This window comes from Schistocerca gregaria, chromosome 9 (genome assembly GCF_023897955.1).
Source record: "Schistocerca gregaria isolate iqSchGreg1 chromosome 9, iqSchGreg1.2, whole genome shotgun sequence".
In the NCBI taxonomy this organism is placed as follows: domain Eukaryota; kingdom Metazoa; phylum Arthropoda; class Insecta; order Orthoptera; family Acrididae; genus Schistocerca; species Schistocerca gregaria.
Window position 1 is genome coordinate 155,692,493 of NC_064928.1, and position 144,179 is coordinate 155,836,671.

The window sequence follows — 144,179 nt, forward strand, 5'->3', positions numbered from 1 at the left end:
ACATTAGGACCACCCCCCAGCCCATGTTAAAAGATAGAGCCCTCCAGAAGAACAGTATAGATCTTACGATAATGCTAAAAGGACCACACCAGCTGCAGGTTTGATCGTGAGACTTTTGTTTTAATTGCCCTTTGTTCTTTGGTAATTGCCGGCCGTGGTGGTCTCGCGGTTCTAGGCGCGCAGTCCGGAACCGCGCGACTGCTACGGTCGCAGGTTCGAATCCTGCCTCGGGCATGGATGTGTGTCATGTCCTTAGGTTAGTTATGTTTAAGTGAGATCGTATGAGCGCATGTTGACGCGACATAGGGCGCGTGAATTGCTTTTAAAACAGAAAATAAGGGATTCGGAAAGATTGGCAATGGCAGATTGTGACCTTGAACGAATTGAGGTAGAGACCCAGCATGAAAAAGGACAGAGATAGTACAACAGACGATGCAGTATCACGAGAAATAGAACATATAACGCACCATAACGAGGATAATGTACGCCAAGGCACAGAAAACCTAGGTCAGCATACGACAGAGGAGCAGGAAAGTAGTGAGACAGTTGATGAGGATTCTAACTTGCGTCTTGAATACGTAGAACCCATAGTACAAGTAATCAGAGCTCCCTCACAGAGTACAAGGAATGCGAGCAGAAACGTGTCACAGCACAGTTCAATGCAATCGGTTGCGAACCAACACTTGGGCGAAAACACAGAGCTTAGGACGTTGGAAGAAAGCGCAATAGGACCCACCAATCTGGCAGAATTATTACAATTAATGACGGAAACCATGACAAGACAAAATAAAGAAATTGCGAACCAAACTAAAATTCAGAATGCATAAATGACGAAACAAAATGCAGAAACCACGAGACAAATGCGTGAGATTAAAGAACAAAACAAAAAAATTCAGTTAGACCTAAGTCATATTGAAGACGAGGCAAAAGAATCTCGAGAAGTAATAGGAAACTTAATAACAGGTTACAACCAATTGAGAACAGACATTGACAAGGTACAAGTGGACGTACAAACATTGCGTAATGACATTCAGGACGAGATCAAAACATGACGTAACAACACCCAGGGAGAAGTCAAGAAACTAAAGAAACAGATAAACGTAGTTACTAGACAAGCAGCAGGTACAGCGCGTGAAATTGTTGAAAACAGTGTGTTACACAAACGTATCACAAAAGCAGCGCTGAAAAGATATGATAACCGCATAGTCAAAATAGAAGCGCAAATGAAGCGACAATTTCAGAAATTGCGAACAGAGTTGTTGCAAACCATTGAAGAGCGTAGTGAACAGGATCGAACAAGCACAGAGTCTGCAACCACATCCGTATCTGTAACAGCACCAGAAAAACAAGCAATTAACGAAGATATTACGCATTTGCGATTCCAATCACAGGCGGAAAGTAACATACGTGAAATCAGACAGCCTGCACAGCAACAAACACGTTTCGAAATTCGAGATGAACAAACGTCATCACAAACACATGCGGAACCACAAATGTATGTTCCAAGACAGTTTGGATCGTGCAATGAAGCAGAAAGGTTAGCCAAACAAGATACCCAACCAATGCGTGACAATGGAAAGCCAGGTCGCGAAGAGTACAGTGCAATGCATTCAGCTACACGTTCACAACAGATGGAAGAAAACTATTGTGTACCACTCCAACGATACTACGCAAGGGTAGGCGAATGTTACAGTGGACAATATCCAATGGATCTATCACAACAGGAAAGAACGACGAGAGAAATGATCAGAAACAAAAGTGGCGAAGAATCGCGAATTTCATATGGAACTATGACGAAGTACGACAACGATCATTTCCTTACAGTCAGAAAGTTTCAACACTTTCGAGAAGGAAACTCATTACATCAACGAACTTTTGTTAATCAGTTCCGAGTAGGATTACCAGGACACTAAACGCAAGCACACAAATTAGACTTTATATGTGCACACATGTCAGGAACAGTCGCAGAAACCATGCGGAATGTTGCAGTGACATGCCGATCGTACGAAGATTTCAGAGAGAAGTTTCTCTGACGATATTGGTCCAGCGAAGCACAGAACAGACTGAAGTACGAATTATTACAGAACCCATATTTTGAAAATTCAGGAGAGAAGAGTCCAGTGAAATTTTTCGAAGTAATGGCAAACAAAAATCAATGCTTAGATGTACCATACAGTGACGGAGGGTTGATTAAATTATGCGCGATGAAGCTACCATTGAAATACCAGCAATCATTAGTAGGTCGCGGAGGCGATGACGTCGAAGCATTTAAAGGTATTCTAAGGGAACTAGAGTTCATATTGTCGGAAGATGACGCAAGAAAAAGACGAAGCGCACGTGAAAACGAAAGCAAAAAGCTGTGGAATCCACAAGACACAGAACGAAGGAACAATAATTACGAACTACGTGATAACTTCGCACCAAGAAACGGCAATAGATTTCAACAAAGAACCGGTTATGGATTTAGAAGAGAATATGGCAATAACTATAATTCACCCAGGAACGGCAACAACTATTACAGAGGGAATAACGACAACTGGAACGGGTACTGGAGAACCAATAGACCGACAAATTATCAACAAAGAAACCACTATCAACAAGCTGAACAAGAAAAGCGAATACAGATAGAAGAGGTGGATGTAAGGCCACCAAACACCGATAAATGTTCGAATTGACAGCTAAGCGCCCATGCCAGAGAGAATGACGCACCGACCCAGGACAATTGCAGTACCTTGAACAGAGAAGTAAAAATCTTATCACGAGAAGAGAAGAAGGAAGAAACAAATCCACAGGGACTAGATGAAAACGAAGACAAGAAAATAACAATATCATGTTGGGACGAAATTAATTGTGAGAATACTGACGAGGAAGATGAATTACCAGAGGCATGCACAATGAATGTAGGAGGAAAGTACGAAGTAATGAATATTGCAGAGCTATTTGAGATGGAAACCAGGGAAAGCGAATTGAATGAGGATAATGCGCACTTGACAGAAGTTGAAAACAAGTTACAAGTGGGCACACAACCCAACGTATATAATGAAGGAAGTTATGAAGCGATAATTAGAGCATTTAGATGCGATTAGCGATGCAGAAGGAGAGGATAGACGAGGATGAGGAAAAAGTAGAGGATGTAGAAGAAAGCGTAAATGTAGGAAGAAATAGAGAAGAGGAAATAAAAGAGAGAGAAATAGCAGTCGAAGCTAATCCTACAGAAAGTTCGAATTCACAAGGGAAATTCCTAAAAAGACTCATGTATGATTCAGTGGAGGATTCGTTGATGCAAGAGGAAGAAGAACAGAACCAACCCTTTCAAATCAACCAATTGTGAAGGCCATGGTAAAGCATATCCCAGTCAATATTGTAATTGATAGCGGAAGTGAACTGACTGCGATGTCAGAAAATTTATTCATGCAGTGTAATGCCAATGAGGAAATGCCAGTTCTGAAAACACGTAAGATTAAAGTAAGAGGTCCTATTAGAAACAATGCTGCAGAAGTTACGAGACAAACAAGGTTAACTCTTTTGTGCGAAGGTCATAAGATCGAAGCCAACTTCGTGATTATACCTAAACTAACTGTAGATTTGATTATAGGTGCAGATTTTTTAAATGAGAGACGAGCGATAATAGGCATGGGGAAAGGTAGCGTAACATTCGGGAAGTCACACTTCTCTTTGAGCAAAAGCTAAAATTAGAAGAAATACCAGTTATAAACAAACAATTAAGTATGATGCGAGATAAAGAGGATGAAGAATTAGAATGGTATGCACAAAAGAAGGAATCGCCTCAACTCATGTTAGAAGTTTATAAAGAAATCGACGAAAAATTGCAAGAAGTTCAAAGTATTTCGGAACACAGTAAAAGAGAATTAGAGGGTATTTTACGAGATAAAGCGGAGGTATCTTTACCTAAGGCTGGCAGTATTAAACACTTTCAGTACATGTTTGAAGATTAATTTTATTACTGGTAAATAATCAGCACAATATTTCAATATTATGTTACAGATAAGATCGTCAGGAGAAAGAAGAATGAAGAGAGAGGAAGGTGGGAAAAAGAAAGTAGTTTCAATAATAACACCAACAGTACCATAGATTAAGGTGAAGGGATAAAGCGTAGATAGTCTAACAGCATGAAATACTAGAATGCTATACACTACGACACTACACAAAAATAAAAAACGAATTTGAGGATTCTTGAGTAGACGTTAAGACTCCAAATATCTTAGAATTGTAACATGGAAAGGGCGCCGAAATTTGTAAAGCTTTTTAATAAGGCATAAGTAGGTACTAGATATATGTTAGATGATTATAAGTAAATCTTTTGTAAGAACCATTGTAAAAACTCCAGCAAGGAAGAGATGCAATGACCCACAAGTTGCAATGTGAGATGTATCAAGAAAGAAAAGGACGTAATTAGCAAGACACGATTCCTACATAGCAGGAGCGTCGAGAGAAGGGAAAGGACAGCGAAACCAACAGAAGGCCCTTGTATAGAAAGTGGGCAATAAATTTGCCCGCTAGGTGGAACCTTGCTGGAATGGAACAGGGAGCCGCACAGTGACAGCTGTGCAGAGGCGCCACGGGACACCAGAAGAGACCCGTGCAGGGACACCAGATTTTCACCGTTCGTAAATCCCGGGGTGCCCCGACTCAGTGGAGCGAGCAAAAAACGGCCTGACGAGAAGACCGCTTGGGCAAGCCACTGCTGGCAAAAAATATGTGTAAAAGTCACACTACTGCTATTAAACAGCACGCTGATGCACGAAACTGAAGAAAACTTCCACAAAATAAAAATAACGCACCCAAACTAGGAGGAGAACTTCAAAGCGACTAGTTATCAATAAATATTTCCATATCCTGCCCAGAGAAGAACCAAGAAGCAAGTAAGAAGCAGAGAAAAAGCAGGAAGAACAGAAGTTGAAGATTCGCAAGACTGAGACCAAGAAAGAAGATGGGTGAAGAATAGGCGACATACCTTCCCCAATCCCTATCCTATTATAAACTAGTCGTCTGCGAAGTATTACAACGAAAAACGACCGCTTTCAGCTACACATAACGATGACTTTCACGCATACAAAGCCAGGAAACCATGAGATTCTGCACTCACAGCTCCATTCCATTATGGGACCTCCACAACAGCAACACACACTTGCAAAGCCAACCAGGAACGACGAACGAAGCTGTACATCAAATACTTGCCCACATCCATTTCGCCCAAGTCCATCACCTTTGTGCAAAAACATTCGCCAACCTCATGCTTGAACATTCATAGGATTGTGTGAATGCGTGAAATCAAATTATGTGATGTAGGAATTGTGCAAAAGAAACTTGTGAAAAACTAAATAAGTTAACCACACCAGACAGCTAATAAACTACAAAATAACAATAATTGACTATGGACTTAAGTAAAAAATAGACTATCGATTAAAATAGGTCATTAGTTCTGAAATGGACAGTGTATAAAAAAACAATATGATACTTATTTTCTCCTCATAAAAATAAAAGAATAACTATATTTTACTTATTTTCTCCTTATAAAAGCAAAGAATAAAAAATTATCTTGTTGGATGTTTTTCCTTTTTTTTTAACATTTGTACCATTTGTTAGGATAATATCTCAATACTTGTGTATGTACATTTCTTTCTCAAAGCTATTCTTGGAAATGATTCTTATTTGTTAGTGTAACAATGTTGAAATGAGTGTCTAGAAACAAAAACATTTAACTTGCACATGATATTTAGAAAATGTGCTAGGAATAGATTTTACTTAATTACTACATTTATAAAAATAATATTTCTAAGAAAACGGATGTGAAAGGCTCCTCACTTCTTAAAAAACAAACTTCACACTTAAATAAAGAAAGAAAATAATTAAAAATTACTAATAGCATAAAAATATTCTTCTCTTGACATTTTTAATTATAATGTGGAAGAATATAAAAATATAAATTAGTAATAGAAACTAGCATAGAACAGATTAACATGGCTGAACAGTACGTAACAAAATTTAGATAAATTAGAAAATTTTTGACTGAGTTAGACAATGATTCAATCATTGCCTAAATTCAATGCAAAAATTAAGTTCGAAGGGTGGTGATATCTAAGGTGTCAGGCAAATCCAACACCTTCCATGAAAACCCTGACATGATAAGCAAATCCAGTAGTATGTCACATAGCTCCGAATAAATTGTGACATTAAGTTAACCAAAGTAATACGAGTAATGAGTGAGCAAATGGAATACCACAGACTAACACAAGAATGCCTAAATGCATGTCATACCTTCCCACCGTGAGACCGACGCAGTTCCAAGGGGAGAAACGAGAACAGAAGCCGAGAGCAGAACCGTGTTAAGCTAGAAGGCTGTACGATAAGGGACGAACTGGACACCCACGTCGCCAGCTAGCCACTAGGGCCACACAACCCGCACATTTTAGCGTGAGACTTTTTCGCGTCTCTGTTACGTCAAGGACCACCCCCCAGCCCATGTTAAAAGCTAGAGCCCTCCAGAAAAACAGTATAGATCTTACGATAACACAAAAAGGGCCACTACCACCCGCAAGTTTTAGCGTGAGCCTTTTCGCGAGTCTGTTACATTAGGACCACCCCCCAGCCCATGTTAAAAGCTAGAGCCCTCCAGAAAAACAGTATAGATCTTACGATAACACAAAAAGGGCCACTACCACCCGCAAGTTTTAGCGTGAGCCTTTTCGCGAGTCTGTTACATTAGGACCACCCCCCAGCCCATGTTAAAAGATAGAGCCCTCCAGAAGAACAGTATAGATCTTACGATAACGCTAAAAGGACCACACCAGCTGCAGATTTGATCGTGAGACTTTTTCGCGTCTCTGTTACGTTGCAAACTTTAAAAACATTGCCCCACTACGAAAAGTATAACGTTTCTCATTGGATAGACAGAATGTTTGTAGGCGGAGCTTAAGGTTAATATTGAGACCCTGATTGGTCAGATGAAAACACAGCCAGATAGGTTTTTTTTTAAACCAACTTCGGTAAATTGTAGTACGGAGAAGTGAGGAAAAAGAGTTGCTTCCGAGATGGCGAGGTGAGCGGAGCTGTGCTGCCCGCCGCTGCCCTCACGCTGCCTAAACACCGACAAGGTAATGAACGCACGCGATGCCGCATTTTTGAGCGCATAGGGCTTCACTCAGAACTGCAGAAGTCTCATCTGTTACACCCCCTTTTTTAGCGTAATACTAGTGTCGATCGTTAATTAAAACTCATGGTGTTCACATTTGCCACTTGAAGAACAGATCTGAAAGGCGATAATTTTTCTTTTATATAGTTATTGAGAAGCCACATCAGCCACTGTAATTTACGACAAGTTAGATAAGTAACTAAAGATAACTGAGGGCCACTGTAGACCATTTTGATAGTTTGCTCTTTTGTGAAACTTAATTTAAACCTAGTTTATAGATGTTTATAGATGTGATATGGCATAGGTCATCCTTCGATCGATTGTAGAACTTGGAAACCCATTCAGGGAATATTCGTTCACATTTTTGTTGAACGCAGTTTGTTTTTATCATCCTGTATTAAAACATTTCCTTTTACCAATAGTGCAATTTATAAACGATGTTTTGTGAGTAGAATAAAATTTCCAATGGTAAAGTTAACTGCTTTTTCGACGTTATTTTACCAGCTAACTAAAAATAGGAAAGCCTTGAACCCCTTCCACTAAATTTAGTTAGTACTAAGATTCTTTTACAGGGAGTGCAGTGGAGCTGACGCTGAGATCATTAAGTACTCGGTTATATCGTCGCTAGTCTCACTGAACTCTTCTGAATTCTACATGTCATGTGTGGTCTGGCGTCTCCTTACCAGCAACAGGTCCCAGGTTCAAACTAGTCAATTCCCTAAAAAAACATGCTCCGAGCGTCGTTGCGCGAAAGTGGTAGGGAGACATGATATAGAACAAACAGACACCACCATGAATGTTTAGAAGATCATTTGACAATATTCTGCTACGGTAGTTATTGAAGGCTTCACCCGTTGCCCTCTTGAGAGCCAGATCCGTTTCATTTGACAGCTTTCTGTATATAGCCCTATGCTTTATATTACACCTATTGTGCAGTATTCTCGATTCCTTTACAGGTTTCTGTACAATGACTGTATACCATGGAGGGTTCCTCCCTTTAAAAACTTTTCTGTTGCGTACGTACCTATCCAGTGCACGATCAACTATTCTTTCAAACTCAACCCATAATTCCTCTACAATATGTCATATAACACTACCATTTTTTTTATCTTGTTTGCTGAACATATATGTGTTCCTGCTTGTTTTAATTGCCCTTTGTTCTTTGGTAATTGCCGGCCGCAGTGATCTCGCGGTTCTAGGCGCGCAGTCCGGTACCGCGCGACTGCTACGGTTGCAGGTTCGAATCCTGACTCGGGCATGGATGTGTCTGATGTCCTTAGGTTAGTTAGGTTTAAGTAGTTCTGAGTTCTAGGGGACTGATGACCAAAGATGTTAAGTCCCATAGTGCTCAGAGCCATTTGAACCATATCTTTGGTAATCATTGTTGCCGCAACTGCATCATGGTCACTGATACCTTTTTCGAATTGGACATTGTCAGAGAGGCCAGGTGTATTTGTTGCCATTAGATTCAATAGGTTTCCATCATGAGTGGCGTTCCAAACAATCCGTCCAAGGTAGTTTTCAGGAAAGGAATTTTGTAGCGATTTGCAGGATGTCTTAATACGCACGCCACTAACAATACTGCAGTTTTCCCAATAGACTGTTCAATGATAAACGTCTTCATCGATTAACACAGTACGACTGGGGATCTTACGTATAGTCGAACTGAGGTTTTCTCTTAGATTCTTGGTTACATCAGGAGATGAGTCTGGTGGGCAATAGAAGTATTTCCCATTTGCACACTCTTTCGATGTACAGGTTAAATTTTCCCCAAAAATTTCACTGCTAACATTTTCAGGATTCAACCAACTTTCTGTACCTATGAGCTTCACTGCTTTTCAGGGGCGGTTTGAACTCTAGCACTTTGTTGCCAATGATCTGGCAATTAACCATTCGGATTTTAATACTCTCTCCTGTGGGAGGCATTTCTTTCGACCTTACACTGATACTTCTGTGTTTCCTAGAGCTATCGTTATGTGGACTGGGTGGAGAGTCGCCTCATCTAAAAAACCTTTGTGTGCACCCAACACACAATCAGCTACCTGAGTACCAGCTACCCTAGTACCAGGCTCTGATGTGTAGTCCAAACCTGGCCCATTTAGGGGACCCTACATTTCTCAAGCCTATGGCGCGAGTTTAGGAAGTTGTAGCGTAGTTTTCATAGAACTTTCGAAGTCTCTTGTTCAGTCTTTCTACTCAATTCGTAATCAAGGGGCCACGATCAGTCGTGGAGACAAAGCTGCAAATTGTGAGCTTGTTGAGACTCTGTGCACAAGGCTAGTCTCCTCAACCTTCTCTGCCAGTCACTGGAATGATCCAAGTATGACCTCGAAGTCCGGACGACAGGCGTCATTTGTTCCAACGTGCACCACAGTCTGCAGTTGCTTGTGTCCTGTTCCCTCAGTGGCTGCCTGTATAGCGTCTTCAGCGTGTTGAATGAGACCCCCAGGTAATCATTGTATGTTGTTTACAGCTGATGCATATTATGAAGCATCGCTGGTAACTCTAAAATTATAATTAATAAACACCTCTATGTTATAATAATAGCCACCTTTTAAGACTTAGTATTCTGAGCTAGAAGATCTTTCTGCCTTCATAAATATTAACTATAATTCAGGGTGGTCACGATGCAACCCTATGATGATTTTTCTTCGTGGCAAGATTTTTATGTGTCCTGTTTTAACTTGTGTGTTCATACGCTTTATTCTAATGAATGTTCTAGGTCTTACGTTGAGAGAAACCACTTTGTGATGTATTTCGGGAAACTTTGACGTTATGATAGAATTATCTTTTGCATTACTCCGTCAGCAGACCTCCGGAGATTACAGAAATCAGTCATTGCCGGTGATGTAATATGAATCCGGAAGAAGTTTATCTGAGACAGAACCCGAAGAACTGTCGATGTAAGACAGAATCTGGCCTGGTGTGAAACACTGTCTAATTTGTTGTTTTACTGCAGAAGAAAACTGACACTTGACTCTAAATAATGAAAAATGTGAAGTTATTCACACGAGTACTAAAAGGAATAATCTAAATTTTGGTTATACTATAAATCACACAAATTCAATGACTGTAAATTTAACTAAATACTTGTTGTTGTTGTGGTCTTCAGTCCTGAGACTGGTTTGATGCAGCTCTCCATGCTACTCTATCCTGTGCAAGCTTCTGCATCTCCCAGTACCTACTGCAACCTATATCCTTCTGAATCTGCTTAGTGTATTCAGCTCTTGGTCTCCCTCTACGATTTTTACCCTCCACGCTGCCCTCCAATACTAAATTGGTGATCCCTTAATGCCTCAGGACATGTCCTACCAACCGATCCCTTCTTCTACTCAAGTTGTGCCACAAACTCCTCCCCAATTCTATTCAATACCTCCTCATTAGTTGTGTGATCTACCCATCTAATCTTCAGTATTCTTCTGTAGCACCACATTTCGAGACCTCCTATTCTCTTCTTGTCCAAAATATTTATCGTCCATGTTTCACTTTCATACATGGCTACACTCCATACAAATACTTTCAGAAACGACTTCCTGACACTTAAATCTATACTCGATGTTAACAAATTTCTCTTCCTCAGAAACGCTTTTCTTGCCATTGCCAGTCTACATTTTATATCCTCTCTACTTCGATCATTGTCAGTTATTTTATCCTCAAATACCAAAACTCATCAACTACTTTAAGTGTCTCATTCCCTAGTCTAATTCCCTCAGCATCACCCGATTTAATTTGACTACATTCCATAATCCTCATTTTGCTTTTGTTGATGTTGAACATCAACTATATACATATTTACAGTTTCGAATAACTTAAATCGGAACGATCACGTAACTTTCTGAGCTTGTTATCTGAAGTACTCCTCAATGACACTGACAAAGGGAAGACTGAGTACTCTCATGGGTATGACGGGATATCTAGCAGAATACTGAAGTACTGTTCTACATATGTCAGTCCAGTACTTAGCATATCTGTGACTTTCGGAATGGTCAGTTTCCTAACCAATTAAAGTACTTAGTAATGAAGTCCCTTGATAAAAAAGAAGAAAAGGATCATGTATACAATTTTAGAGCTGAAACTTCCTGGCAGATTAAAACTGAGTGCACCGACCGAGACTCGAGACTGCAAGGTTCGCAGGAGAGCTTCTGTAAAGTTTGGAATGTAGGAGACGAGATACTGGCAGAAGTGAAGCTGTGAGGGCCGGTCCTTAGTCGTGCTTCGGTAGCTCAGATTTACCCGGCACGGTAGCTCAGCGTGTTCGGTCAGAGGGTTAGCAGCCCTCTGTAATAATAATAATAAAAAAACTGAGTTAATCGATCAACAACGAACTTAAACGGATGTCTTACGATGTCCACCCCGAGCAGATGCGACGAACGAAAGCGAACAGAATGAGATTTATTAAAAAAAAATTGTAGAGCACTTGCCCGCGAAAGGCAAAGGTCGCGAGTTCGAGTATCGGTCGATGCACACAGTTTTAATCAGCCAGGAAGTTTCATATCAGCGCACACTCCGCTGCAGAGTGAAAAGCTCATTCTGGAGTTTTAGAGCTATTTCTGTGCCTTCCGTGTTTCTTAAAGTTATTGAAAAGCCTTTATATTCAAGGGTAATTGATAATTTCAATTCACATACTTTGCTGGCAATTGTACAGCTTGGTTTTAAAAGTGGTTTAACAACTGAAAATGCTTATTCTCTTTTCTATGTCAGGCTCTGGACGGATTAAATAGAAGGTTACGAAATCTATTCTTCGATTGAACTAAAGTGTTCGATTGTGTTGATCACAAAATATTACTGCAGAAGTTGGACCATTGTGGAGTAAGAGCGTAACTCACAATTGGTTCAGCTCTTACTTTAAGAACATACCGGGTAAGGTCATTCTGCGCTATACTGAGAACAGCTACGACGTCCAATCCCAAAGGGACAAAGTTAATGGCCGAAGGGGGGGGGGGGGGGTTGCCCTAGGTGTTTTGTGCTGTGGCTAGTTTTACAAGTGATTCTAAAATATTTCTGTTAGCTGATGACATCAGACAGGCCGTGGTGGCCGAGCGGTTCTAGTCGCTTCAGTCTGGAACCGCGCAACACTACGGTCGCAGGTTCGAATCCTGCCTCGAGCATGGACGTGTCTGACGTCCTTAGGTTAGTTAGGTATAAGTAGTTCTAAGTTCTAGGGGACTGATGACCTCAGATGTTAAGTCCCATAGTGCTCAGAGCCATTTGAACCATCTGATGACATTTCTTGTGCATTTGACACGTTCCACATCATAACGGTTTTTCCATGATATTGATGAATGGAACACGTAACTAACTAACTAACTGAGAAATAGGACAGTGGACCGAAGAACACAATGACACTACTACTCAATTGAATGAAAGGCTATAAATGACGAGTCATAAGTAGCAAATGTGTTTAATGATAATTTCCTAAATATAATAGAAAATAAAGGCACAAACAGTAAAAGAGTAAAATCACAGCACTATCTTGAGAACGTAGCTCTCATAAAATACAATCATTTGAATGTATCACCAAGTTCTCCCTCTGAAGTCAGGAAAATTATATATGCTCTCAAAAATAAAAGCTCATCTGCACTTGATGGTGTTTCCAACAGAGTTCTATAAGATTTATTCCCACACAATAAACTCTGTCTTATCTTCAATATGTAATGCATCACTAACTCAAGACTTTTTCCAGAGAGATTGAAATATGCTGTTGTTAAACCACTCTATAAGAAACGTCAATAGATGCCTACCTGTTTCACTGCTGACGTCACTTTCCAGACTTTTATAGAAGGTAATGTGCACTAAAATACACTACTGGAAATGGAAAAAAGAACACATTGACACCGGTGTGTCAGACCCACCATACTTGCTCCGGACACTGCGAGAGGGCTGTACAAGCAATGATCACACGCACGGCACAGATGACACACCAGGAACCGCGGTGTTGGCCGTCGAATGGCGCTAGCTGCGCAGCATTTGTGCACCGCCGCCGTCAGTGTCAGCCAGTTTGCCGTGGCATACGGAGCTCCATCGCAGTCTTTAACACTGGTAGCATGCCGCGACAGCGTGGACGTGAACCGTATGTGAAGTTGACGGACTTTGAGCGAGGGCGTATTAGGGCATGCGGGAAGCCGGGTGGACGTATCGCCGAATTGCTCAACACGTGGGGCGTGAGGTCTCCACAGTACATTGATGTTGTCGCCAGTGGTCGGCGGAAGGTTCAGGTGCCCGTCGACCTGGGACCGGACCGCAACGACGCACGGATGCACGCCAAGACCATAGGATCCTACGCAGTGCCGTAGGGGACCGCACCGCCACTTCCCAGCAAATTAGGGACACTGTTGCTCCTGGGGTATCGGCGAGGACCATTCGCAACCGTCTCCATGAAGCTGGGCTACGGTCCCGCACACCGTTAGGCCGTCTTCCGCTCACGCCCCAACATCGTGCAGCCCGCCTCCAGTGGTGTCGCGACAGGCGTGAATGGAGGGACGAATGGAGACGTGTCGTCTTCAGCGGTGAGAGTCGCTTCTGCCTTGGTGCCAATGATGATCGTATGCGTGTTTGGCGCCGTGCAGGTGAGCGCCACAATCAGGACTGCGTACGACCGAGGCACACAGGGCCAACACCCGGCATCATGGTGTGGGGAGCGATCTCCTACACTGGCCGTACACCTCTGGTGATCGTCGAGGGGACACTGAATAGTGCACGGTACATCCAAACCGTCATCGAACCCATTTTTCTACCATTCCTAGACCGGCAAGGGTACTTGCTGTTCCAACAGGACAATGCACGTCCGCATGTATCCCGTGCCACCCAACGTGCTCTAGAAGGTGTAAGTCAACTACCCTGGCCAGCAAGATCTCCGGATCTGTCCCCCATTGAGCATGTTTGGGACTGGATGAAGCGTCGTCTCACGCGGTCTGCACGTCCAGCACGAACGCTGGTCCAACTGAGGCCCCAGGTGGAAATGGCATGGCAAGCCGTTCCACAGGACTACATCCAGCATCTCTACGATCGTCTCCATGGGAGAATAGCAGCCTGCATTGCTGCGAAAGGTGGATATACACTGTATTAGTGCCGACATTGTGCATGCTCTGTTGCCTGTGTCCATGTGCCTGTGGTTCTGTCAGTGTGATCATGTGATGTATCTGACCCCAGGAATGTGTCAATAAAGTTTCCCCTTCCTGGGACAATGAATTCACGGTGTTCTTATTTCAATTTCCAGGAGTGTAATATTCTATCTGTGCAACAGTAAACTCCTCATTTAATCACAGCTTGGATTTTATAAGAGTTGTTCTGTTTAAAATGTCATTTACATGTTCAGTCATCAAATTTTACAAGCATTAAATAACCTGTTGGTATTTTCTGTAACCTGTGTAAGGCATTCGACAGCGTGAATCAGACTATTCTCCTAGAAAAACTGAGGTTTTATGGGATTTATGGCATAAAAAACCAATGGATAATGTCATATGTGTCCAAAAGAATGTAGAAATTGCACATAATAATTCAACGAATGTAATGAGGAGAAATTCTTCTTACTTGGGAGATATCAAGTACGGGGTTCCCAAGACTGCTCATATCCTTTTATATGTGAACGATCTTCCGTCTAAAATACGACAGGCAGAATTAGTGGCTTTTTCGAATAATACTAGTATTGTAATCGATCCATGTATACATACCGCAAGAAATGGTAAACATTGTTCATAATAGTACTACGAAATGGTTTTCTGTGAATAGTCTCACTTTCAATGTTAAAAAGACAAACATATTCAGTTCTGCACACCTAGAGGTACTACACTAGTGTTAAGTGTAACACATGGTGTAGAAATAACAACTAAACTGGAAAATTAAAAAATTTTAGTTGTTCATATTGATGAGAATTTAAACTAGAAAGAGCACCTTTTGGAACTCCTAAAACAACATATTGGTAGTTCAGCAATATTTGCACTTAGAATCTTTGCAAACTTGGGAAGAGACAAATCAAGAAGTTGACATATTTTGAATATTTTCATTCGGTAATATTGTGTGGGATAATGTTCTGAGGTAACTCGTCTTCTAGAAAGAACATCTTCACAGAAACGTGCTGTAAGAGCATTGTGTGGTGCCCACCCAAGAACATGTTGTAGACATCTGTTAAGGAGTTGTGGATTCTAACTATTACTTCACAGTATAGTTATCCTATCATGAAGTTTGTTGTTAATAATCTAGTGCAGTTCAAAAGAAAAAAATGTAGATCTACAAACCATTGTGAAGTGCACGGCAGAGGGTGTATTCTGCTGTACCAGTTATTAGGGTTTTTTCCCGTTCCATTCATAGATGGAGTGTAGGAAGAATGATTGTATAAATACCTCTGTGCGTGTTGTAATTAATATAATCTTGCCCTGATGAGCCCTATGGGAGCGGTACGTAGGGTTGTCGTATATTCCTTGAGTCATCATTTAAAGCCGGCTGTTAAAATTTTATTGATAAGTTTTCTCGGTATAGTTTCCGACTGTCTCCAAAAGTCTCTGCCTTTCAATTCTTTCAACATCTCAGTAATATTCTATAGCTGGTCAAACAAACCTGTGACAATTCGTGCTGCCCTTACCTGTATGTGTTCAATATCCCCTGCTAGACCTATATTTTAGCAATATTTTAGGATGAGTCACATGAGCGACTTGTAAGGAGTCTCCTTTGTAGACTGATTGTAGTTCCCTAGTATTCTACCTCTTAACCGAACTCTACTACTTGATTTAACCACGGCTGAGTATATGTGATTGCTCCATTTTATGTCCTACTAAGTGCCACACCCAGGTATTTATATGAATTTACTGATTACAAATGTGACTTATTGATGCTACATTCATAGGATACTACTTTTTTTCGTTTTAGGAAGTGCACAATTTTCCGTTTCTGAACAGCTAAAACAAGTTCTAGTCTTTACACCACTTTGAAATCTTATCAAAGGTCCTACAATATTTGTGCAGCTTCGTTCACACTGTAATTCATTGTAGATAGCTGTATCACCTGCAGAAAATCTTAGGTTACTATTAAGATTCTCCGCAAAATCATTAATATAAAATATGAACGGCAAAGGACCCGACACACTTCCCTGCGGTACACCCACAGATACTTCTACATTTCACGACAACTCTCCGTCCAAGATAATACGCTGCATCCTCTCAGTCAAAAATTCCTCAGTCAGTCACATATTTCTCGCGAAAACCTGTACTATCGTACTTTTCATAATAAGTGTCGGTCCGGTACTGATTCAAAAACTTTTTGTAAATCGAGAAGTATGGTATCTACCTCACTGCCTTGGTCCACGGCTTTCAGGATGCTATGTCAGAAAAGCGCGAGTTGGGTTTCACATGATCTGTGTTTTCGAAATCCATGCTGGTTTGCCAGAGGAGATCATTCTGGTCGAGATACAGAAATGGAGGCGACGTAACTCAGTTATTTTTTAAATTTATATAAATAATGATAAGTTTTTGAAGATATGTGAGAAGCGCGGCAGACCACACAGCTGCTATTGTTACGTTCGCCTGAAACACTTCCAATTCAGATTCATGTTTGTAAAGTAATGTCCGCGGAAGTTATCGCTTTACATTGTTTCTTCTTGAAAGCAGCAGCTCCGGAATCTTCTTCTGCGGCGTTTCTCTTATTAGATAAATAAATTTCTTCTGATCGTGTCTCGTCGATAAGGCATCGTCGTCGTGATACAAAATTTTTGCAGAAAGAGTGGTAATGGACGTAGGCTTTTCTTCCTTCTAAATAAAACCCACTCCAAACTTTTAATAAACACTGTATTGCATTTTTTATACAAGTTTATACTTTTTCCTTTCGCACAAAAGACGGAGCGTCTCCATAAAACATTCTACGATGGAGGCGTCCGAAACAAGATAAGTGACCAATAAAAAAAAAAGTGCAAAGAAATTTCCATTCTGCAGCGGAGTGTGCGCTGATATGAAACTTCCTGTTAGATTAAAACTGTGTGCCGGACCGAAACTCGAACTCGGGATCTTTGCCTTTCGTTGGCAAGTGTTTTACCATCTTTTTTTAAAATTTTTATCTCATTTTGTTCGTTATTATTTGTCGCGTTTGTTCGGACCGAACATCCCATGATACCCGTTAAAGTTCATCGTGCATCCATACTTTTTTTTTCCCAGAGGGCAGCTGTTCCTTTGAATGAACACGCTGAGCTACCATGCGGGCGAACCACTCACGACCCGTCCTCACAGCTTTAATTTAGTTCTGGAAACGTATTCCCAGGCTGTGGCGAAGGCATGTGTCCGCGTATCCTTTCTTCCAGGCGGGCTAATTCTGCAAGGTCTGCAAGAGAGCTTCTGTGAATTTGGTAAGGTAGGAGACGAGGTACTGGTGGAATTAAAGCTGTCAGTTGGGGTCGTGAGTCGTGCTTGTGTAGCTCAGATGGTCGGCTGCTCAGCTCTACTTGACTCATTCCGACACGGTAGCTCAGCGTGTTCGGTCAGAGGTTTAGCAGCCCTATGTAATAAAACAAACTGAGTGAATGGATAAACGACGAACTGAGACGGGTCCGCCCCGAGCAGATGAAACGAACTAAAACGAGCAAAAAAAAAAAAAAAAAAAGAAGCGTGTTCGGTCAGAGAGCGGTTGGCCTCTGTAATAAAAAACTGAGTGGAAGAATCAACCACCGAACTTGAACAGGATGTCTTGCGACGTCCGCAACGACCAAACACAACGATCAACTGCAAAAAACAAAAGATGGTAGAGTACTTGCTTTCAAAAGTTCAAATGGCTCTTAGCACTATGCGACTTAACTTCTGAGGTCATTAGTCGCCTAGAACTTAGAGCACATTAAACGTAACTAACCTAAGGACATCGCACACATCCGTGCCCGAGGCGGGATTCGAACCTGCGACCGTAGTGATTGCTCGGTTCCAGACTGTAGCGCCAGAACCGCTCGGCCACTCCGGCCGGCTTGCATTCGAAAGGTAAAGATGTCGAGTTCGAGTCTCGCCCGGGCACACGTTTTTAATCTGCCACGAAGCTTATAATAATTGTTAACAGATGAACATTTAAAATATTGAAATTAGTGAGGTAGCATTGATTCTACGCCACATGTAGCATAATGTTGTTAGGTTCGTCTTCTGACAAATCATGAGAAAAAGATAGACAAACAATGAACAAAATTACAGTCTTTCAGGTAACCCAGTTTAGGTACGCTACAACTGCCACCCTCCTTTATTCTGGTATTGTTCAGACTTTACTGGACGACAGTATACAGTAGTGGTGCCCTTTTCTGGTTGTTTAGGTTTTGTTTATTCGCTACTCAGAGTAGACGTTACGTTACAATTTCCGTACTGGGTCCTTGGCCTGGAGAGGGTCAATACCCTTTCTAAATCTACATGGATACTCTGCAAATCACATTTAAGTGCCTGACAGAGGGTTCATCGAACCACATTCACAACTCTCTATTATTTCGATCTCGTATAGCGCGCGAAAAGAATGAACACCTATCTTTACGTACGAGCTCTGATTTCCCTTACTTTATCGTGGTGTTCGTTGCGCCCTATGTAGGTCGATGTCAACAAAATATTTTCTCATTCGGGGGAGACAGTTGGTGTTTGGAATTTCGTGAGAAGGTTCTGTCACAACGAAAAACGCCTTTCTTTTAATGATTTCCAGCCCAAATCCCGTATCATTTCTGTGACGCTCTCTCCCATAACTCATGATAATACAAAAAGTGCTGCCTTTCTTTGAACTTTTTCGACGTACTCCGTCAGCCCTACCTGGTAAGGATCTCTCACCGCGCATTAGTATTCTAAAAGAGGACGGACAAGCGTAGTGTAGGCTGTCTCCTCAGTAGGTCTGTTACATTTTCTAAGTATCCTGCCAATAAAACGCAGCCTTTCGTTAGCCTTTCCCACAATATTTTGGACGGACAAACGTAGTGTAGGCTGTCTCCTCAGTAGGTCTGTTACATTTTCTAAGTGTCCTGCCAATAAAACGCAGCTTTTCGTTAGCCTTTCCCACAATATTTTTTATGTGTTCTTTCCAATTTAACTTGTTCGTAATTGTAATAAGTAGGTATTTAGTTGAATTTTCGAGTTTTAGATTAGACTGATTTATCGTGTAACCAAAGTTTAACGAGTTCCTTTTAGCACTCATGTGGATGACCTCACACTTTTCGTCACTTAGGGTCAAATGCCACTTTTGACACCATTCAGATACTTGTTCTAAATCATTTTGCAGTTTGTTTTGATCTAATGACTTTATTAGTCGATAAACGACAGCGTCATCTGCAAACAACCGAAGACGGCTGCTCAGATTGTCTCCCAAATCGTTTACATAGATAAGGAACAACAAAGGGTCTATAACACTGCCTTGGAAAACACCAGAAATGACTTCTGTTTTACTCGATGACTTTCCGTCAATTACTACGAACTGTGACATCTCTGACAGGGAAACACAAATCCAGTCACATAACTGAGAAGATATTCCATAGGCACGCAATTTTACTACGAGCGACTTGTGTGGTACAGTGTCAAAAGCCTTCCGGAAATCCAGGAATACGGAATCGATCTGAAATCCCTTGTCAATAGCCCTCAGCACTTCATGTGAATAAAGAGCTAGTTGTGTTTCACAGGAACGATGTTTTCTAAACCCATGTTTACTGTGTGTCAATAGACCGTTTCCTTCGAGGTAATTCATAATGTTCGAAAAGAATATATGTTCTAAAATCCTGCTGCATATCGACGTTAACTATATGGGCGTGTAATTTAGTGGATTACTCCTACTGCCTTTCTTGAATATTGGTGTAACCTGTGCAACTTTTCAGTCTTTGGGTACGGATCTTTCGTCGAGCGAACGGTTGTATATGATTGTTCACTATGGAGCTAATGCATCAGCATATTCCGAAAGGAACCTAATTGGTATACAGTATGGAGCAGTAGACTTGCTTTTATTGAGTGATTTAAGTTGCTTCACTACTCTGAGGATATTTACTTCTACGTTACTCATGTTGGCAGCTGTTCTTGATTCGAATTCTGGAATATTTACTTCGTCTTACTTTTTGAAGGCATTTCGAAAGACTGTGGTTAGGAAGAGTACAGACATCAAGATCAACACTGAAGTCATCTAGACTTTAGACGCCGAGACTAACCGTAGAAAAAAACGTTTTGTATTTTTTTTTTTTTTTTTTTTTTTTTTTTTTTTTTTTTTTTGCTGAACACACCTAGTATCGCATAGATCTTTGTCTAGATATGGTCACCGCCTTAAAGGGGTACACCCTGCTCACTCTATGGCGGCTTCGTCACGAAACATGCATAATAGATCGAAACGAAATGGTTCAAATGGCTCTAAGCACTCTGGGACTTAACAGCTGAGGTCATCAGTCCCCTAGAACTTAGAACTACTTAAACCTACCTAACCTAAGGACATCACACACATCCATGCCCAAGGCAGGATTCGAACCTGCGACCGTAGCACCTAGAAGCGCTCGGCCACACCGGCCGGCAGATCGAAACAACAGAGAAATGATGCGATAATATATTTCGTAAAAGGAAGTGTGGTGTCACCGCCAGACACCACACTTGCTAGGTGGTAGCCTTTAAATCGGCCGCGGTCCGGTAGTATACGTCGGACCCGCGTGTCGCCACTATCAATTGATTGCAGACGGAGCGCCGCCACACGGCAGGTCTAGAGAGACTTCCTAGCACTCGCCCCAGTTTTACAGCCGACTTTGCAAGCGATGGTTCACTGACAAATTACGCTCTCATTTGCCGAGACGATAGTTAGCATAGCCTTCAGCTACGTTATTTGCTACGACCTAGCAAGGCGCCATGATCAGTTTCTATTGATATTGTGAATCATGTACCATAAAGAGCGACGTTCTCCATTAATGGATTAAAGTTAAGTATTCCACCAGCTACGTCCGTTTTTCTCAATTCTTATTCCCTCGTAATGTTCCAGATCTCACGCCAGCCTGCGCGAGCTAAGACGCGCGCATTTCGGCCTCCTTTAACCATACGGTTGGCTCTCCTGCCAACCACAACAGGAAGAACGTAGATATTGAAGAATATAGCAATGACGGCAATCGGTTGGAACCTTTTTGTCGTAAAACAACTTTATAACTTGTAACTTGTTAAGACAACAAATGAAGTTAGTAGCCGCTGCAAGTCTTCACGCCTCCCCTGGCTTGTGTTTTAAACTCTCGGGGACTACCTGATAGCATGAGGAAAACCCAAACAGTTCACTCGTACATGCACTCCGCAACAACTTGAGTTTCTGTTAACTTCATTTAATCTCATTATTCATGAACCGCGATAAAAATAGTACGTCGTATGTTGGTGCATCTAAGAAGAGTCTAGTACAATATGTAGACCAACCTGCATATTCTAGTTACATTATTACATCTCGAAATTTTCTAGCAGATACTGTCACGATCTGAAATGCACAGACACAGTCAAGTCTATAATCCTTTGAAACATTAGATTCTTCCTTTACATTGTTGAGCCGTGCTCCGGCTCGTGTTTTTGCCGTTGGCATGTTTGCGTCGAGTACTCGCAGTGTCACCTCAGGTTTTCTTAGTTCGTTCACTTGGTCCACTACGTTTGCTCGCTTTGTCTGTCCGTGAGTGGCAGCAGCGGCGTTTATCGACAGCGAGTACTGTGGTACTACCTTTGGAGCGACCTCTAGTGTTTCCGGGTCGTCGTGTGTCGGAGTTAGGTGGGGACGGAGCAGGGTGAGGTTCGACAGCGCCAGCAGTCGCGAGGGAGCTGGCGGTATAAGCACTGCCCGATGGAAGGATGTGGTCGCGGGAGTGTACTGCCACGTCGAGGTCCGGATTCAGCGAGTTTAAGTTGAATGGGTCGTTATATTCGAGTAGTGCAACTTTCACTTGTGTGTGTGTCCGTCAGTCGAAGTGACATCGTGCCATCAAGCCGTCAGTTGGCGGTTTTATACCCTGACGTTTCCTTTGCCCGACTTCACTGGCAATCGTCGATGGTTGGTCGTTCGGTCGGTCGTCTCAGTGAACGACGTGTATCTGGTCTTTCGAGCGTTTCTGTCTTCTTAACGTTCATGTCTACGTGCAATTCGTCTTGTTGCTGTATAGTGACTGTTTTAGCATTGTTTGAGTTGTTTGTGGAATTGTCTTTTGCGGTTCCATGTGCATCTAGTCAGATTCTGAATAGGCAGTTTGATCTTAACCCTGTCTGTGTACTACGATTTGGTGCAGCCAACTTGTGTAATTAAATGCTTGGGATTTGACAACGTTACCTGTTATTCTATCGTGGTATTCGATATCGCATATTAGTTGGTATTCGGTCCTGAGACTGGTTTGATGCAGCTCTCCATGCTACCGTATTCTGTGCAAGCTTCATCTCCCAGAACTTACTGCAACCTACATCCTTCTGAATCTGCTTAATGTATTCATCTTTTGGTCTCCCTCTACGATTTTTACCCTCCACGCTGCCCTCCAACGCTAAATTTGTGATCCCTTGATGCCTCAGGACATGTCCTACTAACCGGTCTCTTCTTTTTGTCAAGTTGTCCCACAAACTCCTCTTCTCTCCAATTCTATTCAATACTTCATCATTAGTTATGTGATCTACCCATCTAATCTTCAGCATTCTTCTGTAGCACCTCATTTCGAAAACTTCTATTCTCTTCTTGGCCAAACTATTTACTGTCCATGTTTCACTTCCATACACGGCTACACTCCATACAAATACTTTCAGAAACGGCTTCCTGCCACTTAAGTCTGTACTCGATGTTAACAAATTTCTCTTTTCTTGCCATTGCCAGTCAACATTTTATATCTTCTCTACTTCGACCATCGTCAGTTATTTTGCTCCCCAAATAGCAAAACTCCTGTACTACTCATTTCCTAATGTAATTTCCTCAGCATCACCCGACTTAATTCGACTACATTTCATTATCCTCGTTTTCCTTTTGTTGGTGTTCATGTTACATCCTCCTTTCAAGACACTGTCCATTCCGTTCAGCTGCTATCCCAGGTCCTTTGCTGTCTCTGACAGAATTACAATGACGTCGGCGAACCTCAAAGTTTTTATTTCTTCTCCATGGATTTTAATACCTACTCCGAATTTTTCTTTTGTTCCCTTTACTGCTTGCTCAATATACAGATTGAATAACATCGGGAAGAGGCTACAACCCTGCCTCACTCCTTTTCCAACCACTGCTTCCCTTTCATGCCCCTCTACTCTTGTAACTGCCATCTGGTTTCTGTACAAATTGTAAATAGCCTTTCGCTCCCTGTATTTTACCCCTGCCACCTTCAGAATTTGAAAGAGAGTATTCCAGTCAACATTGTCAAAAGCTTTCTCTAAGTCCACAAATGCTAGAAACGTAGGTTTGCCTTTCCTTAATCTTTCTTCTAAGATAAGTCGTAAGGTCAGTATTGCCTCACGCAACACCTGCTTTCTTTGGGATTGGAATTATTATATTCTTCTTGAAGTCTGAGAGTATTTCGCCTGTCTTGCTCACCAGATGGTAGAGTTTTGTCAGGACTGGCTCTCCCAAGGCCGTCAGTAGTTCCAATTGAATGTTGTCTACTCCAGGGGCCTTGTTTCGACTCAGGTCTTTCAGTGCTCTGTCAAACTCTTCACTCAGTATCGTATCTCCCATTTCATCTTCATCTACATCCTCTTCCATTTCCATAATATTGTCCTCAAGTACATCGCCCTTGTATAAACCCTCTATATACTCCTTCCACCTTTCTGCTTTCACTTCTTTGCTTAGAACTGGGTTTCCATCTGAGCTCTTGATGTTCATACAAGCGGTTCTCTTCTCTCCAAAGGTCTCTTTTATTTTCCTGTAGGCAGTATCTACGTTACCCCTAGTGAGATAAGCCTCTACATCCTTACATTTGTGCTATAGCCATTCCTGCTTAGCCATTTTGCACTTCCTGTCGATCTCATTTTTGAGACGTCTGTATTCCTTTTTGCCTGCTTCATTTACTGCATTTTTATATTTTCTCCTTTCATCAATTAAATTCAATATTGCTTCTGTTACCCAAGGATTTCTACTAGCACTCGTCTTTGTACCTACTTGATCCCCTGCTGCCTTTACTACTTCATCCCTCAAAGCTACCCATTCTTCTTCTACAAAAATTCTTTCCCCCATTCCTGTCAATTGTTCCCTTATGCTCTCCTTGAAACTCTGTACTACCTCTGGTTTAGTCAGTTTATCCAGGTCCCATCTCCTTAAATTCCCACCTTTTTGCAGTTTCTTCAGTTTTAATCTACAGTTCATAACCAACAGATTGTGGTCAGTCCACATTTGCCCCTGGAAATGTCTTACAATTTAAAACCTGGTTCCTAAATCTCTGTCTTACCATTATATAATCTATCTGATACCTTTTAGTATCTCCAGGGTTCTTCGATGTATACAAACTTCTTTTATGATTCTTGAACCAAGTGTTAGCTATGATTAAGTTGAAACTTCAGAATGAGATTTTCACTCTGCAGCGGAGTGTGCGCTGAAATGAAACTTCCTGGCAGATTAAAACTGTGTGCCCGACCGAGACTCGAACTCGAGACCTTTGCCTTTCGCAGGCAAGTGCTCTACCATCTGAGCTACCAAAGCACGACTCACGCCCGGTTAAGTTGTGCTCTGTGCAAAATTCTACCAGGCAGCTTCCTCTTTCATTTCTTCCCCCGAATCCATATTCACCTACTACGTTTCCTTCTCTGCCTTTTCCTACTACAGAATTCCAGTCACCCATAACTATTAAATTTTCGTGTCCCTTCACTATCTGAATAATTTCTTTTATTTCATCGTACATTTCTTCAATTTCTTCATCTGCAGAGCTAGTTGGCATATAAACTTGTACTACTGTAGTAGGCGTGGGCTTCATGTCTATCTTGGCCACAATAATGCATTCACTATGCTGTTTGTAATAGCTTACCCGCACTCCTGTTTTTTAATTTATTGTTAAACCTACTCCTGCATTACCCCTATTTGATTTTGTATTTATAACCCTGTATTTGCCTGGCCAAAAGTTGTTCTTCCTGCCACCAAACTTCACTAATTCCCACTATATCTAACTTTAAACTATCCATTTCCCTTTTTAAATTTTCTAACCTACCTGCCCGATTAAGCGATCTGACATTCCACGCTCCGATCCGTAGAATACCAGTTTTCTTTCTCCTGATAACGACGTCCTCCTGAGTAGTCCCCGCCCGGGGGACTATTTTACCTCCGGAATATTTTACCCAAGAGGATGCCATCATCATTTAACCATACAGTAGAGCTGCATGCCCTCGGGAAAAATTACGGACGTAGTTTCCCCTTGCTTTCAGCCGTTCGCAGTACCAGCACAGCAAGGCCGTTTTGGTTATGTTACAAGGCCAGGTCAGTCAGTCATCCAGACTGTTTCCCCTGCAACTACTGAAAAGGCTGCTGCCCCCCTTCAGGAACCACACGTTTGTCTAGCTGCTTAAGATACCTCTCCGTTGTGGTTACACCTACGGTACGGCCATCTGTATCGCTGAGGCACACAAGCCTCCCCAGCTACGGCAAGGTCCATGGGTCATGGGGATGCCTTATTGCATGCTGCAGTTGAATCTACCTATGCAGTTCCGTAAAAACTCTTATAAAATGAACTTGCGAATTTTAATAATGGAAAATTGCTATCAGTATTCGAAGTATTTATAGTGTTAACTTGAGGGTGAAGCTCAATATTTAATATTTAACAAAATGTTACGTAATGACCGCCTGTGCGCCATTATGACAAAAGAAAGTCCGATGGGCAATCTTCTATACTACTCACGTTAAATAATTAGTTTTCCCTTAAATATCTCCATATGGAGGGAGGGGTTTTGAATAAGAACTGGAGAAATTCATGTTTTACCTTATATTATAAACTGTTATACTCAGTCTGTAAGAACAGCTAAGCGACTTAATTCTTCCACAGCGCCGGCAAGGGTGGCCGAACGGTTCTAGGCTCCACAGTCTGGAACCGCGCGACCGCTACGGTCGCAGGTTCGAACCCTGCCTCGGGCATGGAAGTGTGTGATGTTCTTAGGTTAGTTAGGTTTAAATAGTTCTAAGTTCTAGGGGACTGATGACCTCAGAAGTTAAGTCCCATAGTGCTCAGAGCCATTTGAACCATTTTCTTCCTCAGCAGAGACAAAAGTAATAGTCGATCATTGAACCAATTCTTTTTGACTTTAATGAGGTACGACGTCCATGTTTACAAAGTATGGCTTTACAATTGTATTTTTATTCTCTGATGCTAAAATACGTTTTTATTTACATATTTAGCACAAAAATATCATATTGACAAGCTGTAGATTTTATCGCTGTTTGTCATTAGCTATGGTTTTTATCGACAGAAATATACCTGTTTTTGTACCTTTTTTAGACTTCACATTTACACGTCTGGTATAGGTATAGTTTAATCTTGTTGGGATTTATAGGAGACGTCACATATGGTACAGAAAGCCATTGTCTTTTCCTCAAATTTCGAAATCAACTTAATTGTTTCTTGGTTAGGGTTCTCATTCTTTAATTTGTTCAAATTCATCGTGGTTTGAATGTCATTAAAATTGGCAATCTTCCTTTCCTTCAGAAATCTTTGAGTTCGATTAACATATTCCTTGTTTCAATTATCAAGACTTTATTTTCTACACGCTTTTTATATTTTTTTCAAACACAGCCAAGTTTGACTGCAGAAACTTGAAGTAAATTTCACGGATCGGACAACTGAAGAAATTTGAAATTATTAAGGGTTGCCTGTCTTAAAAATTCTCTCAAGTGCGGGCATTAACGACGGTCATTCTGTTTTTGTGTGAGTTATGAGTGTGATAATTGACATAAACGTACAAACAGAACTCTTTCAACTTCTCTATCCTCACCGTGTATATTTAAAAGCAATTGAATATTTTCGTGACGATTATTTCAATGTCGAAGTTACGACTCCAGCAAAGCTTGATATAGTGAATACAGGCGGGGCATTCAATTTCTCCTACATATTTTCCACGTTCTCCTTTAATTTGGTGGAAGATATTCGGCTGGTAGCGTCGATGAAGCAGTCCGAAGTTGGTACTGTAGCCACAAAAATCGATTCATTTATCTAATGAAATTTGCTATTGTCTTACAGCCTCTAGACAAAACTTTGCAACTGTCTCTGATATTTCGTTATTCGGTGAATCAAACTTCAGCTGCTTCTGTCGGATTCCGCCAGTTTCAGTAACGTATTGAACTAAAGGAAACATCTTTTCAGCCTTGTGGTTCGATGCTTTGGTGCCTATGCAATAAAACGAAACTTCTTGCAACTATTTTATGCATTCTGACACGGAGTGTGGTGCGAGAATACTTTTAACAGTCGCTGTAGCTTTGATCCTGGATGTAGACTACTTTGCAGCAACCTTTGAAGTCAGAATACATCGCGGCATTCAGTTTTACGGTCCAGGAACTGGATTGATGATGACCCGCCAGGGTAGCCGGGAAAAAAAAGAGCGCTAATGCGCTGCTTCCTGGGCTCGGGTAGGCGCGCTGGCCCTGGATCGAATCCGCCCGGCGGTTTAATGACAAGGGCCGGTCTGACGGTCAGCCTGGATGTGGTTTTTAGGCAGTTTTCCACATCCCATTAGGTGAATACCGGGCTGGCCCCCATGTTCCACCGCAGTTACCCGACCTACAGACATTTGAAAACGTTCGCACTATTTCATGACTTACACTCGATGCAGACAGCTGGGGTACACTACTTCCGTCCCAGGGGGTTCGGAGTGGCAGCAGGAAGGGCGTCCGGCCTCCCTCTGCCATTAACACTGCCAATTCCGGTCATAACAATGCCGACCCCGCATTGGAGTGGGACACTGGCCTGAGAAAGAAAGAAAAAAAAAAGAAAGAACTGGATTGATGATGGTTGACAATTTTATAAGCTGTTCTTAGTTCTCCAGCAGCAGTGAGCAATTCGTCCTGAGTATCTTCTTTAACCATGAATGTAGAAATAGGCTTTGATGTCGATGCTACCACGAATCTATTTGTAAGGGCCTTCCTAGAAAAATCTATTTGTATGGGTTTTTCTAGAAACGAGATTCCTCACATCTGCTTTACCTCCGTGGATTGCTGAGATGAAACAGCTACAAATGTCACACAACGCTCTCTGAGCACACGATCTTTCTTGACAAAAGACAACCCTTTTGTGTAATCAACCAGGAAGTGGCACATTCTCTTTACATCGTTCGCCATTTTCGTAAGCTATGATAAGATAAGGTTATCAAACCGTAAACAGTCGACTATAACACTTTAGTGTGGTTTCAGTTGACTGGGACAGCAGTCGTGTGTGTGAGTTGCGTTTGCCTGCGTGTGTGTGTTCGTATGTGTATCTATTGTTAACAAAAGCCATTGTGCGAAAGCTTTAAGTGTGAAAATCTGTTTGTTGTGCCTATCTGCGCCTGAGCATCTCCCCTATATAAAGCACTCCGACTTCAGGCCACAAGTGGCCTTCGGGTCCATCCTCAGACGAGGATGCGGATAGGAGGGTGGTGTGGTCAGCACACCGCTCTCCCGTTCGTTATGATGGTTTTCTTTGACCGTAGCCGCTACTTTTCGGTCGAGTCGCTCCTCAATTGGCATCACGAGGCTGAGTGCACCCCGAAAAATGGCAACAGTACATGGCGGCCTGGATGGTCTCCCATCCAATTGCCGGCCACGCCCTACAGCGCTTAACTTCGGTGATCTCACGGGAACCGGTGTATCCACTGCGGCAAGGCCGTTGCCATCTCCCCTACATACTTACATGGATATTGTATCTGTTCTTCCGTACATGTCCGAAAGAACAGACACCATATCCATATAAGAATATAGTTCTGGCAATAGCGGCCATGACCTTCTTCTTCTGTGCGGATGTACACATATTCCCCGAACTCTTGCGGGACTTGGTAAAAATGTCTTCCACGAGTAATGCGTGTGTTGGGGTGGGGCTCTACTAATGTAGTGTGTGGACATACAATGTGAGAATGTGAATCTCGCGGGAGGCGTGCGCGAGATAGTCCCTGCAGTAGCACTCTGCTCTGTTCCCTCGGTGGCTCAGATGGGTAGAGCGTCTGCCATGTTTTCACCCGTCCCCGTTGATAAACACTCCTGGAAATGGAAAAAAGAACACATTGACACCGGTGTGTCAGACCCACCATACTTGCTCCGGACACTGCGAGAGGGCTGTACAAGCAATGATCACACGCACGGCACAGCGGACACACCAGGAACCGCGGTGTTGGCCGTCGAATGGCGCTAGCTGCGCAGCATTTGTGCACCGCCGCCGTCAGTGTCACCCAGTTTGCCGTGGCATACGGAGCTCCATCGCAGTCTTAAACACTGGTAGCATGCCGCGACAGCGTGGACGTGAACCGTATGTGCAGTTGACGGACTTTGAGCGAGGGCGTATAGTGGGCATGCGGGAGGCCGGGTGGACGTACCGCCGAATTGCTCAACACGTGGGGCGTGAGGTCTCCACAGTACATCGATGTTGTCGCCAGTGGTCGGCGGAAGGTGCACGTGCCCGTCGACCTGGGACTGGACCGCAGCGACGCACGGATGCACGCCAAGACCGTAGGATCCTACGCAGTGCCGTAGGGGACCGCACCGCCACTTCCCAGCAAATTAGGAACCCTGTTGCTCCTGGGGTATCGGCGAGGACCATTCGCAACCGTCTCCATGAAGCTGGGCTACGGTCCCGCACACCGTTAGGCCGTCTTCCGCTCACGCCCCAACATCGTGCAGCCCGCCTCCAGTGGTGTCGCGACAGGCGTGAATGGAGGGACGAATGGAGACGTGTCGTCTTCAGCGATGAGAGTCGCTTCTGCCTTGGTGCCAATGATGGTCGTATGCGTGTTTGGCGCCGTGCAGGTGAGTGCCACAATCAGGACTGCATACGACCGAGGCACACAGGGCCAACACCCGGCATCATGGTGCGGAGAACGATCTCCTACACTGGCCGTACACCTCTGGTGATCGTCGAGGGGACACTGAATAATGTACGGTACATCCAAGCCGTCATCGAACCCATCGTTCTACCATTCCTAGACCGGCAAGGGAACTTGCTGTTCCAACAGGACAATGCACGTCCGCATGTATCCCGTGCCACCCAACGTGCTCTAGAAGGTGTAAGTCAACTACCCTGGCCAGCAAGATCTCCGGATCTGTCCCCCATTGAGCATGTTTGGACTGGATGAAGCGTCGTCTCACGCGGTCTGCACGTCCGGCACGAACGCTGGTCCAACTGACGCGCCAGATGGAAATGGCATGGCAAGCCGTTCCACAGGACTACATCCAGCATCTCTACGATCGTCTCCATGGGAGAATAGCAGCCTGCATTGCTGCGAAAGGTGGATATACACTGTACCAGTGCCGACATTGTGCACACTCTGTTGCCTGTGTCTATGTGCCTGTGGTTCTGTCAGTGTGATCATGTGATGTATCTGACCCCAGGAATGTGTCAATAAAGTTTCCCCTTCCTGGGACAATGAATTCACGGTGTTCTTATTCCAATTTCCAGGAGTGTATGTCAACGCCCGTCAGCAGCTGAAGGTATTAATACAATTCTAATCTCCCCTATATGGTGAGCAGCAACTTTCCTTCTAATAATATTGTTACATTCCATCCTGGATTTTTCATTGTTTCACTTTAGTCATTGAAGTACATATCGCTGTACACTTCACGTCCTATATACGAGAGTTGGAACTTAAATAGCGACAACTATTTATTCACAACCGATACAAAAGAGATACATGTGTCCAGGTGTTACTGTCTTCCAAAGTATTCACCAGCGTTGTGTAGAACCCTTGATAGTGATGTGGGAGGAGTAGTATACCGTTAGCAGAGCCTGTTGTTGATGGCGCCAATGGAGCGGTCTATTGCCCTTCGAATCTCTGCAACACTACTGAAGCGAATGCCACGAAGTGGTTCCTTCATCTTCGGAATCAAATCTGTTATGTATGAGGCGGAACTGTGGGCCTCGTGGAAAAAGGGTGACCCGGCTGAGTCGCGCAGTTTGACTCATAGTCTGATCACGAGGGGTAGCCATTATAGCACGCGTTGAGGACGTAGGCTGACGAGAGGATCTTGACGGGATGTATCTGGAACATCTTAGGTGATTAGAAATTAGTAGACAGGAATACAATTAAATACTTAGCTTTAATTCAGCATCTGCGATGAACGTCGATCTTGACTTTGTACAAGAATATTTATAAGTGCAGTTATAGACCGAACAGCGAATATTCCTTTACAATTCTGATTGCTTCACACATATAGATAAATTGGCAATCCATAAACTGTATGCGGCGCCTGGCTAGGTCGTAGCTACTGACTTAGCTGATGACCATGCTAACTAGCGTCTACATGTCTACTCTGCAATTCACATTTAAGTGCTTGGCAGAGGGTTCATCGAACCACAATCATACTATCTCTCTACTATTCCACTCCCGAACAGCGAGCGGGAAAAACGAACACCTAAACCTTTCTGTTCGAGCTCTGATTTCTCTTATTTTATTTTGATGATCATTCCTACCTATGTAGGTTGGGCTCAACAACATATTTTCGCATTCGGAAGAGAAAGTTGGTGACTGAAATTTCGTAAAAAGGTCTCGCCGCGACGAAAAACGTCTATGCTGTAATGACTTCCATCCCAACTCGTGTATCGTATCTGCCACACTCTCTCCCCTATAACGCGATAATACAAAACGAGCTGCCCTTTTTTGCACCCTTTCGATGTCCTCCGTCAATCCCACCTGGTAAGGATCCCACACCGCGCAGCAATATTCTAACAGAGGACGAACGAGTGTAGTGTAAGCTGTCTCTTTAGTGGACTTGTTGCATCTTCTAAGTGTCCTGCCAATGAAACGCAACCTTTGGCTCGCCTTCCCGACAATATTATCTATGTGGTCCTTCCAACTGAAGTTGTTCGTAATTTTAACACCCAGGTACTTAGTTCAATTGACAGCCTTGAGAATTGTACTATTTATCGAGTAATCGAATTCCAACGGATTTCTTTTAGAACTCATGTGGATCATCTCACACTTTTCGTTATTTAGCGTCAACTGCCACCTGACACATCATACAGCAATCTTTTCTAAATCGCTTTGCAACTGATATTGGTCTTCGGATGACCTTACTAGACGGTAAATTACAGCATCATCTGCGAACAGACTAAGAGAACTGCTCAGATTGTCACCCAGGTCATTTACATAGATCAGGAACAGTAGAGGTCCCAGGACGCTTCCCTGGGGAACACCTGATATCACTTCAGTTTTACTCGATGATTTGCCGTCTATTACTACGAACTGCGACCTTCCTGACAGGAAATCACGAATCCAGTCGCACAACTGAGACGATACCCCATAGCTCCGCAGCTTGATTAGAAGTCGCTTGTGAGGAACGGTGTCAAAAGCTTTCCGGAAATCTAGAAATACGGAATCAACTTGAGATCCCCTGTCGATAGCGGCCATTACTTCGTGCGAATGAGATCTGTGAAGCTATAACTGAATCATTCCCATTAAAGTCGGCTGTTAGGACTGGGCAGAACGCTAGCTTGTCTCGTAAGACCAGCCGAGTGGCGGCGCTCGGTGTGCTAGCGTATACAGTGGCGACTCGCGGGTCCGATGTGTACTGACCGACCGTGGCCGATTTGAAGCCTACAATCTAGCAAGTGTGGTGCCTTGCGGTGAAACCACATAAAGTCACATGGACTTGTGTCTGGGGAGTATGATGGGTGGTACATTACGTCCAGTCCCATCGACTGAACAGAGCAGCCATAGCGTTGTATGCGCCCGCGCATTGTCGTGCAAAATGATGGATGGGTTGTGCAGAAAGTGTCGCCGCCTCTTTCACAAAGCTGGTCGAAGGAGATGCTCCAGAGCCCCAGTATGGTGAAAGTTATGATGATTGTCGTGTACGACTGTGATGGTGTTATCCTAACGATTTACGTTCCTTCACGGCAGGCGTTCAATGAACAATATTACTGCTCGTTTTTCTGCGCAACCCACTTAGTCCAGTCAAATAGTAGATATACCTTGCAAAAGGTGGGGGTAGAAGAGTTTATTTTTTCAACTCGTTCATATGGTTGGAAAGATTAGAAAACCGAGTTTTGCCAACAAAATACCACTTGGGAAAACTTTCTGCAGTCAAAAAACTTCGAAAATTTCGGACTTTTTTCAGTTCTTTTGCTCCTTTCGCTTTAACGTCTATTTTCTTTTTTAAAGAGCACAAAATTCTCTACCAATTACATTCTTCCCATTTTTTCTACTCCCAATATCTAAGGCGCTACAGCGCCTCAAAATATACCAATTTTTCAAATTTTGAGCACAGTGGCAAGATACCTTATTTTTGAACACTATTTTTTCAGTTTCTGCTTGTGTAGTATAAATAGATCATACATCATGTTATAAGTTGGAATTTACCACCTCACTTTCAGGTATTCAATTTTTCTTTATGCAACATGCGGATTGCTGGGCACCCAACTATTGTGATTGTTACATCACTACCTGAAGTTCACTATGGGCCACCTCAGCCCTGGTATTTGTAAAACTATAAATATAAAAATACATCATTAAGAGACATAGACACACACACACACACACACACACACACACACACACACACACACACACACACACACAATGTAAATTGTCTCAGGAAACTGAACTATTATTAGCTGCAATAGGCAACCTAATTAGGTAGGTAATTATGCTTGTGTATGAAAGCCACACAGTTTACATTAAAAATAAGTTGCTTTATTACAATTAAAATGCATTGTCAGTTACTAAAAAACGTTGACAGTTCTGGGTATGTAATACTTGTAATATCGCACTTAAGCGCACTTGAGACTGATATGAGCATCACTTCCAACGTTTTGATGGGCCAGGTTCCTCAGTGTCACCAGAAATACCTTGAGTTACGGATTCAGGGTCTGTACATAGAGTTGGATCCCAGATTGACCTCTTCTTTAAACAGCGCCTCAGCAAGTTCGTTGGTTTCGTCAGCGGTTTCCTCAATATCCACCATAACATCTTCTTCACTGTCTTTATATAAAAATTTTGGCACGTTTTCACAGTAGACCCCAATACATTTCTTGCAAATTGAAGAACATTTCAAACCCACTTTTCTGCAGGAGCACGCTCCGCCACAGTTCAGCTTGCATGAGCATGAAACAATGTGAAGAAGTGCTTCAGGTACTGGATCTTGGCTCATTATAACGGGTGTTGGACCGTGGTCACTGTCATTCCAGCCCCACTTAGGAGGTTCCCAGTTTCCCATCCAAATTTGGACTTGTTGGTAAGTCCGCAACGAATGATGTTGTGCAGCATCTTGTGTAGGTGGCAACCGTGCAAGAATCAGTTTGCTTTTTGTGGCAGACTTGGCGAATAGCTGGTACCGCAAATGGTCTAGTGTGTGGGAACTGCTGACACCTCCACTATACAATGCGATAGTAACCTGTTCTCCTGTAGTTATTATTTCTTCAAGGGTAGCATGTGGTTTATTGAATGTGCAAAGCGCTGAGGTTAGGTGTTCATTTTTCGCAACAATATTGCAGCACAATTTTTCCTTGACAAAAAAAATCAGATGTTGTATCACATGCGCTAAAGGCGTGAGTGAACAGAATATATTCACTGTCAAACATGTAAGATGCAGTGGAAAACCACTTGTCTTCTGCATTTCCTCTTCCTGGCTTTAAGAAAAATAAGTTTTCAATGCCTTGCCCCAACCCAGTCATGAGCACCAGGTCAACATCTTCTCCTACAATGACAACACTTCCAAAGTCTTTGGTTCTTGAAATGGCAGATGTTACAATTATAACGTCAGTATCTTCTTGTGTCTGGTGCACTTCAATGCTACACTCTAGAAATTCCATTTTAAGAAGTGTGATCAAACGCATCTTGTTTCGTTCGTTGTACAAGAACTTGTCCTGAGGGACTTGGTTCACCATCTCTGATTCTTCCACAACGTCAACCGAAGAATGTTGTTTGACCCTACGAATCCTCTCAGAACTCTTTGTGCTACATTTGTCTCCCTCACATGGATACCCGTCAAATACAGTAGCAGATTGAGATCCAAAATGACGTTGCAGGTAATAAACATAGCTTTGGGCTATTGAATTGAGGCAAACATTTCAAGTCCAAGTCACTTTGTGGATAAGGTACACTCCATCAATAACAAAAAATTTACTCGGTCCACCTGACTGCACATCTTCCACTGTAACGAAGGCATTGTAGAATGAAGATTTTGTTCCTTTTCGCATGCCTTTTTCTGAGAATAGGGACAATTGGTAAGGAGCAAGTTCATATTTCAGAAAGGCTTTTAACTCTTCTTCACTTTGTTTCATTAAACAAATTTTTTGGAAAAGAGTTAAAGGATCAACAGGACTGATTTTAGTGCTCCCAGATTCTACAGAATTGAACGCAGAAAGGAGAGTCAAAACTTTATCTTTTCTACGGAACTTTACATCGCGGAAATTGTCACCAACTATTCTTTGCTCGAAATTTGAAAAATTGGTATTTGTTGACGCGCTGTAGCGCCTTAGATACTGGGAGTAGAAGAAATGTTAAGAATCAAATGTGTAGAGAGTTTTGTGCTCTTTAAAAAAGAAAATAGACGTTAAAGCGATAGGAGCAAATGAAACTGAGATTTTGAAAAAACTGAAAAAAGTCCGAAATTTTCGAAGTTTTTTGACTGCAGAAAGTTTTCCCAAGAGAAATTTTGTTGGCAAAACTTGGTTTTCTAACCATTCCAACAATATGAACGTGTTAAAGAAATAAATTCTTCTACCCCACCTTTTGCAAGGTACAGGCTTTTTTTCTGACAGTTTCACTGGACTAACTCGTCATTTTGCACGAAAATGCGCGGGCGCATACAGCGCAAGCTGTGGCTGCTCATGTTCGGTCGATGGGACTGGGGAGTACTGTACAATCCACCATACTCACCGGACTTAAGTCCTTGTGACTTTGATTTGATGCCGAAGATGAGGGAACCACTTTGTGGCATTCGCTTCAGAACTGCTCCAGAGATTCGACAGGCAGTAGACCACTCCATTCGCACCATCAACAGAACAGGCTCTGCTAACGCTATACTACGCGTTCCACATCGCTGGCAACGGGCTCTACACAACGCTGGTGACTACTCTGAAGGACAATAACAGGTGCAAACTTGTAACTCTTGTGTATCGGTAGTGAAGAAATAGTTGCCACCCCTTTAGTTCCAACCTTCGTACCCGGAGTAAACATTACTAACTTGCACTCGTCGTTCGTATTATGTTTAGAAAGGATCGTCTTATGAGATCGCTGTTCAAATGGGAACTGTCCGAGTTTTCCGCGTGGCGCTGCTTAAATAGTTACAGCCCCGAACTACTGGAGAAGTCTAGTATTTTCTCGAATATTGGCGCTAGATCTGGGAGGTGCTTGCATCGTCGATACAGAATACGCAACTTGCAACGCCACATGTGAGACGACCTTGTCAACATACACTTGTCGACATAAATAAAACTAATTGAGGCTGCATTTACACGTTGCGCTAACAGATGGCGTTACTTCAGTACCTGAACCAAGCTCATAACGGTGTTTTTCAAAATAGGGACAATATTGGGTCTTGTTGGGATGTCGGGGCAAGAAGGTGCATAACGATAACGGTCCCAATGTATCGGAACGGATGGCAACACTACCCAGTATTGAAAGAGCACTGTTTAAAACTCGAAGAATCCGCTGTTGGGTCAAGAAGAGTACGCTCTTATCCGTCAAAAGGGATACAAAATGAATTTATTTCCATTTTGGGAGAACATGTTAAGGAAAACAATTATTGTTGACATAAAAAGGTTTAATATTACAGAATAACTTTTGACAGCACCCAAGGTGAAAGCAGAACTGACCAAATGAGTCAAATAATTAGATATGCTCATGTAGAAGATAAATGTAAATGTCGTGTGGCTAGGGCCTCCCGGTCGCCGGTGCAGGTCTTTAGAGTTCACGCCCCGTCGGCGACCTGCGCGTCGATGGAGATGAAATAATGATGATTAGGACAACACAAGGCCCAGTCCCTGGCGGGAATCGAACCCGGGTCTCAGGATTGACATTCTGTTGCCCTGACCACTCAGCTACCGAGGACGGCCATGTAGAAGATGACATCGTGAAAGTTCAAGAATCCTTCTTAGGTTTTTTTATGTCGAGAAGACTGCAGAGGATATGTCAAAATACATTCAATAGAAGTTGCAAAAAGAAGTGGGCTGAATATTGCGTAGTGTATGGCTCAAGGATATGACAGATAGTGTCAGGTGTACATGGAGGAGTACAACGGAAAATTCAAGATGTCAGTCCCACAACCCTATTCAGTCCCTGCACTGATCCGTCCTTAAATCTTTGTGGAATTCATCCATTCTCATGTGTTCCCTCCAGCGTCACGTGTTTGGGAACTATAGAGAGGTTATAATAATTCTTCTCGTCTTCTAATACTGATGGGAATTATTTTAAGAAAAAACAGGAAAAAGTATGAAACGATTGTCTAATACTCGCCGAATTGTAACAAGTCAGTTAAAGTCATAAAGGAAAACGCGGAAACAATTGTGAGCACTCTGGAAGATTTGCAAGATCCATCAAAAGCAAACCTTGACAATAGATCTGGAGCAAGCTTGCTCCAGCCGTATGTGACTTTACCTTATGACCAGCATCAACTTTTGGCACACGATACTGGAGGAAAGTCGGCTGGAGTGACCGAGCGGTTCTAGGCACTACAGTCTGGCACCGCGTGGCCGCTACGGTCGCAGGTTCGAATCCTGCCTCGGGCATGGATGCTTGTGATGTCCTTAAGTTAGTTAGGTTTAAGTAGTTCTAAGTGCTAGCGGACTGATGACCTCAAATGTTAAGTCCCATAGTGCTCAGAGACATTTGAACCACTTGAACTGGAGGAAATAAACTTGGTCCAGCAATATCTACAGGCTCCAAAAATGTAACGGACTTGTCAAATCAGAAACCCTGAATGAGTTTCTCGTGATGGAGCGAACAACATTTATAGACATAGTTGTCACTTTTGGTACTAACCAGTCCAAAGATATTGACAATTATATTGACCGACGACTGAAGAAGGGTAAATGAAGCAACGCCAGTGACCTATCTTATGCTGCTTGATTATCGATTCAAGAAGAAATTCTTCAATCATTGTTTCAATGCATAGACCGGTTTATTAGAAGAACTGTCACAACGATACACAACTATGAATGGAATTACCAACGTTTTCCTACTGGTTGAAACAAAATTTATGATAGAAGCTTCCGACGATACTCTGGCTGTAACAGTGGAGAACCTGGTAGAAATTTACGATAAGCTTGAGAAGGAGTAAGTGGTGCAAGAAATAAACTGTTACCGTAGGCATCCACGTGCATCCGACACGAGTGTAAACATTCCTGCTAGATGAGCAGCCCAAGAAATTCTTCAATTTATAGTTATATGGTTCTTCAGTGAGTCATTACCTTAAACACCACTTACAATAGTGGAAATCAATATAAAGACAGGGTTCCTGCGAAAGTAATATACAATGTCTGAAGCAAACAAGTATCGAATTTATTATGAAAGTATTAGACACATATAAGACATTAATAATCACGACGGAATTCGTAACAGGAGTAACATTCTGGATGGAAATTAGTATAAAGGCACTCACTGTTCTGTTGCGTTATTCCATTGTTAGTAGCTTGTCTAACCTCCACTCTTCCTAACGGCCTCAAAAATTTGCAGTGACATTTTCACCGACTCTTCTTGTAACGCTCTTTTCAGCCAGCATGCGGCCTCAAATTGCCTTCCATTGCAATAAATGTCGAGAAACATTCACAGGTGCATTATCTTGTTGAAACATTAGATTTTCGTCCCCTAGGTCCAAATACATTGTAATCCACTCTGTCTGCAGCATCTCAGTGTACATGATGGAGTTTATTCTAGTGTTCACCCAAACAATGCGTGCTTTTACCTTTAGTGCAGAATGCTGACAAGTCATAACAGTTCCACCACCAAAATTTCTGCTCGTTCTTGCAGTACTTGTATATCATTCCAATCGTACTAACATCTATCTAGACCACCTAAATTAAATTTCTTACTATCACAGAAGATCACTTTATCCCATTCTCAAGGCCATAAGATATAGTTTTCAGCAAGATACAATCTAGCCTATTTATGTTTGGTATTAGAGCAGGTTTCCGTAGTCGTTTCTTGAAGCAGGATGTTTGTCATGTGACAAAATGTATACCAACCGTCTGGCAGTTACTAACAAGTGTAAATCCTCAAAAAGGTGAAAAGAATAGCGGTTTGTGACCCTTGCATTGCTCAAAAGTAACCGTTATCGATGCTTCGGGTAATTTACAACTTAGCCCATATTTTCCGTTCTGTCCATATTGTGAGCCCAATCTAACGATTCGACCTATTGGCGATTTGACGATAACTGTTTTCCACGTGGCTAGGTCGCAGTCGTTACAAAACTCACTGTCACTAATGTCGTCTGTTTCCTATCTGCAGGATAGGGATCTACGCACACATTAACTCCGCTCAGAGACGACTACTTTATTCTGAGATCGAATCTCTATTACCTGAATCGATAATATTTTATTAAATACCGTGCTATTGACATCAAGTGAGATTGCACTTGATTGCCTGTATACTGGATATTATACACTGAAGCCCCAAATAAACTGGTATGTGCATGCATATTCCAATACAGAGATAGGTAAACTGGCAGAGATCGGCGCTGCGGTCGGCAACGCCTATATAAGAAAGCAAGTGTCTGGTGCAGTTGTTAGGTCGGTTACTGCTGCTACAATGGCAGGTTATCAAGGTTTAAGTGAGTTTGAACGTGGTGTTATGGTCGGCGCACTAGCGATGGGGCACAGCATCTCCGAGATAGCGATGAGGTGGGCATTTTCCCGTACGACTATTTCACGAGTGTACCGTGAATATCAGGAATCCGGTAAAACATCAAATCTCCGATATCGCTGCGGCAGGAAAAAGATCCCGCAAGAGCAGGACCAAGGACGAATGAAGAGAATCGTTCACCGTGACAGAAGCGCAACCCTTCCTCATTGCTGCAGATTTCAATGATGGGCCATCAACAAGTGCCTGAGTGCGAATCATTCAACGAAACATCATCGATATGGATTTCCGGAGCCGAAGCTCACTCGTGTACCCTTGATGACTCCAAGACACAAAGCTTTACGCCTCGTCTGGGCCCGTCAACACCAACATTGGGATGTTGATGAATGGAAATAAGTTGTCTGTTTGGACGAGCGTCGTTTCAGATTGTATGGAGCGGGTGGATGTGTACGGGTATGGAGACAACCTCATGAATCCATGGATCCTGCATGTTACCAGGAGACTGTTGAAGCTGGCGGATGCTCTGTAATGGTGTGGGGCGTGTGGAGATAAGACTCCGACACATGACACGCACGTAAGCATTCTGTCCGACACCTGCAGCCATTCACGTCCATTGTGCATTCAGACGGACTTGGGCAATTCCAGCAGGACAATGGAATACCCTCACATGTCTAAAATTGCTACAGAGTTGTAACCTCCCCACAAAATAAAATATGAATAATATTCACATTTAGTGTAACCTCAAAACAGAAAAATTCCTATACCTCTCAACAGTAAAAAATATAATTATGTCGTTCACATTCAGTATTACTTGTTGTTGTTGTCTTCAGTCCTGAGACTGGTTTGATGCAGCTCTCCATGCTACTCTATCCTGTGCAAGCTTCTTGATCTGCCAGTACCTACTGCAACCTACATCCTTCTGAATGTGCTTAGTGTATTCATCTCTTGGTCTCCCTCTACGATTTTTACCCTCCACGCTGCCCTTCAATGCTAAATTGGTGATCCCTTGATGCCTCAGAACATGTCCTACCAACCGATCCCTTCTCCTGGTCAAGTTGTGCCACAAACTTCTCTTCTCCCCAATCCTATTCAATACGTCCTCATTAGTTACGTGATCTATCAACCTTATCTTCAGCATTCTTCTGTAGCACCACATTTCGAAAGCTTCTATTCTCTTCTTGTCCAAACTAGTTATCGTCCATGTTTCACTTCCATGCATGGCTACACTCCATACAAATACTTTCAGAAACGACTTCCTGATACATAAATCTATATTCGATGTTAACAACTTTCTCTTCTTCAGAAATGCTTTCCTTGCCATTGCCAGTCTACATTTTATATCCTCTCTACTTCGATCATCATCAGTTATTTTACTTCCTAAATAGCAAAACCCCTTTACTACTTTAAGTGTCTCATTTCCTAATCTAATTCCCTCAGCATCACCCGACTTAATTCGACTGCATTCCATTATCCTCGTTTTGCTTTTGTTGATGTTCATTTTATATCCTCCTTTCAAGACACTGCCCATTCCGTTCAACTGCTCTTCCAAGTCCTTTGCCGTCTCTGACAGAATTACAATGTCATCGGCGAACCTCAAAGTTTTTACTTCTTCTCCATGAATTTTAATACCTACTCCAAATTTTTTCTTTTTTTCCTTTACTGCTTGCTCAATATACAGATTGAATAACATCGGGGAGAGGCTACAACCCTGTCTCACTCCCTTCCCAACCACTGCTTCCCTTTCATGCCCCTCGACTCTTATAACTGCCATCTGGTTTCTGTACAAATTGTAAATAGCCTTTCGCTCCCTGTATTTTACCCCTGCCACCTTCAGAATTACTTACCAACAGGAAAATTGCGTAATCTATCGATAATAAAAAAAATGACTAATCTCTCACTTATAACCTTTCAATAATTAACTGTCTGTGAATCTAAACTGGTAAATTTTGGACGTCAGCAGTGCAGTGCTGCGTTATGGCCCTGAAAGATCATACTGCATAAATTGAAAATTCTTACGCCAGTCTGGTCGCCGGATAACGCATATATATCTGCTCCTATATGAAACTAAACTTTTCTGGCACAGCCCAGTGCAATGCTGGCCGATAGATTTGTCATGTATAAAAAGAAACAACTGATTTTTCTTTACAATAATCGGGATGACCATGGATTGGAGAAATTAGTGAATTCTTTAAATTGAGATGAATGTCAAAAGTTACTTTTTATGAGAAAGATTATTATTAACAGATTTTTTTAAACATTTACATGGGACTTGATATATCAAGACGCAATTCACTGCTTTCAACTGCTCTTCGAAGTCCTTGGCCGTTTCCGACAGACTTGCGATGTCATATGCGCGAGGCTGTTTTTACCTTAACTACAACGCTCAGACTCCGCCATCGTTCCACCAGACCGGCAGAGCCAACACGATACACCACACTGCTCGCTAGCATCTACTTACTGCTACTAACACACAGTTCCTACTGCAGGCAACACTGCTCTTTGGTCTGAGATTCTCTTGTAGCTTACATATCGCAGGCAGCGCGTGAGCAATCCACCGAAATTACACTGCTCGAGTGCGCTAGCAACAAATTCTTTAATCGTGGACCTCTTACAGAGTGCCTCCAGGAACACTCTTCTGAGTTTAAACAACTTCCGCTGGCCTCAAAACTCCCCAGACATGAAAATTATTGAGCGTATCTGGGATGCCTTGCAACGTGCTGTTCAGAAGAGATCTTCACCACCTCGTACACTTAAGGATTTATGGACAGCCCTGCAGGATTCATGGTATGAATCCCCCCGCCGCACTGCATCAGACACTAGTCGAGTCTACGCCACGTGGTGTTGTGTTGCTTCTGCGTGCTCGCGGGGGATATTAAGCAGGTGTATAAATAGTTTGGACAAGAGAGTAGAAGCTTTCGAAATGTGGTGCTACAGAAGAATGCTGGAGATTAGATGGGTAGATCACGTAACTAATGAGGAAGTATTGAATAGGATTGGGGAGAAGAGAAGTTTGTGGCACAACTTGACCAGAAGAAGGGATCGGTTGGTAGGACATGTTCTGAGGCATCAAGGGATCACCAATTTAGTATTGGAGGGCAGCGTGGAGGGTAGAAATCGTAGAGGGAGACCAAGAGATGAATACACTAAGCAGATTCAAAAGGATGTAGGTTGCAGTAGGTACTGGGTGATGAAGATGCTTGCACAGGATAGAGTAGCATGGAGAGCTGAATCAAACCAGTCTCAGGACTGAAGACAACAACAACCACCACCTCTTTCTTTGGCGTTTCAGTGTTCTACTGCATTCATACTGTGCTCAACTATACCAGCCGATAATGATAATTTTTCTACAAACATACGTCCATTTATACTTATTTCCACTACTGTATAGCATTTACTAGAGATCAGAGCATACACTTCATAAATACTGGATGCCATTACCTCTACATAATTCATTTTTTTACAAAATATACACTACAAAGTATTTGTAAGTAGACCGGAGGCCACATTTTGTTTTGCCGCCCCGGGCCTGCGACAGGCTTAGTCGTCCACTGCATCGCAGAGAGAAGGGAATGCAGGCAGCGTTCTCAAACGTTAAACCAATTCTAAACCAAACTGTGAGTTTTGATGGCAAATTATGTGAACTTAAAAGATCAGTTACCATTATATACATATCATTTCAAAACTTTTGCAAACACCGATGGCATAGAAATAGGTCTAAAATTGTGTACACTATCCCTTTCTTCTTTTTAGAGTTCTGTACCTCAATCGGTAAAAACAGAGCCCTTACAGTATCGCTTTGTTTCGTTTTTTTGTCTTTCATTCTATCTGTTAAAGGCATTTTTTCTCAGGAATGGATCGATGTATGAGGTTGAAATTAATGTCACATACTAAGGCCTATGGTTCCTTGGCGGTGTAAAATGTTAAAGCTTCGAAGTAAACGCAGTGAAAAGATATGGCCATTTACGTCACATATTTTAATACTCGCAAACTATAGAGTAATACCCTTTCGATTAGGATCATGAAATTTAGCAAGAAACAAGGTTTCACAGTATAACCCAAGCAAATATACGAAAACTGTAAATCTGTAATTAAGTCAAACGGAAAAAAAAGTTTTATCATTTGTTATCCGACTGTTCAGACCCCTTTTCCTCAGTAACAGTTGAAATTTGGTATCATATCCATGATCCCTTGGCGGTATAAAAAAATTGAAGTTTCTAAGTCAATGCAGTCAAAAGATACCACTTGTATCGCATATTTTGATAGAAACTCACTCATCTAAACCTATAGGGTACTATCCGTTGGCCTAGAATAATGAAAGTTGAAAAAATTAAGGTTTAGCAGTCCAACAAAAGGGAAAAAATCCGAAATTTGTAATTTTGTAACTGTCACACGAGAAATCGGCTAGACGTATCACGCTGAAATGTACGTCACATACTAATATCTATGGCATAAAGGTCTTGGGGTGTATGATAAATGTAAGCTTGTAAGTCAATGCAACCAAAAGGTACCACCATTTAGATCACATATTTTGATACTCGCAAACTCACTCATCGAGACCTATACGGTACTTCCCGTTGGCCTATAATCATGGAATTTGGCAATAAGCAACGTTTCACTCCACAACCAAAGTAAAAAATCCAAAACTGTTAATTTTTTATTATATTCCACGAAAAAATATTTCTTTTGTTATTTGTTATCCGACATCAGACTTGAAATTAAAACAATGAGTACCGCAGTTCTATATTCAGGCTGACTGAGTGGTAACCGTAGACATAGACATCAGACTAGTATGTGAAACGTTATTATCTACGTGCAGTAATCGCTCCTGAACATCTGATGATGGGTTAAATTCCGAAACGCGTCACATAATCGTAGATCGCTTGAACAACGAAATGTATCAAACGACTGAAAAAAAGTGCAGGTCATTCCCCCTTTTAAGAAAGGCCGTAAGACAGATCCACACAATTATAAACCTATATCGTTGACGTCAGTCTGTTGTAGAATTATGGAACACGTTTTATGCTCAAGAATTATGGCGTTCTTGGAAATGAACATCTCCTCTGTAAAAATCAACATGGTTTCCGCAAACACAGATCCTGCGAAACTCAGCTGGCTCTGTTCCTCCATGAAATCCACAGCGCAGTGGACAACGGCGCTCAGGTTGATGCCGTGTTCCTTGATATCAGTAAGGCAATTGACACCGTCTCGCATTGCCGTTTGACGAAAAAATACGAGCTACGGAGTATCGGAGCAGACCTGCGATTGGATTCAAGACTTTGTTGCAGAAACACGTCACTTTTAACGGAACTAAATCGACAGATGTAAGGTAATATCCGGAGTACCACAGGGAAGTGTGATAGGGCCGTTGCAGTTTACAGTATAAGTAAATGATGTTGTAGGAAGCGTCGGATGCTCTTTGAGGCTATTCGTAGATGATGCAGCTGTCCTTGCCAAGGAAGCAACGCCAGGAGATAGAATCCACTACTGTACAGCTGCACTACTGATGACGAACAGCTGGAGACAGCGTCTGCCATAAAATATCTAGTATCTAGGCGTAACTATCCAGAGCGACTTTAAGTGGAATGACCATGTAAAACAGATAGTGGGAAAAGCAGGCACCAGAGTCAGATTCATCGGAATAATCTTAAGGAAATGTAACTCATCCACGAAAGGCGCTTGTTCGACCGATTCTTGAGTATTGTTCATCATCTGGAACCCCTATCAGGTAGGACTGATAAAGGAGATAGAGAAGATCCCAACGAAGAGAAAGCGTTACGGAGATATTAAACAAACTCCACTGGCAGACATTAACAGATAGGCGTTGTGCATCACGGAGAGATTTACTTTTGAAATTTCGGGACAGCACTTTTCATGAGGAGTCGCACAAGATATTACTTCCCCCCACATACATCTCGCGTATTGACCACGAGGAGAAAATTCGAGAAATTAGAGCCAATACAGAGGCTTACCGACCATCATTCTTCCCAAGAACTATTCACGAGTGGAACAGCGTTGGAGGGATCAGATAGTGGTACCGAAAGTACCCTCCGCCACACACCATTAGGTGGTTTTTTATATATATATATATATATATATATATATATATATATATATATATATATATATATATATACACACACACACTTGCGGTTACACCACTTAGTACTTTAATCATTCGGGAAATTGAACATCCATTAATGATAAGTTACAAATGTGGCACTAAGTATGGCGCTAAGATACGCAGCTCAGTGTTTCAGTATCGTGCCAGATACTCAATCATATACACGAAAATCCTTAGTCTTCAGCGATTTAATTATTGATTTTGATACTCTTAACTACTGCTTGTTCTGTGTACAGACTAAATAACATGGCGGAGAGGCTGTGCTGCCCCACTCGCTTCCCAATGAAATAATAAAAGCAGTAACCAAGTCGTTCATTGGTTTATAACGAGCCGCTGTTTGTAAGGGGAGACGCACCTTCGGTTGACTTCCTGGCTGGTAGTTGGCTGGCGATCACGCCATGTGAGTCAGTGGCCGTCTAACAATGGCGCCCACTCACCTTTCTTGTGCCGCCGGCGCCGACTGTCGTCTGTCACAGACAGCGGAAGATCGCGTGGCGTGACGTCACGTCTGTAATGGCGGCGCCGCAGCGTTCTGCCAGAACCACAGCAGCTGCCCAGTAGTCAACATGTGGGTGCCAGCTCTCCTGCTAATGATGGCCGCAGCCTCCGTCGCCGGAGAAATCGTCGAGTTCCTCCAGTGTCCCGATTACAGTAAGTGTCCACACATTCTTTCCTGCCCACCTTCTGCCTGCAATTCTTCCAGAAGAGAGTTATGCAGGTCATGCAGAAAGTTGAAAGACGTCCGTGGGGAGCTATACAAGTCTGAAGCCATTTAATTTTACTGGTAAACACTTTCTGGAGATCTGATTGTGTGATTCTCATGTATGCAGCTATTTCAGTTTTTAAGTCACAAAGCGTGTGTGGGCGATTGCTGTATCCTTCAGATTTTACTCCTCCCCAAAGAAATAAGTCTTGTGGATCGAGGGGACCACAGGTTTTTGAGCTGAAACATTCCCCCAAAAATCTCATAGAGTTAGCTGTCCGTCCAATAGTGTCATCTTGTTGAAATTGAGTGGTTGATTTCCTCTCCCTTTAGCTGGCCGGTCTATGCGTGGATCATTAAATAATATCGTTCACCGTTCGCGGTTTCTTCGAGAAATAAAGGTCCAATAGGGGCCGTCTCAATATTCCTACCCACACTCCTATTTTCTGATCGTGCAATGGCGTCTCAAGCACAGCATGGGGATTCTCCGTTCATCATATTCCTGTGTTTTGTTAGCGTCACCACAGAGGTGTAACAAGATCTAGTGTATAGAAAGTGAAGTCCAGAATATCAGTGGTATTCCTCTCAACAAAAGACTAAAACTATTTACAGTAACGGATTCGCTGTTCATGATCCGCGACTTTCAATTCATCCAACGCTGTCAGTTTATACAACAATAACTTCAATGTTTGCCTAACAGTTCTATGGCTGCTGTAAGCCCTTCTTAGTATTTTGCTAACTTGTACAACGCTTTTGCTGATCGCTGCTGCATATCGTAAGAAATATCCAACAGCATTTGTTCGGTTAGTTTATGTGGTCTTAGAGTTTTTTTTGTCATCTAACACGGAGCCTGTCTCTCGAAATTTCTTAAGTCGACGATCTGCACTAAATCTGTGTATTTATTGCCCTGTCGAACGAAACCCATGTTCAACAAGAAAAATATATTTCTGAATTGAAAGCACTACAATTTTAAAATAAACTGAACTTCTAAACATCACACAGTGCATTCAGTAGCTTTCACTAGTTGAACCAAACGGTCAAATACCAGACGACAGCAGAACAAATTAAAAAGCAATCGTTTTTCTATCAAAAAACAGTTCTGCTAACTTGTGTTCTGCCGTACTTCATTTCCTTCTTTCAACGTAATCCATATCTGTAGCCCATAGTCCAGTACATAGAGACTTTCTGAGAACATTGTACAAGATCTATGGGACGTTTTCTCATCAATGGGACGCAAAGTGTTGTTATTTAGTTTTCAGCAGGGCCGTAAATTGAATCTGACTGGTTTGCTGTAAACGTCAGTGTTCCGTAGGGATCTACTTTTCGTCCAATGCTTTTCTTAACAAGCCACGTGTCACAATCCATTCACCCGAAAACAGTGCTTCCCAGCTTTCTAGTGTATAAAATCTGCTGAAAATGGAATCCGATTCAGATTTTGAATTGTTATAATCTATATAATTATATAATCTATATAATTTTCGAATTTTTCCATTTAGGAGAGTGTGTGAACTTGAGCCAATTACAGTTTTACTTTCTTATCCTTCTTTTTTTCTTTTCAAAACTTCTTGATTAATTCATTGCATTTTTCTTCTTTTGCTTTGTCCAATTATTCCTTGCTGTTACTTTTTTTGAGACTTGTTCAATTTCTTTCTTTTATTTTATTTATGATTTGTTTTCAGCCCTTACTTTCTTCTTCTGAGATTTTCCATACTGTGGTTTCGGTGTGAGTTTCTCTGTTTATTTGGAGTCCATGTACTGTTTTCTTTTTCATAGCTAATTTGGAATCCCGTTTTACAGAACATTTCTTGGAGCCTACATACAACTAGTTTGGCTATATTTTTGCTGTTCGTTAATATAGCCACATCACCTGAAACACCAAGCATTTCACATTTTCTTTCTTTTCTTCTTTACACTTTGGAACTTTTGATGTGCTTTTCCCATTCCCTGATTACTTTTTTTCCTATACAATGTTGAACAAGAGAGACCATAAGCCATCTCCTTGTCATGTTCCTGTGTGAATTCCGAATGAGTTTGCAACCTCTCCAGTGAATTTCAGTTTCGAGACGGTTCTGAATGATGCCTCTAATCTTTCTATCGATTCCTGGCGTTCTAGGCTCTTAAACAACGTTTATCTTCAACAGGTACGGCAGCAACCTCGACACCTGTACTAACTGTGCTACACTGAACTTCTGCAAGAGATGACCTTGTATTTTACTTTGCGATCTTCTGAAGAGTTTAATAGCTGATATATTATTAACTGGCCTTTAATTATAACAAATCGTACCAAGATGGCGTGTTTTTCATGAATCTCAATGTTCTGTTGCCTTAGAGCGGCGCACTTCCATAATATGCGAATTACACCAGAAAAACAACTAAACACCCCAATACTTTAACCACCAATAAGGTGGTTCTCGTCACTTCGTTACAACAAATCGTACCAAAGACGAGGCGTTTTAGAGAGATCCACACTTCGCTGGTACTTAGAAACAACAAGTAGTCATAGGATGTAAGTTACAACAGAAAAACCCACCAAACACGGGCTTCAACTGAAAACGAGAAATACAATATGGCATAGCGCCAATTTCACTTGTGATGCAGATATCGTACTTGCGTCCTTGGTCCAACCTTTCGTAGCACGTCACCAAAATGTGCTTCACGCGAGGCAATGGCCCTTCAACGTGAAATAACGGGAACAACACACAACTCGTAAAGCTCCTGGTCATTGTACCGAATGTGGATGGCTTAAGGAAACATGCAACTGCTGGTCAGGTTAAAACTGTCTCACAGCTACATTGGAAACCATACCTAGGTAATGTGGCATGCGTAATTACCGTAATATACGGATCACTTCTTTCAGTTATGATAAATTTGAATTATTAACTCCGGTTAACTGCAATTAATATTTTTTGTGATTCGTGATGTGTATTTCTAATGTATCTGCCTTAATGTTGCAACTAAATAAATGCACTAGAAAAAGAAAGAATTAGAATAGTCTCTCCGTCTGAACAGGCCTCGGAACGCCCAACGGTACCGACCGACCGCCGTGTTATCCTCAGCGTGGGGCACCACTGGATGCGTTTTAGACATCAGTCTTCTGGCTGGTTTGGTGCGGCCCGCCACAAATTCCTCTCCTGTGCTAACCTCTACAGTTTTTGTCCTCTACAGCTCCCTCTAGTACCATGGAAGTCATTTCCTCATGTCTTAACAGATGTCCTATCTTCCTGTCCCTTCTCCTTATCAGTGTTTTCTACATATTCCTTTCCTCTCCAATTCTGTGTAGAACTTCCTAATTCCTTACCTTATCAGTCCACCTAATTTTCAACATTCGCCTGTAGCGCCACATCTCAAATACTTCGATTCTCTTCTCTTCCGGTTTCCCAATAGTCCATGTTTCACTACCATACAATGCCGTACTCCAGACGTACATTATCAGAAGTTTCTTCTTGATAATATTTGATATTAGTAGACTTGTCTTGGCCAGAAATGCTTTTTTTGCCATACCTAGTCCGCTTTTGATGTCCTCCTTGCTCCGTCCGTCATCGGTTATTTTACTGCCTAGGTAGCAGAATTCCTTCATCTACTTTGTGACCATCAAACCTGATGTTAAGTTTCTCGCTGTTCTCATTTCTACTACTTCTCATTACCTTTCTTCGATTTACTCTCAATCCATACTGTGTACTTATTAGAATGCTCATTCCGTTCAGCAGATCATGTAATTCTTCTTCACTTTCACTCAGGATAGCAATGTCATCAGCGGGTCGTATCATTGATATCCTTTCACCGTGAATTTTAATTCCACTCCAGAACTTTTCTTTTATTTCCATCATTGTTTCCTCGATGTACGGATTGAACAGTAGGGGAGAGAGGCTACATCCTTGTCTTACACCCTTTTTAATACGAGCACTTCGTTCTTGGTCGTTCACTCTTATTATTCCATCTTGGCTGTTGTGCATATTGTGTATGACCCGTCTCTACCTATAACTTACCCCTACTTTTTTCGGAATTTCAAACATCTTGCACCATTTTACACCGTCTAATACTTTTTCCAGGTCGACAAATACTGTGAACGTGTCTTGATTTTTCTTTAGTCTTGCTTCCATTATTAACGGCAGAATTGCCTCTCTCGTGCCTTTACTTTTCCTAAAGCCAAACTGATCGTTATGTAGTGCATCCTCAATTTTCTTTTCCATTATTCTGTATATTATTCTTGTAAGCGACTTGGGTACATGAGCTGTTAAGCTGAATGTGTGATAATTCTCGACTTGTTAGCTCTTGCCGTCTTCGGAATTGTGTGGATGATGGTTTTCCGAAAGTCAGATGGTATGTCGCCAGACTCATACATTCCACGCACCAACGTGAATAGTCGTTTTGTTGCCACTTGCCCCAATGATTTTAGAAATTCTGATGGAATGTTTTTTATCCCTTCTACCTTATTTGACCTTAAGTCCCCCAAAGATCTTTTAAATTCTGATTCTAATAATGGATCCCATTTCCTTTTCCTTCTTCTATCATATGTGACAAATCTTCCCCCACATAGACTTTCAATGTATTCTTTCCACCTATCGGCTCTCTCTTCTGCATTTAACAGTGGTTTTGACTTTCCTGTATGTTAAGTCTGTTTTTCCGTCAGTCATTTCTTTTTAGATATCTTCACATTTTTCCTGCAGTCATTTCGTCTTAGCTTCCCTGCACTTCCTGTTTATTTCATTCCTCAGCGATTTGTATTTCTGTGTTCCCGAGTTTCCCGGAACATTTTTGTGCTACCTCCTTTCATCAATCATCTGAAGTATTTGTTCTGTTCCCCACGGTTTTTTCGCAGTTACCTTCTTTGTACCTGTTTCCCTTCCGAACATCTGTGACGGCCTTTTTTAGAGATGTCCATTCTTCTTCAACTGTATTGCCTACTGAGCCATTCCTTATTGCAGTATCTATAGCCTTAGAGAACTTCAAGCGTATCTCGTCATTCCATAGTACTTCCGTATCCCACTTCTTTGCGTATTGATTCTTCCTAATGTCTTAAGCTTCAGCCTACTCTTCATCACTGCTACATGGTGATCTCAGTCTACATCTGCTCCTGGGTACTCCTTACAGTCCAGTATCTGATTTCGGAATCTCTGTCCGAACATGATGTAATCTGAAATCTTACCGTATCGCCCGGCCTTTCCCAAGTATACCTACTCCTCTTGTGATTCTTACACAGAGTATTCGCTATGATTAGGTGAAACTTGTTACGGAACTCTATTAGTCTTTCTCCTCTCTTATTCCCTGTTCTAAGCCCATATTCTCTTGTAACCTTTTCTTCTACTCCTTCCCATACAACTGAATTCCAGTCTCCCATGACTATTACATTTTCATTCCACTGAAGCAGGTAGCCGATTTCGGTTTATTGGTAGAATAATAGGAAAATGCTGTCAGTCTACAAAGGAGACTGCATACAGATAACTCGTGCAGCACATTCTGCAATATTGTTCAAGCGTGTGGGACTAACAGGAGATATTGAACGTGTACAGAGAAGGGCAGCACGAATAGTCACAGTTTTCTTTGATCCATGGAAGAGTGTCGAAGTCATGCTGAAGAAACTGAACTGGCAGACCCTTGAAGACAGACGTGAACTGTCCCAAGAAAGGCTACTTACAAAGTTTCAAGAACGAGCTTTAAATTATGACTCTAGGAATATACTACAGTACTGTATGTATCGCTCCCAGAGGGATTGTGAAGACAATATTACATTAATTACAGCATTTAGTCAGTCAATCTCCCCGCGCTTCGTACGTGAATGGAACGGGAAAAAAACCATAATAACTGGTACAGTGGGATGCGCCCTCTGCCACACACTTCGCAATGGTTCGCAGTGTGCAGATGTAGATGTAAAATAGATTACCCGCAGCCAGCTAGCCAGCAGACCAATAAATGTACGACATCTCTGAGCTATGCAACTAGGAAGTACCCTGTGTTAAACAGAACTCATATTTTTCTCAGTTTCGGTGCACATGGTGTCCAAGCTACTTCATTCTCCGAAAGTTGGTTGAGGAATTTTAAAATTCCTGTACGTCAACAAGTGAACGTTTTTAGGCGGGGGGAGAGGAGGAGAAGGAGGGATGGGTGAGATCCCCTCATTTTATATAACCTGCAGCGACTGGAGAAAGAAATCATTTCGTTTCTTTTTTGGATAACTCCCTTTCTGTGTCCTTATGGCCGCTTTAAGATAAAATCATTGAATCAGTTATTAATTATCGCAAACCATAACACAGTGTTTTGGAATTTGCCATTTTTTAAAAATCAAAGCTGTTACAAATACGAGTGTGTCTCGTCTTTGCTTCCCCTTGGTTGAGCGTCTTATTTATTGTAATACTTGAAATGATATTTAAATCGGCAGCCTAGCTGCAAACAGACGTTGATATACATCATTGGGGACATGTTGAAAATGCGTGCATCGACCGGGACTTGAACCCGTGATCTCCTGCTTACACGGCAGATGTTGTATCCATCTGCGCCTGCAGGGACGTATCCCTGGCACGCTCCCCGTGAGATCCACATTCCCAACATGTCCACACCACTATATTCGTAGTACGCCTTGTAGGTGTTTCCCCATCACATTACGCGGGGCAGATTAATCTACCAAGTCCCATACGAGTTGGGCCATAGCGTGAGGGTTCGCACAAGCAGATCAGTGGCTGGCTAGCCATATTTTATACACTCCTGGAAATGGAAAACAGAATACATTGTCACCGGTGTGTCGGACCCACCATACTTGCTCCGGACACTGCGAGAGGGCTGTACAAGCAATGATCACACGCACGGCACAGCGGACACACCAGGAACCGCGGTGTTGGCCGTCGAATGGCGCTAGCTGCGCAGCATTTGTGCACCGCCGCCGTCAGTGTCAGCCAGTTTGCTGTGGCATACGGAGCTCCATCGCAGTCTTTAACACTGGTAGCATGCCGCGACAGCGTGGACGTGAACCGTATGTGCAGTTGACGGACTTTGAGCGAGGGCGTATAGTGGGCATGCGGGAGGCCGGGTGGACGTACCGCCGAATTGCTCAACACGTGGGGCGTGGGGTCTCCACAGTACATCGATGTTGTCGCCAGTGGTCGGCGGAAGGTGCACGTGCCCGTCGACCTGGGACCGGACCGCAGCGACGCACGGATGCACGCCAAGACCGTAGGATCCTACGCAGTGCCGTAGGGGACCGCACCGCCACTTCCCAGCAAATTAGGGACACTGTTGCTCCTGGGGTATCGGCGAGGACCATTCGCAACCGTCTCCATGAAGCTGGGCTACGGTCCCGCACACCGTTAGGCCGTCTTCCGCTCACGCCCCAACATCGTGCAGCCCGCCTCCAGTGGTGTCGCGACAGGCGTGAATGGAGGGACGAATGGAGACGTGTCGTCTTCAGCGATGAGAGTCGCTTCTGCCTTGGTGCCAATGATGGTCGTATGCGTGTTTGGCGCCGTGCAGGTGAACGCCACAATCAGGACTGCATACGACCGAGGCACACAGGGCCAACACCCGGCATCATGGTGTGGGGAGCGATCTCCTACACTGGCCGTACACCTATGGTGATCGTCGAGGGGACACTGAATAGTGCACGGTACATCCAAACCGTCATCGAACCCATCGCTCTACCATTCCTAGACCGGCAAGGGAACTTGCTGTTCCAACAGGACAATGCACGTCCGCATGTATCCCGTACCACCTAACGTGCTCTAGAAGGTGTAAGTCAACTACCCTGGCCAGCAAGATCTCCGGATCTGTCCTCCAATGAGCATGTTTGGGACTGAATGAAGCGTCGTCTCACGCGGTCTGCACGTCCAGCACGAACGCTGGTCCAACTGAGGCGGCAGGTGGAAATGGCATGGCAAGCCGTTCCACAGGACTACATCCAGCATCTCTGCGATCGTCTCCATGGGAGAATAGCAGCCTGCATTGCTGCGAAAGGTGGATATACACTGTACTAGTGCCGACATTGTGCATGCTTTGTTGCCTGTGTCTATGTGCCTGTGGTTCTGTCAGTGTGATCATGTGATGTATCTGACCCCAGGAATGTGTCAATAAAGTTTCCCCTTCCTGGGACAATGAATTCGCGGTGTTCTTATTTCAATTTCCAGGAGTGTATATAACGGTAGTATCTGTTCTCGAAAGAACAGATACAATTCTTGGCTACCTTCTCAATTTTTTATATACTGATCAGTTTTATACTAACAGAGATACATTTTCTTTTATTCCAAGGAGAGATTGCACATTTAGCACTTAGAACGTGTTCCATTTCCACTCTCCAAATGCTTTTAGGAATTCAAGAAAAATCTGCTCGGGCGTGACTGCCTCGATCCAGTGCTTTCAGGGTGTCACGTAAGAAAAGCGAGAGATGGGTTTCTGAAGATTGATGTTTTTGCAGTTCATGTTGGTTGGCATGGAGGTCGTCGCTCTTTTCGAGATACATTACGTTTGAGCTAAGAACATGGGCTAAGATTATATTACCAATGGATGTCTGAGATATTGGACTGTTGTTTTGTGGATCACTTCTGCTATCCTTTTCGTAAACGAATGAAACCAATGCTCTCTTCCACCCACTGGGCACAACTTTTCGTCCGAGGTATCTATGGTATTTTATGGTAAAAGAGAGGATAACTCAGCCACAGATTCTGCGTAGTTTCCGATCGGGATTCCATCGATCCTTGGAGCTTTGTTGAATTTTAGTGACAATACTAATTTATTTCACTAATCAACCCACTCTGAAATATTTATGAAAGTGTAGAAGCCCGTGCGTGTTGTGAAACCGGACGTATTCCCTGTTGTGTACGGTCTGTGATGCCGCTCAGATCTCGTGTAATGGGCCATCCTTAAGGACCAGTTAAGAAATTTGAGGGGCCGTCCTCGCCACGACCACAGCAGTGGGCGGAAGCTCTGGTCAAAGGGCTAGTCGGACTCCCTTAATTGCTCCTAATGGGGCGGATATAATTCAAGTTTCGGCCGAGAGGCCCGGCGTCTCACGTTGTATTGAAGGCCCCTTTGTGCTCTAAATAGCCAGGTAGTGACCTAAGGAACCCTTATGTATTAAAAGGGTGGTTACCATTTTGTACACACAGTGGAAATATCCTGAAGCGTGAAAGAAATTGATATAGCCACGCGTATTCCAATACAGAGAATACGGCGCTGCGATCGGCAACGCATATTTAAGACAAGTGTCTGGCGCAATTGTTACATCGGTTACTGCTGCTACAATGGCAGGTTATTAACATTTAAGTGAGTTTGAACGTGGTGTTATAGTCAGCGCACGAGCGATGGGACAAAGCATCTCCGAGGTAGCGATGAAATGGCGATTTCTCGTACGACCATTTCACAGGTGTAGCGTGAATATCCGGAATACGGTATGACATCAAATCTGTGACATCACTACGGCCGGAAAAAGATACTGCAAGAACGGGACCAAGGACTACTGAAGAGAATCGTTGAACGTGACATAAGTGCAACCTTCCGCAAATTGCTGCAGATTTCAATGCTGGGCTATCAACAAGTGTCAGAGTGTAAAGCATTCAACGAAACATCAATGATATGAGCTTTCAACATAGAGACTGGACTGTTGATGATTGGAAACAAGTTACTTGGTTGGATGAGTCTCGTTTCAAATTGTATCGAACGGATGGATGTGTACCACCTGGAGACAACCTTATCAATCCATAGACCCTGCATGTGAGCAGGGGACTGTTCTAGATGGCGGAGGCTCTGTAATGGTGTGGGCCGTGTGCAGGTGGAGTGATATGTGACGCTTGATGCGTCTAGATACGACTCTGACAGGTGACACGTAAGCGAGCCTGCATCCGTTCATGTCCATTGTGCATTCCGACGTGCTTGGGCAATTCCAGCAGAACAATGCGACACCCTACACTTTCCGGATTGCTACAGAGTGGCTCCAGGAACACTATTATGAGTTTAAACACTTCCGCTGCTGGCCACCGAACTCCCCAGACATCAACATTATTGAGCACCTCTGGGATGCCTTGCAACATGCTGTCCACGCCCTCGCACTCTCACGGATTTATGGACAGCTGTAGTGGCGGTTACGTAGGGGGCAAGGGAGGCACTGGACAGGTTCAGTTCAATAGTGCTTTGAAACTGCCTTTCCATTTGTCTGAATTACTTTAAAGTGGTAGTTTGTATGTGTGTGTAAAACCACCGATCGTGAGTGTAGAAGCTTCTGGCACTGTATCCCTTACGAGATAGCTTTTTGAAACCACACATGCGATTGTGTAGGTTAGGGTCCCAGCTATTATCATACCCCGAAATAGTTTATCTCGGTGGGCAGTCGTTTACTAGTAATGTACAAGAATGTCCTGTGATCCACTACACGATTGCTTTTGTGATTGTGTGGATCATAGGAAATTCTTGATCATTACGCGTCAACAACAGCGATAATGCTTGTTTTACTACTGGCTCTTTTTGATTTCATGTTGACTACGGAACTGATACGAAATTAATAAGAACAAGCACCATTGTTCAACATGAAGCTATCAATTTCGCGAATCCTATAAGCTTTTATTACGCCCGTGTCTCAGTTTTCATTTTCGTAGACTTACAATACTTGGCAGTTGACAACTGGTGTGGCGACCAATTGATAGCTCTGTCAACGTATCTTGGATCACACATTCACATGGGAGCGCAATGTAAGCCCGATTCCCGCCTCCCCTTACATTGTCCGTTATAATACGGCACACAATGTGCTGGGAGTCGATAGGACGAGATTGTTCGTTTCCTTCCTTCCCCGTAGCCCCCTCAGGATTCATTCTTCTTGTTCTGATCTGGTTTATCAGGGATGGCTTATCGGGTACTCAATATCGATACCCAGTAGCACGCAACACCGATATTGTAGTTATCGATACGGTCTATTAATCAAGTAAGAAATATCGATGTCTCGATATACAGAGCCAAAAATTTCGTTTTAAAATTCAGGTTAATTTGCGCGATTTATTTTAAACTTTGGGAAGTGGGCTTTATAAATTAATAAACGATTAAGGAAAACTGAATTTAATCACAGGTACGTTATTTCACATATAAACCTTAGAAAAAAATAAAGACGTCGTACTACAGCATATGAAACAGACAGTAAAACAATCGAAATAGAGATAACGTAAATGAAAAAAATATTGATCCCAAAACTTATTTTCTAAAGAACTTAAGAAATTTAGTTTGTTGTCATGTTCCGCTCTTATCTACTTCTTTGAGCAGAAATCCCTTCACCATCTTTTGAAAATAGTCTTTCTGCTGGAACCGAAGTCCCTACAACAGAGAAATAACCCCTAGCTTTCTGGTACAGACGGGAACTAGGTTGAGATACTTCCCTTCAGACTGTGAATGACTTATCAGCTAACCGTCCAGGGGGTGGTATTCATAAAAGTACCCATAATTGTGCAGAACTGTCTTCAATGTTTAGAGTGATTCTATTCTAAATTTCAGCTTCCAAATTTCTAATTCTACTGCCAACCTTACTATTGAATGAGAGGAGGATACGAAAATACATGACTGATACAGTCAAAATTTCTCTAAGTCCGTTTTTATGTTTTAAATATTTCAGTATTAAAAAGAAAGTAGAGCTGAGTTTTCTGGGTTACGAGTTAGATGATATTAATAGTAATATCCGGATACATCACCACACATCGATATATCGGCTGGACAAATATCGATAAAATGTTGCGTAATTAATTCCGTTATACTGTATCTACATTCCGATATATCGATGTACGGTATCGCAACCCTAGACTGTATAAGGAAGGTAGCAGACGTGATCCACAAAGATACTCTCCAATATCCTTGACATTAATTTCTTGTAGAAACTTGGAACATATTCTGAATTCAAACGTATGAAGTATCTCGAACGGAATGATCTCCTCCATGCCAACCAGCTTGGACTCCGGAAACGCAGGTTATGCCAAATCCAACTCTCAATTTTCTCACATGACACACTGAAACCCATGGATAAAGGCAGTCATTTGGATGCAGTATTTTTCTGTTTCTAGAAAGTATTTGACTCAGTACCTCATCTACTCTTATTATCAAAAGTACGATCGAATGGGGCAGCAAGCGAAATTTGTGACTGAATCGAGAACATTTTGGTAGGGAGGACGCAGTAAGTAATGTTGGATGGGAAGTCATTAACAGATCTAGAAGTTACTTTGGGTGCGCCCCAGGGAAGTGTTTTGGGTCCTTACCGCTCCTGATGTATATTAACTCCCGCCAAACCAACATATTTTCAATAAACTGTATTACCAAAGAGGTGGGATGGTAATTTATTACCCACCCAGAAATTTAAAAAAAAAATGTTAGTTGTAGTTGACTTATATTACCAAATACTTTGTAAAGAGGTTCTGAGTTGAAGGTACGATCCAGAACTTGAAAATATCTCTTACATCACTCTTAGCAGTATCAACATACTTTCAGTAATGTGTGCTAACTACCAAGGGGCTGGTGTACTTTGGGAGCACCACAAAAGAAATTTTTTAAATTCAAATTTTGTTAATTATTGTTTGCTCACAACACACTTCTTAAACTCATAATGATGTGTAAATAGGGACATGGACCTGAAAATACCGAATAGAACATTCATTAATGTGCTAATAGTAAAGTGCAGGACCGTCTATAGAAAGGTCTCAGAAGTGCTCTCATTATAAACGGTCACAAGGCCCATACAGTACTAGGGGCAGAAAGTTGGCTGAAACCAGACGTAAACAGTAATGAAATCCTAAACTCAGATTGGAATGTATACCGCAGAGACAGGCTGGACAGCAAAGGGGGAGGCGTGTTTATAGCGATAAGAAGTGAAATAGTATCGAAGGAAATTGACCGAGATCCGAAATGTGAAATAATTTGGGTGAAGGTCACGGTTAAAGCAGGCTCAGACATGGTAATTGAATGTCTCTATAGGCCCCCTGGCTAAGCAGCTGTTGTGGCTGAGCACCTGAAGGATAATTTGGAAAATATTTCGAGTAGATTTCCCCACCATGTTATAGTTCTGGGTGGAGATTTTAATTTGCCGGATATAAACTGGGGGACTCAAACGTTCATAACGGGTGGCAGGGACAAAGAATCCAGTGAAATATTTTTAAGTGCTTTATCTGAAAACTACCTTGAGCAGTTAAACAGAGAACCGACTCGTGGCGATAACATATTAGACCTTCTGGTGACAAACATACCCGAACTATTTGAATCAGTTAATGCAGAACAGGGAATCAGGGATCATAAAGCGGTTACGGCATCGATGATTTCAGCCGTAAATAGAAATATTAAAAAAGTAGGAAGATTTTTCGGTTTAGCAAAAGTGACAAAAAGCAGGTTTCAGAGTACCTGATGGCTCAACACGAAAGTTTTGTCTCAAGTACAGATAGTGTTGAGGATACGTGGACAAAGTTCAAAACCATCTTACAATATGTTTTAGATGAGTATGTGCCAAGCAAGATCGTAAGAGATGGAAAAGAGCCACCGTGCTACAACAACCGAGTTAGAAAACTGCTGCGGAAGCAAAGGGAACTTCACAGCAAACATAGCCAAAGCCTTGCAGACAAACAAAAATTACGCGAAACGAAATGAAGTGTGAGGAGGGCTATGCGAGAGGCGTTCGATGAATTCGAAAGTAAAGTTCTATGTTCTGATTTGGCAGAAAATCCTAAGAAATTTTGGTCTAACGTCAAAGCGGTAGGTGGATCAAAACAAAATGTTCAGACACTCTGTGACCAAAATGATACTGAAACAGAGGATGACAGACTAAAGGCCGAAATACTAAATGTCGCTTTCCAAAGATGTTTCACACAGTTGACAAAATGGTAGATATCGAAATAGACGACAGAGGGATAGAGAAACAATTAAAATCGCTCAAAAGAGGAAAGGCAGCTGGACCTGATGGGATACCAGTTCGATATTACTCAGAGTACGCGAAGGAACTTACCCCCCTTCTTGCAGCGGAGTACCGTAGGTCTCTAGAAGAGCGTAACTTTCCAAAGGATTGGAAAAGGGCACAGGTCATCCCCGTTTTCAAGAAGGGACGTCGAACAGATGTGCAGAACTATAGACCTACATCTGTAACGTCGATCAGTTGGAGAATTTTGAAACACGTATTATGTTCGAGTATTTCTGGAGACTAGAAATCTACTCTGTAGGAATCAGAATGGGTTTCGAAAAAGACTGTCTTGTGAAACCCAGCTCGCGCTATTCGTCCACGAGATTCAGAGGGCCATAGACACGGGTTCACAGGTAGATACCGTGTTTCTTGACTTCCGCAAGACGTTCGATACAGTTCCACACACTCGTTTAATGAACAAAGTAAGAGAATATGGACTATCAGAACAATTGTATAATTGGATTGAAGAGTTCCTAGATAACAGAACGCAGCATGCCATTCTTAACGAAGAGAAGTCTTCCGAAGTAAGAGTGATTTCAGGTGTGCTGCAGAGGAGTGTCATAGGACCGTTGCTATTCACAATATACATAAAGGACCTTGTGGATGACATCGGAAGTTCACTGAGGCTTTTTGTAGATGATGCTGTGGTGTATCGAGAGGTTGTAACAATGGAAAATTGTACTGAAATGCAGGAGGATCTGCAACGAATTGACGCGTGGTGCAGGGAATGGCAATTGAATCTCAATGTAGACAAGTGTAATGTGCTTCGAATACATAGAAAGATAGATCCCTTATCATTTAGCTACAAAATAGCAGGTCAGCAACTGGAAGCAGTTAATTCCATAAATTATCTGGGAGTACGCATTAGGAGTGATTTAAAATGGAATGATGATATAAAGTTGATCGTCGGTAAAGCAGATGCCAGACTGAGATTCATTGGAAGCATCCTAAGGAAATGCAATCCGAAAACAAAAGAAGTAGGTTACAGTACACTTGTTCGCCCACTGCTTGAATACTGCTCAGCAGTGTGGGATCCGTACCAGATAGGGTTGATAGAAGAGATAGAGAAGATCCAACGGAGAGCAGCGCCCTTCGTTACAGGATCATTTAGTATTCGCGAAAGCGTTACGGAGATGATAGATAAACTCCAGTGGAAGACGCTGCAGGAGTGGCGCTCAGTAGCTCGGTACGGGCTTTTGTTAAAGTTTCGAGAACATACCTTCACCGAAGAGTCAAGCAGTATATTGCTCCCTCCTACGTGTATCCCGCGAAGAGACCATGAGGATAAAATCAGAGAGATCAGAGCCCACGCAGAAGCATACCGACAATCCTTATTTCCACGAATTTATACGTGACTGGAATAGAAGGGAGAACCGGTAGAGGTACTCAGGGTACCCTCCGCACACACCGTCAGGTGGCTTGCGGAGTATGAATGTAGATGTAGATTGCGAAAAGTCGCGTTTACTACTAGTGAAAAATTTAAAACATTTATGGAATCTAGTACAACGTTTAATTTTTAAATATAAACTACCTGACAAGATAACAATGTATTTGCGAAAGGTTGGCATGGTGTACCCACCATCCCAACGCTTTGCGTATTGCGAGGGTTAACTATCTTGCAGACAATATTAATAGTAACCTCCATTTATGGAATCTAGTACAACGTTTAATTTTTAAATATAAACTACCTGACAAGATAACAATGTATTTGCGAAAGGTTGGCATGGTGTACCCACCATCCCAACGCTTTGCGTATTGCGAGGGTTAACTATCTTGCAGACAATATTAATAGTAACCTCCCACTTTTCACAGTTGATGCAGTTATGCATACCAAGTAATGTCTGAAAGTAAGTGCACATATATTCAATCAGATCTTGATAGAATTTCAAAATGGAGCAAGGACTGACAAGTTGCTTTAAATGTTTAGAAATGTGAAATTGCTGACTTCACAAAATGAAAAAAATGAAAAACGTAATACCCAATGAATATGTGACCAATCACAGTAGGAATCCGTCAACTCATAAAAATACCTGGGTGTAACACTTTGTAGGGATATGAAATGGAACGATCACCTACGCCAAGTCGAGGATTGAAAATGTGGCAGACTTCGGTTTATAGATAGGATACTAGCGAAACACAGTCCATCTACAAAGGAGATTGCTAACAAATCACTCATGCGACCCATCCTAGAATACTGTTCAAGTGTCACTTGGAATCGTCAACATCGGAATCCCCGTCCGTACCTCGATATCGTTCGTAGGTCGGACTACCGTTTCAAGAACCGGCTTTATATGATGGCTCTAGGAATGTACTACAGCCCCCACATATCGTTCCCGTAGGGATCGTGAAGGCAAAATTAGATTAATTACACCACACACAGAGACATTTAAAACGACCATTCTTGCCGCGCTCCACACAAGAGTAGAACGGGAAGAAGCTTCAGTAACTGGTACAATGGGGACATAACCCTAACCATGCACTTCACAGTGGGTTGCAGGGTGCGGATGTAGATGTTGATGTAGATGGTACTCTTAGAGCTAAAACTAGAAGTGAAAGGTCTTAAGAAAGCAGCATGTTTGTGGAGACAAATATAAACCAGTTCAAATCAAAATTTTTTGTCATGTTACAAGGCTCATATAATCAAAGAGATTGTAATGTAGGTGACTCGTCACATTATAAGTCTCTCTTCTTCTGCAGTGAACAGTCCGATGGGCAGTTGGCATCAGTTTGGCACCAGATCTCCACTCTTTCCTGTTCCCATGTCATTTCTTACTGAAACCTGGTGGTCAAGGGAAGGCAGGATTCGGGTACTATTGTGGTCGGGGCCGTAATCAGTTAGTATTGGTTGCCTTTTACAGTTACACACCTTTATTTTTAAAACAGTAATTCCAGACTCAACCATAAATAAAAAATAACACACGTTATAAATGAAGGAATGAACAACTGTGTAAATAATAGTGTTTTCAGTGTGTTATAATTCAGCAAATCACCATAAAATACAGACACAAATAGCGTTAAAAAAAGCAAATGTGGTCACAGCTGAAGACCTTACACGCCAAGAATGGCAATAAATTAATAATGTTTAAGAACTCGCTGCAATTTACAACTTACAGGTGTTGAAATAATAAAAGATAAGTGGCCACTAACACAGCAGAAGGTATCATACGCCAGGAATGGCTGTAAATAAGGTTTTAAGGCTTGTATTGTATTGTATGTTAACCGGGGACCCAGAAACGACGGAGAGGCTCCGTCCCCGCCGCAGCCGCAGTGGTCCACAACCCCGCGACGACTACCGCAGTCCACTTCACCCCTCCGCCGCCCCTCACAGAACCCAGGATTATTGTGCGATTCGGCCCCCGGTGGACCTCCCACGGAACGTCTCACACCAGACGAGTGTAACCCCCTATGTTTTGAAACGTTTCACAAATCACTTACCTCACAAAAATCTTCGTTACTCGGACTACTGCAAACTAGCCACAGGCTGCACACAGCACAGCCAGTGATTTTCATACAGAGGTGGCGTTACCAATACAAAAACCTAAACAGCCTACTTAACAGTTTGCGTGGTAGAGTAATGGTGGTGTACGCGTACGTGGAGAACTCGTTTGCGCAATAATCGTCGACATAGTGTAACAGAGGCGGAATAAGGCATTCGCCTAGGAAGATTGAAAACCGCCTAAAAACCATCCACAGACTGGCCGGTTCACCGGACTTCGACACAAATCCGCCGGGCGGATTCGTGCCGGGGACCAGACGCTCCCTCTCACCCAGAAAGCCGTGCGTTAGACCGCACGGCCAACCGGGCAGGCTTTTAAGGCTTACTGCTAAAATACAAATACCAAATTATTTTTTCAAAGCAAATGACCACAATCATGGTTGAAGACCTTACACGCCAGGAACGGCAGTAATATAAAAAAAATTTGAAACCTGCTGTAAAACAGCAAATACAATAGCAAAAGTTAATTTAAAAAAACACAAGCAACTGATCCAGACGGTGTTCCAGGAATCGACCTCTGAGAAGGTCCGGCAACAAACTTTCGCCAGCGATGAGATAGGCAGCCAAGAGTTGAATTCACTTCACAAGATGGTAACTCAGACTAGTGGCAATCTAATGAATGACCAATGATAATCTTGCTGAAGCTACCTGACGTCCGATAAACCAAATGCAACGGTGGAACAATACGCCAAAGTCGGAACCGGCACTCTGCACTACGTCCCCAGAATACTGTGTTTAGAGTGTCCGGAACGAGAAAGGAGAAACTACCAGATTTCTGTCCGATTCTACAAACCCGAAAATCTGAGCAAACAAGTCACAGTACAGAACACCAGACGAACTAACAGTAACTGAAACCCCACTCGATTTGTGTGCGAGGCAAAACCGAAATCTAACCAGCCAGAACCAGCAACCACACGTCACTGCGGAAACAATTGCAAAGCGAGCCAAAACCAAGTACCAAATGAGTGACATCAAATTGATTACGCACACAAACGCACACTGTACCCACTGTGATAACTCTGTCGACGGTTAGCAGAAACAAACAAACAAATCCCGTCCCTGCCTTTTTAATTCATAGTTTAGTAACCACACAGTCTAATCACTGAGCCAAGTGCTTTTAAGACGGTAGGGTCCTCGAGTACTAAGCGGTACGCAGATCCACCAAACTGCACATGACGGCGCGATGATAATCGGTCACAACACCACATACGTACTACGGGGCCCACACGGGACTAACTCCGCTCTACTTGGATTGAAATGTTTTCATCTTAATGCTTGCTGGATCCGGTCTAAGACGAGGTCGTGCACCCTTGTGACCACAGCCCTTCCATCCAGCAGACCATGCGTGCAGCCAACGGTCCCAGCGTGTTTTTGCACTGCGCGGACCTGGCTCCTTCTGAGTCCCCAACCAAACTGGCCCTCTCACACGACCCGGAAAAACAACGACGTTGCCCCAAAGATAGGGCAATAGTTACTAAATATCGATAACCGCTGCTGCTGCCACTAATGGACAGGCAACGCTTGTGAAACCGAGTGGCGCCAGTCAACACGAGAAGAATACAAAGAACCGCAACCATGCCAACTAAACGATACCGTCCGGCCTGCAACAGCACCAACGCGAGCCACACCACGGCTCACTTACAGTCCACATATTTCATAACTTGGTCTATTGTAGCATAGTCATGGTATTGCTTTATCTGTCTTTCCATTAACATACCCATCTTCTATAGTGACCAGGAATCCCTCATGGCTCGTTAAGTGGACACTGTGTTGCACCCTTTTTTTGACAGCTGCCTTTCACTAACTTATCTTCTCACCCGCCTTTTAAAGTACCTATTGATCGTAACCACATCAGTGGACTTTATTCCTATAGAGCGTCTGTAACACCGCATCTTGAAAGAAATTAGTGCCATAACATGCTACACTCCAAATACACTCCTGGAAATGGAAAAAAGAACACATTGACACCGGTGTGTCAGACCCACCATACTTGCTCCGGACACTGCGAGAGGGCTGTGCAAGCAATTATCACACGCACGGCACAGCGGACACACCAGGAACCGCGGTGTTGGCCGTCGAATGGCGCTAGCTGCGCAGCATTTGTGCACCGCCGCCGTCAGTGTCAGCCAGTTTGCCGTGGCATACGGAGCTCCATCGCAGTCTTTAACACTGGTAGCATGCCGCGACAGCGTGGACGTGAACCGTATGTGCAGTTGACGGACTTTGAGCGAGGGCGTATTAGGGCATGCGGGAAGCCGGGTGGACGTACCGCCGAATTGCTCAACACGTGGGGCGTGAGGTCTCCCACAGTACATCGATGTTGTCGCCAGTGGTCGGCGGAAGGTGCACGTGCCCGTCGACCTGGGACCGGACCGCAACGACGCACGGATGCACGCCAAGACCGTAGGATCCTACGCCCCAACATCGTACAGCCCGCCTCCAGTGGTGTCGCGACAGGCGTGAATGGAGGGACGAATGGAGACGTGTCGTCTTCAGCGATGAGAGTCGCTTTGCCTTGGTGCCAATGATGGTCGTATGCGTGTTTGGCGCCGTGCAGGTGAGCGCCACAATCAGGACTGCATAAGACCGAGGCACACAGGGCCAACACCCGGCATCATGGTGGGGGAGCGATCTCCTACACTGGCCGTACACCTCTGGTGTACGTCGAGGGGACACTCAATAGTGCACGGTACATCCAAACCGTCATCGAACCCATCGTTCTACCATTCCTAGACCGGCAAGGGAACTTGCTGTTCCAACAGGACAATGCACGTCCGCATGTATCCCGTGCCACCCAACGTGCTCTAGAAGGTGTAAGTCAACTACCCTGGCCAGCAAGATCTCCGGATCTGTCCCCCATTGAGCATGTTTGGGACTGGATGAAGCGTCAACTCACGCGGTCTGCACGTCCAGCACGAACGCTGGTCCAACTGAGGCGCCAGGCGGAAATGGCATGGCAAGCCGTTCCACAGGACTACATCCAGCATCTCTACGATCGTCTCCATGGGAGAATAGCAGCCTGCATTGCTGCGAAAGGTGGATATACACTGTACTAGTGCCGACATTGTGCATGCTCTGTTGCCTGTGTCTAAGTGCCTGTGGTTCTGTCAGTGTGATCATGTGATGTATCTGACCGCAGGAATGTGTCAATAAAGTTTCCCCTTCCTGGGACAATAAATTCACGGTGTTCTTATTTCAATTTCCAGGAGTGTACATTGAGGCAACAAAAAAAGTAATGAGGTGCTTCTTAATATCGTGTCGGACCTATTTTTGCCCAGCATAGTGCAGCAGTTCGACGTGTCACGAACTCAAGAAGTCGTTGCAAAACCCCTACACAAATACTGAGCCATGCTGTCTCTACAGCCTCCTATAATTGCTGGTGCAGTATTTTATGCACGAACTGACCTCTCGATTATGTCCCATAACTGTTCAATGGCATTCGTGGCGGGTGAACTGCGTGGGACATGTCATTCACTCGAAGTGCCCACAATGTTCTTCAAACCAATCGCAAAAAATCCTGGCCTGGTGACATCGCGCATTGTCGTAGGAACATGAGGTCCAGCAATGGTTACAAATGGTCTCTAGCTGAATATCATCATTTAGAGTCAATGATCGGTACTGTTCGACCAGAGGAGTAGTAGGGAGTTGGCGGCGTCAGCACAATTTCGGTATCAAATTGACATGCAAATTAATTTCATTGATCAATTAGTCACCCACACCCACGCCGACCACGCCCACTCCGGCCCCTGGATGATTTCAGATGTTTTCTCAGCTGCACATGTGCCCCAGACCCCTCCTCCTCCTCCTCCCCCTCCCTCCACCCCCAACCTACACTATAGGCAGGAATTTCGAATTTTGGCGGAAACTTCGAATTTTGCGGGAATTACGAATATTAGTGGGAATGTCTTCGTCCCAGGACTGCGCTGACATCCCAACCCACTCCCCACCCGGAAATTTGCGGGAAATTAAAATTGGCGGTGCCCTTTCCAGGGCTCAAACCCCGGTTCTCCTGGGCGGTAAGCCCAAGAGTACCCCCCTATCGTAAATAAACCACCAGAGGTTCTTGGAATTGACGGGAAAATTAACATTGGCGGTACCCTTTCTGGGATACAGAAACTGATTCTACTCGGTGGAAAGCCCAAGTGCTCGCTCAACACATGTAAACTGTCCAGATGAGGGAGAAGAGGGTTAGGTTAGTGTTCTTTGTTTATTTTTGGTTGCGGAACTGATTTAAAGATCGATCCTAATTACGTAATTGATCACATAGATCGGACCTAATTACACAACCATATGCATAGTGCTACATAAGGATGGCATAATATCGCAATACAACTCAAAAACTAACGATACCATACAACTGGTGTTATCATGCTGGGAAACAAATTCGCAATACCAATCGAAACTATAGACACACTCAAAACTCTACCCTTCATCTACAAGCAGGCGTGAAAAAGGGTGGGGTGTAAGGTAGCACCATTATTCTTTCTGACAGCAAATACGTTCAACTGACAGGATTATAGCGTTGGACAAATCGGATGTGAAAAGTTATATTATACGTGTATCACAAGGAATCGATGCTTTAAGAAAGTAGTTGTTCATTTTACAGTTTATCACCTCAGTTTATCGTAGAGAAACCTGCAAGGAGGATGTATGTCATGCACTGGAAATATTTAGACCATCATCAGTTATTTCACGCCCAAATAGCAAAACTCTTCTGCTACTTTAAGTGTCTCATTTCCTAATCTAATTCCCTCAGCATAACCTGATTTAATTAGATTTCACTCCATTATCCTCGTTTTGCTGATGTTGATGTTCATCTTATATCCTCCTTCCAAGACACTGTCCACTCCGTTCATCTGCTCTTACATGCTCCTTGCTGTCCCTGACAGAATTACAATGTCATCGGCAAACCTCACGGTTTCCATTTCTTCTCCCTGGACCTTAATTCCTACTTCAAATTTTTCTTTTGTTTCCTTTATTGGTTGCTCAATATGTAGATTGAACGACTTTGGGGATAGGCTAAAACCCTGTCTCATTCCTTTACAAGCCACTGCTTCTCTTTCATGCCCCTCAACTCTTAAAACTGCCATCTGGTTTCTGCACCTTTCGTTCCCTGTATTTTACCCCTGCCAGCTTTAGAATTTGAAACAGAGTATTTCAGTCAACATTGTCCAAAGCTTTCTCCAAGTCTACAAATGCTATAAACGTAGGTTTGCCTATCCTTAATATATATTCTGAGAATTCATAGGGTCACTGTTGCCTCGCGAGTTCCTACATTTCTCCGGAATCCAAAATTGATCGTCCCCAAATTTTTATATTTTCTCCTTTCATCGATTAAACTCAATATCCCATGTGTTGCCCAAGGATTTCTACAAGTCCTCGTCTTTTTATGTACTTCATCCTCTGCTGCCTTCTCTATTTCATATTTAACGCTAAATCTATATACCATTTATCTTATATAAGAGTTCAAAGAAAACAAACTCTTTTTTTTCATCCAATGTTCAGTTATTCACTAATGTTGATGTTGAGTGGGGAAGGCGAGGTACTAATATGCGATTGCACTCAGACCTATTGCCCTCAGAAACGCTGGGCTTGTGCAAATTTTAATGGCTTATCAGTGGAAAGCGTCCACCTAAGTCACATGAAAGATTCCGAGTGTGCAGAGAGCGCGAGAAGTCCCCTTACCACTGTAACCTCTGATTAGTATCAAACATTATTATGCAGGTTACTTCTTATCAACTGATGAAATCAGTTGTTGGAATTCATATTTACATGTTTTCGCAGTCACAGACAAGTTCTAATTTGTAGCTTCGGTAGATGTGAACGGTCATAGTAACAGAACTAGTGACAAATGAGTGGGTGCACGAACGACAACACACAGGGCGGACAATGAAACAGATTACGGGAGTATTCCAAGAATGCTTTAATGACATTGCACCGCGAAAGGCTTCGACTGAACAATTTCCTATGAAGATACCGAGGATATCAGTGCGAGATCATATGAAAAAAGATCTTAAGGTCAAACCTTTTCGACCGTCGTTCGTAAACAAGGTATCGGATACCGACAGGAGTGAGCGCATTTTCACATATCGTACTACGTTAACGCAATTCCCAAAAGCAGTGACCCGTACCTCAGTTATGTTTTCAGATTAATGTGACATTTACTGCAGCTCACGTCCTAAAAATATTATTGTTTGGGTCAAATTTAATCTTCATTAAAGAGTCGAGTTAGGAAGGAGCCCACGTCACGTAATGATATGGACAGCTATGACATCACAACATGTGCTTGGACAGTACTTTTTTTGAAGAGACTGTGAATGGCGCCAAGTTATTTACACGTGTTACAGACGTGTTTAATACCTCAGTTTGACGAAAGGGGCCTCACAGGACGCATATTATTGTGCAGAAAGGCAAGTCGCTGCTGCAGTGGGCGAGTTCCCAAATGAACGCTTTCCAGGACAGTGGATAGCTCGTGGTTCATCAGCAGCAACAGCTCCCTTGAAATGACCGCCAAGAAGTCCTGATCTCACTACACGTGACAACTCTTTACGGGGAGTCATTAAGGCGCATGTATCTGCACCTCGTTTGCTACAAACGAAGAACAGCATATGCTGTTGAGGATGCATTTCGCACTATAACACTGGATATCCTACAATACGTCAAGAAGGACATGTAGGCGTATGGAAATGTGTTTACAGCACGATGAGGAACATAGCCATATCTTTGACACTTCATAAGAAAGTTTTTGTGGTCTTCAGTACAAAGACTGGTTTGATGGAGCTCTCCATGCTAACTCTATCCTCTGCAAGCCTCTTCATTGCCGAGTAACTAGTGCAAGCTCCATTCCTACGAATCTCCTCACTGTATTCATCCATTGGTCCACTTTTACGACTTTAACCATCCCCCCCCCCCTCCCCCCCCCCCCCCACTGTTCCCTCCAATACTAAATTGGTGATTCTTTGATGCCTTAGAATGTATCCTGCCAACCGACGTCTTCTTTTAGTCAAGTTGTACCAAAAATTTCTCTTCTCCCTAATTCTGTTCAGTATCTCCTCATTAGTTACGTGATCGACCCATCTAATCTTCATCATTCTTCTGTATCACCACATTTCAGAAAGTTCTATTCTGTTCTTAACTAAACTGTTTATCGGTCATGTTTCACTTCCATACGTGGCTACACCCCACACAAAATACTTGCAGAAAGGACTTCCTGACATTTAAATATTTACTCGATGACAACAAATTTTTCTTCTTCAGAAACGCATTTCTTGCCATTGCCAGTCTACATTTTATATCCTTCCTACTTCGGCCATCAACAGTTATTTTGCTGCCCAAATAGCAAAACTCCTCTACTACTATACGTGTCTCATTTCCTAATCTAATTCCCTGAGCATCACCAGCTTTAATTCTACTACTTCCCACTATACACGTATCGCTGTCGTCGATGTCCGCCGGCCGCGGTGGCCGAGCGGTTCTAGGCGCTCAGACCGGAACCGCGCGACTGCTACGGTCGCAGGTTCGAATCCTGCCTCGGGCATGGATGTGTATGATGTCCTTAGGTTAGTTAGGTTTAAGTAGTTCTAGGGGACTGATGACCATATATGTTATGTCCCATAGCGCTCAGAGCCATTTGAACCATTTTTTTTTTTTTTTTTTTTTGTTGATGTTCATCTCATATCCTTCTTTCAAGGCACTGTCCATTCCGTTCAACTGCTCTCAGATTTCATCTGCAAACCTCAAAGTTTTTATTTCTTTTCCCTGGTTCTTAATTGCTACTCCAAATGTTTCTTTTGTTTCCTTTTCTGATTGCTCAGTCTACAGATTAAATAACATCGCAGATAGGCTACAACAGTGTCACGCTCCCTTCCCAACCACTGCTTCCCTTTCATGCCCCTCGACTCTTATAACTGCCCTCTGGTTCCTGTACAAATTGTAAATAGCCTTTCGCTCCCTGTATTTCACCCCGCCACCTTTAGAAGTTGAACGAGAGTGTTCCGTCAACACTGTCAAAAGCGTTCTCTCAGTATACAAATGCTATAAATGTAGGTTTGCGTTTCCTTAACCTATCTGCTACAAATGAGTTGTAGGGTCAGTATTACCTCACGCGTTCCTACACTTCTCAGAAGTCCAAACTGATCTTCCCCGAGGTCGGCTTCTACCAGTTTTTGAATTCTTCCGTAGTGTCTTGCAGCCGTCACTTATTATACTGATAGTCCGGCAGTTTGCACACCTGTCACCACCTGCTTTCTCTGGTAAGTACATGTGCTAAAAAAATGGTTCAAATGGCTCTGAGCACTACGGGACTTAACATCTGTGGTCATCAGTCCCCTAGAACTTAGAATTACTTAAACCTAACTAAGCTAAGGACGTCACACATATCCATGCCCGAGGCAGGATTCGAACCTGCGACCGTAGCAGTCACGCAGTTCCGGACTGAGCGCCTTAACCGCGAGACCACCGCGGCCGGCCATGTGCTAAAATAAATCAAATCAATAGCATTCGGTACTAGGGGGCAGGGGGCTTCCCGCCCATCCTATAGTTTGATTTCAGAGATGTTGGTGCTGGTTGTGCCCACTCTGGGAACTTGGTGGAGAGTGCCTGTACTAGTTTTCGCGACAAATTGTGCGCATTAGCCGGGCTGGCCGGCGGTGGGCGGAGCAATTTGAGGCGTTGAGCTGATGGTTGATTCAGGAAGGCAGATGTGAGGCACGACGGCCCACGAGCCAACGGAGGAGACGGCCGTTAAACTCTCGATCCAGAGATACACACGGCCTGTACACGTCGCTGTCTCACCTGCGTCTCACCGCTGCTAGAGACTTGGATGTAACTGGCTAATTATTCATTACGTCACAAGGAAGGGAGAACAATTGTAACGGCCCCGCCTAGTAACTTGGCGTGCGACTAGCTCTGTTGACATACGTGATATCTCTCGCGTATTGACCAAAGCCTTCGAGTACAGATCCGCTCACAGGTCGTTTTGAAACATCAGTAGAGGTTGTTGAACGGAGCTTCTGTTATAGAAGGTGATTCAAACAGAAAGAATAGATTTCAGTTGTTTATTAGAAACTGCACTGAAGAGCCAAAGAAACTGGTACACCCAGGAACTGACAGGGAATTGACACCATGAACCCTGCAGGGCTGTCCATAAATCCGTAATAGGACGAGGGGTGGAGATCTCTTCTTAACAGCACATTGCAAGACATCCCAGATATGCTCTATAATGTCCACGTCTGTGGGGTTTGGTGGCCAGCGGAAGTGTTTAAGCTTAGACGACTGCTCCTGGAGCCATTCTGTCACAATTCTAGACGGTTGGGGTGTCGCATTATCCTGCTGGAATTTCTCAAGTATGTCGGATTGCACAATGGACATGAATGGATGCAGGTGATCAGACACGATGCTTACATACCTGTCACCTGACAGACGTATCTAGACGTATCAGGGGTCCTATATCACTCCAACTGCACACGTCCCACACCATTACAGAGCCTCTGCCAGCTTGAACAGTCCCCTGCTGACATGCAGGGCCCTTGAGTTGATGCTCTCCATAACTGTACACATCCATCTGCTCGATGCAATTTGAAACGAGACTCGTCCGGGCAGGCAACATGCTTCCAGTCATCAACAGTCCAATGTCGGTGCTGGCGGGCCCGGGCGAGGCGTAAAGCTTTGTGTTGTTCAATCATTAAAGGCACACAGTCCGGCCCTACAGCTGAACGGTCAGCGCGTTGGAATAGCACGCACGGGGGTCCGGGTTCGATTCCCGGCTGGGGTGGGAGATTTTCTATCCTCAGGGACTGGGTGTTCTGATGTCCTCATCATTTCATCCCCATTGTCGAATCGCAAGTCGCCCGTTGTGGCGTCGCACTCAGTAAGACTTGCACTTGGCGGCCGAATTTATCGCCTGGGAACTCCCAGCCACTGCCGCCATACTCTCAATTCCATTTTCATAAAAGGTACGCGAGTGGGCCTTCGGCTCCGAAAGCCCATAGGCAGAGGTCTTCGCGGATAAGAAAAGTGCAATCCGCACCGCATCCGCTAGGTACTAATCCGCAACTACATATATTTAAGTTTTGAATGAGCAATTAACAACAATAGACAGTAGTACTTAGAATTATGGTATGTAATGACATAGTTACTGTTAGGGTGCCATTTCTGCTACAACTTAACTACTTTTTATAAATACTAAGATGGTATCTGTTCTTTCGGACATGTCCGAACGAACAGATACCATCGGTGACCATGCAGCTCATTAGAATGAAATTACAATGAAATGAACACCCTTAGTTGCTTACAGGCGTTGCGTTGACATACGCCAACGGGGGCAGATGAAAATGTGTGCCCCGACCGGGACTCGAACCCGGGATCTCCAGCTTACATGGCAGACGCTCTATCCATCTGATGGTAGACAGTGGGCAGGTTTGCCACCCAGAGAGCACTTCACAGGCCACACAAAAAAGGGCACGGTCGCGGAAACGGATTAGGCGCAGGTCTCTTGGGTACAGCTACGTCGGTCGTAACCAGGGGGACAACAGACATCCGCTTTACCCGGGCCCTGCAGGATTCCAAGAATATCAACACTCTTGAAATTTTCAACTAACATTGCAACATACGTACTGGGCAGATGCCTTGCTGATTATCCGCAGATGACGCGCGGATATCCGCGCCGGTCGCGATTTTATCCGCCAAGTAACAAATACCGCGGATATATCCTTGGATATCCGCATCCACGCAGACCTCTGGCCATAGGCTATCGATGGTGTTTCGCTGAATGCTTCGTACGCCGACACTTGTTGATGGCCCAGCATTGAAATCTGTAGCAATTTGTGGAAGGGTTGCACTTCTGTCGCGTTGACGATTCTTTTCAGTCGTCATTGGTCCTGTTCTAGCAGCATCCTTTTCCGGCCGCAGCGATGTCGCAGATTTGATGTTTTACCAGATTCCTGATATTCACGGTACACTCGTGAAATGGTCGTACGAGAAAGTCTCCGCTTGGTCGCAACCTCGGATTCGTTGTGTCCCATCGCTCGTGCGCCGAATATGACACCACATACAAGCTCACTTAAATCTTGATAACCTGCCATGGTAGCAGCAGTAACCTATCTAACAACAGTACCAGACACTTGTTGCCTCATACCGACGGCAGATCCATATTCTGACTGTTTACTTATCTCTGTATTTCAATATGCATGCCTATACCAGTTTCTTTGGCGCTTCAGTGTACATTATCTGATGTCAAGCTTGAAACTGAAACAGTCAGTAATTCTGCATTTAGGCAGACCGGTTCGCAGTGGAAAATTCATACATGAGGAGAGGAAGGATTTTATTGCTAATCTGAAGCGTTTCGGAATTTACCCATCACCAGATATCCAGGAGCGATTACTGTACTTAGAAAAATGGCTCTGAGCACTATGGGACTTAACAGTTGTGGTCATCAGTCCCCTAGAACTTAGAACTACTTAAACCTAACTAACCTAAGGACGTCACACAACACCCAGTCATCACGAGGCAGAGAAAATCCCTGACCCCTACTGTACGTAGATATAACGTTTCAATTTGTTAGTGAAACTAACAGTCTCCGACTAGTCTGTGCATGTTTGATTCAAATATGTATAACTTGAAAAGCCATACCACGTGCAGTAATCGCTGCTGGACATCTGACGATAGATAAATTCCGAAACGCACCACATCAGCAGTAAAGTTACTCCTTGCCTGGTGTTCGACCTTTACTATAGCGACCGAATCAGCCTGAATGGAGAACTGCTGGTTATTATAATTATACTCGTCTGCCGCCTGCATGATTTTATGTCTCATTTGTATAATTGAAATTAAAACACTCCCGAAAATCTTGGAATCGTTGGGGCCGATATCTTGCCAGTATTAATGTCGATGACAGACAAAAATAGTCGAATTTGTGGAGTCTCGGAATGGATGAACTGTCTTTAGACCCATAGATATTTAGTTTGCACGAAAACCTTAGTGCGGAAATCTTGCTCGCACCTAACAAACTGTTTTTTGTGCATGTATCCACAATCCCTTGAATTTCTTGAAAGAGGTAATTTTCCTCCGTAGAAAGCGTTTTTTGTTTCACATAAGTATCTTATTTCATTATGAGTCATTAGCTTTCGAGTGCCTCTAAAAAATCTTAGCTTGGCAGTGCGACCATCTTTATCAGAAATGGAAATTTGCGGTAAGTTCTATGGGACCAAACGGCCAAGGTCATCGGTCCTTAAGCTTACACACTACTTAATCTAACTTAAACTAACTTACGCCAAGGACAACACACACACACCCATGCCCAAGGGAGGACTCGAACGTCCGACTGGGGCAGCCGCACGAACTGTGGCAAGGCGCTTCAGACCGCACGGCTACCCCGCGCGGCGATTTTTATCAGAAGAGGCATTTCTGGAATGGATATCGTTTGAGAATATGAGGGCCCCCTTTCGCAAACAGAAAATGAAATTTTTGTCCGTCCTTACTCAAAATAACGTTCTTTTTTTAAATAAGACAGTCTCTCCTGTGATTACAAGCCATCCCTTTTAGTTTTAACAATTACAGATACGCTACTGAGAGTGTGGCCTGGTGTTGGTATAACTTTCACATCTGCCACTATAATAAGAGATTCCCGGCCGAGTGGTTCTAGGCGCTTCAGTCTGGAGCCGCGCGACCGCTACGGTCACAGGTTCGAATCCTGCTTCGGACATGGATGTGTGTGATGTTCTTAGGTTAGATACGTTTAAATAGTTCTAAGTTCTAGGGCACTGATGACCTCAGAAGGTAAGTCCCATAGTGCTCAGAGCCATTTGAACCATTTAAGAGGTTCCGTGTTTTGAATGGATGAATAAAATACGTGTTCTCGAATGATACAGAAAACCCCACATTATGTTTAGCATTCATAGAAAGGTTGTTGTTCCCTAAATGATCTGAATGGCCGCTAGAAAAACAACGTACTCAGTTTCTTCGCAGGAGACTCCATGGCGTGCTAGTCCTTCGATTATATGTTCCTTGTCCCGTGCTGTCATACTTTGCGCTATAGTTTTTTTCGGTCCTTTAATTAATGTGCAACTACAGTTACGTTCCGTTCCAATCTCCGCCAAGATTCAAGTAGTTGCAATTCGTCCACAAAATTGCTTGCACGACAACGATCGATATTTGTACATCTACATATACTCCGCAATCCACCATACGGTGCGTGGTGGAGGGTACCTCGTCCCACAACTAGCATCTTCTTTCCCTGTTCCACTCCCAAACAGAACGAGGGGAAAATGATTGCCTACATGCCTCTGTACGAGCCCTAATCTCTCTAATCTTATCTTTGTGGTTTTTCCGCGAAATGTAAGTTGGCGGCAGTAAAATTGTACTGTAGTCAGCCTCAAATGCTGGTTCTCTAAATTTCCTCTGTAGCGATTCACGAAAAGAACGCCTCCTTTCCTTTAGAGACTCCCACTTGAGTTCCTGAAGCATTTCCGTAACACTCCCGTGATGATCAAACCTACCAGTAACATATCTAGCAGCCCGCCTCTGAATTGCTTCTATGTCCTTCCTCAATCCGACCTGATAGGGATCCCAAACGCTCGAGCATTACTCAAGAATAGGTCGCACCAGCGTTCTATAAGTGGTCTCCTTTACAGATGAACCACATCTTCCCAAAATTCTACCAGTGAACCGAAGACGACCATCCGCCTTCACGCATAGCTGATCAAAACACTACCACAGATTCCTTAAATTGTGTCAATAAATAGAAACAAAAAAAGATTTTTCAACCGAACTGGTATTTATTTCAAGAAATTAATAACCGGTTGCAGTACCAGGCGCCCAGAATGGAACGGAACCAATTTTAATCATTTCAGGTGTGTTACGACCCGTGGCTCTATCCGTCATTCGATCCCTGCGAAATCCTACATTTCAGCAGAATAATGCGCGACCACATGTTGCAGGTCCTGTACGGGCCTTTCTGGATACAGAAAATGTTCTACTGCTGCCCTGGCCAGCACATTCTCCAGATCTCTCACCAACTGAAAACGTCTGGTCAATGGTGGCCGAGCAACTGGCTCGTCACAATACGCCAGTCACTACTCTTGATGAACTGTGGAATCGTCTTGAAGCTGCCTGGGCAGCTGTACCTGTACGCGCCATCCAAGCTCTGTTTGACTCAATGCCGAGGCGTATCAAGGCCGTTATTACGGCCAGAGGTGGTTGTATTGATTTCTCAGGTTCTATGCACCCAAACTGCGTGAAAATGTAATCACATGTCAGTTCTAGTATAATATATTTGTCCAATGAACAGGATCCTGTTGTTAGCGTTTTATGCGGTCTGTGTGTAGAACACGCGCATCCCGTAATGTAAGTAGTGTAAGAGCGTGCTGGCCGGGACTGGAGTGAGCTATTCCTGCCACTACTCTAGCCGGGGCACGTGCCCACGCGGCAGTTGTCGCTTAAGTGCTTCCGGCTCGTGCCAGCGCAGCCCTCAATTGGAGCCGCAATTGCAGAGCTCGGCGGCCAGAGGTAGCACAGTCGCCACAACACTGTCGCACGAGACACAGTCGCAGCACCTCGCCGAACAGCTGCTCCACATTATGTCACAGTAATGGAAAAAAAGTACAAGGACAGTAGTTAACAACGGTGACAGGAAGCCCAGGAGATCTTTTGTAGTGTGCGAGGAGTACAAAGCTTTGTTAGCACATCGATAATCTACACTCAAGAGCCAAAGAAACTGGAACACCTGCCTAATATCGTGTAGGACCCGACACGAGTACGCAGAAGTGCCGCAACACGGCATGGCATGGACTCGAGTAATGTCTGAAGTAGTGCTGGAGGGAACTGACACCATGAATCCTATAGGGCTGTCCATAAATCCGTAAGAATACGAGGGGGTGGAGATCTCTTTTGAACAGTACATTGTAACGCATCCCAGATATGCTCAATAATGTTCATTTCTGGTGGGTTTAGTGGCCAGCGGAAGTGTTTAAAGTCAGTAGAATGTTCCTGGAGGCACTTTGTAGCAATTTTGGACGTGTGGGGTGTCGCATTGCCCTGCTGGTATGCACAATGGACATGAATGGATGCTTGCGTACGTGTCACTTATCAGAGTCGTATCTAGACGCATCACTACAGCTGCACACGAACCACACCATTACAGAGCCTCCACCAGCTTGAACATTCCGCTCCTGACATGCAAGGTCCATGGATTCATGAGGTTGTCTCCATATCTGTACATGTCCATCAGCTCGATGCAATCTGAAACGAGACTCGTACGACCAGACAACATGTTTCCAGTCATCAACAGTCCAGTGTCGGTGTTGACGGGTCCAGGCAAGGCGTGAAGCTTTGTGTCGTGCAGTCATCAAGGATACACGAGTGGGCCTTTAGCTCCCAAAGCCCACATCGATGATGTTTCGTTGAATGGTTCGGACGGTGACACTTGTTGATGGCCCAGCATTGAAATCTGCAGCAATTTGCGGAAGGGTTGCACTTCTGTCACGTTGAACGATTCTCTTCAGTCTTCGTTGGTCCCACTCTTGCAAGATCTCAGCGATGTCGGAGATTTGATGTTTTACCGGATTCGTCGTCCGGGGTGGCCGAGCTGTTCTAGGCGCTACAGTCCGGAACCGCGCGACCACTGCAGTCGGTTCGAATCCTGCCTCGGGCATTGATGTGTCTGATGTCCTTAGCTTAGTCAGGTTTAAGTAGTTCTTAGTTCTAGGGGACTGATGACCTCAGAAGTTATGTCCCATAGTGCTCAGAGCCATTTTTTTACCGGATTCCCAGTATTCACGGAACACTCGTGAAATGAACTTGAGGGAAAATCCTCACTACACCGTTACTTCGGAGATGCTGTGTGCCCTAGCTCGCGCGCCGACTGTAGCACCACGTTCAAACTCAGTTAAATCTTGATAATCCGCCATTGTAACAGCAGTAACCGATTCAACAACTACGCCAGACCATTGTCGTCTCGTATAGGCGTTGCCGACCGTAGCGCTGTATTCTGCCTGTTGACATATCTCTGCATTTGAATCCGCATGCCTTCTTCTTTGGCGCTTCAGAGTACTAGGGCGTGCTGAAAAGTAAAACCTCCGAATTTTGTATGTGAAAACTCTTAAAGCTTTTTAAATAATAGAAACGTTAGTAATATTCTACATCTTCATTCTTCTTGTGTACATATTTATTTCTGAATATAGTCACCCTGGCGACAAACACATTACTCCAAACGAGAGCAGTGTGTTGATATCGCCAGTGCAGAATGTTTGACTTTGATGACGGATCCACAGCTTCACCTCTGCTGAAGTCCTCGAGGGGGCTCTTTAAGTTTTGTAAACAGTTGAAAATCAGATGGGGCCAACTCGAGACCGTATGGAGGATGATCGATGACAGTTAACACAAGACGTCGGATTGTTGCAGATGTCGCAGCGATCGTCCGTGGTCTGGCATTGTGCTGAAGGAGAGAGTTTCTTGTGTGGACGAATTCTTCGAAGTTCGATTACAGCACTCTGTTGCTCGTGCACCGACATAGTTAGGTCACACAGCCCCATGTCACGCGCTACGACTCCTCTAGCGGCAGAAGGTTGCAACTTTCGTCAGCAGAGCGGGAAAGACGACCGAGTAATATACATAATGCCTCACCCAATATTAAGAACAGAGCAAAAAATTCGGTGGATTACTGTTCAGACCGCACTCGTAGACGCGAAATATTTTTGCGCAACAAAATTACGTTTAGAGATAAAGGGGGACGTTACCTCTCCCATCAAACTTAACGTATCATATACTGGCAGATGACGAGCTGCGAATAAACATTAACGCACAAAAGGCTCTACATAACCTAATAATGTAGAAAAATTAATTTAATGACGACACCAGACAAAAACTATTTTTTGGCGTCATTTAAAATGTTCAAATGTGTGTGAATTTCTAAGGCGTCGAACTGCTAATGTCATCCGTCCCTAGACTTACACACAATTGAAACTAACTTAGCTAAGAACAACACACACACATGCCCGCGGGAGGACTCGAACTTCCGGCAGGAGGGGCCGCGCAATCTGTGAATGGCGCCTCAAACCACGCGGCCACGGCGCGCGGAGTGTAATTTCACGAAATAGTTATTCCTTAAAAAATATTTACAATTTACATTACTAAATAAATAATTGAATTTTATTCATAATGCATGCAGTTCAGCACCATGACGCTTCTTTTATAGTGTTTATATCAATAACCGCTACCATTCACAGTACAAGCGGATTTTATTTAATACGAGACTGGCCTCGGGTTTGTGCCGATCTTCAGATGGTTTACATTCAATTACGGTACATGTTTCCACGCTCAGTCTTGGAGATCATTGTTAAATGGAAAACAAAGGTAGTGTTATAGACCTTTTGTTGTTCCTTATCTATATAAACGATTTAGGAGACATTTGAGCAGCCGTCTTACGTTATTTGCATATGAGGCTGTCGTTTATCGACTAGTAATGTCGTCAGAATATCAAAGCAAATTGCTAAACGATTTAGAAAAGACATCTGTATGGTGCGAAAATTGGCAATTGGTCCTAAATAACGTAAAGTGTGAGGTCATCCACATGAGAGCTAAAAGGAATTCGTTAAACTTCGGTTACACGATAAATCAGTCAAATCTAAAGGCCATAAATTCAACTAAATGTCTAGGAATTACAATTACGAACAACTTAAAATGGAAAGAACACATAGAAAATGATGTAGGGAAGTCAAACCAAAGACTTTTTTATTCGCAAAACAGTTAGAAAATGTTACACATCTACTAAAGAGACTGCTACACTAAGCAAGTCCGTCCAATTCTGGAGTACTGCTGCGCGGTCTGGGATCCTTACGAGATAGTATCAACGTAGTACATCGAGGAAGTCCAAAGAAGAGCAGCACGTTTTGTATTATCGTGAAATATGGGAGAGAGTATCACTAACACGGAAAAGGAATTCGGGTGGACATCATTAAAACAAAGGCGTTTTTCGTGGCGGCGGAATCATATCACGAAATTTCTATCACCAACTTTCGCCTCCAAATACGAAAATATTTTGTTGACGCCGACCTTAATAGGGAGATACGATTACCATAATGAAATAAGAGAAATCAGAGCTCGTACGGAAAGATATAGGTGTTTGTTTTCTCCCGCGCGCTGTAAGAGATTGGAATAATATAGAATGATTGTGAAGGTGGTTCGATGAACCCTCTGGCAGGAACTTAAATGTGATTTGCCGAGTATTCTTGTAGATGTAGATGTAGATGTGATGATTACTAAATAGACGCAACTGAAACAATTGGAAGATTCTCTACGGGAAACACACTTTGAAGATGATGAGAGTGTCAGTCATGCAGTGAAAACAAGGCTACGCCTACAGGACAAGAGCTTTTACCAGCGGGAAATACATGTTCTTCCACAGCGTTGGGGTACGACCATAGAACGTGACGGAGACTATGTAGAAAAATAGGACATGAACAAGACATGTTGATGTATATTGTCACCAACAATAAACAAGTTCTGAGGAAAAAATGTGGGGCATTACTTATTGAACGACCCTCATATATGGCATGGTTGCTGCCAAATTATGCAATGTTAAATAATCACTGACCTTTTTTAGCTATTTGCGAGGGTGCAATGAGTTAGTCTTAGTTTTTAAAATTTCCTTAAAGATATGTAGAAGTGACTTGTCTATCAGGTGTACTTGTTTATTGAGAATGAGGTAGGAGGAGTTGGAGCTATGAATGTAAGTTTCGAACTCTTCAAGAAGATTCATTTTCTTTTCTCTATTGACAGTGTGTAATATCTGCAGGTTGTCTTTAATGGTTGTGGATGAACAGCCATAATCTTTCAGATCTGTTGCAAAAGTAGATTTATGAAATGCCGCTTGATGACGGAGCAGAGGCTCCGAAACCTGTTCGTGTTTATAGAAAAAAAGGCGGACATACGAGGCCCATTTAATAAGTAATGCAACACCTTTTTCGGACTATTCCGGTTGCAAAAATGTGTTATTTGTTGTGGGACAGCGTGGAATATTCCTGGTTTGTCCCCAAGAGTTGTGTGAAGTTGCGATTAGTGGCGAGGCTATACATAGCCTTCAAAACGGTGTCTGTATTGGGTGTGCACTCCAAGCAGAGAGCTTGGCGGAAAACCAGAGAGAATCGCAAGTATTTGCAGGCGCTTGAAGAATGTCTACGAAGACCTGGCAGTGAACAAAAGCACGGTGAGCCGATGAGCGAGGCGTATGTCACCATCGCAGCAAGGTCGCTCAAACCTATCGGATCTTCAGCGTGTCGGCCAGCAGCACACAGCTGTGACTCCTGTAGTATTGGACCGTGCAGACACCCTCATTCGAGGTGATCGACGGATCACGATCAGACACCTCGCTGCTCAACTGGACGTCTCTGTTGCTAGTGCTGACACACTCGTCCACCAGTTGTGGTAATCAAAGGGACGTGCAAGCTGCGTTCCTCGCGTCCCAACAGAAAACCATAGAGAGTAACGAAGGATTATGTGTGCGGAATTTCTTGCGCGTTATGAGGCTAATGGTGACAGATTTTTGTCTAACATCGACAGAGATAAAGAAACATCGAACCGGGAAACGGCTATCCATGCAAAGACGCCACACCTCCTCGGAAGAAAAAATTCAAAGCCGTATTCTCAACTGGTACAATCATAGTGACGGTCTTCTGGGGCTCTGAAGTTTTTATTCTGTTTCATGTCCTCCCTCATGGTGGAGCTATCAACTCTAAAGTTTATTGTGCTACGCTCAGGAAATTAAAGAAACGACTTCAGCGTGTTCGTTGGCGCAAAAATGCGAACGAACTTGTCCATCTCCATAACACACGGCCTCACAGAAGACTGTGCACCCGATAGGAGCTCAAAAAACTTCATTGGAGTGTTTTCCCTCATCCAACCACACAGCCCGGATTCGCCCCTTCTGACTTTCATATGTTTGGCCCAGTCTTCATCTAAATCTACATGGCATGGGATACATGCGGACGTGCATTGTCCTGTTGGAACAGCAAGTTCCCTTGCCGGTCTAGGAATGGTAGAACGATAGGTTCGATGACGGTTTGGATGTACCGTGCACTATTCAGTGTCCCCTCGACGATCACCAGAGGTGTACGGCCAGTGTAGGAGATCGCTCCCCACACCATGATGCCGGGTGTTGGCCCTGTGTGCCTCGGTCGTATGCAGTCCTGATTGTGGCGCTCACCTGCATGGCGCCAAACACGCATACGACCATCATTGGCACCACGGCAGAAGCGACTCTCATCGCTGAAGACGACACGTCTCCATTTGTCCCTCCATTCACGCCTGTCGCGACACCACTGGAGGCGGGCTGCACGATGTTGGGGCGTGAGCGGAAGACGGCCTAACGGTGTGCGGGACCGTAGCCCAGCTTCATCGTGACGGTTGCGAATGGTCCTCGCCGATACCCCAGGAGCAACAGTGTCCCTAATTTGCTAGGAAGTGGCGGTGCGGTCCCATACGGCACTGCGTAGGATCCTACGGTCTTGGCGTGCATCCGTGCGTCGCTGCGGTCCGGTCCCAGGTCGACGGGCACGTGACCTTCCGCCGACCACTGGCGACAACATCGATGTACTGTGGAGACCTCACGCCCCACGTGTTGAGCAATTCGGCGGTACGTCCAACCGGCCTCCCGCATGCCCACTATACGCCCTCGCTCAAAGTCCGTCAGCTGCACATACGGTTCACGTCCACGCTGTCGCGGCATGCTACCAGTGTTAAAGACTGCGATGGAGCTCCGTATGCCACGGCAAACTGGCTGACACTGACGGCGGCGGTGCACAAATGCTGCGCAGCTAGCGCCATTCGACGGCCAACACCGCGGTTCCTGGTGTGTCCGCTGTGCCGTGCGTGTGATCATTGCTTGTACAGCCCTCTCGCAGTGTCCGGAGCAAGTGTGGTGGGTCTGACACACCGGTGTCAATGTGCTCTTTTTTCCATTTCCAGGAGTGTATGTTGGGGGCAGTAGAATCGTTCGGCAGTCAGGTTCAAATGGTGGTTCTCTAAATTTTCTCAATAGTGTCTAGCGAAAAGACAACCCTCTTCCTTCCAGGGAATCCCATTTGAGTTCCCGAACCATCTCCGTAACAGTTACGTTTTGTCCGAATCTACTGGTAACAAATCTAGCAGCCCGCCTCTGAATTGCTTCGATGTCTTCCTTCAATCCAACCTGGTACGGATCTCAAACACTCGAGAAGTACTCAAGAATACATCGCACCAGCGTCCAACATGTGGTACCCTTTACATTCTGTGGTGTCACCGCCAGACACCACACTTGCTAGGCGGTAGCCTTTAAATCGGCCGCGGTCCGGTAGTATACGTCGGACCCGCGTGTCGCCACTATCAGTGATTGCAGACCGAGCGCCGCCACACGGCAGGTCTAGAGAGACTTCCTAGCACTCGCCCCAGTTGTACAGCCGACTTGCTAGCGATGGTTCACTGACTTCTACGCTCTCATTTGCCGAGACGATAGTTAGCATAGCCTTCAGCTACGTTATTTGCTACGACCTTGCAAGGCGCCAGTATCCGTACTATTGATATTGTGAATCATGTACCATAAAGAGCGACGTTCGTCATTAATGGATTAAAGTTAAGTATTCCACCAGCTACGTCCGTTTTTCTCACTTCTAATTCCCTTGTCATGTTCCAGACCTCACGCCAGCCTGCGTGAGCTAAAACGCGTGCATATCGGCCTCCTTTAACCATACGGTTGGCTCACCTGCCAACCACAACACATTCTCCCAATAAACCGAAGCTGATCATTTACCTTGCCTACAGCAGTTTTCAAATGCTCGTTCCACCTCACAACGCTTGCAACGTTTCACCCAGATATTTAAACGACTTCACTGTGTCAAGCTGGACACTAGTAATACTGTATCCGAACATTACAGGTTTGTTCTTCCTACTCATCCAGCCGGCCGTTGTGGCCGAGAGGTTCTAGGCGCTTCAGTCCGGAACCGCGCTGCTGCTACGGTCGCAGGCTCGAATCCTGCCTCAGGCATGGATGTATGTGATGTCCTTAGGTTAAAAATGGTTCAAATGGCTCTGAGCACTATGGGACTCAACTGGTGTGGTCATCAGTCCCCTAGAACTTAGAACTACTTAAACCTAACTAACCGAAGGACATCACACACATCCATGCCCGAGGCAGGATTTGAACCTGCGACCGTAGCAGTCCCACGGTTCCGGACTGCGCGCCTAGAACCGCGAGACCACCGCGGCCGGCGTCCTTAGGTTAGTTAGGTTTAAGTAGTTCTATGGGACTGATAACCTCAGATGTTAAGTCCCATAGTGCTCAGAGCCATTTGGACCTACTCATCCGCGTTAATTTACATTTTTTGCCGGTCGGAGTGGCCTTGCGGTTCTAGGCGATACAGTCTGGAGCCGAGCGACCACTACGGTCGCAGGTTCGAATCCTGCCTCGGGCATGGATGTGTGTGATGTCCTTAGGTTAGTTAGGTTTAATTAGTTCTAAGTTCTAGGTGACTGATGACCTTAGAGGTTAAGTCGCATAGTGCTCAGAGCCATTTGAACCAGCCATTGACTTACATTTTTCCACATTTAGTGATAGTTGCCATTCAACACACCAACTGGAAATTTTGTCTAAGTCTTGAATCTTCCTACGGTCACTCAACTTCGACACCTTACCGCATACCACGGCCTCATGAGCAATCAACCTCAGACTACTGCCCACCCCGTCTGCCAAATAATTTATGTATATAGAGAACAATAGCTGTCCTATCAAACTATCCTGGGGCACTCCTGGCGACACCCTCGTCTCTGATGAACACAGGGACCAATACGTGATCGACGGGGGAGGTTATTGATGCAGCAAGATGTTAGCTGCGACGTCGAACAGTAGTGTGTGGTACTGTGTGGGCGTACGGGCCCTAGCAATAAGGTGTAATGCCGTCGCACTGAACGGGTATTATGTTGAGTAACATGGTTTTGTAGCCAAAATGGTGATGAATAATACGGTGTACTGGAATCATTGATAAAATTATTTCAGAAAAAATGTGTTTAGTTACTTATTGAACGCCCCTCATAACGCCCAGTAGTTCTTAGTCCTAGTAGCGTATGCCGCCCGCAGCCAGCTACACGTGATTTACCCTTTGGCTCTTCTTGTTGCAGAAATGGACGGCGCTGTGGTGAGCCGCAACTGTTCGGTGCACGCCGTGCGTGTGCACCCCTGTACCGAGGCGGCGTATGGGCAGCCCTGCAAGATCAGGAAGGGCCAGGCGGCCGGCATCTCCTTCTCCTACACGCCAGGTCAGTAGACATCCGGCCGTGCCTGGCGCACACATGTTGTTGTTGTTGGTGGTGGTGGTTGTGCTGCTGTCAGTGGAAGGACACCAATGGCAGGCCCATCATCCACCAGTTTGGAGCCCCCAGAGACAGAGTAGATCCCACGGCCAGTAAAATATGACATTAGGTTTGTGGTCACTTTCCAGCAGACGATTGTATGCACGTGGCTGAAGCACATGCTCTTCACTCGGCTGTAGTTTTATGACAGCAAACTAATGTCGTGTGAATGCACCAGAGGTGTACAAGGTGATTTTCTCCACCATGTACAAACTCTAGGGATTGATCGATGAGACGATACAGAACAAAAAGAATATAATGAACTTATGTCCCTAGAGACAATTTATTCAATCATACCAAGCAAGGTAGCGCAGTACTTAGCACACTGGACTAGCATTCGGGAGGACGACAGCTCAACCACCGTCCAGCCATCCTGATTTAGGTTTTCGTGATTTCCCTAAATCTCTATAGGCAAATGCTGGGATGGTTCCTCTGGGAGGGCACAGCAGACTTCCTTCCCCATCCTTCCATAATTCGATGTGTCCAATGACCTCACTGTTCGTCCCTTCCCCTCAAATCAACCAACCAACCAATATTCAGTCATACATTCTTACAGAAACTGTGGTCTAATGCGCACTGTACTATGCAGCCACAGTTACAGTATGTGATAGTTTCCATGTGCCTCAACACATGTGTGTAGGCGCCGTAGCATGTTCTGTCTCAAATATTCACATCGCCCAGGTCGCATCTGGACAGTGTCAAAGGCAGCATGAACATGCTGTTCCAGTGTCTCCACATCTGGAGTGGGCTCTGCATACACGAACGTTTTGAGATGGCCCCATAACCAGAAATCACACAGCTTGAGATCCGATTAACGAACAGGCCATGCAACTGGATCCCCTCATCTGATCCATCAATGAGGGAAGAAACGATTGAGATGCGTCCAGGCGTTATCGGGGAAGTGGGATGGAGCACCATCATGTATAAGCCACATAATCCTTCGGATCATCAATGGCACTTCTTCCAGAAGAAATGACGATAGTTCAGGCCTGTTAGGCGAATTTGCAGGAAGACTGGTTCCCAGATACAGTCGCCAATTATCCTGGCCCACACATTCCGGTTGCAGCAATACTGATGATCCGCTATCACGATACAATGGGGGATCTGCATAGTATCCCATAGAAGACTGTTATGAAATTGACGATACAAATCCGCTTAAAGATGGCCTGATCTGTGAGTAGGGTGGCTGACACAAACCCCAGAATCGTGTTTGCCTGGTGAAGAAACCAGTGAGAAAACTGCCCCAAATGTGGAAAGCCTGTTGCTAGTAAGCTCTACACACACTGTAAGTGACAAGGGTAATAACAATTGTCATAGAGAATGTTCCACACGGTCGTCTGGCTTATCCTGTACTGCCGGGCCAAGTGCCTGGTACTGACACGGTGGTCGCCTACAATGGTGTTAATCACATTTTCGTCCAAGTCTGGTGTCTGAACATTTCAGGTACGACTTTCATAAATTACTGCTGCTGAAACGTCTTGTCTCAGACAAACGGAGAACACTGTTGCACTCATTGAGTGCTGTGGTTGTTATTGGCGGGGATAGGTCTCCTGATACAAAATTCCTGCCTGCCGCCGTTGCCATTTGCCTGTAAGTAAACACCACTTCCCCAAGCTCTCGATGGTGTACAACGCTGTATCACATCCACTACAACGTGAGTCAGCAAGAGAAATGAATAGGACGCAACATTACCAATTATTATGGCAGCAGAGAGCGCACCTGCCTAATATCCTGCAGGGCCCCCGCAAGCATGCAGAAGTGGCGCAACACGACGTGGCATGGAATCGAATAACATCTGAAGTAGTGCTGCAGGGCTATCCATAAATCCGTAAGAGTACGAGTGGGTGAGATCTCTTCTGAACAGCATGTCGCAAGTCATCCCAAATATTCTCAATAATGTTCATGTCTGGTGAGTTTAGTGGCCGGTGGAAGTGTTTAAACTCAGAAGAGTGTTCCTGGAGCCACCACACGCAGCATTTCTGGACGTGTGGAGTGTTGCATTGTCCTGCTGGAATTACCCAAGTCCGTAGGAATTCACAGTGGACACGAATGGATGCAGGTGATCAGACAGAATGGTTGTATATGTGTGACCCGTGAAAATTTTATCTAGACGTATCAGGAGTCTCATATTGCTCCAACTGCACATGGGCCACAACATTACGGAGCCTTCGCCAGTTTGAACAGTTCGCTGCTGACATGCAGGGTCCATGGATTAATGAAGTTGTCTCCATACCCATACACGTCCATCCATACAATTCGAAATGAGACTCGTCCACCAAGCAGCATGTTTCCAGTCATCAACAGTCCAATGTCGGTGTTGACAGGCCCAAGCAAGGCGTAAGGCTTTCTGTCATCCAGTGATTGAGGGAACACAGCAGTTGGTGGAAGGGTTGCACATCTGTCATGTTGAACGATTCTCTTCAGTAGACGTTGGTCCCGTTCTTGCAGGATCTTTTCCGGCCGCAGTGATGTCGGAGATTTGAGGTTTTACCAGACTCCTAATATTCACAGTACACTCGCGTAATGGTCGTACAGGAAAATCCCCACTTCATCGCAACCGTGGAGATGCTGTGTCCTGTCGCTCGTGCGCCGACTATAACACAACTTTCAAACTCAGTTAAATCTTGATAACCTGCCATTGTAGCATCAGTAGCCGATGTAAAACTGCGCTAGACACTTGTTGTCTTATATAGGCGCTGCCGACCGCTGCGGCCTAATCTGCCTGTTGACATATCTCTGTATTCGAATACGCTTGCCTATTCCAGTTTCTTTGGCTCTTCAGTGTACTAACAAGTCTGTAAAACCGCCGTGTCTGTCAGTTTGTCTGTGAACCGCTAAACTCCAAAACAACTGGACGAATTTTCATGGGATTTTCGCAGGTAAGTTGATCATGGCTTGGGGCAATGTATAGGCTACACAGATATACGTAAACAGGGAGAATACGACGCTACCATCGAAAAGGCCTACATAAGAAAAAAGTATCTGGTGCAGTTTTTACATCGGTTACTGCTGCTACGATGGCTCGTTATCAAGATTTAGGTGAGTTTGAACGTGGTGTTGTTGTCGGTGTACGAACGATGGGACACATCCTCTTTGAGGTAGTGATTTTCCCGTACGACCGTTTCACGGGTGTATCGCGAATATCAGGAATCCTGTAAAACATCAAGTCTCCGATATCGCTGCGGCTGGAAAAATATCCTGCAAGAACGGGACCAACGACGAATCATGAGAATCGTTCAATATGACAGAAGTGCAACACTTCTGCAAATTGCTGCAGATTTCAACGCTGGCTCATCAACAAGTGTCAGCGTGCGAACTATTCCACGAAGGCCCACTCGTGTTGCTACAGTGTTGCTCCAGGAACACTCTTCTGAGTTTAAACACTTTCGCTGGCAACCAGACAAGAACAATACTGAGCATATCTGGGATGCCTTGCAACGTGCTGTTCAGAAGCGATCTTTACCCCCTAGTACTCTCACGGACTTAGATTACCGCTGCAGGATTCATGGTGTGAGTTCCCTTCAGCACTACTTCATTTCTGTTGTTGCATATTGAATTCCCTTCTGAGCCACTGGAAGCATTAATAAAGAGCCACTGGTAGCGTTAATAAAGGGTAATGAAGATCTTTTCTTCCTCCATTGTTGTAGCTTTGGACATGAAATTGTGATGGATTATTTATGACGAATTTCATTAGGGAATATGTGTACTGTGATGGTCAGCTAAAATACCTAGCTCCGTATATGACGACTGTGGGTGAATACCAGATATTACTGCTTAAAAATATGTCAGGAGGTTGATTCGTTTGTTTCCAGCGCTAGCAATTATATGAAGAACAAAAGTAGCCAAACTTAATTGTTTGAGAAGCTCAGTAATACGCTTCTTCCATTTTAAGTTTTCATTAACGTGTATCCCCAAAAATTTTGAATATTCAATCCTTTTTACAGACTCCTTTTCATGTGATGTGGTTGATATGAATCTCTCTGTTGACAGAACTGAATACAGTGTGTTTTCTCAGAATTAAGGGGGAGTCCATTTTCAGAGAGCTACTTAATAATTCTTAGTATAATAACATTTATCGGCTCTTCTATTCTTTTCTCTCTAATTTGATTTATTACAACACTAGTACCATCTGCTAAAAGTACCAATTTTGCTAGTTCAATGTTAAGTGGAAGTTCGAAAGAAGTGGACATAAAACTCAACCCTGTGGACTCTATAATTTTTTTCTCAGTCACTAAAATTTCATACCTTTGTAGCATAGTTGGGGTACAACAATTTGTATTCTGTTTGCTATGTATGATTTAAAACAGTTATGTGTAGAGCTATCGATTTCATGAAATTTAAGCTTTTCTAAGAGAGTCACATGATCTTCACATTCAAACACATTGGAAAGCTCACAGAAAGTGCCATGGGCGATATTTTATTAATTAGGGCTTGTACTAATTTGCAGGTATTATTACCTGTGTATTGTAATGTAACTGATATGTTCTGTTTATTTGACTGGTCAGTACATCCAGGGTGTGTTTTGGTTGCAGATGAGAATGCTGACCAAGTAAAGGCAGTGGCCTATTGGCATGGCAACATGGGTGATGTGGCCTTCCAGGGCATGGACACAGACGGCTGCCACTTCACCAGCTGCCCATTGGCTGCCGGCGCCCGGGCCAACTACTCGTACGACCTGCAGATCAGCAGAAAGTTCCCCTCTGTGAGTACCTGGCCTTGGACCTCTTCCTTTCTCTCCCTGAAATGTGTAGCGACCGTCCTGTGGCCCTAACGACACCTCTGTTCATCCATGAAATCCAGAAAGCATAGGTTGTGGACCCAAGGTCGACACCTGGTTTCCTGACTTCCTGACAGGAATATTCCATCGCCTGGCAAGCATAATACACACATCAACGAAGGTTTTGTATCATTGCGATAGGCCGTGCAGATGTGTAACCGTTGCAACTGTTTCTGTACCAGTGGGAATGCCACCACTGACGTTGTCTCTAAACACATGCACAGCTACAATGAGCGCTACGTAGGGGTAGAACGTCCCACTCGAATGGACTGCAGCATTCCAGTTGAATCTAAAGCGCTAGTATGGACCTATTAGAGTCGTTTGTGGAACGGACAGTCGCAACTAATGATCAGGCCTGGATAATCACATAGTGTGTATAAGGCTTCTCAAACAGAAAATTTGATCGTTGTGTGCACTGGAGTTAAAGTGAAGTGGTGCAGACATGGAGTCGGTTCCAACTGACAGGTAGTGTTGAGGACTTACCTCGCACAAACGGTCCACGTTCTGCAGATGCGCAGGATTATCGGTATCTACAGTTTTTTTGTTAGAGTTCTCGTGCCCCAGAGCTGAATTCGGCCTTCGAAGAGACTACAGGAGGTCGTGTATCATATTACACTGATAGGTGACTACTTTATTGATGCAAATTTCCATTCTGGACGACCATGGCGGTTCTAGGCGCTTCAGTCCAGAACCACGCGGCTGCTACGGTCGCAGGTTCGAATGCTGCCTCGGGCATGGATGTGTGTGATATCCTTAGGTTACTTGTGTTTACGTAGTCCTAAAGTCTATGGGACTGATGACCTCAGTCCCATAGTGCTCAGACCCATTTGAACCATTTAAACGACGATAACGAGGACCACATCGTACAGCACAACACCATAGATTCCATTACCGATTGGTAAAAAATCATGCCGAATGAATGCCCCAGGATTGGAATAAGGTGTTGTTTATGGACGGATCGGATTGTATCCTGATAACTGCAACCAGTTAGAGACAATTCTGTAATGTCGATCGTCTCCAGCATTGTGTCCCACATGTACAAAGGTTGGTGGTGAGTGTTGTTCTGAATTGGCATTATATGGGGTCACCGTACGCCCCTCGTGGTTGGTGAGGGCAATCCCGTTGATCTATGGTACGCGAACGAGACTTGGTGACAATTTCACCTTGATGGATAGTGTGCTCTTCGTGCTGTTCTCGTGCGCGTTTCTTCAGCATGCTAGGATCACCAGAATGGAGTGGCATGTCTGTTAGTCGGACGTGAACCAAATCTGTCTGGGATGATTGAAACAAGCTGTTTCAAGACGTCGACAACCACTACATACTGTGTGTGGCTTTTGCAGAATCGCCATTGAAGAGTGGGACAGTTTGGACCTGGGCTGACTTGTTGATCTCATCGATGGTACACCACCATGGGTTCAAGCCTGCAACCGAGCGGGTGATGTTCAGAAGTGCCCAGAATAATCACCCATGGGAAGCAGACGATTTTGTTGATACAGTTTTTCTTTATCTTTTTTTTGTGATCTCATGCATCAGACCAATTTGGTTTTCTATGCAGTGAATTTCAAAATAAATGGGTGATTAAAAACTGTTTTTTGATGTGTTTACATAAATACGGATTATCTTAACAATTATTCAGTTGAATGAAAGACCTACTAGCAGATAGAACTGAGTATTTTTTAATGAAATTTCAGATATTTGGCTATATGTTTAATAGTCATTTGTTTCACATGATCACCATTATAGCTTTATATTCATTGTCAAGGTTAAAGGTGAAGTGAGAATCAATAAACAATACAGATCATACACTGCAGAGCATAATGTAAAGACTATAAAATTCATTACATATTGAGTAGCGTATCTGATATATCATAAAATGTCTGAGATGTGTGACTGACACGTCATCATCAAAACCTTACAACATACACTGCGGCGCCAAGGGCTGTGGTATAGCCATGCATATTCAAACAGAGAGGCATAATACGACACTGCGGTCGGCAATGTGTATATAAGACAACATGTGTCTGGTTCTGTCAGATCAGTTAATGATGAAGTGGGTGTTTTCCCATAGTATATCTTCATGAGTGTACCGTAAATATCAGAAAACCGGTAAAACATAAAATCTCTGACATTGCTGCGGGAGGAAAAAGGTCCTGCAAGAACGGGACTAACGACGACTGACAACGTGACAGAAGTGCAACCCTTCCGCAAATTGCTGCAGATTTCAATGCTGGGCCATCAACAAGTGCCAGCCTGTGAACCATTCAATGAAACAGCATCAGTATGGGCTTTCGGAGCTGAAGGCCCACTCGTGTACCCTTGATGGCTACACAACACAAAGCTTTACGCCTCTCCTGGGCCCGTCAACACCGACATTGGACTGTTGATGACTGGAAACTTGTTACCTGTTCGGACGAGTCTCGTTTCAAACTGTATCGAGTGGATGGACTTGTATGGCTATGGAGACAACCTGATGAATCCATGGACCTTGGATGTCAGCAGGGGACTGTTCAAGCGTAATGGTGTGAATCGTGTGCAGTTGGAGTGATATGGGATCACTGATATGTCTAGATACGACTCTGACAGGTGACAGGTACGTGAAGCATCCTGTCTGATCACCGGCATCCAGTCATGTCCATTGTGCATTCCGATGAACGTGGGCAATTCCAGCAGGACAATGCGTCACCCCACACGCCCAGAATTGCTACAGAGTGGTTCCACGAACACTCCTCTGAGTTTAAACACTTCCGCTGGCCACAAAACTCCCGAGACATAAACATTATTGAGCATATCTCGGATGCCTTGCAACATGCTGTTCAGAAGAGATATCTACCCCCTCGTACTCTTTGTGGACAGCCATGCAGGATTCATGGTGTCAGTTGTCTCCAACACTACTTCAGACATTAGTCAGGTCCATACCACGTCGTGTAGTGGCACTTTTGCGTGCTCGAGGGGCCTCTACACGATATTAGACAGGTGTACCAGTTTCTTAGGCTCTTCTGTGTACATCTGCTCAAATGCTTCGTGTTGGGGGGCTAGCCCCATTTGGCGTACAGTGACGCTCGCGGTGAGGCCGACGGTTCTAGGCGCTACAGTCTGGAACCGCGCGCCAGTACGGTCGCAGGTGCGAAACCTGCCTCGGGCGTGGATGTGTGTGATGTCCTTAGGTTAGTTAGGTTTAAGTAGTTCTAAGTTCTAGGGGACTGATGACCTCAGAAGTTATGTCCCATAGTACTCAGAGCCATTTGAACCATTGACGCTCGCCTCACGTCATGTGACTTCCAGCATCCTGAGCATGACAAGTAGAGCTCTGGCAACAGGCTCCCGCACTTTCAGTAATTTAAAACGAGTAGTTAAATATATTATATTACTTTATCTAGCTCGTCGTTAAGTTTTGCACAGCAGTAGAAAATGCAATTGACATTTTACCCAGCAAATAGACTTTGATGTGCTGTGCTGTGTATCTGAGACCCAATACAGTGCTGTGACACACATCCACCATGCCCACGCATCAACTAACGTTAACATTGCTTCGTCTACTTCAGGGATAGCTACAAAGCAGAATCACTGTGTGGCCCGTTTAATCTTTGGAGTGCCAATGTCATTACCAGGAAGGGGATCGGGATTTTTTTATTTGGCTTGGTGTTCGACGTACTCCTATAACACGTGAACATATCAGCCTCTTACAAACACGCAATCCAGAAAACCGAAATCAAAGTGTAAGTACAGCCATTCTGAGACACGGAACAAATCGTGATCCCCAGTACTGTCTATTTTGCATCTCCTCATTTCCGAGAATTACGGAACCTGTCCAGAAAACTGCAATAGAGAAAAACATAAACATAATTTCCGCCCTTTTTATTTCTAATGAAAGTCACACATTGTATGTTGTACCACCATACATCGGCGAGACCTTCAGAGGTGGTGGTCCAGATTGCTGTACACATCGGTGTCTCTAATACCCAGTAGCATGTCCCCCTGCATTGATGCATGCCTGTGTTTGTCGCGGCATAGTATCCATAAGTTGATGAAGGCACTGTTGGTGCAGATCGTCCGACTCCACAAAGGCGATTCGGCGGAGATCCCTCAGAGTGGTTGATGGTTCACGTCACTATAAACAGCCCTTTTCAATCTGTCCCAAGCATGTTAGATAGGGTCTGGAGAACATGCTGGCCACTCTAGTCGACCGATGGCGTTATCCTGAAGGAAGTTATTCACTAGATGCGCACGATGCCGACGCGAATTGTCGTCCATGAAGACGAGTGCCTCGCCAATGTGCTGCCGATATGGTTGCACTATCGGCCGGAGGATGGCATTCACGTATCGTACAGCCGTTACGGCGCCTTCCATGACCACCAGCGGCGTCCGTCGGCCCCACATAATGACACCACAAAACAGCAGGGAACCTCACCCTTGATGCACTCGCTGGACAGCGTGTCTAACAGCCTGACTGGGTTGCCGTCAAACAGGTCTCCGACGATTGTCTAGTTGAAGGCATATGCGACACTCATCTACATCTACATCTGCATTCATACTCCGCAAGCCACCCAACGGTGTGTGGCGTAGGGCACTTTACGTGCCACTGTCATTACCTCCCTTTTCTGTTCCAGTCGCGTATGGTTCGCGGGAAGAACGACTGTCTGAAAGCCTCCGTGCGCGCTCTAATCTCTCTAATTTTACATTCGTGATCTCCGCGGGAGGTATAAGTAGGGGGAAGCAGTCTATTCGATACCTCATCCAGAAACGCACCCTCTCGAAACCTGGACAGCAAGCTACACCGCGATGCAGAGCGCCTCTCTTGCAGAGTCTGCCACTTGAGTTTGCTAAACATCTCCGCAACGCTATCACGGTTACCAAATAACCCTGTGACGAAACGCGCCGCTCTTCTTTGGATCTTCTCTATCTCCTCCGTCAACCCGATCTGGTACGGATCCCACACTGATGAGCAATACTCAAGTATAGGTCGAACGAGTGTTTTGTAAGCCACCTCCTTTGTTGATGGACTACATTTTCTAAGGACTCTCCCAATGAATCTCAACCTGGTACTCGCCTTACCAACAATTAATTTTATATGATCATTCCATTTCAAATCGTTCCGCACGCATACTCCCAGATATTTAACAGAAGTAACTGCTACCAGTGATTGTTCCGCTATCATGTAATCGTACAATAAAGGATCCTTCTTTCTATGTATTCGCAATACATTACATTTGTCTATGTTAAGGGTCAGTTGCCACTCCCTACACCAAGTGCCTATCCGCTGCAAATCTTCCTGCATTTCGCTACAATTTTCTAATGCTGCAACTTCTCTATATACTACAGCATCATCCGCGAAAAGCCGCATGGAACTTCCGACACTATCTGCTAGGTCATTTATATATACACTCCTGGAAATGGAAAAAAGAACACATTGACACAGGTGGGTCAGACCCACCATACTTGCTCCGGACACTGCGAGAGGGCTGTACAAGCAATGATCACACGCACGGCACAGCGGACACACCAGGAACCGCGGTGTTGGCCGTCGAATGGCGCCGTCAGTGTCAGTCAGTTTGCCGTTGCATACGGAGCTCCATCGCAGTCTTTAACACTGGTAACATGCCGCGACAGCGTGGACGTGAACCGTATGTGCAGTTGACGGACTTTGAGCGAGGGCGTATACTGGGCATGCGGGAGGCCGGGTGGACGTGCCGCCGAATTTCTCAACACGTGGGGCCTGAGGTCTCCACAGTACATCGATGTTGTCGCCAGTGGTCGGCGGAAGGTCACGTGCCCGTCGACCTGGGACCGGACCGCAGCGACGCACGGATGCACGCCAAGATCGTAGGATCCTACGCAGTGCCGTAGGGGACCGCACCACCACTTCCCAGCAAATTAGGGACACCGTTGCTCCTGGGGTATCGGCGAGGACCATTCGCAACCGTCTCCATGAAGCTGGGCTACGGTCCCGCACACCGTTACGCCGTCTTCCGCTCACGCCCCAACATCGTGCAGCCCGCCTCCAGTGATGTCGCGACAGGCGTGAATGGAGGGACGAACGGAGACGTGTCGTCTTCAGCGATGAGAGTCGCTTCTGCCTTGGTGCCAATGATGGTCGTATGCGTGTTTGGCGCCATGCAGGTGAGTGCCACAATCAGGACTGCATACGACCGAGGCACACAGGGCCAACACCCGGCATCATGGTGTGGAGAACGATCTCCTACACTGGCCGTACACCTCTGGTGATCGTCGAGGGGACACTGAATAGTGCACGGTACATCCAAACCGTCATCGAACCCATCGTTCAACCATTCCTAGACCGGCAAGGGAACTTGCTGTTCCAACAGGACAATGCACGTCCGCATGTATCCCATGCCACCCAACGTGCTCTAGAAGGTGTAAGTCAACTACCCTGGCCAGCAAGATCTCCGGATCTGTCCCCCATTGAGCATGTTTGGGACTGGATGAAGCGTCGTCTCACGCGGTTTGCACGTCCAGCACGAACGCTGGTCCAACTGAGGCGCCAGGTGGAAATGGCATGGCAAGCCATTCCACAGTACTACATCCAGCATCTCTACGATCGTCTCCATGGGAGAATAGCAGCCTGCATTGCTGCGAAAGGTGGATATACACTGTACTAGTGCCGACTTTGTGCATGCTCTGTTGCCTGTGTCTATGTGCCTGTGGTTCTGTCAGTGCGATCATGTGATGTATCTGACCCCAGGAATGTGTCAATAAAGTTTCCTCTTCCTGGGACAATGAATTCACGGTGTTCTTATTTCAATTTCCAGGAGTGTATATTGTGAAAAGCAATGGTCCCATAACACTCCCCTGTGGCACGTCAGAGGTTACTTTAACGTCTGTAGACGTCTCTCCATTGATAACAACAGGCTGTGTTCTGTTTGCTAAAAACTCTTCAATCCAGCCACACAGCTGGTCTGATATTCCGTAGGCTCTTACTTTGTTTATCAGGCGACAGTGCGGAACTGTATCGAACGCCATCCGGAAGTCTACCTGGGAGCCTGTATCTAATAATTTCTGGGTCTCATGAACAAATAAAGCGAGTTGGGTCTCACACGATCGCTGTTTCCGGAATCCATTTTGATTCCTACAGAGTAGATTCTGGGTTTCCCAAAACGACATGATACTCGAGCAAAAAACATGTTCTAAAATTCTACAACAGATCGACGTCAGAGATATAGGTCTATAGTTTCACGCATCTGCTCGACGACCCTTTTTGAAGACTGGGACTACCTGTGCTCTTTTCCAATCATTTGGAACCTTCCTTTCCTCTATAGACTTGCGATACACGGCTGTTAGTAGGGGGGCAAGTTCTTTCGCGTACTCTGTCTAGAATCGAATTGGTATCCCGTCAGGTCCAGTGGACTTTCCTCTGTTGAGTGATTCCAGTTGCTCTTCTATTCCTTGGACACTTATTTCGATGTCAGCCATTTTTTCGTTGGTGCGAGGATTTAGAGAAGGAACTGCAGTGCGGTCTTCCTCTGTGAAACAGCTTTGGAAAAAGATGTTTAGTATTTCAGCGTTACGCGTGTCATCCTCTGTTTCAAAGCCATTATCATCCCGCTGGATATGCTGTTTCGAGCCACTTACTGATTTAACGTAAGACCAGAACTTCCTAGGATTTTCTGTCAAGTCGGTACATAGAGTTTTACTTTCGAATTCACTGAACGCTTCACGCATAGCCCTCCTTACGCTAACTTTCACATCGTTTAGCTTCTGTTTGTCTGAGAAGTTTTGGCTGCGTTTAAACTTGGATTGAAGCTCTCTTTGCTTCCGCAGTAGTTTCCTAACTTTGTTGTTGAACCACGGTGGGTTTTTCCCGTCCTTCACAGTTTTAGTCGGCACGTACCTGTCTAAAACGCATTTTACAATTGCCTTAAATTTATTCCATAAACACTCAACATTATCAGTGTCGGAATCGAAATTTTCGTTTTGATCTGTTAGGTAGTCTGAAATCTGCCTTCTATTACTCTTGCTAAACAGATAAACCTTCCTCTCTTTTTTTATATTTCTATTAACTTCCATATTCATGGATGCTGCAACGGCCTTATGATCACTGATTCCCTGTTCTTCAATTACAGAGTCAAAAAGTTCGGGTCTGTTTGTTATGAGTAGGTCCACTCGTCTCCACGAGTTGGTTTTTTGTTTAATTGCCCGAGGTAATTTTCGGATAGTACACTCAGTATAATGTCACTCGACGCTCTGTCCCTACCACCCGTCCTAAACATCTGAGTATCCCAGTCTATATCTGGTAAATTGAAATCTCCACCTAAGACTATAATATGCTGAGAAAATTTATGTGAAATGTATTCCAAATTTTCTCGCAGCTGTTCTGCCACTAATGCTGCTGAGTTGGGAGGTCGGTAAAAGGAGCCAATTATTAACCTAGATCGGTTGTTGAGTATACCTCCACCCATAATATTTCACAGGAACTATCTACTTCTACTTCACTACAGGATAATCTACTACTAACAGCGACAAACACGCCACCACCGGTTGCATGCAGTCTATCCTTTCTAAACACCGTCTGTACCTTTGTAAAAATTTCAGCTGAATTTATCTCTGGCTTCAGCCAGCTTTCCGTACCTATAACGATTTCAGCTTCGGTGCTTTCTATCAGCGCTTGAAGTTCCGGTACTTTACCAATGCAGCTTCGACAATTTACAATTACAATACCGATTGCTGCTTGGTCCCCGCATGTCCTGACTTTGCCCCGCACCCTTTGAGGCTGTTGCACTTTCTGTACGTGCCCGAGGCCATCTAACCTAAAAAACCGCCCAGTCCACGCCACACAGCCCCTGCTACCCATGTAGCCGCTTGCTGCGTGTAGTGGACTCCTGACCTATCCAGCGGAATCCGAAACCCCACCACCCTATGGCGCAAGTCGAGGAATCTGCAGCCCACATGGTCGCAGAACCGTCTCAGCCTCTGATTCAGACCCTCCACTCGGCTCTGTACCAAAGGTCTGCATTCAGTCCTGTCGACGATGCTGCAGATGGTGAGCTCTGCTTTCATCCCGCTAGCGAGACTGGCAGTCTTCACCAAATCAGATAGCCGCCGGAACCCAGAGAGGATTTCCTCCGATCCATAGCGACACACATCATTGGTGCCGACATGAGCGACCACCTGCAGATGGGTGCAGCCTGTACCCTTCATGGCAACTGGAAGGACCCTTTCCACATCTGGAATGACTCCCCCCGGTATGCATACGGAGTGCACACTGGTTTTCTTGCCCTCTCTTGCTGCGATATCCCTAAGGGGCCCCATTACGCCCCTGACATTGGAGCTCCCAACTACCATTAAGCCCACCCTCTGCGACTGCTCGGATCTTGCAGACTGAGGGGCAACCTCTGGAACAGGACAAGCAGACATCTCCGGCCGAACATCAGTCTCAGCCGGAGACAGAGCCTGAAACCGGTTCGTCAGACGAACTGGAGAGCCCTTCCGTTCAGCCCTCCGGAATGTCTTTCGCCCCCTGCCACACCTCGGGACGACCTCCCACTCTACCACAGGTGAGGGATCAGCCTCAATGCGGGCAGTATCCCGGGTAGCCACAGTCGTAGTCCGATCGGGGAATGCGTGGGACGAGCTGGCCGTCCCCGACAAACCCCCATCCGGACCCCCACAGTGATGCCCATTGGCAACAGCCTCAAGCTGTGTGACCGAAGCCAACACTGCCTGAAGCTGGGAACGAAGGGATGCCAACTCAGCCTGCATCCGAACACAGCAATTGCAGTCCCTATCCATGCTAAAAACTGTTGTGCAAAGAACGTCTGAATTAATCTACATAGAGCACAAACAATTCGACACAAAATTTAAACGGTTATTAAAATACATGGGTGACTAGTAAATGCATTCATGCTGCTACTTGCGCACTGCTGACACACTGCTTGGCGGCGGAAGGAGACTACGCGATTTTACACTATTCAGGTACTAAAAACGCGATGCTACAACTTTCAAGTACTATAATACGCCTGAAATTTATGAATTAAACAATGCAAGTACCAAAAACACGCAAAGAAATTAAGATTTAAACTATGTAAGAAATGAGTGAGCTAGTAGTATACGACTTGCTGCTGCAGCTGCTTATCCAACGGCGGCAGGGAGCACACTCATCGGTAGAGAGAACGTGATGCCAATCCTGAGCGGTCCATTCGGCATATTGTTGGGTCCATTGTACGGCGCTGCTTGGTGTCGTGTTTACAAAGAAGAACCTCGACATGGACGTCAGGAGTGAAGTTGAACCGTTTGCTTCGTAACACGACGTCCTGTGGCTGTACGAAAGGCATTATTCAACATGGTAGCATTGCTGTCAGGGTTCCTCCAAGCCATAACCTGTAGGTAGCGCTCATCCACTGCAGTCGTAGCCCTTGGACGACCTGAGAGAGGCATGTCATCGACAGTTCCTGTCTCTCTGTGTCTCCCCCACGTCAGAACAACATCGTTTTGGTTCACTCCGAGATTCCTGGACACTTCCGTTGTTGAGAACCCTTCCTGTTATAAAGTAGCAGTGCGGACGCGTGGAACCGTCTAGGCATGGTTGAACTACAGACGAGCCATGTACGTCCTTCCTGGTGGAATGACTGGAACTGATCGGCTGTTGGACCCCCTTGATTTAATAAGCGCTTCTCATGGATGGTTGTTTACATCTTTGAGTGGGTTTAGTAACGTCTGTGAACAGCCAAAGGGGCTGTGTCTGTGGCACAGCGTCCACAGTCAACGTCTATGATCAGGAGTTCTGGGAACCAGGGTGATGCAAAACCTTTTTTGATGTGTGTAGATGCATGCAATCCAGAAAATCAAAACCAAAGTGTAGATTTAGTTATTCTGAGATACGAAACAAATAGGTATTCCAATGACTGTCTATACAGATGTCATTGTGTAGAACTGTAATCCATTCGCACCTGTTAACGTACATAAGAATGATGGTACATATACAAAGGTTGGGCCAAAATATGAAAACACCGTGGAAATTGAATGCTTGAACATAAATGCAGATGCTAGCGAAGCCTGCAGGTTGCGATGTCGTAACTGACCACGAACACCACCTGCGCAATGTCCTCTGCATTGCAAGTGTGAGTGCTGAACAGAACAGTGTCGTGTGTAGCTGTGAGTGCATTACAGCGGAGTTAAGTGAATTCCACCGCGAGAAAATTGCTGACGCTCATACGGTATTTCAAGAGGTCCCATATCGAGGATTTATATCACACAGAGGGAAAGCGGAAAAACATCAACCTCCGTGTCACAATGCGGATGAAAGTGAATAGGGTGTGACCAAGACAGACGGCCCCTGAAGGCGACTGTGATGAAAAATAAGAGGACGACAACTTCAGAAGCCTTTGCAGAACTGATCGTCGCACTCACGAAAACTGTCAGCACCGAAACAACGCGAAGGGAGCACCATAAGGGCAGAGCCGAACTGAAATACCAAAACCACTTGTCTTTGATGCAAACGCCCGTAACAGGAAATAGTTGTGCCGAAGCCTTAAAGCCCAGACTGTGGAACAGTGGAAGAAAGTCATTTGGTTGGTTGATTCTTGTTTCACACCGTTTCCAGTTCTGGCTTTACGTCTGGTGTAAGTTGGCCCAAGTCAGCAGTACAGACTGCTAGTTGCCAAGAGTGAAACATGACGGTGATTCAGTGATGATTCTGGCAGCCATATTGCGGTATACCATGGGACCCATTGCTGCTCTGGAGGGTCTCATTACTGCCTAGAATTACTTGTCATTTTGGCTGGTAAGGTCGATACCATGGTACAATGTTTGTTCCCCATTGGTGATACTGTGTTCTGAGATGACGGGGCCCCTGTTTACACATCCAGCATCTTCCAGGACTAGTTCTGTGGGCACTTTGATGAAATTTCGCCCCATTGTTGCTCTGAAGGGTCGCATTACTGCCTAGGACTACTTGACCATTCTGGCTGGTAAGGTCCATCTCATGGTGCAATATTTGTTCCTCATTGCTGATACAGTGTTCTGAGATGACAGGGCCCCTGTTTACACATCCCGCATCTTCCAGGACACTTTGATGAAATTTCGTGTCTCCATAGCCATTTAGACGAAATTTCGCGTTTCCCTAGCCACCACAATCAGCAGTCCTCAATATTACTGAGTCTTCGTTGTCTACTTTTGGGAGAAGGGTATTGGTAACCATCCACCTCCATCATAGTTACCTGAACTTGCCACTATTTTGCAGGAAGGGTGGTATAAGATTCCCTAGAAACCCATACGGGACCTGCATTTATCCATTCAGAGACGATTAAGTGTTGTTTGAATGCCAAAAGTTTTTCCAGCATGGTAATGTGTTGTTGTATTTGTGGTGTTCTGTATTTTTGTGCCCACCCCTGTATTTGGCATCATTAAACGAAACCGGCCATTCTTCGGATCATGACTTGTTTTATGTTTCAGAAAGACTACAAGTAATTATTATCTCAAGCTTCTCTTCCAGAGTCTAAAATTTTCCTAATTATATATTTTTTGTCCTTTTACAGAGAGAGTACAGCGTGATGTGGAAGTTGTGGAACAAGGGCGAGCCCATCAAGTTCGAGTGTTGCTTCATCGTCAGGATAAAGATCCTGGGAGTGGGCAAGAACTGAGAGCATCGTGACGTCATCTGACTTGTGATCCAGTAGCAGGAGGCTGGCGGCTCCTAACACTGTGTCATTCCTCAGTTTCTGGCATTAAAGTCTCTTTCCGAATCAACTCTGCTGTGGAATTATTGCATCCCTTATCACCTTTCTGTGTGTGTGTGTGTGTGTGTGTGTCTGTGTGTGTGTGTGTGTGTGTGTGTGTGTGTGTGTGTGTGTGTTTGTTTGTGCACTGCGGTGGTACGACCCTCTTGTGTGGAAAAAGTAGAGTAATGGCTGCTTCCTGTCATACGTAATACCATTATCGCAGCAGCCTTTTCAGTAGTTGCAGGGGCAACAGTCTGGATGACTGACTGATCTGGCCTTGTAACACTAACCAAAACGGCCTTGCTGTGCTGGTACTGAGAACAGCTGAAAGCAAGGCGAAAATACAGCTGTAATTTTTCACGATGGCATGCAGATTTACTGTTTGGTTAAATGATGATGGTGTCCTCTTGGGTAAAATATTTCGGAGGTAAAATAGTCCCCCATTCGGATCTCTGGGCTGGGACTACTCAGGAGGACGTCGTCATCAGGAGAAAGAATACTGGCTTCTACAGATCGGAGTGTGGAATGTCAGATCCCTTAATCAGAACATTTAAATGGATAGTTTAAAGTTAGTTATAGTGGGAATTAGTAAAGTTGTGTGGCAGGAGGGACAAGACTTTTGGTCGGGTGAATACAGGGTTATAAATACAAAATCAAATAGGGGTAATGCAGAAGTAGGTTTAACAATGAATAAAAAAATAGTAATGTGCGTAAGTTACTACAAACATCATAGTGAACGCATTAATGTGGCCATGACAGATATGAAGCCCATGCCTACCACAGTAGTACAAGTACAAGTTTTTGACTGCAACAGAAAAGGGAGGTAATGACAGTGGCACGTAAAGTGCCCTCTGCCACACACCGTTGGGTGGCTTGCGGAGTATAAATGTAGATGTAGATGTAGATATGTCAACTAGCTCCGCAGATGACGAAGAGATTGAAGAAATGTTTGATGAAATAAAAGAAATTATTCAGAGAGTGAAGGGAGACGAAAATTTAATAGTCATGGGTGACTGGAATTAGATAGTAGAAAAAGGAAGAGAAGGAAACGTAGTAAGTGAATATGGAATGGGGGGTAAGGAGTGAAAGAGAAAGCTGCCTGCTAGAATTCTGCACAGAGCATAACTTAATCATAGCTTGGTTTAAGAATCATGAAAGAAGGTTGTATACATGGAAGAACCCTGGAGATACTAAAAGGTATCAGATAGATTATATAATGGTAAGACAGAGATTTAGGAACCAGGTTTTAAATTGTAAGACATTTCCAGGGGCAGATGTGGACTCTGATCACAATCTATTGGTTATCAACTGTAGATTAAAACTAAAGAAACTGCAAAAAGGTGGTAATTTAAGGAGATGGGACCTGGATAAACTCAAAGAACCAGAGGTTGTACAGAGTTTCAGGGAGAGCATAAGGGAGCAATTGACAGGAATGGGGAAAGAAATACAGTAGAGGAAGAATGGGTAGCTTTGAGAGATGAAATAGTGAAGGCAGAAGAGGATCAAGTGGGTGAAAAGATGAGGGCTAGTTGAAATCCTTAGGTAACTGAAGATATATTGAATTTAATTGATGAAAGGAGAAAATATAAAAATGCAGTAAATGAAGCAGGCAAAAAGGAATACAGACGTCTCAAAAATGAGTTCGACATGAAGTGCAAAATGGCTAAACAGGGATAGCTAGAGGACAAATGTAAGGATGTAGAGGCATATATCACTAGGGGTAAGATAGATATTGCCTAAAGGAAATAGTACCATTTGGCATTATAGCGACGCTCGCCTGCCGGCCGGTGAGGCCGAGCGGTTCTAGGCGCTACAGTCTGGAACCACGCGCCGCTACGGTCGCAGGTTCTTATCCTGGCTCGGGCATGGATGTGTGTGATGTTCTTAGGTTAGTTAGGTTTAAGTAGTTCTAAGTTTTAGGGGACTGATGATCTCAGAAGTTAAGTCCCATAGTGCTCAGCGCCATTTGAGCTATTTTTAAGGTTCGCCGATGACATTGTAATTCTGTCAGAGACAGCTAAGGACCTAGAAGAGCAATGAACAGAAACGACATTGTCTTGAAAGAAAGATATAAGCTGAACATCAACAAAAGCAAAACAAGGATAGTGGGATGTAGTCGAATTAAATCAGGTAATGCTGGGGGAATTAGATTATAGAACTAGACACTTAAAGTAGTTGATGAGTTTAGTTATTTGGGGAGCAAAATAACATGATGGTCGCAGTAAAGAGGTTTTAAAATGTGGACCGCGTATGGCAAGGAAAGCGTTTCTGAAGAAGACAAATTTGTCAACATCGACATTAGATTTAAATGTCAGGAAGTCCTTTCTGAAAATATTTGTATGGAATGTAGCCATGTATGGAAGTGAAAAATGGACGATAAATAGTTTAGACAAGAAGAGAATAGAAGCTTTTGAAATGTTGTGCTACAGAAGAACACTGAAGATTAAATGGGTAGATCACATAACTAATGAGGAGGTATTGAATAGAATCGGGGAGAACAGAAATTTGTGGCACAACTTGACTAATAGAAGGGATCGGTTGGTGGGACATGTTCTGAGGCATCAAGGGATCACCAGTTTAGCATTGGAGAACAGCGTGGAGGGTAAAAATCGTAGAGGGAGACCAAGAGATGAATACACTAAACAGATTCAGAAGCATGTAGGTTGCAGGAGGTACTGGCAGATGAAGAAGCTTGCACAGAATAGAGTAGATGGAGAGTCTCTGGACTGAAGACCAGTACAGCAACATCACTATCATTGTATCTGGAGCAAAGTTACTGCTGACCTTCACTTAGTTGATTTCCAAAGATTTTGTCCCGATACAGATATTTTATTGCTTTTTTCTATTAAATTGAGGGCGCGACGTCTTTTTCCTTATACGATAAAAAAAACTCTCAATTAATATTAAAAACCCAGGTGATTGTTTTGCTATGTTAACCATAGATAGTAACTAACTGCAGTGTCGCAGCGTACAATAATATTTGACACATGAAATATGTATATCTGAATTATACTGATCTTACGAGATTTGTCTAGAAAGTAATGCACCGCATGTTTCTCAACCAAAAACAATGCTACGAATTCAAAATGTCTCCTGAGTGAGCGCGCCAAGCTTTCGTCACTTCCGACAGATGGCGTAGCAGCAGGACAGTTTCAAAATGGCGTCTGTAGGTGATGTACGTTACAAGCAACGTGCCGTCGTCGAATTTCTCAGTGCAGGGAAAGAACTGTGGGGAATATTCACAAACGGTTTTGCAAAGTCTATTGAGCATCTCTTCCCCCATGAACCATGGACCTTGCCGTTGGTGTGGAGGCTTGCATGCCTCAGCGATACAGATGGCCGTACCGTAGGTGCAACCACAACGGAGGGGTATCTGTTGAGGGGCCAGACAAACGTGTGGTTCCTGAAGAGGGGCAGCAGCCTTTTCAGTAGTTGCAGGGGCAACAGTCTGGATGATTGACTGATCTGGCCTTGCAACATTAACCAAAACGGCCTTGCTGTGCTGGTACTGCGAACGGCTGAAAGCAAGGCGAAACTACAGCCGTAATTTTTCCCGAGGACATGCAGCTTTACTGTATGATTAAATGATGATGGCGTCCTCTTGGGTAAAATATTCCGGAGGTAAAATAGTCCCCCATTCGGATCTCCGGGTGGGGACTACTCAAGAGGATGTCGTTATCAGGAGAAAGAAAACTAGCGTTCTACGGATCGGAGCGTGGAATGTCAGATCCCTTAATCAGGCAGGTAGGTTAGAAAATTTAAAAAGGGAAATGGATAGGTTAAAGTTAGATATAGTGGGAATTAGTGAAGTTCGGTGGCAGGAGGAACAAGACTTCTGGTCAGGTGACTACAGGGTTATAAACACAAAATCAAATAGGGGTAATGCAGGAGTAGGTTTAATAATGAATAGGAAAATAGGAATGCGGGTAAGCTACTACAAACAGCATAGTGAATGCATTATTGTGGCCAAGATAGATACGAAGCCCACACCTACTACAGTAGTACAAGTTTATATGCCAACTAGCTCTGCAGATGACGAAATTGAAGAAATGTACGATGAAATAAAAGAAATTATTCAGATAGTGAAGGGAGATGAAAATTTAATAGTAATGGGTGACTGGAATTCGAGTGTAGGAAAAGGGAGAGAAGGAAACATAGTAGGTGAATACGGATTGGGGCTAAGAAATGAAAGAGGAAGCCGCCTCATAGAATTTTGCACAGAGCACAACTTAATCATAGCTAACACTTGGTTTAAGAATCATGAAAGAAGGTTGTATACATGGAAGAACCCTGGAGATACTAAAAGGTATCAGATAGATTATATAATGGTAAGACAGAGATTTAGGAACCAGGTTTTAAGTCGTAAGACATTTCCAGGGGCAGATGTGGACTCTGACCACAATCTATTGGTTATGACCTGTAGATTAAAACTGAAGAAACTGCAAAAATGTGGGAAATTAAGGAGATGGGACCTGGATAAACTGAAAGAACCAGAGGTTGTACAGAGTTTCAGGGAGAGCATAAGGGAATAATTGACAGGAATAGGGGAAAGAAATACAGTAGAAAAAGAATGGGTAGCTCTGAGGGATGAAGTAGTGAAGGCAGCAGAGGATAAAGTAGGTAAAAAGATGAGGGCTGCTAGAAATCCTTGGGTAACAGAAGAAATATTGAATTTAATTGATAAAAGGAGAAAATATAAAAATGCAGTACATGAAGCAGGCAAAAAGGAATACAAACGTCTCAAAAATGAGATCGACAGGAAGTGCAAAATGGCTAAGCAGAGATGGCTAGATGACAAATGTAAGGATGTAAGGCTTATCTCACTAGGGGTAAGATAGATACTGCCTATAGGAAAATTAAAGAGACCTTTGGAGAGAAGAGAACCACGTGTATGAATATCAAGAGCTCAGATGGCAACCCAGTTCTAAGCAAAGAAGGGAAGGCAGAAAGGTGGAAGGAGTATATACACTCCTGGAAATTGAAATAAGAACACCGTGAATTCATTGTCCCAGGAAGGGGAAACTTTATTCACACATTCCTGGGGTCAGATACATTACATGATCACACTGACAGAACCACAGGCACATAGACACAGGCAACAGAGCATGCACAATGTCGGCACTAGTACAGTGTATATCCACCTTTCGCAGCAATGCAGGCTGCTATTCTCCCATTGAGACGATCGTAGAGATGCTGGATGGCGTGCTGTGGAACGGCTTGCCATGCCATTTCCACCTGGCGCCTCAGCTGGAACAGCGTTCGTGCTGGACGTGCAGACCGCGTGAGACGACGCTTCATCCAGTCCCAAACATGCTCAATGGGGGACAGATCCGGAGATCTTGCTGGCCAGGGTAGTTGACTTACACCTTCTAGAGCACGTTGGGTGGCACGGGATAATTGCGGACGTGCATTGTCCTGTTGGAGCAGCAAGTTCCCTTGCCGGTCTAGGAATGGTAGAACGATGGGTTCGATGACCGTTTGCATGTACCGTGCACTATTCAGTGTCCCCTCGACGATCACCAGAGGTGTACGGCCAGTGTAGGAGATCGCTCCCTTCACCAGGATGCCTGGTGTTGGCCCTGTGTGCCTCGGTCGTATGCAGTCCTGATTGTGGCGCCCAGCTGCACGGCGCCAAACACGCATACGACCATCATTGGCACCACGGCAGAAGCGACTCTCATCGCTGAAGACGACACGTCTCCATTCGTCCCTCCATTCACGCCTGTCGCGACACCACTGGAGGCGGGCTGCACGATGTTGGGGCGTGAGCGGAAGACGGCCTAATGGTGTGCGGGACCGTAGCCCAGCTTCATGGAGACAGTGGCGAATGGTCCTCGCCGATAGCCCAGGAGCAACACTGTCCCTAATTTGCTGGGAAGTGGTGGTGCGGTCCCCTACGGCACTGCGTAGGATCCTACGGTCTTGGCGTGCATCGGTGCGTCGCTGCGGTCCGGTCCCAGGTCGGCGGGCACGTGCCTCTTCCGCCGACCACTGGCGACAACATCGATGTACTGTGGAGACCTCACGCCCCACGTGTTGAGCAATTCGGCAGTACGTCCACCCGGCCTCCCGCATGCCCACTATACGCCCTCGCTCAAAGTCCGTCAACTGCACATACGGTTCACGTCCACGCTGTCGCGGCATGCTACCAGTGTTAAAGACTGCGATGGAGCTCCGTATGCCACAGCAAACTGGCTGACACTGACGGCGGCGGTGCACAAATGCTGCGTAGCTAGCGCCATTCGACGGCCAACACCGCGGTTCCTGGTGTGTCCGCTGTGCCGTGCGTGTGATCATTGCTTGTACAGCCCTCTCGCAGTGTCCGGAGCAAGTATGGTGGGTCTGACACACCGGTGTCAATGTGTTCTTTTTTCCATTCCCAGGAGTGTAGAAGGTTTATACAGTGGCGATGTACTTGAGGACAATATTATGGAAATGGAAGAGGATGTAGATGAAGACGAAATGGGAGATACGATACTGCGTGAAAAGTTTGACAGAGCACTGAAAGACCTGAGTCGAAACAAGGCCCCCGGAGTAGACAACATTCCATTAGAACTACTGACGGTCTTGGGAGAGCCAGTCATGACCAAACTCTGCCAGCTGGTGAGCAAGACGTATGAGACAGGCGAAATACCCTCAGACTTCAAGAAGAATATAATAATTCCAATCCCAAAGAAAGCAGGTGCTGACAGATGTGAAAATTACCGAACTATCAGTTTAATAAGTCACAGCTGCAAAATACTAACCCGAATTCTTTACAGATGAATGGAAAAACTGGTAGATGCGGACCTCGGGGAGGATCAGTTTGGATTCCGTAGAAATGTTGGAACACGTGAGGCAATACTGACCTTACGACTTATCTTAGAAGAAAGATTAAGAAGAGGCAAACCATCATTTCTAGCATTTGTAGAGAAAGCTTTTGACAATGTTGACTGGAATACTCTTTTTCAAATTCTAAAGGTGGCAGGGGTAAAATACAGGAAGCGAAAGGCTATTTACAATTTGTACAGAAACCAGATGGCGGTCATAAGAGTCGAGGGGCATGAAAGGAAAGCACTGGTTGGGAAAGGAGTGAGACAGGGTTGTAGTCTCTCCCTGATGTTATTCAATCTGTATATTGAGCAAGCATTAAAGGAAACAAAAGAAAAATTTGGAGTAGGTATTAAAATTCATGGAGAAGAAGTAAAAACTTTGAGGTTCGCCGATGACATTGTAATTCTGTCAGAGACGGCAAAGGACTTGGAAGAGCAGTTGAACGGAATGGACATTGTCTTGAAAGGAGGATATAAGATGAACATCAACAAAAGCAAAACGAGGATAATGGAATGTAGTCAAATTAAATCGGGTGATGCTGAGGGAATTAGATTAGGAAATGAGACACTTAAAGTAGTAAAGGAGTTTTGTTATTTAGGAAGTAAAATAACTGATGATGGTCGAAGTAGAGAGGATATAAAATGTAGACTGGCAATGGCAAGGAAAGCGTTTCTGAAGAAGAGAAATTTGTTAACATCGAATATGGATTTATGTATCAGGAAGTCGTTTCTGAAAGTATTTGTTTAGAGTGTAGCCATGTATGGAAGTGAAATATGGACGATAACTAGTTTGGACAAGAAGAGAATAGAAGCTTTCGAAATGTGGTGCTACAGAAGAATACTGAAGAATAGGTGGATAGATCATGTAACTAATGAGGAGGTATTGAACAGGATTGGGGAGAAGAGAAGTTTGTGGCACAACTTGACCAGAATTAGGGATCGGTTGGTAGGACATGTTTTGAGGCATCAAGGGATCACAAATTTAGCATTGGAGGGCAGCGTGGAGTGCAAAAATAGCAGAGGGAGACCGAGAGATGAGTACACTAAGCAGATTCAGAAGGATGTAGGTTGCAGTAGGTACTGGGTGATGAAGAAGCTTGCACAGGATAGAGTAGCATGGAGAGCTGCATCAAACCAGTCTCAGGACTGAAGACAACAACAACAACAACATTGAGCATCTGCTGGCGACAGAAGTAGTCTCCAGGTACGGAGGGTGAGGTCATCGGAAGTCGGTTCGGCGGAGCTCCAAAATTTGCGGCGGTCGGGAAGACCATCCACAGCTGTTACACCGGACATACTGCAGCGAGCTGATGTTGTCATTCGCGAGGACACACGCCATTCGTGGAAGACATTTTGAGGAGAATGAGGAGTTGATTCACAAAATGAAGCACTGCGGCCGACCTGGGACTAGTATTAGTACCGACAGGGCACACACGCCCGTATTTTGCCCTGGAGGAATGCCATAGAATGGGATGGAGATTACGTGGAAAAATGGAGTCTGTAAATAAAACATCATTCTTTCGTCTCTGTAATTCTCATTAGGTTCAATAAAAAATTGTTGAAGAAAAACAATGCGGTGCTTATTTTCTGGGTAACCTTTGTATAATCTGAAATTGCTATCGGGATAATAATTAATGTACTTCTCACTGACAACAAGTTAACCCACCTCTCTTTTCAACTGCCGGCATAGCAAACAGTTTCTCATAACGATGCCGAATGTGTGTGCCCCCGCTTTTACACTGCGGCGACAAAAGTCGTGGAATACCTCCTAATATCAAATGGTTCAACTGGCTTGAAGCACTGTGGGACTTAACATCTTAGATCATTAGTCCCCTAGACTTAGAACTACTTAAACCGAACTAACCTAAGGACATCACACACATCCATGCCCGAGGCAGGATTCAAACCTGTGACCGTAGCAGCAGTGCAGTTCTGGACTGAAGCACCTAGAACCGATCGGCCACGTCGGCCGGCTCCTAATATCGTGTCGGATCTCTTTTTGTCCGGCATAGTGCCTCGGGCACGGACGTGTGTGATGTCCTTCGGTTACTTAGGTTTAAGTACACTCCTGGAAATTGAAATAAGAACACCGTGAATTCATTGTCCCAGGAAGGGGAAACTTTATTGACACATTCCTGGGGTCAGATACATCACATGATCACACTGAGAGAACCACAGGCACATAGACACAGGCAACAGAGCATGCACAATGTCGGCACTAGTACAGTGTATATCCACCTTTCACAGCAATGCAGGCTGCTATTCTCCCATGGAGACGATCGTAGAGATGCTGGATGTAGTCCTGTGGAAAGGGCTTGCCATGCCATTTCCACCTGGCGCCTCAGTTGGACCAGCGTTCGTGCTGAACGTGCAGACCGCACGAGACGACGCTTCATCCAGTCCCAAACATGCTCAATGGGGGACAGATCCGGAGATGTTGCTGGCCAGGGTAGTTGACTTACACCTTCTAGAGCACGTTGGGTGGCACGGGATAAATGCGGACGTGCATTGTCCTGTTGGAACAGCAAGTTCCCTTGCCGGTCTAGGAATGGTAGAATGATGGGTTCGATGACGGTTTGGATGTACCGTGCACTATTCAGTGTCCCCTCGACGATCACCAAGGTGTACGGCCAGTGTAGGCGATCGCTCCCCACACCATGATGCCGGATGTTGGCCCTGTGTGCCTCGGTCGTATGCAGTCCTGATTGTGGCGCTCACCTGCACGGCGCCAAACACGCATACGGCCATCATTGGCACCAAGGCAGAAGCGACTCTCATCGCTGAAGATGACACGTCTCCATTCGTCCCTCCATTAATGCCTGTCGCGCCACCACTGGAGGCGGGCTGCACGATGTTGGGGCGTGAGCGGAAGACGGCCTAACGGTGTGCGGGACCGTAGCCCAGCTTCATGGAGACGGTTGCGAATGGTCCTCGCCGATACCCCAGGAGCAACAGTGTCCCTAATTTGCTGGGAAGTGGTGGTGCGGTCCCCTACGGCACTGCGTAGGATCCTACGGTCTTGGCGTGCATCCGTGCGTCGCTGCAGTCCGGTCCTAGGTCGACGGGCACGTGCACCTTCCGCCGACCTCTAGCGACAACATCGATGTACTGTGGAGACCTCACGCCCACGTGTTGAGCAATTCGGCGGTACGTCCACCCGGCTTCCCGCATGCCCTAATACGCCCTCGCTCAAAGTCCGTCAACTGCACATACGGTTCACGTCCACACTGTTGCGGCATGCTACCAGTGTTAAGACTGCGATGGAGCTCCGTATGCCACGGCAAACTGGCTGACACTGACGGCGGCGGTGCACAAATGCTGCGCAGCTAGCGCCATTCGACGGCCAACACCGCGGTTCCTGGTGTGTCCGCTGTGCCGTGCGTGTGATCATTGCTTGTACAGCCCTCTCGCAGGGTCTGGAGCAAGTATGGTGGGTCTGACACACCGGTGTCAATGTGTTCTTTTTTCCATTTCCAGGAGTGTAGTTGTAAGTTCTGGGGAACTGATGACCTCAGGTCCCATAGTGTTCAGAACCATTTTAAGTGCAGCAACTCGACGTGACCTGGCCTCAAGTCATTGGAAGTCCCATGCAGAAATATTAAACCTTGTTACCTCTATAGCCGTCCATAAATGTCGAAGTGTTGCCATTCTGGAATTTTGTGCACGAACTGACCTCTCGATTATGCCTCATAAATGTTCGATGGGCTTCATGTCGGGCGATCTGGGTGGCTAAATTATTCTCTCGAATTGTCCAGAAGGCTCTTCGAAACCAATCGCAAACATTTGTGATCCGGTGACATGACATCGTTTTCTAAGAACATAAATTTCATGAATGGCGGCAAATGGTCTCCTAGTAGCCGAACATAGCCACTTCCAGTCAGTGGTTGGTACAGTTCGATCAGAGGACCCAGTCTATTCCGTGTAAGCACAGCCCACACCATTATGGAGCCACCACCATTTTGCACAGTGCCTTGTTGACAACTTGGGTCCATGACTTCGTGGACTCTGCGCCACAGTTGGATCATACCATCATCTCTTACCAACTGAAATTGGGACTCACCAGACCAGGCCACTATTTTCCAGTCGTCTAGGGTCCAACCGATATGGACACGGGCTTAGGAGAAGTGCTGAAGGCGATTTCGCGCTGTTAGAAAAGGCACACACGTCGGTAATCTGCTGCCCATTAACATCACATTTCGCCACCCTGTAATAACGGATACGTTTATCGTACGTCCCACATTGATTTCTGCTGTTCTTTCAAGCATTGTTTCTTGTCTTGTAGCACTGACAACTCTACACAAGCTCCACTGCTGTTGGTCGTTAAGAGAAGGCTGTCGGAAACTGGATTGTCCGTGGTGGGAGGCTACGGCTGAAAATTCGTATTCTCGGCACACTCTTGATGTTGTGGATATAGGAATACTGAATTCCCTAACGATTTCCGAAATGGAATGTCCCATGTGTCTCCATTTTGCGTCCAAAAGCTCTGTTAATTCCCATTGTGCGACCCTAATCACCTCGGAAACATTTCCACATGAATCAACTGAGCACAAATGTCAGCTCCGCCAGGGCAGTACCCTTTTATACCTTCTATACGTGATACTACCGCTATCTGTACATGTACATACTGCTATTCCATGACTTTTTCTGCCTCACTGTACTTTTACGGAAAAATTAACGTGCCGCTCGGGGTAGCCGTGCCCCCCCGCCGAGGGTTCGAGTCCTCCCTCGGGCATCGGTGTATGTGTTGTCTTTAGCATCAGTTAGTTTAAGTTAATTTAATTAGTGTATAAGCCTAGGGACCAATGACCTCAACAGTTTGGTCCCATAGAACCATACAAAAAAGTGAAACTTTTGTCAAACCCAAAAAACTGACAATCAGGAGTTGACATTTTCCGTACTTAACAGTTCGGTAACGCCACTCACCCTGAACATACAGAGACACGAATTCTGCAACTTAGTGTCGTGGCTGCACAATGATGCATTAAACTGGGCTATGAAGACTGTCTGAATTTGATCCTATTCGCTGTGACACTATCAGTTCTGCACCAGGATCAGATTAATAAAGTGATTGACAGCTAGGGGTTTATATGAGAGCTGCCACAGCAGCAACTAGCCAGCCACACCTTCTGTCGTGTGCACGGGGGTCGTATCGCTCTGCTACCTCAGCTGCCGGATACCTTGCTAGCTGTGAAATAATAGTTGCCATTTGTTCTGATATACTTGGTTCCTTTGTACGGTATGTTTCTTTCACAGAATGTGTGAAGCACTCTTGGCAATTAATCAGGAAAGTGACAATACCATTACACGCCTGCTAGGCGACCTAACAATACCGCACGATATGGAGAACCTACGAGCGTACCAACACTGAAGGACAAGGCTGCTGGCTGTTGCCGATGCCTTCACGCGTAACTGCGAAATGACTTCCTCCCACCCACCCCCCTACACCCCCTCCGTAACCTTTCTACGCTCAACTGTCAGGTTGGTTTCATAGTCTGGCGAAGCTACACTATTCACTTCGAATGTGCTACTCAGAGGTTCTTCACGTCTACCCATGTCAAAACTGCACTTGAATGACATCTGACAGAAGTGAAAGGAAGCACAGTTTGTTAAACCTTATTTATTAATAGCTAACAAACCCTACATTGCCCAGGTATTCATTCCGCCAATTTTCTAATAGAAACGAAAGCAAAAAGTGAACTGTGATTCTAGTGTTCGTGAGAACACCTCTGAAATTGTGAAACAGTCATAACATAAGCATAACGTATAAGTACAGTGTCCAAATTATGCTGGCCGCAGCTGGTTCTCTTGTCTCCAATGCGGTTTTATAAATGTCTTTATGGAAACTCCTCTTCATAGCTCTGCAGACTGCTGCTGTTTTCACCTATAGAAGCTTGCGCTTCGTAGTTGAAGGCTGTCGAAAGCGCTGCCTGGAGTTACGGATTTCCTTATGTCGACTCGGTTCTACGATTATCTTATTAGTGACGAATAGATCTATTAAAACATCAGGCACGATGTGGCAATTTTTCACACACCTTAGAGTTTGTGACGTCACATCTCTTGATGTCGTATAATGACGTATTTGTGTAAGTACATTCAGCGGCGTATGTGGATATTGTCTGCGAAATACGAGGGTAAGTCAATTATTATGCGCTAAGTAGTTATAAAATTTTATTGTAATTAAATAGGAAACTTACAAGAACATCATTGTTCCACAGTCTCCTTGTGTTTCAACGCACTTGTTCCATCGTTGTACAAGCTTCCTGCTGCCCACATAAAAGAAGGTTCTCGGTTGATCTGCGAGCCAGGAATGCACCGCTTCTTTCACTGCTTTGTCCGGCGCAAACTGACGGCCCCCTAATGCCTGTTTGAGTGGACAAAACAAGTGATAGAAGGGGCATGACCAGGACTATATTGAGGAAGATCCAGTACTTCAAAAATTCAATTTATGGAGCGTTTCAGAAGAGTGGACAGCGGTACGCGCACGGGCAACACAACACCTTTTGACAGAATCCTAGGCATTTGCTTCGAATTGCAGGCTGTAGCTTGGCAGTAAACATGTCACTGTAATGTACACTGTTTATTGTTGTGCGCCTTTCCCCATAGTCTTCGAAGACTGGACCTTGTCCGTCCCAAAAAAACCGTAAGCATCAGTTTTCCTGCGGACGGTTCGGTCTTGAATTTCTCCCTGCACAGCCAATTTCAATGTTTCTATTCAATACCCTGCCGTTCACTCTCCAGCTCGTAATGATGGATCCATGACTCGTCACCTGTAATCATCCTGTCTAAGAAATTGTTACCTTCGTTACCATGGCGATCCAAATGTCTTTTGCAGATGTCCAAGTGCGTTTGTTTATGCAACTGTGTAAGTTGTTTTGGGACCCATCTTGCACAAACTTTATGAAACAGCAAAGGACTTGGAAGAGCAGTTGGATGGAATGGACAGTTCCTTGAAAGGAGGATATAAGATGAACATCAACAAAAGCAAAACGAGGATAATGGAATGTAGTCGAATTAAGTCGGGTGATGTTGAGGTAATTAGATTAGGAAATGAGACACTTGAAGTAGTAAAGGATTTTTGCTATTTGGGGAGCAAAATAACTGATGATGGTCGAAGTAGAGAGGATATAAAATGTAGACTGGCAATGGCAAGGAAAGCGTTTATGAAGAAGAGAAATTTGTTAGCATTGAGTATAGATTTAAGTGTCAGGAAGTCGTTACTGAAATTATTTGTATGGAGTGTAGCCATGTATGAAAGTGAAACATGGACGATAAATAGTTTGGACAAGAAGAGAATAGAAGCTTTCGAAATGTCGTGTTAAAGAAAAAAGCTGAAGATTAGATTGGTAGATCACATAACTAATGAGGAAGTATTGAATAGGATTGGGGAGAAGAGGAGTTTGTGGCACAACTTGACAAGAAGAAGGGACCGGTTGGTAGGACATGTTTGGAGGCATAAAGGGATCACAAATTTAGCATTGGAGAGCAGCGTGCAGGATAAAAATCGTAGAGGGAGACCAAGAGATGAATACATTAAGAAGGTTCAGAAGGATGTAGGTTGCAGTAGGTACTGTGAGATGAAGAAGCTTGCACAGGATAGAGTAGCATGGAGAGCTGCATCAAGTCTCAGGACTGATGACCACAACAACAACAACAACAACAACAACAACAAAAGGCTCGACAGTTACTCATCCAAATGATACCTCCTATGAAATTAAGCAGTTATTAATACTAGCTCATAGAACCTATTTTGCCGTAACAAGACCCCTATCCTCAAAACTCCTGACTCACACCAGTAAATTAACTATCTATAAATCACTTTTATTCCCTAAATCACTGCAGGCAAATGCCGGGATGGTTCCTCTGAAAGGGCACGGCCAACATCCTTCCCCATCCTTCCGTACACCGATGACCATGCTGTCTGGTCTCCTTCCCCAAACAACCAAATCACTTTAAGACCAGTGCTTATATATGCCTCTGAAGCCTGGACATTAACAACTAAAGATATTGAAACACTGGATGCATTTGTAAGAAAGGTACTTAGACGAATTATCGGCCCAATTTGTGAAAGAGGAAGAAGGAGGAGGAGATACAACCATGAGTTGTATATCATATACAAAGACCAACCCACCAGAAGGATAGTGAAATCATCCAGACTGAGGTGGGCGGGACATGTGGCTCGCAGGAATGATTCAGAAGTACCAAAAAGAATATTACAAGGAAAGTCCGGAGGTTAGAGAGGATGTTGTTAACCAAGAGCCAGATGGGAAGATGGAGTAATCAGAGATCTTAGGAAGATGGGCTATAGAAATTGGAGAGTATTGGCAAAGGACAGAGATAAATCGAAGGAAATTGTAGAAGAGGCCAAGGCTCACCATGAGCTGTAGAGCCAAGAAAGAAGAAGAAGAAGAAGAAGAAGAAGAAGAAAAACAAAAGGAAGGGTTTGATTTAAAGTGTCTTTTCATTATGCCCAGTCTGTCTGTAACTCTACCATGTCATACCTGCAGAGACTAGTAATCTGTCTTTTCCTATTGTCGATACAGAATACAGATCATAGCTGCTAAGGTGAAATGCTCTCTTCCTTCAACTCATGCCTGACCTACAAGTAAATTACTTGGAGACCTGTGCCTTATTGTATCACATTTTGCTGTAAAAAATTTACACATGTGTAGCCATTTGTTATGAACTGATGAATTCAGCAAAATGATCCTTGTATTATATGATGTTGAACGTAGTTTTGTCTTGCCTTATTATTATTATTATTATTATTATTATTATTATTATTGAAGAGAACCAGTTATCCACTGCCACATTTCTAAATGATGAAACCATATTGAAAAACCACTGTAGCTTTATCTGTTTCATTATTCAAGCTGCCTTTATTTTGTTACTGGCCAGTTTTGGTCTTTTGCCAATTTCAAATGTATAATGTTGGTGTTGTGTGTGTCACAATCGGCAACCAGTTTCGTGCTATGTGGACACACACATACAATGGGTCATGTACATAAAAGCGTTACTAACAGCAAGCTTCCTGGTCCTCCCAAGTTCATGTAACAGTTCAATGTTTACTTTTGTACCCACATACATGAAGATGAATGTTCACTTACTTTCATTTCTTTATGGGAATGTAACACCACTTCAGTCTATGAGACAAATTTCTTATGTAGTAGGATGGTGTCAGTTGCATCCTAACTTAAACAAAAATTGGTGTAGTCACAAATTTCCCTGCTGCAAACATGATCAATGTTTGACAGTTCACAGCAGATGGACTGAAAGGTACTGAGATTGAAGTGCCACAGTGTTACAAACATTCAAACTAAACAGAAAACAAAATTCCCTGCAGTCCACAGGACCCCACCATACTAATTACTGGTTAAATATGTTAGGCCTGATGACTTGGCAGGCATTTGTCGAAACAATAAAATACAAGGAAGTTGATTGGGGCAGTGAAATAAAAGAACCAAGAATAAGAATAAGAATCTTTATTAGCCGTTCAGTATTTTCTTATACAATGGGCTTCGTCAGTAAGTTCAATTACAGTATAAAGATAGTTATATTCTCATAACAATGTATATATAAACCATATGATATTTAGTGTAGTACAATAGCACACATTTGGAATTTTATATATTATTAATTTTACAATAAAAAGGAAAACATTATACAGATTTATATTAAGCAGGGAGTATTCATGTTGAAGACACTTTGTCATTATCATATACATGTTGATAACACTGTCATTATCCTAAGCTATTGATACAAATTTAGGTCCTACTACAGGCACAGGTACCTTTCTGTATGTTAAAACAGCAAATCTGCCATATTACAATCTTTAAATCCATCAGCTGAGTAAAATGCTTTACCTTTGAGCCATTGACCCAATGTTGTCTTAAATTTACTTTTAGATACTGTTTGTACAATTTTAGGGAGCATATTAAACAGTTCGAGGCCTACATATTTATAACTAATATGTATCTTAGACAGTCTAGAGTATGGCAGATCAATTGTGTGGTTTCGTCTTGTATTGTGGGTGTGGACAGATGACCTTAGGGGGATATTGAGCTATTTTTTCTTTTACATGTAGTAAGCAATAATAGATGTACAAACAAGGAACTATCATGATGTTAAGTTTTTTGAAATGTTCCCTACATGTATCCCTAGGAGATAAACCCACTATACATCGAAGAGTGTTTCTTTTTTTTCCATCTGAAAATTGATATTGAATTTGGAGAATTTCCCCAGAGCAGAATACCATATGAAAGATGGGGGTGGATATAAGCAAAATAAGAATGCAGCAGTAACTTTTGGCTGGCATTACTCCTAATCCTATAAAGTAGGAACATAGCACGTGCAAGTTTAGAACAGACGTATGTGATATGTTTATCCCAGCTAAGTTTCTGGTAAATCATCATTCCTAGCGATTTACCAGACTTATTTTCTTTGTTTGATTCTTTCAAATTAAAGAATATTTCCTCAGTTTTTGTTTCATTTATGAATAGGGAGTTTGCACTAAACCAATGAACCGATTTTTCAAATATTATATTATTTTTTTCTCATACAGATTCAAGAGTCTGCCCTGAATTGATAAAAGTTGTATCGTCTGCATAGAGGACTGTTTTACAGGGTAAATACTGTGGCATATCGTTAACATACACTACAAACAGGAAGGGCCCAAGTATGGAGCCCTGTGGCACACCTCTTTTTATTGTTTGTGGGTTTGACAGCTGCCCATTTACACTAACAAATTGTACTCTGTTGCTTAAGTAGGATTCTAATAATTTCATGGTGTCCTCTTCCATGCCATAGTGGCTTAATTTCATGATCAAAGTACTATGGGATACAGTGCCAAATGCTTTACTCAGGTCTAGGAGAGTAGCACAGGAGATTAATTTATTTCCAAAGCCATCATATATATCACTAACAATATTTTCAACTTCTTTAACTGTCGATAGTTTAGACCTGAATTCATACTGAGAGTTACTTAACAAATTATTCCTCTCAAAATAGTGATTCATTTGTTGGTGAACACAGTCTTCGATTATTTTAGATATTATTGGGATTAATGAGATAGGGTGATAGTTACTTGGATTTGATTTATCTCCTTTCTTAAATATGGGTATAGTTACTGCTATTTTCAAAAAGTCGGGGAAAATCCCTTGCTGTAATATACGGTTAATGAGAGTGGTTAGAGGGGGCAGAATATCACTTGATATCTTCTTTATGGCAAAGTTTGACAGACCATAGAAGTCCTCTGCTTTGGAACTACTTAGTTTGCCTATTGCTTTGCTAACATCATTTTCAGTTACTGTTGCCCAGCAGAATTTATGGACTACATACTTATTTGAACCTAAAAGAGTTTTAGCATCAAGCATGGTGTTGAGGGGAGACAAATCTTGTTGTAAACTGAAGTTAACAAAGTGTGAGTTTAAGATATCTGGGGCTATGGGTATAGCTAGTTGAGTTGTTGGTATATTTATTTCACTTTTAATTACTTCCCAGGCAGCTTTACAGCTGTTTCTGGATTTAAGAATATAGTTACATTCACCCTACATTTTGCCAAACTTATTTCAGATCTATAAATTTTTCTTATTCTACTGTACATCTCTTTGTACTCGTTGCTGTTATGAGATGTATCCTTAAACATAAGAAGCATAATCCTGATGTTGAGGTATGGTGTAAACCAATTATTTAGTCTCTGTGGTTTATGAGCTTGGTTATTATTCTGTATTTCTACTAATCTGGGACAACACTCATCAAATATTCTTGCAATGTCCTCTATAAATAATTTGCTTGTGTTATTCACACACATATCTTTGTATAAGATTTCATTCCAGTTAACTGACCTTAATCTAGTTCTAAAATCTCTTATGTTGCATTCATTCATAGGTCTAACAGTTTTGTGTTGTTCATCTGGAATGCTGACTGGAACTGTAATCCATAGGCCATCATGATCAGCTAGGCCTAACTTGATTACTCCAATTTCAACATTATTTTCATGGATATTACTTATTATATTGCCTAAGCATGCATTATATCTTGTAGGCTTATCATTTAGACAACAGCAATCAAAAGCTCTTAGGCTATCCAAGAATTCCAATATGATATGACTCTGTACCCTGATATCCATATTAATATCACCAAAAATTAAGATTCTTTGGTATTTATATTTAGGCTTAGTTACTAAGACTAACAGTTTTTTTAAAAAATTTACCATAAATTCATATTCACTAGAAGATGGTGTGCGATATACAGATGCACCAAGTGAAAGTAAAGAGTAAGTATAATTGAACTAAAGATGCACCTGAAAATCATGTACAGTAAATACATTTTGTCTAATAATTAGACTATATTTCCAAATGTCATGTATTCTAGAACCACTGAACTTCCTGGTTAAGTCACTAATATATTTAACACTGACATAATATTGTACATACATTTTCAATAAAAATGTTCCTCATGCCGGAATCTTGTAAAGGTCCTTGCTTCTCGCCAAATGCAGTAATAAATTGTAAAGAGAGAGTTTAAATGTTTGTTTTGAGAGTTCTTTGTAAAGTGATCTTAACCACAGTATTAACTCATTCCATAAAATTTCTGGGAGTGCTGTGACTAAACTCTTCTTAGTATTTCAATGGCTTGTATAAATCATCTGCTACATATTTTTAAATACACTTTAAGACAGCAAAAAATTGTAAAATTATTCAATTAAAAAAAGTAAAAACTGAAACAGTGGCAGGGCCATGAAACAGATCAAATAAAGATTGGCTTTCCAACAATGAGGTTCCGTTATTTCTGAGTTGGGAGTATTTTAAATTAGCCTATTTCTTTTTTTTTTTTTTTTTTTTTTTAATACATGCACAAGGAAATGTGGTGGAACGTAAAATTTTAATGATTGAATCACCAGAATTGGTGTAGATACTTGACTAAATACTAAACAAGCAGTAACAGGTAAATGACTGCTAAATGTTGTAACTGGAACACAGCAGCTCCTGAGAGATGGATGATATTAAGTTACACCAACAGATTATTTCACTTTCTAGGCCCTGTTTGGTTAAATTTTCAAACTGAGGTCATGCAAGAGGTCCACAACAATTATATGAACAATTAAACATGTTCCTATTACTACTTTAAGTCGCTAATAACAAGAGTGCAATTGTTATTGAAACTTTCTTATTAATGATTTTCAGGCAATGCCCATCTTGAGAATATCTGTCAAAAAAACATCACAGCTGCCATACAAGTACTAATTATGTATGACACATTAAGAACAAACATATGGGTTCATCAACAAACAAGGTTACATACCACAGAAAAACTTAACTTCAGAATATCATGTCAAGTATCTATTGTAGCACTGGTGCTCAATCAACAGTGCTATCCAATTACACAATTAGCTATCATAACATACCACTAGGTAGCATGATTGTAGGGGTGCTAGCATCTTGTGTCGAACTTTGATGAACAGTTGTCAACCAAATAAACTATAAAACCATAACATAACTGTAAACCATGGTAAAGGGTTTTTTCACTTATGAAAACTAAGAATCATAAAACTGCGGAAGATCACATGCAGACAAAAGTTCATCATTAATACATGTGGTATGAGGAAGGTATGATAGGGTGGGAAGAGAAGGAAAGGAGGACAAGAAGGGGAGAGTGGGAGGAGCACAAAATAATCTCACCTTACATAAATGACAGCCAGTGATCTATAGCATTGGCAAACTTGAAATATGGAAGATAGACCTACTGTAAGACTATTAGGTATTGTAAAAAACATAATAAGGTGAAAGTGAAATTTCTTTGAAGCACACAAACATATTATTAAATTATTGCAGCCATAAATACATCAGCTTGACATGTATTCTGTATAATGTTATTTACGATAAATGAGTAAATCGGGATAGGAAGAAGCAGGGGTGAATATGCACTGGAATGGGCAGGAGGATTGTGGAGGAGCATAGGGCACACAGACAAAATTATCTTTATTTACTTATAATGCCACTGCACTAACGAAGTCACAATAAAATAAATTATCCGAAAATTTACAAACACCAAAAAAGCAATAAAGAGCAGCAATAGTGTCCACCAGGCTGTAGGTGAGATCATGTACTCCAACATTAAACAGAGGAAAATGACATGCACTTGAAAACACCATGAATAGCGTTAAAATTGCAGTGCTGTTTTTCATGTCTAATAAGAAATAATCTATTCTATCAGTTAAACACAAATCACTCATCCTGGGTAAAAAAACCACACCTGTTTATTTCTACAATGATTACTTGTGGGATGCACAAGTGAGGGGAGGGGAGCAAGAAAAAATATGGAGTTGATTGATCATAATTAAATGGAAAGTGACCACACATGGTCAAAGGAAGTCATAACCAGAAAATAAATCAAAGCTGTGGGAGGAAGGGGTTTTGGGGCAGTGAGGCATATGAAACAAGAGCAGAAGGGAATGATGCCTTAATTTTATTCAGGAACCATACGTCAGACAGATACCATTTTACTGCTCCTGCTACTGGTGGCTGTGAATGCCAACACTAATAGGTAACTGTAGACGTCATCTTTCAATGACTGATATTGACAGTCATTCTGTGCTGGGTGCATTGGTATGGTCTGCCCTCCAATGCTAAATTTGTGATCCCTTGATGTCTCAGAACATGTCCTACCAACCCGTCACATCCTCTTGTCAAGTTGTGCCACAAACTCCTCTTCCCCCCAATCCTATTCAATACTTCCTCATTAGTTATGTGGTCTACCCATCTAATCTTCAGCTTTCTTCTTTAGCACCACATTTCGAATGCTTCTATTCTCTTCTTGTCCAAACTATTTATCGTCCATGTTTCACTTCCATACATGCCTACACTCCATACAAATACCTTCAGAAATGACTTCCTGACACATATCTACACTTGATGTTAACAAATTTCTCTTCATCAGAAACGCTTTCCTTGCCATTGCCAGTCTACATTTTATATCCTCTCTACTTCGACCATCATCAGTTATTTTGCTCACCAAATAGCAAAACTCCTTTACTTCTTTAAGTGTGTCATTTTCTAATATAATTCCCGCAGCATCACCCAACTTAATTCGACTACATTCCATCATCCTCATTTTGTTCTTGTTGATGTTCATCTTATATCCTCCTTTTGAGACACTGTCCATTCCGTTCAACTGCTCTTCCAACTCCTTTCCTGTCTCATACAGAATTACAATGTCATCGGCGAACCTCAAAGTTTTTATTTCTTCTCCATGAATTTAAACACCTACTCCAAATTTTTCTTTTGTTTCCTTTATTGCTTGCTAATATACAGATTGAATAATATTGGGGAGAGGCCACAACCCTGTCTCACTCCCTTCCCATTCGTGTCCCTCAAATCTTATAACTGCCATCTGGTTTATGTACAAATTGTAAATAGCCTTTCGCTCCCTGTATTTTACCCCTGCCACCTTCAGAAATTGAAAGAGAGTATTCCATTCAACATTGTCATAAGCTTTCTCTAAGTCTAAAAATGACTTTCCTTAATCTTTCTTCTAAGATAAGTTGTAAGGTTAGTATTGCCTCTTGTGTTCCAATATTTCTACGAAAGTCACAGCTGCAAAATACTGACGCGAATTCTTTAGAGACGAATGGAAAAACTGGTACAAGCCGACCTCGGGGAAGATCAGTTTGGATTCCGTAGAAATGTTGGAACACGTCAGGCAATACTGACCCTACAGGTTATCTTAGAAACTAGATTAAAAAAAGGCAAACCTGTGTTTCTAGCATTTGTAGACTTTGAGAAATCTTTTGACAATGTTGACTGGAATACTACTCTTTTTCAAATTCTGAAGTTGGCAGGGCTAAAATACAGGGAGCGAAAGGCTAGTTACAATTTGTGCAGAAAGCAGATGGAAATTGTAAGAGTCGAGGGACATGAAAGAGAAGCACTGGTTGGGAAGAGAGTGAGACAGAGTTGTAGCCTCTCCCCGATGTTATTCAATCTGTATATTGAGCAAGCTGTAAAGGAAACAAAAGAAAAATTCGGAGTAGGTATTAAAATCCACAGAAAAGAAATAAAAACTTGACATTGTAATTCTGTCAGACACAGCAAAGGACTTGGGAGAGCAGTTGAACAGAATGGACAATGTCTTGAAAGGAGGATATAAGATGAAAATCAACAAAAGTAAAACAAGGATAATGGAATGTAGTCAAATTAAGTCGGGTGATGCTGAGGGAATTAGATTAGGAAATGAGAAACTTAAAGCAGTAAATGAGTTTTGCTATTTGGGTAGCAAAATAACTGATGATGGTCAAAGTAGAGAAGATATAAAATGTAGACTGGCAATGGCAAGGAAAGCGTTTCTGAAGAAGAGAAATTTGTTAACATCGAATGTAGATTTAAGTGTCAGGAAGTTGTTACTGAAATTATTTGTATGGAGTGTAGCCATGTATGAAAGTGAAACATGGACGATAAATAGTTTGGACAAGAAGAGAATAGAAGCTTTCGAAATGTAGTGTTAAAGAAAAAAGCTGAAGATTAGATTGGTAGATCACATAACGAATGAGGAGCCATTGAATAGAATTGGGGAGAAGAGGAGTTTGTGGCACAGCTTGACGAGAAGAAGGGACCGGTTGAGAGGACATATTCTGAGGCATCAAGGGATCACAAATTTAACATTGGAGGGCAGTGTGGAGGGAAAAAATCAAAGAGGGAGACCAAGAGATGAATACACTAAGCAGATTCAGAAGGATGTAGGTTGCAGTAAGTACTAGGAGATGATGAAGCTTGCACAGGATAGGGTAGCTTGGAGAGCTGCATCAAACCTGTCTTAGGACTGAAGATGATCATCAACAACAACAACAACAACAACAACACCAACAACAACAACAACGGAGGCATATAGCAGCCTTTTTTCCTTTCACTCTATTTGCGAGTAGAACAAAGTAAGAGCATATGGACTATCAGACCAATTGTGTTTGGATTGAAGAATTCCTAGATAACAGAATGCAGCATGTCATTCTCAATGAAGAGAAGTCTTCTGAAGTAATAGTGATTTCAGGAGTGCCGCAAGGAGTGTGGTAGGACTGTTGCTATTCACAATATACATAAATGACCTTGTGGATAACATCGGAAGTTCACTGAGGCTTCTTGCGGATGATGCTGTGGTATATCGAGAGGTTGTAACAATGGAAAATTGTACTGAAATGCAGGAGGATCTGCAGCGAATTGATGCATGGTGCAGGGAATGGCAATTGAATCTCAATGTAAACAAGTGTAATGTGCTGCGAATACATAGAAAGAAAGATCCCTTATCATCTAGCTACAATATAGCAGGTCAGCAACTAGAAGCAGTCAATTCCATAAATTATGTGGAAGTACGCATTAGGAGTGATTTAAAATGGAATGATCATATAAAGTTGATCGTCGGTAAAGCAGATGCCAGACAGATTCATTGGAAGAATCCTAAGGAAATGCAATACGAAAACAAAGGAAGTAGGTTACAGCACACTTGTTCGCCCACTGCTTGAATACTGCTCAGTAGTGTGGGATCCGTACGAGATAGGGTTGATAGAAGAGGTAGAGAATATCCAACAGAGAGCAGCGCACTTCATTACAGGATCATTTAGTAATCGCGAAAGTGTTACAAAGATGATGGATAAACTCCAGTGGAAGACACTGCAGGAGAGACACTCAGTAGCTCAGTACGGGCTTTTGTTGAAGTTTCGAGAACACACCTTCAACGAGGAGTCAAGCAGTATATTGCTCCCTCCGACGTATATCTCGCGAAGAGACCATGAGGATAAAATCAGAGGGATTAGAGCCCACACAGAGGCATACTGACAATCCTTCTTTCCACAAACAATACGAGACTGGAATAGAAGGGAGAACCAATAGAGGTACTCAAGGTACCCTCCGCCACACACCGTCAGGTGGCTTGCAGAGTATGGATGTAGTTGTACAAGGTACCCTCCACCATGCACCCTTTGGTTGCTTGTGTAGTGTGTGTATGTATATATTAAAACATGTAAGAAAATTAAAAAAATATTGGTTGAAACTAACCTAAAACTTCATGACTTAGTTGAAATGTTTTGTTACATACACATTTAACTGTATCTGATACTCTGGTAATCAGTGACTTGGATCTTTAACATTCTACAATTTGGCGATCTGCATATTGCTTAGATCTATTAATAATTCCTCTTTCAGCTCTGTTTATCAAAATGCCACTTAAAAATGAACTGTATTTTGAGAAGCTATATATAGGAAGTTGTGACTGGCACATAGCTGTTTGTTTACAGAACAATGTTAAAACTTTAAGCATACCGGTAACACAGATTGGTTGCATTAACAATCTTATCTGTAGCGTAGGCTGAGGTCTACATTGGGTTGAAGGGTTGTTACTTTCAAAGGCGAAATAAAGATTGTGGTAACAGACATTCGTGAGGTATTGCCTCGTATTTTGTTTGCGCCATATGTAAATGCACTTTTCCATATCTAACGCAGTTTTCATAATAAAAATTAAAACTACTTGAGCATTACCGAAAAGATATCTTACACAACGAACAAGCATCCGAAGTGTGTTTTGATGCATATTACGTGCATATATCGTACACAAACCGGAAAAATGGAAGTGGCGTTCCGCTACGTAACTTTTACCCATTTCTGATCGGTCTTTTCGCATTTGCTATCGCTGGTATGGATGCAAAGACAAATTGGTAGTAAGTATTGCAACTTCTGAGTGGTAGTTACATTAATAAGCTCCACTTAACATGTTAAAAAATATATAGACATTTTGTGCTGAAGGCGTAGTAATATGTATTATGCTGTAAATCACTCTGCCATCCAACTAATAATTCGTAATCAATTGGTTTCAATCCATCACGTGCACACTAATCGGTAACTCTGACTACACTGCGGGTTAGTATGTCACCATACTCGAGATTATTCGCATTCGAACCTTGTTTCTACATTTAATTCTCATATCGAAAGCTTCATCCAAGCAATCTATATCGACTTGACGTTCCACAATAACAGCTGTGGGCATGTCTGTATACACGCTTCGGTCAACACATCAGGTTCACGGGATGAATTTTTCGCCGGTCACGGCCATCACGTGACTGTTACTTATGTCAATAGAGCTGCATACAGGTTCGGTCTCCAGACGGCGTTGGCACGCTTTCGGCGCTTCTGACGACGTCGTGAAACAATTCACCCGGGCTCGCGAGACGCACTTTCCAAAGAGAGAGGCAGCCTCACTGCTTTGAATATCTTTATGGAGATCATTGCATGGATCCATAGGAGTCTCCGGTTAAAGTTGGCAGGACTGTATACTCTGTGTTGCCGCGCTTTTTAGCATTCAAGCGTTGTTTGTTGAAGGCGTTTTGACGTGTTGGTACCGTGCACGTGTAGTAGGAGAACAGTAAAAATGTTCGTGAAAGTTAGAGGCCCTGATTGTCAAAGAGTGGAAATAATAACCATCACATTGTTGATGCCTGTCAAAGAGTTGAAAGAAAAAGTCGGCAAACTCTTTGACGTGGAGCCAGCTAAACAGCGTCTTATCTATCGCGGGAAGCAAGTAAGTTATTTTGTTTGCTTTTATTATTTATCCATTTCGTGGTGGTTTTACCTAACTTTAGTTGTTTTAATTCAATTTAGTTGGAGGACGAATACAAACTGTTCGATTATGGCGTTCAAATGAATGAAGTGCTGCAATTAATTGTAAAACAAAATGTGACTCAGAAGGAAGAGGATAAAGAAATTCAGGAGCCACCGCTCAGTACAGAGAAACGTGTAAGTATGCATGTATAAGTATATTCATCATAATGGAACTTTGTGTTCAGTTCCTGTACTAGACTGTGGTAATACATAGGCCTTTTGTTAAGAGTGCAGCTGTAGATGTCTCGTACGAAGAAGAAGTCGTTAGTTTGATATGGGTTGGTCAGAACGATTGGCTCCCAACTGGTCGTTACATGGAAATGAAATACCAAACACTCTAATTGTTTGCGCCATACGAAAATAGATTCAGCTCAAAACTTCTTGGTAATGGCAACACTTTTATAATGTCTGATAGACTGCACGATATTTATGGTAGAGTGATTAGTTCGATTACTATCTCAAGCATTATTGTTTTGTGTATACTGTGTTTATAGGATAAAATGCTGGAATGAGGAATCTTATTTTTGTTTTGTTTATGAACTTTTGCCAAACAATTATTTTGTTTGTTTGGGTATCAGAAACATAATATTGGGAAATTATAAATCATGTAGGTATAATTTTTGAAAGACTTTGCTCAGTATTTTTCTTTTACTAGTGAGTTACTAGTTTATAGAGAAAAATACTGTTAATTTCTGGGCTCCATGTGAAACACAAAGTAGTCTAACCCTACCACATCCTAAGAATGGAGGACTCTGCTGATAGCTTGTCACGCTCATAGAATTTAAATTGTTTTTGCCTTTACCCTTACTGAATTTATCTCTTTCCTCTCTGGGGGAAGGAACTAACAGTTTGGAAAGCTAGGTATAATTTTTTTCGAAGTTTTAAATGTGTCTGACAGCAGTATTGGAATTACCATTTTGAAGGTGATTACTGATCAGTCCAGAAGGCTCTCCTTATTTGGTGTGGGAATGAATTAGTCCACATCCGTCTTATATCTTGATCTGAATTCTATTGAGATATGATGTATGCCTTCTCAGTAGTATTGTTTGATGTGTGTATGTTAAGAATAAATTTTTAAAAGTGTTCCAAAAAGCTGTTGATAACAGGAATATTTTCGGAGGCCTAGTCTGCAGCATTTAACCAGTCCATTAAGAAGTTTTTTTTCCAGATCTGTTGTGTGTTAAACGCTTGCATTCAATCACTCTCGAGCCACAATTATTCTCCTCAGATTTCACACTGTACACTGCTCTCGGGTGCAGAGATTTTTGTTATAGTAATAACTAGCAAGTGTTCAGTGTGGGTAATGTATTACTGCCAGTAAGTCACATTTTAGTTGAATACACTGTTGTATTGCTGAGTGTGGTTTGTCAACAGACTTACCCCGAGACTTGGTGCCTCCTGTTGTGATCAGTAATGTGAAAACTGTCAAGAGTCTTCATCTGCTGGAAGCATTAGCCTGGCTGTAATTTGTTAGCAATTAGTATTTCTGGTTTACAAAATTCATTCCATTTTTATATATCTTCCATTTTTTCCCCATTTGTATTTACTTTTTATGATTTTACTCTGTTAGAGTGTTTGCTGATTAATTTCCACACCACCGTGCTGTTTCTCAAGCCTAATGTAGATACTCAAGTCTTGAAAATGTAAATAAAAATGTTTGAACAATTGTTAACTGAGTGTCTTTAAATATACTTTCATTAGATCTGATAAAGTAGAATACATGCCTTGAGGTATGTGATGGTGTGTCAGCTGCAGGTTTTATATAGCCAATGAAAGCAGCAGGCTTTGTTGTATTTGTTGGCTTCATCAAATCACCATCTTCCTTCAAACGTATACCTTAGGCTATACTGCCAATCAGTGTTACCACAACCTTCGTTCGGAGTATGAATTAAAATAACATTGAAAGGGAAAGCAGAGAGAATGGTTTCAAGTTCGGCACTAGAGATGCATTGCCTCTTTTTTGCATCTCCCATTGCTTACATGAAACTGTCATTCCATTGGCTATAGAAAACTATGAGCAATGGTACCTGCATTGACTTTAGCACATTAAAAAAAAAATTGAGAAGTAAGATCAGTAAAAGAAACAGAATATTGTAAATTATGAGATGTTTCTATTGATTAGAACCAGAAGTGTAAGTCATGTATTATAGATCTAAAATGTGTAAGCTCCAAACTTTTAAAGTGTGAATAATAGCAGATTTTTGGAGATGTCGAAGTTGACACGCTTTCTATATTCATTCACTAAAAATGACATCATGTACTGGGATAGTCCTCCATTGATGAATAAAGTGTTTGTTGAATACCGGTAGATGTCAAATGAGGATGATATGCGATGTCTTATCTATAACGTATTGCAGCTGGTTCTTTTAACACTTTGGTGCTGACAGCCACCCAGAACTTTTACTTCTGTTTGAAATTTGTTGTCAGTAATAAACTGCAATTCAGAAACAGTAACTTCTGCGAATGTAAATCTAGGAGAAATCACTTTCTTTGTGAGCAAGGTACTGAGCCATAAAAATTTTTGACCATTTTCCCAGTAATGTGAGGAATCTGAAAGGTAATTAAGTTGACTTCAAACACACATTGCAGTGAAAATCATGTCTACTTGACAGTTCCATCTACTCTATAAGAATTTCTGATTTTTTTAGAGTGAGAGTGAGCTAAACAATTCATTCTATTTCATTGTGAGAGGTCAAAATTATGAACATGGAATTGCAAACAATAATGAACTCATGCTAACCTATATCTATCATCTGTCTTTGTTCTTCATTCATTTATGTGAAGTAGGGTACTGAAAGGATGAATGCACAAAATGTGCACCATTTCAATCTGGTACACTTACCAGAACAACTCAGTCATTTGCTCACTATTATTTGTGAGAATACATTATCTGAAACACATATTCGAGATGTATTTTAACCAACATCTTTAAAACATGCCTCAAAAAGAAAAATGCTTATCCTGGATTGTGTGTGCAGTGTCCTTATCATGGTTGACAGGATTCTCACAAAAACATAGGATTAAATATGGTTGTTACCACCCTTCCTGATATGTGCAGGCCATTCAGCTGGGTTTGCACAAGAAGCAAGGATTGCTTATAGACTTAAAACAGCAGCACTGGTCAAATTGGTAGTAGTTTCATGGCGATCCTTTTTATATTTTAATTCATGCTAACAAGGAGTCTTAAATTACTAAGCAGCTAAAACTGTATATGGTGCCCTTTCCTGTCATATAGGCTCCAGGGACAACATTTTGATTGAGTTTAAAGTGCTGTTGTATTCTATTCATGGGTCGACAGAAGCGTCTGCTGCCATGCATCGGCTTTGGCCCGTGACATAAGGGTGTTGTGGTGTGTGACATCATGACGGCGCAGATTTTGGCTAGCGAGTGTGGCGTGTTTGTAGATGTCGTTGTGTTGTGGATTGGATTGTTGTGCCCTCTGGTGGTATGTTCGGGGCTTTCGTTTGTGTGGTGTAATGGGCTCAGTTTGGTCTTGCTCATTATACAGAATTGTTAGTGTTGGCTGTGTTTGTAGTGGAATTCGTTTCAGTGAGTTAACGATTTAGTGGTTTTGTGTAAAGGTTGATTTAGTGTTGTTCGCTGTAGGTTGTGTGGTAATATTCGTAAATTAATCGGTTGTTTTTTTTTTGTTCAGAAATGGATATGAAGGATAAAATTAATAGCGTGCGTCTGCGGGAAATGATGGGAAACACCGCTTTGGAGCTGTTAAAGGTTTTGCAGCTGTGTGGTTAAAGTTCCGGCGTCTGACCAGGGAAAGGATGATATTTGGCATTCCATACGGCGTGGTTCCTGGTTCGAGAAGTCTAGGTTGGGCATGCGCGAGATTGTACTGGTGAATTATTATTTTTGTTATAGATCCACACACAGTTTTTGCACGCATGAGACTGGTATGAGTGAGAGGAGTGTGCTTGATTGGTTTTTCTTTTTGCCGTGAAGTGTGTTCTGAGTTTATTAAGTACAGGGGTAAGTTGGGAGGGGGGGGGGGGCATGGAGTTGTTGTGGAGGTGGACTAGTTGCAGTTTGGGAAGTATGGGAGGGGTAAGTCTGTGGTTGGTGTCTGAATGTGAGAGGCTGTTGTTCTCCGGGGAGGGGGGGGGGGGTGTTCTGGTTGCATTTTTAGGGTTGTGGGAGAGAGGTCTAAGGCGGAATTAGTGGGGTTGATTGAGGAGTACATAGAACTGGGGTCCACAGTAGTTTCTGATTCATTTTCTTCATATAGGGGGTTGGGTGAGAGGGGATTCAATCATTTAGTTGTTAACCATACCTTAGAATTCAAAAATCATTAGATGGGGGCTTGCACAAATACAATACAGGAGATGTGGGGGGCTGTTTAGTCAATTCTTGAGAGAAGGAAGAGGCACTCTTCCAACCCTCAGTCTCATTTAGATGAGTACTGTTGGCAGAAGAGTGTCCCTGAGGGCTATTGTTTTTGTCGGGTTTTTTTAAGGGCTGTTAGTAAAATGTATAGGCCGAAAGTGGTTGGTTTGGGTGGGTGGCTGTGGCTCTAGCTGGGATGGGTGGTTTATTTCGTGTTAAGAGTGTTTGTTAGGGGGGGAGGGGGAGTATGTTGGTTTGTGTTTCAGTTGTGGAGGATCTATTTTGTTGAAGTTTTTGTTGAGTTGGAGTGTGTGATTGAGATTTTTTTATGTTGCATTTGGTTTTTATTTTGGGTTGAGGGGGGAGATTGGTTTGGTTGGGGGTGGGGGGGGTTGAGGTGTGGGTGGGTTGGGTCTTTCTTTTGGTTGAGTATTTTTTTTGTTGGTTTGTGTGTGCGTGTGCGAGCGAGCTATTATGGTGGCCAACATAGTTTGTGGCGCTGGAATTTTTTTGTGGTAAGTTTTATATTTTTGTTTTTAGTGTATATGTTGTGTGTTGAGGTCGAGGGAAGTGTTTTATTGCAATGTGTGGCTGTGAATGTTGGTATTGGTATTGGGAGATGTTTTTGAGCTACATAGGTCAAGGGAAGTGTTTGAGCCTAATTTATGGGATTGGGAGCTGCTCTTGAGCTATATAGGTCAAGGGACGTGTTCGATCCCAATTTATGGGATTGGGAGCTGCTCTTCAACTATAGAAGTCAAAGGAAGTGTCCGATTCCAGATGATATTGTGTTTAGTGGAATTTGGGGAGTTTTGTGACGCCAGTTTTTTCGTCATTTTGCATGGTTTTGTATGGGGGCGAGTGTGTAAATTTGTTCATATTTAGTTTGTCCCCACCCAAAAACCCCCAATTTCCTGTACTTGTCCCGTTAGTGTCATTAGGCATTTTGTGGAACGTGTGTGCGTTTATCAATGTATTTTCATCTTTATAATGTGTGCGTAACGACTTTATATGCGCCATAGTGGAATCGTGGTTTATTGTCATTTCCGCCATATTTGTGATGTTATGTGTCAAACCATATGGGCGGGATCGGACACTTGCGTATTTCCCTATTCATTAAGGGATGTAATCTTGGATTAAAAGTTTGACACCGAAAGTCAAGTATTAAAGTTAGAAAACTGTGTACGTGTTTTGAGGCTGTGTAACTCATGTTGTGCGAAAAATTCATCCAGTATTTGAGGAGGAGAGCTTTTAGATTTCTGACCAAATTTACACACAGTTTCAAAAACTTTTTCTCAGCATTACCCCCACAAAATGATGAAAGGAGAATAGTTTATCAATGCTCAAGCAATAAAACGTGTCAGACAAGTCCTTTTAATTTGTTACTGCTGTTCTACTAACTATATTTGCAGCAGCACATTTTGTAGATACTGTTGCAGATACTACTCAATATAACTTCAAAATTGTGTCATTGTCTAAGCTATAATTCAGAGACATGAAATCATATACCCTACCTTTGAGGGGCAGACAGACATACAGACAGACTGGGGGCATGGTGATGAGAACCAGCATGTCTCCTTCCTCATCATCATTTAAGACTGATTATGCTTTTCAGCGTTCAGTCTGGATCATAACCCCCTTATAAAATTCCTCCGCGATCCCCTATTCATTGCTAACATTGGTGCCTCTTCTGATGTTAAACCTATTACTTCAAAATCATTCTTAACCGAATCCAGGTACCTTCTCCTTGGTCTGCCCCGACTCCTCCTATCCTCTACTGCTGAACCCATGAGCCTTTGGGTAACCTTGCTTCTCCCATGCGTGTAACATGACCCCAACATCTAAGCCTGTTCGCCCTGACTGCTACATCTATATAGTTCATTCCCAGTTTTTCTTTGATTTCCTCATTGTGGACACCCTCCTGCCATTGTTCTCAGCTACTAGTACCTGCAATCATCCTAGCTACTTTCATATCCGTAACCTCAACCTTGTTGATAAGGTAACCTGAATCCACCCAGCTTTTGCTCCCATACAACAAAGTTGGTTGAAAGATTGAACGGTGCACAGATAACTTAGTCTTGGTACTGACTTCCTTCTTGCAGAAGAGAGTAGATCGTAGCTGAGCGCCCACTGCATTAGCTTTGCTACACCTCGCTTCCAGTTCTTTCACTATGTTGCCATCCTGTGAGAATATGCATCCTAAGTACTGGAAACCGTCCACCTGTTCTAACTTTGTTCCTCCTATTTGGCACTCAATCCATTTATATTTCTTTCCCACTGACATTACTTTCGTTTTGGAGATGCTAATCTTCATACCATAGTCCTTTCATTTCTGATCTAGCTCTGAAATATTACTTTGCAAACTTTCAATCTAATCTGCCATCACAACTAAGTCATCCCCATATGCAAGACTGCTTATTTTGTGCTCACATATCTTAATCTCACCCAGCCTGTCTATTGTTTTCAACATATGATCCATAAATAATATGAACAACAGTGGCGACAGGTTGTCTTACGCCTGAAACTACTCTGAACCATGAACTCAATTTACCGCCAACTCTAACTGCTGCATGACTGTCCATGTAAAGACCTTTAATTGCTTGCAAAAGTTTGTCTCCTATTCCATAATCTCGTAGAACAGACAATAACTTCCTCCTAGGAACCCGGTCATATGCATTTTCTAGATCTGTAAAGCATAGATACATTTCCCTGTTCCACTCATAACACTTCTCCATTATTTGTCATAACTTTCCTTTCAACAATACCTGAGAAGATTTTACCCACAACGCTGATTAAAGAGATACCTCTGTAGTTGTTAACAATCTTTCCTGTTTCCATGTTTAAAGATTGGTGTGATTACTGCTTTTGTCCAGTCTGATGGAACCTGTCCCGACTCCCAGGCCATTACAATTATCCTGTGTAGCCATTTAAGACCTGACATTCCACTGTATTTGAGATGAGTTCTGACTTAATTTCATCCACCCCAGCTGCTTTATTGCACTGCAATCTATTGACCATTTTCTCCACTTCCTCAAATATGATCCTATTTCCGCCATCATTCCTATCCCATTCTACCTCGAAATCTGAAACATTACTGATCGTATTTTCACCTACATTGAGCAACTGTTCAAAATATTCCCTCCATCTGCCCAAGGCATCCACAGGATTCACCAGCAGTTTTCCTGACCTGTCAAAAATACTTGTCATTTCCTTCTTACCTCCCTTTCGAAGACTGCTAATTACCCTCCAGCTTGACCCATAGTCTCCAACCTGTTTCCAAAGTCTTCCGAAGATTTCTTCTTTGATGCTGCAATTATCTGTTTGGCTTTGTTTCTTTCTTCAACATAACTTTCTTTGTCTACCTGAGTTCTAGTATGCAGCCAGTTTTGATACGCCTTCTTTTTCCTTTTACAGGCTGCCTTGACTGTGTCATTCCACCAAGCTGTTTGTGTCATCCTACTTTTACACACTACTGTTCCAAGACATTCTTTAGCCACTTCTAGTACTGTGTCCCTGTACCTTGTACATTCCTTTTCCAATGACTGTAATTGACTACATTTAACTAACTGGTACCTTTCTGATATCGCTGTTATGTACTTCTGCCTGATTTCCTTATCCTGAAGTTTCTCCACTCTTATCCTCCAACATATGGACCTGACCACCTGCACTTTCAGCCTCACAATCCCAATTTCACTGCAGATTAAATAATGGTCAGTGTCATCAAAGAATCCCCTGAATACACGTGTGTCCCTCACAGCCTTCCTGAATTCCTGAACTGTTATTACATAGTCAATGACAGATCTGGTTCCCCTGCCTTCCCAAGTATATTGGTGAATGTTCTTATGTTTAAAAAAAGTGTTTGTGATTACTAAGCCCATACTGGCACAGAAATCCAAGATTTGTTTCCCGTTCCTGTTGGCCTCCATATCCTCTCCAAATTTACCCATAACTTTTTTGTACCCTTCTGTTCAATTTCCAACCCTGGCGTTAAAATCACCCATGAGCAGAACACTGTCCTTGTCCTTTACTCTAACAACTACATCACTGAGTGCCTCATAAAAACTATCCATCTTATCTTGATCTGTCCCTTCACAATGCGAATATACTGACACAATCCTAATTTTCTTGCTAGACACTGTCAAATCTATCCACATCGTTTACATACCTTATTGCAACTACGCTGGGTTCCATTTCTTTCCTGATGTAAAGCCCTACACCCCATTGTGTTATTCCTGCTTTGACTCCTGACAGGTTGACCTTGTATTCTCCCACTTCCTCTTCTTTTCTCACCCCTTACCCGAATGTCACTAACAGCAAAACGTCCAGCCCCATCTTACTTGCAGCCTCTGCCAGCTCTACCTTCTTCCCAGAGTAGCCCCCATTGATATTAATAGCTCCCCATCGCATTACCATTTGTTTGCCAATTCGTATCTTAGGAGTCCCTGGTTTGTCAGTCTCCGTCACCTCCAAAGGTCCGAGGCATTTTGCTCTGATTGTTGCCAGCATCATATTTAAAGTACTAGGGAAGTAGTTTGCTAGCCTTACTTGCCCTGAGTTCCATTGGGTATTACCCCTAACTGTTGAGGGACTAACCGGTGGATTTGGTAGTCTTTGCCGTATGAGCACAAAGGTGACCACGACTCAGAATATGTCCAAGATGCCCTGGCTTATTCCAAAGTAACAGGTATCCCGACTGTCGGGACCACTTACTTGGCCACTCATACGTTGCCTGTGGTTCATGAACTAGGACATGACTACAGGAACCCACACCATGAACCACCTCCTTCCTGTGCTAACCTATTCATGGGTTGCATTAGGGGCTTTCCAGGGATCCACAAGCATTCAGCCACTGATTTAGTTTAGATACATAAGTGACATCTTTGCCTTATGGACTCATGGTGAGGTTGACCTGTGAAAATGTTCAGAATCTCGACAAAAATTCTCCCAACTATATTTCACATAGTCCTAATCTGAATCCTGTGCAACTTTCCTTGATGTTTATCTTGCCCTCTCAGAGGGCCAGTTACACATTTTTGTTCATGTTAAACCTACTTACAAACAATATGACTTACAAATTGATAGTTGCCATCCTTTCCATGTCAAAACTTTCCTGCCATACAGTCTTGGCATTTGAGACAAATATATTTGTTCAGATGCAGACACTTTACAGCAATACACCACCATTTTCACCTCGGCCTTCATTGGATGTAATCACCCCACCACCCTAGAACAAAAGGAGACTTCCTAGACCATCACATCCCATCCCGGTCCTACTGCTATATATATAAACAACCAGCTTAGGAGTGCATCTCTTATCACTCAGTGTTATCCAACCTTGAATGTGTTTATCAGCTGCTTTCATGAGGCTGTAACTTCAGTAAAAGAAAAGTATCATGAAATGTGGTCCATTCTGTCCAACAGTTTGCTCCCCCCCCCCCCCCCCTTCCAATCATCGCAGTATCCTGCTCAGCCCCTATACTCCAGTGCACCCATTTCCCTATCCTGCGGCTCTTTCCCCTGCGACTGTTCTTGCCTTAGGCACCCTTCTGCTGCTACTTACCACACCAGCCATCAACTGGCAAAGCATATACTATCAAAGGTGGTATTTATGCAACTTCCTATACAAAAACAAATTTGTTGTTTTTATACTCTTCCACACTCATTCAAACTAATGGTCCATCTCCCATCCTGCCAAGTCTTTTCAGAGAGAGTCATTAATGGCCCACAAAAACATGACCGATCTCCTCCACAGTTGTTTTCAATCCCAGGCGTTTCTGAATGATATGCCAGTTTTAATCGAGGATGTAACAGTCATTGGTGTAATTTCTCTAGACACATAACACTGCTTTCATGAAATTAACATTACCTGGAATATAATCATCACTACTAGTTTCTACTTGTTTTTCAATTTTTCTACTTTTGAACTCTTACTTTGAAGTACTGTACTGATATAAATTTTCCCTTGCTTCCTTGCGAGCAATTTTCAACCGAATTTTTAAAGTTTATTGAGCTCAGGCGCCTCGGCATACCCTGTAGCACAATGTGGCACTCACAAGAAAGGCTATTGAGTAGCTCCGGTTCGCTGATAACATAGATGTGTAAAGAAAAGTTACATGGCCAAAGTGGTGGCTGCTTTTTGTACTGTAGGAGATAAAAAACAGTAGATACAGCTACTAAGCTATAATTTCTACACTGACTAAAAAGTCACAAAATTTCAAAAGTTTTATGAGGAAACATTGTGTCTTTATATAACGACATCATCTATACAGAGGCCAGACAAGAATACAGAAACACAGCAAGAAAGGCATGTTTGAACACACATGCTGATAGTAGCCATGCCTGCAGGTATTGCTGTTGTATTTGACCATGAACCGACTCTGTGCAGTGGACCTCAATACATTGTAAGTGTCAGTGTGCTCAGAACTATGTTCTGTGTAGCTGTGAGAGCATCATGTCTGAGCTCAGTGAATTTGAATGTGGGTGGATTGTTGATGCTCGTATGGGTGAAGCTTCTGTAACCGACATAGCCAAAGAGTTTGGTGTTTCAGGAGGCACCGTAACGAAGATTTGAATCACATACAGGGAAATTGGAAAAACATGATTGGCTAAGTCACAAGATGGACGAAAGTGTGTAGTGAATGACAGTAACAGATGGTTATTGAAGAGAATTGTGATGGAAAATGACGACAGCTGCAAAAGTCACCCCAGAAATGAATGTCACTCTCAATAACCATGTCGGCAGCAAATCATTAGTTGATGTTTAGGTGAAAATGTAGTGCTGAAACCATAAAACCTGGACTGTGGAGCAATGGAAGAAAGCCATTTGGTCAGGTGAATCTTGTTTCACACTGTTTCCAACTTGTGGCCAAGTTTATCTCATTTATGCTGACCTGAGACTGTGACACAGACTGCTTACTGCCAAGAATGAAATATTGTGAGGGCTTGGTGATGATGTGGGCAGCCAGATGTGATATTCCCCGGGCTCCACAGTTACTCTGCAAGGTTGCAGTACTTCAGAGGATTATGTGACCGTTTTGGCTGATAAGGTGCATCTCGTGGTACAATATTTGTTCCCTAATGGTGGTGATGTGTTCCAGGAAAACACGGGCCCCAATTCATATGGCTTGCATCATCTGTGACTGGTTTTGTGATCATGAAGACAAATTGTCACATTTCCCCAGGCCACCACTGTGTCCAGATTTCAATATTATTGAGTGTTTGTGACACACTTAGAAGTGTGTCAGATCTCTTCCACCCATCATCGTTACCTTAACTTGTCACTATTTTGCGGGAAGAATTGTATAAGATTCCCTTGAAAACTATAAGTGTCCTGCATTTATCCACCATGAGATGACTGAAAGCTGTTTTTAATGCCAATAATTTTCTTACATCGTATTGGGCATGGTATTGTGTTGTGTTCTTGATGTTTCCATACTTAGATTTGTCCATTCATAGTTCCTTCTTCCTGTTCCAGTCACGAATTTGTGCCCACAAAGATAGATTCTCGGTACACCTCTGTGTGAGCTTGAGTCTGATTTTTCCTTCATGATCTTTTTGTAAAATTTTAGCACCAAGTCACATTGCCACCTTTCTGGTAGTGTCTGCCACTGAAGTTGGGTGAATATCTCCATTAAAGCTTTCCTGCCTACCAAACAAACCTGTGATGAAAAACACCAACTCTTCTTTGGATCTTCTCTATTCTATCTGTCAGTTCTATGTGTTAATGATCCTAGATTGACTAGCAATACTCAAGGATCTGTTGAATGCAAGTTCTATAAGCTACTGCCTTCGAGGTGGAGTATACATCCTGAGGTTTCTCCCAATGAATCTGTTTAGCATTGCGTTTTGTATAGTTGTTGTTATGTGATCATTCCACTTTAAATCACTCTTTATGTGAGCTTCCAGATGTTAAGTAGGTGTGACTGACTCCAGTGACTGTAACAATTGTGTAATCATACAGTCATGAGTCTTTCCACATATTTATGTGGATAGTGAGGTCTTAAATTCTTCATTTGTTTCGCCATATTGTTCGTAGTTGCATCATTATTGTTGAAGGTATTTTAAATCCATCTGAAACTACATGAAAAAATACATGTTCTTGCCATCAAATACATTTCGTTCTATTGATACAAAACATCGCCATTGTTTTATAATGAAACATATCTATGATTTGGCTTGCTTTCTAGATCTAAAAACAGTTCATTACAAAAGATGTTGATGTTGCCTATGCTATTTTTTGTTCAACTTTCTCTCACATCAGGAAAAGCTGTACACTTGTATTTTTTGAAGGTATTCCCCCATTTGGCGCTGCTCTGTTCCACCTAACCCACATTGTTTTGCAGAACTATACATTTCTGAATGTGAAACATGACCTTATGTGACACTAATAGTGTTTGT

The 144,179-nt window shown here is 43.3% G+C and overlaps 2 protein-coding genes and 1 pseudogene across 2 annotated transcripts in view; 2 read left to right on the forward strand and 1 right to left on the reverse strand.

The window, feature by feature from the left end:
• Positions 1-28,743: 28,743 nt before the first annotated feature.
• On the reverse strand, positions 28,744-28,861 carry LOC126292337 (5S ribosomal RNA; annotated as a pseudogene).
• Positions 28,862-46,572: 17,711 nt separating this feature from the next.
• Positions 46,573-105,026, forward strand: LOC126292277 (MD-2-related lipid-recognition protein-like). Its single transcript, XM_049986184.1, has 4 exons — positions 46,573-46,744; positions 87,320-87,457; positions 92,083-92,252; positions 104,816-105,026. The coding sequence occupies exons 1-4, from the start codon at positions 46,660-46,662 to the stop codon at positions 104,918-104,920; spliced, it is 498 nt and encodes a 165-aa protein (XP_049842141.1). The 5' UTR covers positions 46,573-46,659; the 3' UTR covers positions 104,921-105,026.
• Positions 105,027-128,136: 23,110 nt separating this feature from the next.
• Positions 128,137-144,179, forward strand: part of LOC126292278 (E3 ubiquitin-protein ligase UHRF1-like) — a 66,382-nt gene continuing 50,339 nt past the window's right edge. The window contains exons 1-2 of the mRNA XM_049986185.1: positions 128,137-131,364; positions 131,445-131,579. Coding sequence (XP_049842142.1) covers positions 131,215-131,364; positions 131,445-131,579 — 285 coding nt within the window. The 5' untranslated portion in view covers positions 128,137-131,214. The remainder of the gene's footprint in view (positions 131,365-131,444; positions 131,580-144,179) is intronic.

Bases quoted from the DNA above. Each gene is read 5' to 3' on its own strand.
- LOC126292277 (XM_049986184.1), top strand. From the start codon at position 46,660: ATGTGGGTGCCAGCTCTCCTGCTAATGATGGCCGCAGCCTCCGTCGCC. The intron at 46,745-87,319 runs GTAAGTGTCCAC...TTCTTGTTGCAG, and splicing joins CCTCCAGTGTCCCGATTACA to AAATGGACGGCGCTGTGGTG. The intron at 92,253-104,815 runs GTGAGTACCTGG...GTCCTTTTACAG, and splicing joins TCAGCAGAAAGTTCCCCTCT to AGAGAGTACAGCGTGATGTG.